The 120,144-nt window shown below is 44.2% G+C and overlaps 9 protein-coding genes and 1 long non-coding RNA gene across 17 annotated transcripts; 6 read left to right on the top strand and 4 right to left on the bottom strand.

The window, feature by feature from the left end:
- Nucleotides 1–3,239: 3,239 nt before the first annotated feature.
- Nucleotides 3,240–18,701, bottom strand: casc3 (casc3 exon junction complex subunit). 2 transcript variants are annotated; one of them, XM_060042706.1, is made up of 13 exons: nt 18,494–18,701; nt 17,251–17,275; nt 16,893–16,951; nt 16,175–16,634; nt 15,903–16,120; nt 15,529–15,665; nt 13,487–13,663; nt 12,186–13,156; nt 10,612–10,785; nt 8,263–8,361; nt 7,171–7,337; nt 6,440–6,668; nt 3,240–5,670 (listed from the first exon to the last, which is right to left on the bottom strand). In XM_060042706.1, exons 1-12 carry the CDS (start codon nt 18,677–18,679, stop codon nt 6,525–6,527), a joined length of 2,817 nt encoding a protein of 938 aa, XP_059898689.1. In that variant the 5' UTR covers nt 18,680–18,701; the 3' UTR covers nt 3,240–5,670; nt 6,440–6,524. The 2 variants fall into 2 exon arrangements, with proteins under 2 accessions (XP_059898689.1, XP_059898681.1); XM_060042698.1 differs by having other exon boundaries at nt 15,903–16,634.
- Nucleotides 18,702–19,482: 781 nt separating this feature from the next.
- med15 (mediator complex subunit 15) lies at nt 19,483–34,347 on the bottom strand. Of its 3 annotated transcripts, none has more exons than XM_060042729.1 (18): nt 34,166–34,347; nt 33,550–33,637; nt 33,255–33,306; nt 33,131–33,154; nt 32,835–32,999; nt 32,126–32,526; nt 31,466–31,903; nt 28,378–28,434; nt 27,889–27,996; nt 27,502–27,617; nt 26,168–26,295; nt 25,668–25,808; nt 25,371–25,434; nt 25,146–25,212; nt 24,611–24,768; nt 23,206–23,372; nt 22,406–22,504; nt 19,483–19,672 (listed from the first exon to the last, which is right to left on the bottom strand). In XM_060042729.1, exons 1-18 carry the CDS (start codon nt 34,231–34,233, stop codon nt 19,536–19,538), a joined length of 2,478 nt encoding a protein of 825 aa, XP_059898712.1. In that variant the 5' UTR covers nt 34,234–34,347; the 3' UTR covers nt 19,483–19,535. The 3 variants fall into 3 exon arrangements, with proteins under 3 accessions (XP_059898712.1, XP_059898703.1, XP_059898721.1); XM_060042720.1 differs by having other exon boundaries at nt 27,502–27,625; nt 27,894–27,996; XM_060042738.1 differs by lacking the exon at nt 32,835–32,999 and having other exon boundaries at nt 27,502–27,625; nt 27,894–27,996.
- Nucleotides 34,348–39,447: 5,100 nt separating this feature from the next.
- nr1d1 (nuclear receptor subfamily 1, group d, member 1) lies at nt 39,448–48,107 on the top strand. The gene is made up of 8 exons (XM_060042684.1): nt 39,448–40,005; nt 44,196–44,510; nt 44,633–44,721; nt 44,924–45,068; nt 45,317–45,966; nt 46,321–46,506; nt 46,777–46,987; nt 47,253–48,107. Exons 1-8 carry the CDS (start codon nt 39,945–39,947, stop codon nt 47,456–47,458), a joined length of 1,863 nt encoding a protein of 620 aa, XP_059898667.1. The 5' UTR covers nt 39,448–39,944; the 3' UTR covers nt 47,459–48,107.
- A 2,701-nt stretch (nt 48,108–50,808) lies between these two features.
- si:dkey-225f5.4 (uncharacterized) lies at nt 50,809–58,716 on the bottom strand. The gene is made up of 9 exons (XM_060042675.1): nt 58,689–58,716; nt 57,279–57,375; nt 56,960–57,083; nt 56,392–56,549; nt 56,077–56,219; nt 55,632–55,809; nt 55,337–55,476; nt 51,365–51,527; nt 50,809–51,139 (listed from the first exon to the last, which is right to left on the bottom strand). The coding sequence occupies exons 1-9, from the start codon at nt 58,703–58,705 to the stop codon at nt 51,074–51,076; spliced, it is 1,086 nt and encodes a 361-aa protein (XP_059898658.1). The 5' UTR covers nt 58,706–58,716; the 3' UTR covers nt 50,809–51,073.
- Nucleotides 58,717–59,866: 1,150 nt separating this feature from the next.
- On the top strand, nt 59,867–69,361 carry wipf2b (WAS/WASL interacting protein family, member 2b). 3 transcript variants are annotated; one of them, XM_060042636.1, is made up of 8 exons: nt 59,867–60,194; nt 60,842–60,971; nt 61,751–62,054; nt 64,085–64,210; nt 64,310–64,981; nt 65,349–65,420; nt 65,812–65,913; nt 66,010–69,361. In XM_060042636.1, exons 2-8 carry the CDS (start codon nt 60,909–60,911, stop codon nt 66,054–66,056), a joined length of 1,386 nt encoding a protein of 461 aa, XP_059898619.1. In that variant the 5' UTR covers nt 59,867–60,194; nt 60,842–60,908; the 3' UTR covers nt 66,057–69,361. The 3 variants fall into 3 exon arrangements, with proteins under 3 accessions (XP_059898619.1, XP_059898610.1, XP_059898628.1); XM_060042627.1 differs by having other exon boundaries at nt 59,868–60,194; nt 65,349–65,567; XM_060042645.1 differs by having other exon boundaries at nt 59,967–60,194; nt 61,751–61,883; nt 65,349–65,567.
- A 925-nt stretch (nt 69,362–70,286) lies between these two features.
- Nucleotides 70,287–76,714, top strand: utp18 (UTP18 small subunit processome component). The gene is made up of 13 exons (XM_060042614.1): nt 70,287–70,716; nt 71,088–71,233; nt 71,815–71,910; nt 72,033–72,100; nt 72,276–72,382; nt 73,295–73,420; nt 73,673–73,847; nt 74,302–74,402; nt 74,713–74,803; nt 75,214–75,337; nt 75,451–75,625; nt 75,870–76,015; nt 76,324–76,714. Exons 1-13 carry the CDS (start codon nt 70,504–70,506, stop codon nt 76,346–76,348), a joined length of 1,593 nt encoding a protein of 530 aa, XP_059898597.1. The 5' UTR covers nt 70,287–70,503; the 3' UTR covers nt 76,349–76,714.
- Nucleotides 76,715–77,510: 796 nt separating this feature from the next.
- Nucleotides 77,511–90,376, top strand: LOC132450599 (zinc-binding protein A33-like). Of its 2 annotated transcripts, none has more exons than XM_060042613.1 (13): nt 77,511–78,069; nt 83,015–83,168; nt 83,767–84,207; nt 84,578–84,682; nt 85,109–85,204; nt 85,844–86,077; nt 86,836–87,013; nt 87,157–87,246; nt 87,388–87,414; nt 88,486–88,512; nt 88,837–89,012; nt 89,729–89,884; nt 90,073–90,376. In XM_060042613.1, the coding sequence occupies exons 2-13, from the start codon at nt 83,046–83,048 to the stop codon at nt 90,262–90,264; spliced, it is 1,845 nt and encodes a 614-aa protein (XP_059898596.1). In that variant the 5' UTR covers nt 77,511–78,069; nt 83,015–83,045; the 3' UTR covers nt 90,265–90,376. The 2 variants fall into 2 exon arrangements, with proteins under 2 accessions (XP_059898596.1, XP_059898595.1); XM_060042612.1 differs by lacking the exon at nt 77,511–78,069 and adding an exon at nt 81,730–81,866.
- Nucleotides 87,421–88,305, top strand: LOC132450659 (uncharacterized). Its single transcript, XR_009523894.1, has 2 exons — nt 87,421–87,941; nt 88,023–88,305. It is a non-coding gene; the product is annotated as an uncharacterized LOC132450659 (long non-coding RNA).
- A 1,054-nt stretch (nt 90,377–91,430) lies between the features above and the next one.
- Nucleotides 91,431–98,238, bottom strand: ube2m (ubiquitin conjugating enzyme E2 M). The gene is made up of 6 exons (XM_060042656.1): nt 97,866–98,238; nt 95,966–96,060; nt 95,279–95,317; nt 94,931–95,034; nt 94,275–94,338; nt 91,431–93,372 (listed from the first exon to the last, which is right to left on the bottom strand). The coding sequence occupies exons 1-6, from the start codon at nt 97,978–97,980 to the stop codon at nt 93,232–93,234; spliced, it is 558 nt and encodes a 185-aa protein (XP_059898639.1). The 5' UTR covers nt 97,981–98,238; the 3' UTR covers nt 91,431–93,231.
- Nucleotides 98,239–98,906: 668 nt separating this feature from the next.
- Nucleotides 98,907–119,349, top strand: zgc:158376 (uncharacterized protein LOC100101643 homolog). 2 transcript variants are annotated; one of them, XM_060042606.1, is made up of 11 exons: nt 98,907–99,615; nt 102,125–102,391; nt 106,857–107,000; nt 108,150–108,236; nt 108,559–108,750; nt 108,968–109,000; nt 109,121–110,610; nt 111,907–112,070; nt 112,500–112,661; nt 113,536–113,757; nt 114,069–119,349. In XM_060042606.1, the coding sequence occupies exons 2-11, from the start codon at nt 102,206–102,208 to the stop codon at nt 114,329–114,331; spliced, it is 2,943 nt and encodes a 980-aa protein (XP_059898589.1). In that variant the 5' UTR covers nt 98,907–99,615; nt 102,125–102,205; the 3' UTR covers nt 114,332–119,349. The 2 variants fall into 2 exon arrangements, with proteins under 2 accessions (XP_059898589.1, XP_059898588.1); XM_060042605.1 differs by having other exon boundaries at nt 98,908–99,615; nt 102,191–102,391.
- Nucleotides 119,350–120,144: the final 795 nt, after the last annotated feature.

Here is a 120,144-nt window from a genome sequence, read left to right as displayed (position 1 = left end):
CCGTCACCCCAAACAGGGCCCCCACCCACCCACAGCCCCTGAATGCCCAGGCCTTTGTTCAATGATGTCCCTGTGTGTTCTCCCTGTATGCCGGTTGGGGTGGTCTAGCGCTTGTTTACAGGGGCTGGGGTTCGTTTTGGGTGTTGTTGTGGAGACTGCATATGCTGTGCAATTACGTTTCAGGGGGAAAAGCCTGAGAGGAAAATAACTTCAATGTTTAATTTGAATAATATTAATCAGCATTACTTCTGCAAGTATCCCACTATTAACATTATTATGATTATATTTAGTTATTAGCATTAATATTATTTGTAGTAGCATTAGTAGTAGTATTCTGAGATATAGAAAGGAGTAGGAGAATTTGCTAAGATGAAGATGAAAAGGAAAGTTCAACACAGGATTTCATCATCACATCATGGTTGTTATTCTGTTTTTGCTGATTTTACACCCATAGATGTCCAGTACATGTACACTTCACCCTCTGTGTTAGATCAACACAGTTTAAACACTTGAAGAGATTCATTTCAAACTGGGTTTGGAGTACAACAGCACCTGTCCATGCAAACTCCATGCAAACATTAATTAACGATTAATGTAATCTTTAATTAAATGTTTTTCAGGGTTGATTGGAACCACATAAAAAATATTGTGATCTTCAGTGATGTTTACATCCACTGAAATTAAGTAAACGTTGCAAAACCCTAAAAATAAACATGTATGACCATATCAAGCAAAAAAAGACAAATGCAGCGCTGCTGACACATTGTGGAAAACGATGGAAACCAACCGCTCACCATTCAAATATATTGAACTGTTTAAACGTACAAGTGGGCCCTATTTAGTGGAGTCGAAGCCTTTCTGGTCCCTCTCTCATCTTCCCTGAAAATGTGCAGTTAACAATCTTCATTTAGACTTCAACCAAACTGTTATGGGGGTAGTTCGATTAAAAACAGTAGGAGGAAGGAGTCAAAGGAACAATGAGCAAATTCTCCTATGAGATATATAAGGCATTGATGTATAAGATACAACCCTGTCGAATCATCCCATCCACTCTCTCAACACTCTCACATATTTTTTTCAGTTGATTAAATAACTGCAGTATAATAGTTCCGTAGTGCCCATAGAGTTTCAAGGTGTATTTCATTGCATTATGGAATGAGTGAAATGAACTCTTAAACAGCGTCAAGGTTAACACATCCGCACCAAATAATCACCATCAATCTCCATACTTCAGTCTTTCACACATCCTGGCCTACCCTGCCTGACCACCCCCCCCCCCCCCACACACACACACACCCGTCCCACACACACACACACACACACACAAACAGCAAGGACGAGGGTGCAAGGGGCAGACCACAGCAGAAGGGAGACCTGAATAGATGATTAAGGTAAATGCATGGCCAAACTAGAGGAAGATAGAGAGAGAAGAGAGGGAGAGGGATGGAAGGGCGGGAGGATAGGACAATTGAGGGGGGGGGGGTTACTGGTGAATATCATTGAAGCAGAAGGCACAGGACAACTGTATGCATGTGAGAGGGTGCAGGACAGGGAGGGAAAACGAGAGATGGACCCGAAAGATGGAGTATAAAGAAGAGAGATCTAAGTGTCAATGTGAGGGGAGAGGGGGAGAGAGATGGAGGGAGAGAGAGAGAGACATAGAGGGAGAGAGAGAGATGAGAGCGACAGAGCGATAGAAAGAGGGTACGACCAAGAGTCAGAGAGACCGAGAGGGGGGGAAAAGAAGGAGAGACTGAAAATTAGACGGATAGTGAGGTAGAGAGACAGAGAGAGAAAAAGAGAGAGAAAGGGTGCGAGAGAGAGAGATGAAGAAACAGAATGAGAGGGGAGAAAGAAAGGGGATGGAGAGAGAGAGACTAACATGGGAAATGAGAGCATGGGAAGGTGAGAAAAAGAAAGGATGACGCACACACAGAGAAAACACACTGAACAGAGGAGAGAACGGGGGAGTGACGGCGGGAGAGAAAGCAAAGGTGTTACATCACAGATACAAGCCCATTAGAAAACCAGTGGGCTCTGTTTAACAGCAGCAGTATTTCATGTCCCTAAATCAACATGGTTATATAATCTGCTTTCGAAGTCTTGAAATGTCTCCCACTCACACGCAGTGTAACACACTTTTTGTTTCACCTAGACTCTTCTCACGGATACACAAACTGGGCTACACAGGGCACTTCCCCAGCCAGAATAGCACTGAGCATGCAGACCATTTCTGCTCCTACTGATAAATGTTTTTTCATCATTGTAAACCATATATAGAAGCTAAGACAAAGTCCCAGTTAATTACATTACGGTAGGCTGTATGATTCTAGTTGACCAAATGAGAAGGATTAGTAAGCTTTCACAATCTATTTGAGAAATCACTGCTTAAACAATTAAAGCAGCACACACACACACCTGCTCTCCTCCGTGAATATTCATATAAGGAACGGCTGGGGTGTTTGAAAATGAATAGGACCAATGAGATAGCAGGAATGGCTTTCCTCTCATGAATATTCATTACCACCTGCCTGTTTTGTGTCTACACATTGACAAACGACCCCGCTCCGCTGAATGGTGGCAGGTTAAGACACGTAAGAGAAAGTATTAGCCTACCTCGGCTAGGGGAACATCAGAGTATTTTTGTACGCTGCGTTTGTTTAAGAGGGAATGCTCGATGTATGGGAACGTCGGAAAAAAAAAATAGGCCTATGCGCCCTGCATGCAATAAAATCATGATTATAAAAAAATATGGATTGCCTAAATGTTCATACAAATAAAAAAAAAACACTAATGGCAAGAGGGGAGAAAGTGCAGATTGGCTTGGTCTACATACAATTTTTTATTTATATGCCTACATCGTTTAAGACGACTACTTCACTATTGCGCACTGTCAACTTTGTCACAGTCGGAATGTATAAAATAGACGTCACATGGATCCATCATGTAGGCCTATGGGACGCCTGTTAATGACAAAGATGAACATATTTTTGTTCAGAGTAAATTTTCATAAAAGCTTAATATTTCGCCACAAGAGGGCGGTCAAGCAGTGAGGTAGAGCAGTGGCCCAAAAAACAATACTAGCTGCTGGTAGGTAATAGGTGATTTGGCAGAGTACATTTTTATAGTGGAACACTTGAACGCTCCATTAAATGTTAAATATATAAAGAACCTTGTATATTTATCCATCCTCTTACTTCAGGTAATCATAGCAGCACAACTCATAAAAGCAAAACAAATACATTAACCATGTACTTTATTGTTCTTCTGAATGGAAAGAAAAACTCAAAGAAAAAACATGTCTCCATTAGGAACATTAAAACGGCTATGAAAGAACTGTTATCACAGTGAACAAAGTCTTTTCAACTCAAAGGTCAAACAGCTAACAGATATGTTGTCAACACCAGCACTGTGTGCATCGTAGAGTGTTCCAATCCAGGACATTCAGAAAGGCATTGGATTTTCTTAAAACAAAATCAGAATATGTGCCAGTGCAAAAAACAAAATTTGAAATTGTCTTTTAATGAATCAACCCCCTATGTCCTGAAATGGAAGCAGAATAAAAGCATGCGCTGTCCTGTTCGATCAGAAGCGTGTTTCTTATATAAGGCGGATTACAGAATGCTACCAGTTTGGTCAACAAAAGCTGATACACTAGGGATGCACGTGTGCGTTAACAGTCCTGAACCCTTTACCAACAGAAATGCATTAGAATTTTCCTGCAGTAGTTTCATTCAATACAAATGTCCCCATTAGGCACACATGCATATCAATCAGCTTTCACCCCAAACCATTATCCACTGGCCACTAAATTAGAAAGCACCCCGTTTGACAAAAAAGACTGCACAACTGCTGCGAAAGCATAGGGAAGTATATTAATGAAGACAGACTGAAGAAGCATCTTGTTTCCACTTTTAAAGGGTGTATTAGATTAACAAAAAATGTATTAAGCTCTTAATCATTTGAGCAACGCCAGACCTTATGGAACATATCCTAGTCTTGAGAAAACATGCAACTATGTTAACTAAAGTGTGGGGTCATTGATGATTTAGAAGATACACCTTGGGTAAAAACTAGCAACACCATTGTAATATTTGCATGTCCGGTGTAATAACTAAACATTAGCTGTAAGCCCCATGTTGCTGGAAATAGGCCTAAAGGAATAGGAAGAGGTCACCTGTACACGGTAAACTAATCAGTAGCAAGCTGTGATGTTCTTTTATTGGACCGAGAACAAACGCATAACGGGGAGGAATTCTAAATGTCATTGCATCACATGCATTCATAACCCAACACTTTTCTTACACAAAACAATCCAAAGACCAGTTCAAGTAAATCCCCCCTTGGTGTAGGACGCCCCTAATGACCAAAATAGAGAATCCAAAGAGACAGAAATTAAATTAAACTAGAGCAACCAACTAAGATTACCATGAAATCAAAGGGTGCCTTGGACTTGTTTATAGTACTATTCAATGCTTTAGCTCAAAAAAAAGACGACCGTAGATTCTGCCCAGGTTTCTGACACATTCAATTCGAGTTGAGTTGGAGGAGCCAGTAGCAGTAGTATAACAATCGTTCCCTGCTTCACTTTGCCTCCATCAACATTCTATATACAGATTTAGATATGTACAGCAACATTTTATATATATGTATATACACACACGACTGCTGATATTAGCAATGAATCATGTACCACTTGCACCATTTATGATTAACTGACAAAGAAATCAACCAAATGACACGACATTGAAAAAAGTAACATGTAGTCTATATACCAATTCCAAGCAAATAATGGATACAATTATGAACTCAACGTGCAACTATATCAAGACAATAGGGTTTTTCTGACCGAGTCTTCTCTGGTCTGGGGGGGGGGGGGATTTGTTCTCAGGTCCCAGGCTTAAGTAACTCTAACACAAATATCATGTGACTCCAAGGAAAACTACAGTAGGTGACATAGGCCGAAGGATAGAAAGGAGTAGACTCCTTTTTCCTTCCATAAGAAAATGAATCAGCCAAGGGCAGAAGTGGACATGAAGGTAAATGACAACGTTTTATAAAAGATAATGACCATTTGAATCCATTAAACAAGTATAACTTTATATACCTGGGTCTCTCGTTAAACCCTCCCTGTTATTGCCATAATAAAAATTATTTGATTAATTTCTGCCTCTTTATAATCTTGTTTTATACAATAAACTGAATATATTGAGCTATACATTGTGGGCCGCATGCCATGACAGTTTGCAAAACCCCATTCAGAGTGGTTTCTAAAGGATTGTTACGTGGAGACACACAGCTGGACCTCCATCTGTGTTACATTTCAAGTAGTGAGAGTGACATACTGACTGCCGCCGCCGCTGTGTTTCAACACACTAAGAGCACTGACCCACCGGACATAAGGCGGGCACGTGACAGCAGGCTGCCTTGCTCACTTGTCGTGACCCACACTCAACACTAGACACGTCACCACTGGGGAGCACTAGTCAAAAAGAAAACGAAAAAAATACACCTTTGACCAAATCATCTGATACTGAGGTTTCCGATTGGCTGCAGAGCACCGTGGCCCCGCCCGACACCCCATCCTTCAACCTCCTCCTCCCCTCGCCGATGTTTCTCGGATTGGTCGATGTGGACCCACAACTCCTAAGTCACACTCCCACCCTGCTCCTGCAGACAGAGACACACACAAGAGGAAGATTAGGGGGGTGATAGTCTGGCTGAGCAGAAATGGACAGCGTCTATAGCTCAGCGTCGGATTCCACCGCTAATCCTCCCCTTCCTGTTGCTGGCTTTCCCGCATTGTGCTCCCCCTCAAACTCGGACACTAAGCAGAATTGCGAGTTTTGAAGAGGACTTTGACGGCGCTGTATAGCTAGCATGTTTGGCTCTTTCTGTCGAAAATTGCAAAGATTTGCTTTTTTGACATCATTGTGAGAAAGAAACAAACGATGTTTGTTCTTTTTAACTATAAAAGGATCTTCACATAGGCGACATACATCTTTAATCGTTTTTTGTGGCGTTTGCGGTTGGGATTGAGCCAACTCTCTGACAGCCTCTGAACGTCAAGACGTTCCATCAAAATAATTCCCCCCCCGGCACTATTTTGCATGGACACTGCTGCTGCTGCTGCTGCTGCTGCTTCCCGGGGTTAGCCCCGCCCTAGACGATTGTGATTGGTTTAAAGAAATAAAAACAGGCCCGCCCAGTTACCCCCCGGATAGACGGCTCTAAATAGCGTGGTTCCAGACCATTCTAGTTGCTGTAGTTTGGTCTGGCTTTGCGAGACTAGGGGGGGGGACTACCTGCATGCATAGCAATGCAAGGCACTTGTGCTCACTTGTCAAAAACCTAAAACGAACAAAGGGACTTCCAGGTCAGGCCCTAAGCTGTGGTATTTTGTTAGAGACTAGTTTGTGATAGAAAACAGACTACTCACCAGAATAAATCATTTTTGTGGTGGTTGAGACGGTGGTGGGATAGACAGAGGGGTACAGGCCGGTTTGGGGGGGGGGGGGGGGGGGTCACTCCAAGGCGTAGGACATTTCTGGTGGGGGGGGCTTGACGGTGACTGGCTGTGAGGATCGTCGGGGGGGCGAGGGCTTGGGCTGGGCATGCTGCTGCATGGTGTCATAGTAGGTCACTCCGCCGTACACCTGGGACTGGGCCTGGTAGGACAGGGGACACCACGTTATGGAGCAGCCCAGAGGAGACATGGTGGATCAAGGATATGCAACCCATTTTTGAGGGTTGACATGACATTGCGATTCTGTAAACATCGCGATTAAGATGCAATCTTTATTATGCAATCAAATCTTTGTCTGGTTAACTTCCATGTGTAACGTTGAGGCGTGGACTTTTCTAAATAAAGATGGCCGAACTGAACACAGCATAGCTGATGCAAATCCACTATAAGTGAACACACTACAGCGCACTCTATATGTTTCATTACTTTCACATTTCAGGCCTCAGTAGTTTCTGAATAAAAATAATAGAAAAATCCCACCGCTGGTTATGGTGTGAGATCTAGAGAACACGCCTTTCAATATCACATCCACTTAAATCAATAGGCGACTGCCCCTCCTCATTACACTGAATACACCAGAGACCAGGGGTACTGGTGCATTGTCTAGGTTTGTCATGAATGCATGCACCCCGGGTAATGCGTACCTGTGGGTTGGTGTACATGGCTGGGTAGGGGAAGGTCATCACCCCAGGCGGCGTGTAGAAGGGCGGAGCCATCATTTGCTGGGGTTGCCCCGGCGACAAGGAAACGGGTGGGGCCCCGTAGAGCGTGGGGTTCGCTATCGGACCGGCGGATGGGTGTGGGTGGAGTCCTGTGGATAAGGGGAGGAGGTAGTATTTTGCATGAAGGTGGAGAGAACAGAACTGGCAAGACTCATTTGCTTAGAATGATTGACAATGGAAACCCATTCTTTAGTTTAGGGTTATCAAGGTGCGCTTTAAGCATTACAAAATTATGTTCCATGAAATCCATGGCAATCTCATGTTCACTTCAAAACCCATCTAATCCCTCATGCCAAGCAGGTGACCAATTACTGTACACCATGGGTGGACAGGACACCAGTGTCAGTCATCACCGATGTAATGTTGTGCAACGACATTGATTTTTTCAAAGAAAGTCTTAAATCCAAAAAAATATACAGCAACTATGTTTACATCTCCCTTGTGTCAAGTGCTCAACAATTGTCCTGGTTTTACTACATTACCATGTCACGCTTTTAAATGGTTGACACTTCACTGCCACCTGGTGGTCTGGATCAGTCACCGTCCATAGTTTTAACTTCTTTCATTCAACAGATATGCTTACGTATAATATGCAACCTTTATTACCATTTTATCTATTCAAACTACTGTAGCACTGAACCAAAGCTAGATATAGATATATATATCTAGATATAATGCAAGTCTGACAGTCATGCAACTGCATTTGGGTCAATTCTTAATGTGAACATCAATATTTTTTTTTATAATGCAACAGGTTAGAGGGTTGCTTGTACAATTTACAGCCTTGGTTACATAAGAATCTATTTCATAACCAAGCAAAATCTGTATCTCGACTGAAATTTCCTAAAACAAATCGATTCGAAGATTAAATGGATTTCGAACCTTCCGAATCGAATCGTTTTGGGAAATCAGTGACGATACCAAGCCCTACCATAGACCATTGAAACCAGGGGACAAAGTGAACGGCTTGAAGGCTTCAGGCCGAGGTGACAGGACTCCACAGAGGGTACTCACCAGGGTGGGGGATGTGCATCTCGGGCTGGACCAGCATGCCTTGGGGAGGGATGGGGGCCGCGGTTTCACCGTGAGCATAGATTGGTCCTTGGTACGACACTGGTGGAGAGGAAGAGATAGCCTTAGGGTTAAAGCGTTCCTCGTCAACATCGTATAGAATATTCACGAAGGCTTTCAAATGGATTATGTGACTTGAAGCCCCATGGCAAGGTGGAAGTCGGTTGATAGATCAGACAGATCGGGTTAATTAGGCACAAGTGCTATGAGGCAATGTCATGCCAAATTTGTACCGGCTGCCAAATTTGTACCGGGTGCGTCATCCATACGTAATCCATTCCAAACCTGCCTGGCAGCAGATGATCGCGTCGTCCGTTGCCGGGCAGGTTTCAAAAAACATTTGCGCTCATGTTGCCAAAGACGAAATAACATAATACAGTTAACGGATCGCTAGATAACACTTGTTTTTACTTTATATTTGTATTGTATTCAATTGTTTAATCAAATTTAGCTAGTAAACTGAGTGTTTAATGCGGGTTTCAAAAAACATTCGCGCTCATGTTACCAAAGACGAAATAACATAATACAGAAAACGGATCGCTAGATAACACTTGTTTTTACTTTATATTTGTATTGTATTTAATTGTTTAATCAAATTTAGCTAGTAAACTGAGTGTTTAATGCGGGTTTCAAAAAACATTCGCGCTCATGTTACCAAAGACGAAATAACATAATACAGAAAACGGATCGCTAGATAACACTTGTTTTTACTTTATATTTGTATTGTATTTAATTGTTTAATCAAATTTAGCTAGTAAACTGAGTGTTTAATGCGGGTTTCAAAAAACATTTGCGCTCATGTTACCAAAGACGAAATAACATAATACAGAAAACGGATCGCTAGATAACACTTGTTTTTACTTTATATTTGTATTGTATTCAATTGTTTAATCAAATTTAGCTAGTAAACTGAGTGTTTAATGCGGGTTTCAAAAAACATTCGCGCTCATGTTACCAAAGACGAAATAACATAATACAGAAAACGGATCGCTAGATAACACTTGTATTTACTTTATATTTGTATTGTATTTAATTGTTTAAATTAAATACAATACCGTTGCCAGGCAACGGACGACGCGATCATCTGTTGCCAGGCAGGTTTGGAATGGATTACGTATGGATGACTCGCCCAGTACAAATTTGGCAGCCGGTACAAATTTGGCATGACAGCAACCGATTAAATATTAGATGGGGCGAAAACTGTCACCCGTTTGTTCCCCCCGAAAATGGGGGAACAAACCATTCCTGACAGTTGGTGCTCATGGTGAGAAAAACGAGGTCCAAGAGATATATGTAAAGATAGATAATAGTCCATCATGAGGGCTATAGTCAAAGAAAGAAAATCGTTGTCCATTGAAATTTAACAAACTCTGGTGGAAAGAAATTTCAAAGATTGGTTGGTAGCAGTGTTGTTTTTGGCAGGCATTTTAGATTTAGTTTTAGTCTTAGTCTTTTTGACGAAATGCTTCTTAGTTTTAGTCCCATTTTAGTCATTTCTATCTTTGAAAGTTTTAGTCTAGTTTTAGTCTGACGAAAACTCAAAAGGTTTTAGTCTAGTTTTAGTCCGACGAAAACTCGTCGGACTGTCGCACTCGTCGCACACGGCACACTCGTGTGTGCCGTGTGCGTGCAGGCGCAGCTGCGCGCGAGCGAGGCTTTTAGTGTGTGATGGGGGCGTGACTGTTAGGACAAGCAGCTGGCTCCATTTCTCCATTTCTTTTCCGCATATTATAGTTGGCGGGAAAAAAGCATGTTTTGAAACTTTTGTTCGTCCACTCACTAACAATTTAGTCTCGTCTAGTTCTCGTCTGACGAAAATGTCTACATTTTTCGTCACATTTTAGTCTTTATATGGCTTTGGTGACGTTCGTCTTAGTCTCATTTTCGTCATGGAAAAAAGGGGTCTGACGACGTCATTTTCGTTTTCGTCTTGCCTGACGAAAACAACACTGGTTGGTAGAGATAAAAAATAATCAAATATATCTGGACATTTTCTCTGGATGAACATTAGCTTCCACAGTGACCTCTATCTGGTAACCAAAATATCACGCAAGTTTTGTTTGGAGGAAGTCAGTGGGTTTCAGATCCACTCTCGGTCCAAGTCTGATTCAGTTTCAGCGGAGCTTCAATGTAAAGCCTATCAAAAGGTTAAACACGAAAATGTACAGATTGCAGAAAACATGAAACAACGAAATGTCAAGTGAACATGGATGCACTTGACATTTGTGCACCGATCTAACCGCCATCATACAACGTGGGGTTAGTGTGATGGGATGGAACCAGTCCTCTTACTGGGCTCGTAGTAGTGTCCCTCTATCACCCCGAGGTGGAGGGGCGGGCCGGGCTCGGGCACGGGCCGCTGGCGCTGGGAGGAGTAGCGCTTGGCCCTGCTGGCGCCCACACCCATCTCCTCCATGCCAGGGAACTGAGGTGGACCCCCGGGCATCTGAATGGGGGTCGGGAGTCCTACGAGGGGGAGGAGAAGAGGGTTAACAGCCTGTATTGTAGGAGTTGTACTGTACCACGGGCAGACAGAGGGAGGGTTGGAGAAGGGAAGTATTGAGACACGGAGACGGGACAGAAATAGAGCCCATCTCCCCTGAAATAGAGCCTTGTATCAAATGTTCCAGCCCATAAACTTATAATCCCTTATGTCTACACCACAGCATGGTTATAGAGAATACTGCACCACCACCACCACAAGCTTTCTGCAGGCAATCTCCACCGGCAGGTCAAGTAGTTTGTCATATGAACAAAACCACAGTATTGTGAGAATAGCACCATCCATTTTCCAGCACGGGATGTATGGAATACAATACCAATACAAGAAAATTACAACATCGGACTGTAGTATCTATATTTATCTATAAAGCGAGGAATGTGTGTGCGTGTATGTATACATGGCCTTGGGATTTCTCCTGACACTTCATCTGCTCTACATCCAAATGGGCGTGCATATGGCTGGGGACCAGAATAAGTGCAATGTTGGCTTATCTGGCCTCAAGGAGTTATGAACAGGCTTATCAGGCCTCTGGCGCGTTCCGAACAGGCCTCTGGCGCGTTCCGAACAGGCCTCTGGCGCGTTCCGAACAGGCCTCTGGCGCGTTCCGAACAGGCCTCTGGCGCGTTCCGAACAGGCCTCTGGCGCGTTCCGAACAGGCCTCTGGCGCGTTCCGAACAGGCCTCTGGCGCGTTCCGAACAGGCCTCTGGCGCGTTCCGAACAGGCCTCTGGCGCGTTCCGAACAGGCCTCTGGCGCGTTCCGAACAGGCCTCTGGCGCGTTCCGAACAGGCCTCTGGCGCGTTCCGAACAGGCCTCTGGCGCGTTCCGAACAGGCCTCTGGCGCGTTCCGAACAGGCCTCTGGCGCGTTCCGAACAGGCCTCTGGCGCGTTCCGAACAGGCCTCTGGCCCGTTCCGAACAGGCCTCTGGCGCGTTCCGAACAGGCCTCTGGCCCGTTCCGACCAGGCCTCTGGCCCGTTCCGACCAGGCCTCTGGCCCGTTCCGACCAGGCCTCTGGCCCGTTCCGACCAGGCCTCTGGCCCGTTCCGACCAGGCCTCTGGCCCGTTCCGACCAGGCCTCTGGCCCGTTCCGACCAGGCCTCTGGCCCGTTCCGACCAGGCCTCTGGCCCGTTCCGACCAGGCCTCTGGCCCGTTCCGAACAGGCCTCTGGCCCGTTCCGAACAGGCCTCTGGCCCGTTCCGAACAGGCCTCTGGCCCGTTCCGAACAGGCCTCTGGCCCGTTCCGAACAGGCACTGCACTAGCGCATAGAAAGAATAAAAAAAAAAAATACCCCTAGAGAGCGCTTCAACAAAAACAGACTCAAAAGAAGCGATGACCAAGCTTCTCGTGGTTTCGCCTTTACCTCGGAGTTCGGAGCGCATGTAGGATGTGGGGTTCTGAGCCCAGTTGGGCCCAGACCGATTCATCCTGGCCAGATCCTGGTCCAGCGCCGCTAGCCCCGGCGCCGCCGTCGGGACAGGGCCTTCTCCCGCCGCCCAGCTCTTGCCCCCGGTGCCGGTCGCCGAGGGAACAACCCCCGCCGTCTCCTCAACGGAGGTCTGCTTGCTGCCCAGGTCGGCGGGGCGCGAGCGAGTCCTGCGCGCCAACGAGTACGACTTGCGCTCCACCGGCCGCTCGGGGGGCGGCGAGGCCTCCCGATTGGCCGGTGCGGACCTGTGATCCGACACCGCCGACCCGGAGGAGCCCGACCGATCCGCGACGCCCCTCTGCTCCAGCTGATGATGTCGCCGCGGCGGCGGCGGCGACGACATGCGTCCGCCCGTGTGCGCCGAGGCCTGCGGGGAAGCGGTGCGGACGTTGTCCTCTTGCGTGCCGCCGTTGTCGCTGTAGATCTCTTCGACCACCACAGAGGGACCGCCCCTCCCGACGCTGCCACGCCCCGTCCTGTTCACCACGCCCAGCTCCTCGTCGGCCAATGAGAAAGCCTGCCGGTGGCCGTGGCCCGGCTCCGCCTTGGGACCCTGCCTGTCTCGACCGTAGTGAGGAGGTGCGTTTGATTCATTGTTCCTGTACTGAGACTGCTGCGGGGCGTTGTGCTGAGACGGTCTGCTGTTCTGGAAGCCCCGGTTGGGCGGGGCGTGGTTTGGGGGCGGTGGTCTGCTGGAGGGCGGTGGGTGTTGGCTGCGTTGAGAGGAGGAGGGCGGGAGAGGGGAAGAGGAAGATGGGTGTGAAGATGAAGGAGGCGGGGCTCCCATGCGGTTACTGCCGCCGCCGCCACTGTGCCAAGAGCGGACTGGTCTGTCGCCGCCGCCGCCGCCGCCGCCACCACCACCACCACTCCAGCGCTTGTCTCTGCTGGGTGACATTTCCTGTCTGTGGGCATGAAAGAGAGAAAATGAGGCATGGGTATTCCCCGTTTTATATCAGCAGTTTGATCAAACAAAAAGGATATTTGTTCTGTGAATTTAAATTCACTCTGGACATTTACAGTAGTGTTTGGATAAAGCACCACAGTTCCCCGTCATGTCCTTATAACATCGACTGTACAGACATATGCTACTACCAATAATACGTACTTTTGATAGAGCAATTTGAGTAATATCACCCACATAATATAAATATGCCCTTCTCTTCAACCACGATAATCTCATACAACCTTCTGCGGGGCAAAATGAACTACGGCGTCGGTGCCTTCCGTCTTACCTCGGTCGCCGCTGTCTGTACTGCGCGTCTCGTGTCTGCCGACCCCCGTTCCGGATGTCATAACCGTATATGGACACCAGTTCATCCCTGCTCTTTGGCGCTTGCTCCTCCTCCCGGAAGCGGTCGTGCACCCAGCAGCCCTCGTCCTTCCACAGCTTCCTGTTACGGCCTTTAGGTCTGAGGTGACGACAATTATATACATTTAAAAAAAATAATAACTTTCGGAGGAGGGTGACCTGAGGACATAGCTAACAGTCTTTAATAACAGGCTTAAGTAACAGCGGAATATTCCTTTGGGAGGTTGTGAGTGCAAAAAGAGTGATGCCACAACATCGCTTGGCTTCTAGAAAGAAAAGCATGTACTTTGGAGGTTGACTTTGTTTTCGCTGTGCAATTGGATTAGACTGGGTAGCCCCGCCCATTCTGCTGCCGATTTGAGTTCGCCCTGCAAAAGGGTCTGGAGAAGAGCAATACATTTCTTTCTGCTTCCGATATGTATTTGCGGGAGCCAATCACCAAGCTGGCTTTTCCCCATGGCGCGCTATTGGCTGGTATAACACAATGACGACAGGGAAGCGATGGCAAGCAGCCAATCGCGTACAGAGTCAGTTGAACCCGTTGATCATGCCTCTTGTGCTGAGGAAAATGACAACAGCTTCCCCAGACCAACATGCAATCTTCGATTGAGCTTGGTCGGGCAATAGCCAGACTACAATTTGTTTTGTTATGTTCTGCTTTTAAAAAACCTAATTGTTAGTTTCATAATCGACTTGGGTAATGGCGGTATTAGAAGTAATTTTCTGAGAAACGGGGCACATTCTAGACAGTTTGTCTAGACAGATACACAATATCAGGAAAGAAACTTATAGTTTCTGCAAACAGCAAGTGCTTGCTGTTTGCAACCACTTAAGATGATCCAAAATAAGTCAAACAAAGACATGTTAACAGCAGCTGTCCCGTCATACTACTGGCACTGGTGAAAAGGATTCTCTGTAGTGCTCAGTACTGCGTTTTCGCTGTTCTGCAAAGTTGAATTGTGCTACGTTTGTTCTATATGATGAAAAGCATGATTCACATGTATTTAAAAAGATTGCATCAGCTTCTGATACAATTCTAAAATCCATTTATTGATACGGGTTTTGTCATGATTGAGTGTGAATACCGTACGTAATCTAACACAACTAAGATCTGACTCCACAGATGGGCCAGTGTTTTTCTATTTAATACATCTATTACATTGATGCAGAATCTGAATGAATAGTGGCCATCCCCAAAATCCACCACAATACAAGAAATCAAATCTATTAAATAAAAAAATATATATGGGGGGGGAACCCCAAACCCCCTGTCTATTACTGTACCCCAACAACATTTTTGATCACCAGCCGCCACTGCATATAATATATAATTATTACGGTATATTAAGCCCCTTTCAGACATAGTTCCATGTAAATTACTGGGATAACATTTCCGACAACTTAAGATTTACACTATTCGCACATGCAGCTACGTTTAGGAGCATTTCTGTCTTGTACCCAATTCACACATTTCATCACAATGCCCGACTATTGGCCAGAGGACAGTCCAGCAGAGGGTAGTAATACAACACTGTTTCGAGCTCCCTTACATCGGAACTTGCCCTTGTTCCAGAAATTGAAAAGGGGGGGGCTTGTTTGCAAACATGCTATATTGATATACCATCGGTTCACCCGATAAGCATTGCCGCGTCAAGATAAACAGTTGCCGATTTAATATACGTCCTCACTGGAGTCTTGGATCTAGTTCTCTTACTCAACGGGTAGAGTATTATTTCAGACAACGGAACCCTTTACTCGCCACTACGTGTAATGTGGCTTTCATTCACGACACAGCCGTACAGGCAATGATTCAGAAACGATACGTCTTGAATAGGGAAAATGCCGGAGCAGATTTCCCAGAATAAAGATGCCGGTTCTCATTCAACACATGAGAACCGGAAACTGCCGTAACTTTGCAGGTTAAGTCCCGCCGGTTCAACCAATCACGTGTTTCCCTGTGCCCACCTCTCTTCCTCCTGGGCGTGTCCCCTGACATCGTGCTCGAAGAACAGCCCCTTCCTGGGGATATAGGCCGGGTTCTTCCTGTCCTCATCATCATCCAACTTCTGACCCGGCTTAGCCTCTGGATCGTCAGTGGACTCCTGCAGGCCAACATGCGTGTTGAGGAACATGTTAGAATTATGAGTAAACAAACTATTCAGTCAACATTATCCCATCATTTTCATCGCATATATTCCATTGCATCCCATACATTTCCTCCATCACTTCTCACATCAATTCATTACTTGTCCATTCATCATCTCAAACAGCCTTTATCCGGGAACCCATTGCATTATCCTTTCAATCAAAGTGTTATTAACACCATCATCCAGCCTTACCTGTCCATCTCCACTCTGCCTCTCTCCAGACCGATCCCCTTCCTTCTCGTCGACCTTGCTCTCCAGCTTACTCTCTTCTCTTTCCTCCCCGTCTTCTTGTTGTCCTTCCTCTTCAACCAATTCTCCATCTTCCAGGAACTCCCCATCATCCGCCAAATCGCCACCTTCCACCAAATCGCCGCCTGCCACAATCTCTCCACCTTCCAGCAATTCGCCACCTTCCACCAAATCGCCGCCTGCCACAATCTCTCCACCTTCCAGCAATTCGCCACCTTTCACCATGACAACGCCTTCCGCCAAGTCGCCGCCTTCCGCCAAGACGCCGCCTTCCGCCAGGTCGCCGCCTTCCGCCAGGTCGCCGCCTTCCGCCAGGTCGCCGCCTTCCGCCAGGTCGCCGCCTTCCGCCAGGTCGCCGCCTTCCGCCAGGTCGCCGCCTTCCGCCAGGTCGCCGCCTTCCGCCAGGTCGCCGCCTTCCGCCAGGTCGCCGCCTTCCGCCAGGTCGCCGCCTTCCGCCAGGTCGCCGCCTTCCGCCAAGTCGCCGCCTTCCGCCAGGTCGCCGCCTTCCACCAACCCTCCACCATCCTCCAATCCACCGTCTTCCAACTTCACTACTGCCCCCTCCTCCTCCACCACCAGCTCCGCCACCTGTTCAGGGGCTTTGGTGGTGGAGGCCTGAGCTCGGCTGGCTGAGGCCTCTTCATCGCTGTAGAAATCTTCTCTCTCCTCTCCTCCCTTAGAAAAGAGTCATTCATCAATGAGGATTTATTATCCAGAGGAATAATAAAAGGAAATACAATAACGTGCATCAATCAACATAAATACAACAATCCATAACCAAGCCAGCCAATGTATGCTGATCGTATCTTCGTATGCATGTGTGAGGAAACCTATCATTAAGTTAGGTTCCCATGTTGCCTAATGGAAGAGCTCTCAAGGAGCACTTAAGGCAAGGCCAGATAAACCATAAACATGTGTGGTTCGTGTAAGTACCTCAGAATGGGAGCCATTCTCTTCCTCAGGATCTGCACTTTCATAGTCAGAGAGCACGGCTGTAGGGGGGGGGGGCACAGGGGGTATTAAACAGCTTACTTCAATTAACTATGTGACTGTGCAGCAGGATCCAAAAAATATTAGTTTTTATGAGGGTTAAGCTGGCAATTCATTAAACTGGATGCCAGGGTTTTGACACAACAAATATAAATAGATTGTGTATCAACATCAACATTTTTGATAGTGCCATGTATGAAAACGTATACATTTATAGACATTATATAGGACAAATATAGAATATGCTTTAATACTTAATGTTGGCATATGGATTAAATAGGACTGTGGGTGGGATAAATACCTTCTCCTACTTCATCTTCACTCTCCTGCAGAGGAAGAAAGTTTACTATTAGAAATATTAAATACACAGAGTTTTGCGTTCACTCAGTCCTTGGCTGTCAACATCTGACTGACCGGTGTTTCTTTCCTGAATCCGTTTTCCTATATCCAATACAAATGAGAAGTGTAATGCTTCGCTTTCCCAACAGCTCAGAATTAACAATTTCTACAGATGACACTCGAGAAAGGTCAAGCAGATTCTCCATTCTGAACTTGCACGGCTGCAATAGGCAAAAAAAGGTATTTGGGAAACATAAGTTAATTCAATCCGATGGAAAATCAGAAGTAGTTTATACACACAACTCCATCTAAACTTACAATACAAATCATTTCAACAATACAAAAAACTGACTTTAACGCTCAATGTTGTGGCTATGAATAGTCTTCATATAATCATATGTGCCACTAAATATAGGTTGACGGATAAGAAACATGGCTGAAAGACTAGTTAAATTGAACCATTTAATTGGACGGTGCACATTGGACAAGCAAGTAGATTCCCATTTTGGATCATACTTAACATATTTCTCAAAGGATACCTTGGGATGTTGATACACAAAATAAGGTGAAGAAATACATGTCACAAAAGTGGGACGGTATTAAAAAAAAAGGGGGGGGGGAATAATTTGGGATGCCAGCTAAATAGGTTGTCATCATGGGGATAGGGCATGCCGAGACCCCTATTCATACTAGAATCCTAGTTCACCACGTAAGAGACGAGACACAAACAAGATTGGCCACCAACAGACATGGGTCGAAATAAAATACTGAAAATAAAAATAGAATTAGTTGCTGCAAGCCATTGTAAAACATCTGTGTTTGAGACAGACAGCCATAAAGCAATACATAAAGGGTCTTGAAGTAAGAACGTGGGTCTGATTAACTTTAGATCCAGTATTACTAGCATTCAGTGGAAGTAGTTTCCGTTTAATCGGTGTCGGAGAGTGATTTATGAGAAACGTGATCTGGACGTGGCAAACTCACATGATGGGGATGTAGCGTGGCCTAGCTCTCCGCTAGATGCTAAGTAAAGGCTAACATTGGCCCCAACCAATGGCTTCCAACGAGCCATTTGAGGGAAACCGACTTCCTATAAAGCCTGCTCGTTTCCAGGAAAGCAGATTAAAAAGTTGACTAGACGCCGTCCAGTCTAGCCGGGAAACTTAGCAGTGAGTACAACAAGCGGGCACCCATTGGACACTTACACATTCTGATTCGGCTGCGGTTTTCGGTAATGTCCGGGTGGCTACCACTTCCACGGGCTCCGGGTCCCTTCCACGGGGCTTCGCCGCAGGTGACCCGGACCTTGGTTTCTCCGAACCCGAACCGGACTCATCGTCCTCCTCGCTGTCCTGGGACGCGCGCCGCCGTCTCCGCCGCCGGTCCGCCATTTTAGGAATTGGAATGTGGAACCGGAAGAACGCAGTGAATTGTGGGGCGAAATAACGTCATGCATTTCCTTTTTTTTTTTTTTAAACCGCATGATCTTTTGGCGCACTGAGAACACCAAATATAACGTTTTTATGAACTCGATTTGTATAAATTAATTAATCGTTAATACATGTATAAAAATTGACAAATTAGTGTACAAATTAATTTGTACACTCACACTTACAATTTTGAGAAAGATTGGAAACATGCGCCCAAACATTGTTGTTTGGGGCCAGAAAAAATGCGGGATAGTTCTATTAAATTGCATGGATTCATAAATATGAACATCTCAAATAGTATTTAGTAATTTATTGGTTTTAATTACCAAAATGTTGTTTAGTCAATGAACAGGGCTGTATAACAGTCAACAGATTTGAAGCATTTATTCAGTAAGCAAAAAGTATACACATTCCAGATCTTCCAATGGCAAAAGTTTACAAAACATACACATTTCTTTTACTTGATAAAACAGCCTTCAAAACGACCTTTTCAGTTTACAGTATATCACAACCCTCTTGTGGTAGAAAATAGAAATTACATTTCAAATCAAAATGTAAAGGCAGAAAAACGAACCAAAAGAAAAAGCAGAAAATGATACCCACTTTGTAATGCACATTCGATATGTATGGATGCATCGCTGAATATAGATATACGGTATATGATGTAAATGTTTTATTTCAATTTTCCCTTTAAAAGTTTGTTTCTTCCATGCATCCGGTTTCGATGCAAAGCCACTTGCGCCTGCAGGTTTTCGGCAAGTGTGTCTTGTTTGTTTGTGTGTGTTTATATGTGTGTGTGTGAGTGTGTCTTTGTGCGCTAGGCTGCAGACAAGCAGGCCTGTCTGATGCTCTGGGCCCAGGTGTTCAGCAACTCCGTCACAGAGTGCTTGTCTGGGAGCTGCAGCAGCTTGGAGGTCATGTTCTTGTGGACTGTCTGCAGGAACGAGTTTGCACCTGAACCAAAGAAAAAGAAGAGGTGAAAAACATTTAAGGTTTTTTAGGATCACATACCAAGGTTTCCTAAAGGGTAGAGTTGGAAAGCGTTTAGGAGAGGTTGGGTTCCCCTCTGCATTACTTTATTGCACTTATGATGCACTTATTTCATTCTACTTGTCTATCCGATTCCAATAGAGGGATAATCAGTCCACGTCACTCTACGTCCCTCCCCGCTCTACGCACATGTCGTTTGCAGAAAGAGACGAGAGCGACAAGAGCCGCAATCATGTCTTGTTGTGCGGTTGGTTGCACAAACCCTTTTAATAAGTCTGATTATCCCATTTATTCCATTTCTTGCTTGCCAAAATAATAAAACAATTCAAATACTTTAATAATTATGCTTTTTCTTATTCGTATTGCATGCTCTGTTTGAGTTAATCTCCCTCAAAAAGTAGTCCCCTTTAATTACGATCAGTCAAACATGTTTTTGACACCTCGAAGGGCATTATCCAGCTTATACCATGGTCACTTGCCAAAGAAAAGAAATTAAGATCATTCATTTATATTTTCATGCGTTTTAAAATCAAAATATAAAGTTTTCACATAAATAGGACGGACCCTTATTACGACTTGGCAACAGGAGGTATTATAGTCCCCTGAGCTATGAGTCAGAGAGCTAACGTTATGGATTGTACATATTTATAATTCGAAATTTGTCCCAGCCTTTATACCACAGATACTCTAGGGTCTATCATATAACCGCTTTGTCTGATTACAGTTTAATTCATTTTTCAAAATTTACCAGCTCACGTTTTGAAGAATAATCACCGGCGCCAATCGTTTCAATGGGAATCGCGACGGTCTATATTTTCAACATAAAGTGTACATATTTATAATTCGAAATTCGTCCCAGCCTTTATACCACAGATACTCTAGGGCAGGGGTGTCAAACTCATTTTAGCTCAGGGGCCACATGGAGGATAATCTATTCCCAAGTGGGCCGGACCGGTAAAAATATGGCATAATTATGTAAAATTAAACATGCTGTGAGCACACCAAACACAGGTTCCCATTTACTTCCGTGAATAAAAAGGACGATGACCATTTTTCTTGGAAAACTCTGTGTCCACCTTTCGTCTTTTTGACAGAGATATTTTGGGGCAATGAGAGTGCCAAAGCGCATAATGTTGAAAGTATAAGGCAGAACGACAAGGTAGCTCCGGGCTAGCTGCACTACCTGTTTATACTTGCTCCCTGCTCAGCCCCGGTATAAAGTTTGCTTGCTTAACATAATTGCTATTGCGACTTCTAGTGGACACATTAAGAACAGCAGTTTCCTTCATTGAAAAATAGCAGATCATTTTACGTTACATTTCAAAGCGACTTCCAGTTACACACAATTGTCCAGTAGTTCAATGTACAACAAATTAATCAGTGCCAGTCAATGCAATCCATGTAATGCTAGGAAGGATTTTTATAAAAAAAAATATATATATTTTTTTTTTTACAATACTGTACTTCACAAAATCATCTCGCGGGCCGGATTAAACCCGTTCGCGAGCCTGATCCGGCCCGCGGGCCTTACGTTTGACACCCCTGCTCTAGGGTCTATTGCATATAACCGTGTTTTCTGATTACAGTTTAATATAACAGTAAGCTGACAAAATCGCTAATTAACACCGCAACTGCAAATTAACCACACCATGGCAACCGCCCAAACAAATTTTATTTTTGCCATCATTCTGCGCGCGCATCCGCCGTGTTGATAAACAAATAATCCCGCTATAGCTGCTCTTCACTGATTGATTGTTAAAGAAAAGACTCTTCATATACTGCGCAGATTGTCTTTGTGCAGTGTATTTTATTTTTTTAAACAACTGAACGTACATTTATTTGCCTATTGCCTTTGACCTCAAATGTGAAGTGCATCAAGAAGTGGACAGAAGGTGCCCCTTCTGTCAGCTACTAAGTTGATGGTTGTTCTGCCGATTTTGGGTAATTCTCTACTCCTGCAGTTTGAGGCATTTACACCCAACCAGGACCAAAGAGTCAGGCATATTTCTGTGCAGTGTGCTACTACTTTTGGAGACCAACCATTTTAGACGTAAAAAATAAATAAATGATAAAATTACTATTTTACATGGAAAGTGAATAGGGAATAAACACTAAAAACATTAAAACATCAAACATGAACACCTGAGAGTTGTCAAATTAAATCTGCATATGTAGACCGGAAGTATGGATGTCTCCGAAAAGCCCCTAAGGTCAATAAATCACAAGTCCGCTTTAGATAACCCCAGAGGCCTAACATTTGGTGTGCCCATCAAGGACCCTCCCTTATGTAATGTGGAAAGTTCGTATGATAGCTACCAAAATTACTATTTTAGCTATTTTTTTATTATGAGTCAATGGGGGAAAAAACACTGACTTCAGCTATTCCAATGGCAACTCAGGGTTGTCAAAGTTGGTACAATTTAGAAACCGCACTTCCCCAAAGAGCAAAGGAGCTCTTCAGTGACAGGGGGCGCCATAACTCACAATCAAACAAAAACGATCAGCCTCTTTGTTCAATCAATCGCCGACTTAAACCTTGCTACGCTCGCTCATTAGCCTTGGTGGCATTGAATGCCAGCGAGGCTTCAGAAAATGAAACATGCAAATGCACATGCGGTGAGCCGGTGTCATGTTGATATATTATTCTGATGAAGCACTACAACTGTTGTCCTCATTGCATTGCATATGGCTCCTCACCGTACTGTTCTCCTTCGTCCGCCCAGTGGGGGCTTTGGTCCGGGTAGTCCGCTGGGACACTCAGCTGCAGCGGGGGGACACTGGGCAGATTCTTGTCATCTAAGAAGGTTGTGTGTGTGTGTGTGTGTGGCGGAGGGGGGGGGGATTTTAGTCAAAGCAACAACTTGAATCAGACTGGACATCACCAATGTGTTTATCCCATGAAACAGGTGTGTATTTTGACCTAAAAAGGGACCTGATTATAGCAATAAGTGGCCCTCATAATCTAGAAATACATGTCTAACCATGAATCCTCTCAAATGATTAAATTGTTCTTATTTCTGTTTGACATATCTAACAATTTTAATCCTACTATTACGATTAATAATAGTTTATTTAGTTTTTACTATACATTTCACCTGTTCGACCTGATGCCCTCTGGCAGGCGCTATAGGTCCATCAGAACCAGGTCTTCACGGTTCAGAGACAGCTTCTTCCCAAAAGCTGTATCCACCCTGAACACACACATGCACTGACCCCCGACTGACTGACCCCCCCCTAACCTCCCACTGCTGTATTGTACTTTACTTTATTTTACTTAATTATTTATTTTACATTATTTACATTTCTATTTGGTATACTGTTGTTCTTGTTCTATTTATATATTTATTTATTTTCTCGAATGCACCAATTGGGAAAGCTTACTAAAAATGTCGTTGTACTTGACTCATGCAATGACAATAAAAGGCTTTCTATTCTATTCTACATAGCCACTGGGCTCCACAGCAAGGTGTTGGGTCACAGAGCAGTGTCCGGCGTACCCAGTTTGCAGACGAGGTGCACTGCGCCGTTGTTGCTGCAGAAGGACGGGTCCAGGCTGATCAGGAACTTCATGTCCAGGCGTGCCACCTCGCCCTGCAGGATGTTGGGAATGGTCTGCCGCTCGTCCTCATCCGGCTTCCTCTTACGGCCTGTGATGCTGGGGCCCCTTCAGAGCAGAGGTCAGGGGTCGTTACTTTGGATTCAGGACCCCTATTCTACTGGGAGTGTTTCTAATGTGTCCCCTCTAGTACATGATATGAGGGAAACATGCAATATTGCAATGCATATTTGACTTACGATAAATAAACAAGACTTTTAGTGTGCACAGTTCCAATGTGTTATTGTATCGTAATATTAATATTATCGACCAATTTGACAAATGAACACTTAGAAAAAACACCTCTCCATTACGTGAATATTTAGGAGGAGGCCAACATATTTTTTTAAATAGGCAGCTTTAAAAAGGTTTAATGCTAACTTTTATGCAAGTTGTAAAGTGTATTTATGTCTTATAAAAAGAGGTATCCAAAATGAGCTGATTCAATCAACTAACAAAGTAGCTCTCAACATTTGCTGGTAGATTGGCAAAGTAGTTCTGATTGATTAACCCCCCAAAAAATAATGAATTATAGAATTAAAATAATTGTAATTTAACTTCCATAATAAACAATTGAAGTCCTCCAAACAATGTAATTCAGCATATTTTCGATCAACACCTGCCTCCGAAATGGTACAATCCACTTACTGCAGAGGCGAGACCCCTTAACACTAAAGGCGCAATGGTAAATCCTGGCACTCAGTGGGGAAATTAAGGAGTGTGTTTGTAATCGCTAACGGTAGACTGTGGCTACTATTCTAGTTTAACGCAACGATGTGTGTGAATGTCGTTCTTGACAGCGGTTGATTTTGATGACCCTGTCTGAGAGAGGGTTTGGCTTCCCTGACACCTATGGTATAACGCTACAGTGTGTGTCGATGTGTGGAGCAAAGTCAAAGCAGTGGATTATTTCAATTTCCAGAGGAGGGTTAAGCTTCCAAGTATGACGACACGGTGTGTTGCGCATTACATACACATCGCTCATATAACACTTAAACACAACGCACTTAACGACTATCAAATGGCTGCAGTGGATCGTCATAAACCCTCCTTCCCATGAACACTCCTTTAAATCTCAATGTTTGAAATACCAGCTGAAACAGCAGGTCCTTTCTTTCTTATTTTCTCAATATTTTCTTGAGTGCAGAAATTCCTGCATACAACTGAATTCTAAACTCACTCAATTTTGATTTGATTGTATGCTGCGTATTTGGGGATGCCTCAACACAAGCATTTCACCTCCTCTGATGCCTTCCCCTGCTGTGATTGTGCATGCAACCAGGAACGCAGGAGACTCGGCCACCTACGTGATGGGAGGGCCGTGGATGGCGGCCATGGCGGGGGAGAAGGTGCGGTAGAGGGAGTGGTTGAAGACGGGCGAGCGGATGTTGGTCATGACGGCGTCCAGCAGGGGCTGGCACAGGTACTGCTGCTTGGTGGCCACGGGCGGAGGGGGCGGGGTCGGCTGCACGCACACGCACACGCACACGCACACGCACACACACAAACACACACGAAAGGAGTGCTCGTTCAATATGCCGGGCCTCAGGCAAGCATTGCCGCCGTTTTATGAAGCCAACCCAGAAGTGACTAACATGTAGTTCCTCTAACGGTCCATATGTCTGGGAAAATAGTGATTGAATTCTTGTTATACAGAGCAAATAAATAAAACGCTAGGTAATATATTATTTATAATTAGTGACTTAATTGTCTCTTCTTAATTAAGTCACTAATGGAGGGCTGTTGACATGTTTGTCAATGCAGTCCAAAATTATAATTGTACAATAACTTCTGGCAGGATATTCCAGTGGCTTTCACAAGAGGAATAGGAGAAAGGCTCACCACTGCCATGTCGTTCTTTAGTTTCTCCAGGGCTATCTCACACTTCTGTAATGTCTTCAGTGGACACCTACAAGCCAAGAGCAAGTGCAAAACAATGAGGCAAATTTTTTCGCTTATTCAAAAAGTCCCCCCCCCCCCCCCCTTCCAACCGGAATAACAGTGTTGATTTATTGAATTGCAGACAAGACTCATACTCTATCTTATTGGACATGACGTCTTGTATACCTCGTGTTGGGGTCAGTGAGGATGTTCAGCAAACTCTTCATCTTGCTCAGATCCTTCTTCCTGTCTGTCAACAGCAAGGAAACCAACAAGAAAACCATCAACATCAGTAGAGATGTGGGCAACTCGTAAGATCTGCTCACTAGCAAGTAGGCATGTGCCTTGCAGCGACCCAGGTAAATAAAATAAAAGTAAAACATTATTGGAAATGTACATCAATCCTAAAAGTCTGATCATCTCATTTCAGAATATATAACGCCTTTAATTCAGGTTAAAAAAAGTAATAGTAAGAATATATACCTTCGTTTTTGTCAATTTTATTGATCATCCTGCGCAGGGGTTCGATGTACTTGGACAGCTGTTTGAGTTTCTCCATGTACTGCTGGTCCTCCAGAGATGTGGCCCCTGCCGGACTCATTATTGGGACCGAATTGGGATTACCTTCAGAGACGAGTACTGCGTTAAAATGAATGCCCCTGTAGTCGCGTGTTAGCATCAGCAGCTACTCTACAACCATATGTGGTACAAAACCACTGGGTTGCATGCATGTATACATATGGAGCAATGTCAAGGCAGCCATTAAGGTTTCTGGTGGTTTGGCTCTACTTTGGAGTCGTAATTCAACTCATAATGGTGACTCTTTGGCTTTTGTTTTGTCTTAGCCAGTATACAGCACGATGGCCATTGCCTTCTATAATTCTGAATAATGTTGCACCAGAGATGTGTGTAAATACAGTATACAAGATGTTTTTTTAGTTTGAGCGTGTGTGTGTGTGTGTGTGTGTGTGTGTGTGTATTACCTGGTGTGTTGAGGGGACCAGGGGAGGGTACCCCATAGTTCTGGGGGGTTCTTGCTGTGGCTGGACTGTGGGAGGGCTGGGGGGAGGGGCTTGGCTGAAAACCTCCAGGTGAAGGAGTGGGGCCCGAACTGCAGGGAAGGAAGTCACATACATTGAATCATTAATCCTCAGAAAACATGCTTGATACATACAGCTGCCATGTAATTGACAAGCACAACATGACTGCAATGTGCCACATAGGTCACCTCAAAATACCCATCTCTTCTAGTCACATGAAGTGACCATGCTGTTTTTCAAAGTTTTTTATATAGTTTATTTTCCATTCGTTTTATTTAACCTGATCCTCATCTCAACTTCATTTTCAAACCGCTTTTCCAGGTTCGGGTCACGGGGGCAGCAGCTCCAGCAGGGGGCCCCAGACTTGATCAGCTCTGACAGGGGAATCCCGAGGCGTTCCCAGGTAGGGATGGGGATTGAAATCGGGTTTTATCAAGGGCCCGGTTTCAAAACCCGAAAATCATTAACGTTTGGGCTTATCGATACCACAATTGAGTCCCGTCGTTCATTTATTTATTTTTTTGTCCCGTAGGTCCTGTAACATAATGTTGTGTCCCTCGAGTCACGTCACATCATTTAAATCAAATCAATCCAATCACTGCAGCGTGTCCACCAATGTTTTTGAATGGAATTGGCTGAACGGGAGAAAAGGGTGAAAATAATTTATTGTATAGGGGGGAACACAACCTCAATGGCCAAGCACATTTCAGATGTGCTGTGTGATGATGTATTGAGGTTGGCTCAGTAAAACGACTGTCAGGTTATCATGATGTGTTCATAAAGAAACGGTAAATTTAGTTTTTGGTGAGAAACATCAGTAATTCTGTACTACTCATGTATCTGTATTATTAATAGAGTTGTATAGTGCTCTAATCATTTAAATATATATAATTAAAACTACTGACGTCACTATTTATTAAGAATTACATATTTAATTTAAAATACAATTATTTATTTCCTAAATATTTTCCTCATCACCAAAAACGCGTCGTATTTCCACCAATTAATAGAAAAGTATCGATAGTGGTATATATAAAGACTTGGATTGTTAAGGAGTTTCGAAAATGGTATCGATATCAATAAATATTAATGATCCCCATCCCTATTCCCAGGCCAGTATTGAGGTATCATCTCTCCACCTAGTCCTGGGTCTACCCCAAGGTCTCTTCCCCACCGGTGTTGCCTGAAACGACTGCCTAGGGAGGTGCCCAGTTGGCATTATTACCAGATGACCAAACAACCTATTTTATTTATTGACATGAAACATCAAGGTTTACCTGACAGAGTTGGGCTGTGAGGTGGGGGGCTGGGGGGATGGCTGCGGGGGTGGGGGCATCGACTGGGGGGTCTGGCCCGGGGAGGGCGAGGACATCATCTGATGCTGCTGCTGCACCTGCTGAGGTGATGGCAAAGACAGGCGGGAGGGAGGTGTTAGTTCCCACTACAGATGAGGAAGTCTTTACTACCACGAACAAAGCTGTATACAAGCTGTTTACCTCTGCAACAAGGAAACTAACAAATATACAAGGCTAATACTCTCCGCAATGTCACAGTAAGACAAGGAATACCCCAAAACAATTTGAAACTATTATGTATGGATTTCTTATATATTTAAGGACTGCTGGATCTGAGATGAATGGCGGGAAGCTATGTAAGCTTAGTACCTGAGGCATCTGTTGGCCCCCCAGGGCTCCAGGGTTCTGTGTCGCTAGCGTTGGGTTGGGGGCGACCCGGGGCATTCGCTGAATCGTTATCCCAGGTCTGTTCATCATCTTTAGAGGAGGAAAGAGGGATAACAACATCACAAGGTCACGAGAGAGAACCATTTCCTTTGCTGGAATTAGCTGAATATATGTCAAATTTGGATAATGCATGAAATGGCCTATTCCATGATTATCTTTATCATTTGAAATGTTGAAAGAAAAAGTTAACTTCGACCAAAATCTAATAAATCAAACAATCAATGGGTGCCCTCAAGGTTATGACAGGGTGATTTGAGAAACAAGGTTTCCTACATTATTTTGTAGTAACCATTGTGATTCAACCATAGGCCAAGTGTAAAATTACAAGTAGCCTGTAGTATGAACTGAGAAGATTGGAAACAACATGGAAACGTTGGAGGACGGGCAGTTCTGCAGTCAAGGGTTTCCTACCTGTCCTGGGTTGGGCTGTGCTTGTGCTGCCGCCTGCTGCTGCTGAGCTGCTCTGGCCTATCAACACACACAAAGATGTTCCTATGTAAGAATAGGCTGTGGAAAACCAGAGGCAGAGACATTTTCATTAAATAAAGTCATGCACTTGTAATCTTTTGCTGATGCCCATCTTGGGAATTAATGCTGTAGTTTTGAAAGACTTTGTATTCACCTCGTTTCACTTACGACTGTGCTATAAAGACTTTATTAATGACACGCATGAGCTTTTGAGCACCCTTAAACTGCTATTGCTTAGGACTAAACTGCTATTGCTTAGGACTACTGGGCCAATGTAGTACTCATACATTTCAAGTCAGATCTGGTTGTTTAATACAAAGTTTAGACTATTTCTTCTTATTTCTTTGCGTATGATTAAGTGTATTTCAATTGCACCATATTTGAATCGCCTTCTTACGTCAGTCTGTCATATGGATTTGTCTGAATTATGAAACTTCTGTTTATGCTCCTATAGCCTTATTTAAAAAATAATAATAATAATTCCCGGCATTTCCCTCTATGAGATACCATATTTACACCTTATAGATAAATCTTAACTGTAAACGCTTCTTCTCCACAAGTTCAGATGCCCAGCATCAACTATTGTTTGATCCTGCAAGTACGTTTTAATTTGATTCAAATCAGTGTCAGTTTCTCTTCATCTTCTTTTCTTCGTCATCTGACAGCTCAAGCAGCATAGCTATCCCCTACTCTTTGTCATCCCTTTTTTCTTATTGGCGGGCCCTACGCAATATTTTGAGACAAACTATTGTCCTTCATTTTATATACCTCGTTGCGATGAACATCCTCAAAGAATACTTTTTTTTTTTTAAAACCCGGATGCCTGCCAGCTGCTATGGAGCAACAGACCGTATCTTCGTTTTTAGGGCTGCGTTATGCATCATTTCAATGTGTAGCCTGCTGGATAATCCCCTCACACTGTACCCCAAGACGGATCGCTGGTTAACATATCTGAACACAGAATCATGTCTGCTCCAAAGTCTTGTACGACAGCCACACACATTGATCCTGGAATCCCATATGCAACCAGAATTTCGCTCAGTCCTTAAGCAATGGATGTTGCGGTGGATTTAGGGCTGCTAGATTATGGAAAAAATCATAATCACGATTATTTTAGTCTATATTGAAATCACGATTATTCAAACGATTATTTTTGAGTATGAAAATAAGATGTATTTATTCAGCATGTCTCTCCCAAAAACGATTTGTGACTGAGAACTTATACAGAAAGGTGAAAAAGAAAATGTTAAAATCTAAAATAATGTTTAGATATGTAACCAGCTGTTCTGATCGTTGTGATCGGCCGACACCCAGCCCTAGTGTGACTCCATCCTGTCACTTTTGTTCTTAAACCAACAACTCTAGTCGCCAGTTATCTCGCTGTCATGTAAGCTTCCATTTGCTGGGACGTCCAAGTGTCAGTAGTGAAACCTAGTGCTTTACTATCCTTAATTTGCTCCATAACCATCTCTCTTTCTGTCATAATGACAGAGTTGGTTTTCCATTTGCTTCCTAAATACTGCAACAATATATAATCTAGATCATCACAGATGATCTAGATCAGTGGTTTTCAAACTGTGGGGCGCGCCCCCCCTGGGGGGCGCCAGAGTACTTCAGGGGGGGCGCGACTGAGAAAAAAATAAACCCGAAAAACCCACTGAAAGTCATGATTCAAATCATCAGTCGTACTTCAACTGTAGAAGTAACATAACTAAATCAATTTTCAACCGTTTATCTTCGTGCAAACCATTTCACAAATCTACACACTTGTATCTTCAATAATATCTAAACAGAATTTCGATATCATTTAAAATTTCTTCAGAATCACAGTTTTAGTTTCATACCGCTTCGTTTTCAGCTGTTTTCATTGAAGACGTCAGCCCATTCTGATACACTTACTTCTAGACATCGTAACTCATTCCTTTTTCAACCGTTTACCATCGTTCAAACCATTAAGCAAATCTACACACTTGTATCTTCAATTCTATGGAAACGGAATTTTGATAGCATTTATATTTTTTCAGAATCACAGTCTTAGTTTCAAACCGGCATCGTTTTCAGTTGCTTATAATAATTTAGGTCACCATAGCAACGCCGGTAAACAAACCCCGCCGAATAGTAGAATCTCTGGACTGAAAAGGCAGATCTGATTCGACTGGCAGTTTACACAGATTAAGATGTTCAAATTAATTTAAAAAAGGTTAAGCTAAAACATGCTTAGATAAAGTTGTTAAATTGTGTTAAGAAATGTGTTTAAAAACGCACAAAGATGTAATGTTTCAGAATAACGTTTAAAATTTTTAAAAAATATGTTTAAAAAATGTTTCAAATGTTTGGGGGGGGGGGGGGCTCAGCTGAAATTTTTTCTCTGAGGGGGGGCTCACTCTCTCACACTTTGAAAACCCCTGATCTAGATTATCTTTTGGCTTAATCTTGGTTGAGAGGATGAAGTAGACGAGCCGTGTTCATCTTCATGTTTTGAATCAAGACTTGTAAATAAGACTTGAATAGTAAATCTGTAGTTTACTATGTATAGTAAATCTGCCCAGATAATTGCAGAATGTTGGCAGCTAGCTATGCAACCTACCCGTGTCATGTGGTTTGCAATGTATGCTGTTGCATTTAACTTTGTTGTCTTTCAAAAGTTTGAAATGCTGTCACTTTAAAAACTTCTTCTGAGAAAGAGTGAAAGTATTAGATAGCCTGATACCCACAACTCAGGTTTCAGCTTCTCTCATTCACTCAACCACCAGCATGTTGTCACATGGATTATGTTTTTGCAAAGTAGCACTGGCTAGAAAAAAGCCTTTCAAAAGGAATTTATAATTCTTCTAGGTTATTATTCCTTCCTTGCCCTACTTATGTCGCTTTTTATTCTTTTTTTACCAAATCTTCACTTCATGAAAGCTGCATTTATTGACAGCATAACTGGTTGAACACGTTTCTTCTCCCCCTAATTTTCAAAACGCAATTCATGATAATTAGGTTACTTCAGAACATTAGATTAAGATACCGGCGCTGGGGCTTTTACCTGGAGAGCTTGCATCTTTAACTGTTGCTGTTGGCTGAGGGAACCTATGGACACGTGCTGACCAGGAGGCATCTGGGCTGGCAGGGACTGGGGAACTATGCCAGGCTGTTGCTGCTGCTGGGGGTGTGGGGGTAACGCCCCCTGCTGTGGCTGTGACTGGGCTTGCACCTGCTGCTGCTGATGTAGCTGCTGCTGCTGCTGCTGCTGTTGTACCATGTGCTGGATAGACTGAGCTTGAGCCTGGGCCTGGGCTTGGGCTTGGGCTTGTGCTTGAGCCTGGGCTTGGGCCTGGGCTTGAGCCTGGGCCTGGGCCTGGGCTTGAGCCTGGGCTTGAGCCTGCGCTTGGGCCTGCGCTTGGGCCTGTGCCTGAGCCTGGGCATGTTGTTGAAGCTGTAGTTGGACTATCTGCTGCTGTTGTTGGATCCTCGACGGGTGTATCTGGAAATATATAGAGACAAGTAGCGCAGGATGACAATTAACACTGGAAATATGGAACAATTGTTTTGACAGCATCTTTGATCAAAGGTCCAACTTGTCCAAATGTTTTTTCGTTTTGGAAATTAAGATACTGCCACCACCAAGAATTATCACAAGAACTTCCTACAGTTCGAAAAAAGAGCACTTAAACAGTGCATGACTAATTTGGGGTGTGTGTCCAACCTGGCTCTGTTGTTGCTGATTCTGGGCGGCCTGCTGCTGTTGCTGATGCTGTTGTTGTTGTTGTTGCTGCTGCTGCTGCTGTTGTTGGTGTTGCATCTGCTGCATCTTCAGCTGCTGCTGCACCTGGAACTGCTGCTGCTGGAGGGCAGCGTTCTGCTGCTGTTGAAGGGCGTTCTGTTGCTGTTGCATGGCACTCTGCTGTTGCATGGCGCTCTGCTGTTGCATGGCCGTCTGCTGCTGTTGCATGGCATTCTGTTGTTGTTGCATGGCATTCTGCTGCTGGGCCTGCTGGAACTGCTGAAACTGGAGGGACTGCTGCTGCTGCTGTTGTTGTTGTTGTTGTGGTTGCTGCTGCTGTTGGGCCTGTACGATCTGCTGCATCTGTAACTGACCTGGTCCTCCTGTAACACCCCCCAGCAAGGATGAGAGATAAAAGAGCGGAGAGAGATTGACGGGGGGGGGGGGGGGGGGGGGGGGGTCAGAGAGAAAGAAATCCATGTAGAATCAGTTGGTTTATCTTGTGGAACAACACCCCTGGAGTCGTCTTCAAACCCAAAAAGTGAGCAGAGGCTTGGATATACTAGGTCTCTTTCGCAGGCAGATCTCATTCACAGAGCAGAAACACAGCCAGCAGCATCCACTGTTATTGCTTGCCATTTAGTAATTTAGTGCATACAAAACAAACACCACATGTAGGAAACACACTCACTGGCTTGGGGGTTTCCAGCCACCCCTCCCATGGCATGCTGGCCTATCTGCATCTGCCCCATGGGCCCCATACCAACCATTGGCGCACCTGGGGGACGAGGCCCCATGCCAATAGTGCCCGGGCCCCCTCCAACCCCTGTCAGGTTAGTCAGGGCATTCATGGGATCTAGCAGAAGAGTAGACAACAGAGAATAGTACACAGCTCCAACATGCATAGCCGAAATCATGAGCGATAGGAGTCTACTTCTTAAAGTTAGACAGATCCCGGCCAAAGAGATGGAAAATGCGCCTATTCACCTGGACCGCCAAGAGCCTTCTTGTCTGAAAAACAATTTGAAATGCATAATCACTTACTGTAAAACTGTTCACGTCTACCCTAAATCGTAAATCCCTAGCCAAGGCAAAACAGTATGATACTTACGAATGTCTCTGAAGTGTATTATCAAACGTGCAACCAGAGACAAGTATTCCTCCTAGAATTACAAAGGGAAAGACTAAGTTGCCAATAGTGAAATAGTATTAAGATAAAAAAGAGCCATTACAATGGTTTGCACTAATGCAAAATATTGTGCGTCAAGTATTGGGGCCAAGTAGGCGTGTCAAATTCAAATGATTCACAATTACTTAAACTTTTCAAATATACATCAATCCTGTGCCTTAATTGTCATGCGAGTATAACGTTTATAATTAATTAGTATTTAATATAATACACTTACACGGGATTTGGCTTTGACGTAAACATGATTCTCCATGTCAGTGCTGGACTTTGAGTGTGGAGTCCCAGCCTTTCTCATCGCATCCTCTCTGAAATTAACATTAAAAGTTTTAGCAGTAGGCCTGTACACATTATTGTCAATACATTTCAGTCCACATTGAAGATATTCAAAACGTTACTTTAAACGAAGTGCGATTAATTTTCTCATTCTCAGAGTTGGCTGCATTAACCATGGTCTCTGCGACTTGTTTTATATACATATTTGAATGACTGTATTTTAACGATGAGCAAGAAATACAAAATGAAAACACATAGCATGACGTTCACGGACGTGCGTTGATCTGCTAAAGCGTAGGCGTGATTCGGTCATTGATCCGAGCTAACGATGCTAGATGAGCTAACTGATGAGATCAAAGAGATACACGCCAAAATATCATTATTTCTCGTTTCGTTTTACTTGGGGTTATATTTTACATTTGGCCCCCATTGAGGAGGGTCAGGAGGTGGGATGCGATTCATCGTTAGCTTAGCCAACTAGTTTCCACTTGCCAACATCTATAGAAACATGCGTTTGTTGAGCTAATGATACTATGCTGACATAAAAAGAAAAGTCTCACATCTGTGCGACGACTTTTTGTCGGAACTGTGGGCTTCTCCAGTCGCTGTCTGGTCCAGGGACCTCCATTAAATCAAATATTGTCTTTGGGTATTAGAGAGAAAGTATGGTTTGTTGCGGTGATGTTTTTACTGTTATCGCTGGGCTTCCTTATTCGTTTTCTAAATTAAGGTAAAATACCCAGATACATTGTATGTACTGCCCCCTAGTGTACGACATAAGAATATCAGTGTCAGCTAACGTTTGTGTTAGTGCGTAGAAAGTTTGTGACACTAGATAGCTAAACGGACTTCATCATGTTGAACTGTTGAATGTGAGGACACATTCACATTAATTAATAAGGAAGATTTGGCATCTTTGGCGGACAGCCTTGATACCGGTTAGGTCTTGACTCATTTTGTGATCTAGGCCAGATTTCTTAACGAAAAGGTCTTTATTTATGCAAAGGAAACCACAAACGCCTTAGTTCCTACTGTCACGGCAGGTAATGAACTACAAAATGCATTTCCTGCAGGAAATGCGGTGAGTGCTGTAGTACAAATTGAGGTTGGAAATATTTTTTAATAAAGCCACATAGTAAATGGCTTAAATCAAGTGAAGGGATTTGAACAAAAGTTTAAACGTCTACATGGCGTAGCCTAAACAATGTAAATGATGCACACCATTTAAGAAAATGTAACTGGTTGGAAACAAATAAAGTGACAGGATAGGTCTGATAGGTCAAATGTATTGTCCTGCACTGCTGGGGTGTGTGCGTGTGTGCGTATGTGCGTATATATGTGCGTCTGTCCGTCCATTTTCTGCAACATGCACGAGTGCATTATAACAAAAACATAAATAAAACATAAGATCTCCCCCCACTGGTGTGTCTTTCTTTTCTTGATACTAACATTAATTCGAAGTGTGTGTGTGTGTGTGTGTGTGTGTGTGTGTGTGTGTGTGTGTGTGTGTGTGTGTGTGTGTGTGTGTGTGTGTGTGTGTGTGTGTGTGTGTGTGTGTGTGTGTGTGTGTGTGTGTGTGTGTACACTGTAGCATCATGTAATAATTGGGGAGGGATGCATGATTTCGTCTTCTACTGCTACTCAATGCTTCTACTTACTAACAACTTCTAATATTTGTATATCACAATTCATAATTAAAGGTTGGGTATGGAATTCGCTTTTTTGGCCATTTTTGCAAAATTACTTGAAATCCTTATCATAACCCGATTACAGCCACTGAGTTAGAAGTACTGACATGAAAATTAAACTTGTCAATCATCTGTGGAACGGGCAGGGCTCGAAAAACTCCAGCCAATCATTTGCATTGCCACCGAGTTGCATTGGACAGTAAGTACGTCAATCAAACGGTCGTACTGCACTCCCCCTCCCCCGCGCCCCGCGCGCGACCCCTTCGTGCAGTACTCGTGACCCAGAGCTCGTGACCCAGAGCAAGCTCCTGTTTGTTGTTATCCTGCGGTAGCTACTGGAACTAGTTAATCCACATTTGGACCTAGCAGTAGAAGACAATTTCCATGGCAGACAAGACGCCACCATCCCCACCACCACCACCACCACCACCAGCAAAGAGAAGGAAAACTCCTTTTCAGAGAGTAATTGATAATAAAAACGCTGAAAGAGAAAAACTGAAATCAAGAATAATCCTAGGCGCTGCTTTCGAACGTTGGCGGCAACTGAAGGACGAGAAGGGTCTAAAAACCGATGCTTGTGTGGCGGTTGACCTAGTTTCAAAGTTTATACCGTTTATACTCGGTAATACCGGTGTTGAGACGAGTGTATTACTCGGTGTAAAATGTCCACACCGCGGCAACCCTAGTGAAAACCAGGACTTCCAATACAATTATATGAAACAAACATACATTTTCTAAAAATAGTAATGATTTATGTGACCGTTTAATGTAAAATAACCTTTTTTCAGCACTAGGTCATATGAGCATTAAATAAATGCGTCTCAAAATGCCTTGGACAGCAGCGAGGATGACTCGCTTTGCCACGGGCCGAAACAGTTCGGAGCGACCACAGCCAGAGCGAACACAGCGGGGCAGAGGAGTGTCAGGAATAGTCTTTGGTGTACACATCAGTACGGCCTATTTGCACTACTGTTTAGTGGCAATGCAGTGTTTTATTCTATGCCTTTTTATTTTCGTATATTATTTCAATGAATACAATTTATTTATTCTTAAAAACAAGATCTGGTCTTCAAATCTTTTTTCCAAATATAGGTCGTCTTACAATGGGGTTTGTGTTTATATTCGGACCAATACGGTACAGCGGGCGCTCACATGACGTTAAGCATTTCCTGGTGCATAATGTGACGCTTCAGAACCTAAAATCCCGTTTCTCCCTGTTGACACGAAAACACATAACCGGCGTTTTCAGAAATCTCCACTTTGGCCGGAGTTTTTAGAAATGATCGTTTTCTGTGATAAGACAGGGCCTCGGACAGGGGGTGTTGCAGCACCCCCAGCACCCCTACTTCCCGCGGTACTGGGTGCAACTTACAGCTGAATGTAGTGCCATGTTGTTAAACGAAAACCTACGCTAGCCTGGCTCGCTCTCGCGCATCTCTGTTCGCGCTCGTGCATGATTGCGCGTCCAGGTACTTGGAATGGGTGGAGTCAGAGTCAGCGTTGAAGGAGAGGGGGTAGGACCATAGACATCTTATAGATAGACGGAGCATTGGCTGCTGGGACGCGAGAAATACGGCCGCCATCTTGGAGTGGTCTCGCGGGGAGGCGAATTTTTTTTTTGCAGGGTGGTAGCGGGAAGCTCGTGAATATTCATGAGGGAACTGATCCCTGATTGGCTGGGACTTGTTGGCTGGGACTTGGCTCGCTGGGACTTTGTCAGAGGGCTTGTGTGAAAATCACGAACGCAAATGAATTAAACGTTGTTATAAATCAACACGAATAATGTGACACATGATACCCACCTACTACACGGCAACTCTATAGCTACCTTTCTGTAAGTACAAACGTTAGCTCACTCGTCTAAAAGCCCCTGTGAAACTGTTATGTGACACAGCCTGGGCTACTGTAGTAAATCATTTTTTTATTTATTATATTTTATAACGTTATGTATAGCGCATCGCAGTGCTTTCGGCAGCTGGTGATTGTTTCCAAGTTTTTTTTTTTCTAATTGTTGTCCATCCATGTCTTGATATTTCCATTAAGATTCCATTCTGTTCTGTTTCTAGAAGTAGTGAGCATAATGGCAGGATTTATTAAAGCTTGCAACATTTGCCAGACCCATGTCAACTTTGAGGAGATGGAGCTGCTGGAGATTAGGTGTAGATGGATAAGAATAAACCGTATGATTTCTGATATTTCATAGTGGTTCTGCCACACCCCACAACCAATTACATTATAGAAAGAAGGGCCATAAAATCTGTATGCCTATCCATAGAATGTTTTCGCGTAGGGCTAATTTTAATATTGATTTTCACCTATCAATCCACCTACTACACGGCAACTCTATAGCTACCTTTCTGTAAGTGCCAAAACAAACGTTAGCTCGTAATGCTAACTCGTCTAAAAACAACTACTGTATAACATGTGTCACACTATTGATGCAATGATTTGTGTTGATTTATAACAACGTTTCATTTATTTGCGTTCGTGATTTTCACAAGCCCTCTGTTTTCACAAGCCCTCTGACAAAGTCCCAGCGAGCCAAGTCCCAGCCAATGAGGGATGAGTTCCCTCATGAATATTCACGAGCTTCCCGCTACCACCCTGCAAAAAATAAACTCGCAACCGGGAGCAGCAACAGCAGCAGAAACAGGATGCCGGGCTGTTGTTCAGCGTATTCCTGCTCAAATTGGCGGACAATCCATAATAGGAATCGGGGGATTACTTTTCACAAGCAAGATTTAACATTACCGTACTATTGGTATAATTAGTATTGAATAATAAAACACGCCAAACCACGTGGCCTTTATCATAGCTACACGTATGACAAAAACCGCATGAAAATCAGTGGTATTCAGTGAGGTATGATTAATTAAATGACAGTTCATTGCTCCAGCCAAACGGATTACACTGAGTGGAGCGGATGACCACTCCAAGATGGCGGCCCCGCGTCTCGTCAGCGCCAGTAGGCGGTAGCATTCGATGCTCCGTCTATCATGTCTATGGGTAGGACCATTTGAGTTGTGTATTTTCAAAATCTGCTGGCGTTTCGCAAATCCCATACCCAACCTTTAACCTTGAAAGAAAACCAAAAAACTTCAAGTACATATTTAAACTTTCAATGATCAAGACATGTACTTTGAATGTAAATAAGGTGCCACAGACCATAGAAAAGCTTAAAAAAGCTTGTATAACACATTTTCAGGTGAGGCTCTCCAATAAAGGGGCGATCCGGGCTTTGCCCCAACTGTCCTGATTACTAAACACCCCTGCTGCATGCGGGATAATCAGCCTTTGTATTTCAAAGGAACGAGGTTTATTAGGATTCACAAAAAAAAAAAAAAAAGTTGTTCTCTACTAATGTTCTCATTCCCAACTGGGTATCATTATGCAGCAGGTTCTGTCTTGACATCTGGAAACATCATAGTTTAAAGAATAAGATGAAGTTCAGTGAAGAACAATATCGTGTTAAATGCAATAACACAATTTACATTGCATCCCATCTATCCCTTTTCATCAAATGATAAAAGATCAAAGTGGAAACCAATATGTGTTGAGGAATTGGAGTGAAAAATAGCATTTGATCAAGGACAGATAGAGACAAAATCATTTAATCTGGGGAGTTTAGCACGATGACACAAAAACACAATGTAAAACAAATACATAAGATCCAGTCCAGGCGATGCAAGCCTATAAGACATGGACTCAAAGGCCACAGGAGAAGTCTGTTTATGGATGGGTGGCCCAGGGACCAGTAACGAGTGGCCTGTAATTCTCACAGCTGTGAGTAATTTAACAAAACATAACTGGTGGTTAGGGAGAGGAGGTGGCAATCGTCTATCAAAAATGTTGATTGAGTCATAATTATTAATTTGGGCAAGTGGGCTGCCTATCCTTCTTTCGAAATGGTCTGTTCTTATGGCACCAATTATGAATGATAGGGTGGTTGGCTGATTAGATGAAGAATGGATGGAAGAAGGGTGAATGGATGAAACGTTCGATTTATATATTTTTCTCCTTGTCATAAAAAAACACTCGCTAGTTTTTCATTGGCTAATATATAAAAGGATACGTCATCATATTCTAAATAGCCTAATTGACCCACAACCCTTCGAGTGGAGCTGCAACCCCACGTGCGCGAGGATTTCAAAAGTACAGAGGGATGTGATTGTAGAAAAAAAGTGTGTCACTGGGGCACGAGGCTCTCCCCGCGGTCACATGGTCCCGTTTTCTGCCGCGTGCGATCCGAGAGCCTGCTGTTTGCGCGCGCCCTGCTTGTCAAGGGAGGGAGCGAGAGAGAGACAAGAGAAAGACAAGAGAGAGAGAGGGTTTCCAGACAGCAAAAGCAGGCCGAGGGACAAACTGCAGTTCCCAACGACACAGACCGAGACCGAGTGACAGCACGAATCGTTTTTTCTCTACACATCACAGTCAAATAGAAGAGCCCAGCAGCCTCATGCAAAGCTTCCTGCACAGACACAATTGTGTCTTTCCGAAAAAATGTCCGTATCAAAGTAGTTTGATTTATGACTCACGCGTAATTTACCTATAACAGAAAGCGTAAAACGAAGACGCATAACTTTGAGATCGCCGATGATCCTTCGTTTTTTTCTAACTGAAAAAAAATCTACGGATTGCGAAGTAGGTCTGCATGACTCGTTTGGAGCTCAACATGAAGACTGCAATGGACACAAGCAACAATAGCAACACAGGTAAACGAAGTTTTAATCTTGTCATATTGCGATTTGAAGATTGAATGAGCCATTCCAGTAATTGCATGGCTGGTGTTTTCAATAGCACTTGGCCTCATTCACAAATAGCTCCACCAACGTGTAGCCAATCCTTACACGGTGTTCTGGTGGCATATTCTTCCGTGTGATGTCACGGTGAAAACTCCCCACTAGTTAAGTGGGTACAGTATACCTATGTAGACCTAGGCTATGCATGAACACGCAATGGACCAACTTCTGCCGTGCGTCAAAATGGATCTCCATGCTCGGAGCTTTCAATATGTTCGACTGCAAATACATAAATAATAAAAGTTAAACGTGTGCCAAATGTAAGTAGGCCTATCATGTTAAACCTTTCAGCAAGGAGCTGCTGAAGGGTGGCAATCTATTTGGTCCTTTTAATTGCTTAGCGTGTAGGTCTTGGTGACATCAACTCTTCCAGAAAAATATTCATCCAACTAGTGACCAATTGGATCGGAGGTGCAGTGCTCAAAATGATGTTGTTGAAATGTTTAAATCTTAGTAAAGTATTCATGGACTCAAAAATGGTCTATAATATATAATTATCAGTGGGGTTATATATATTAACCTTTGAGGTAACCCCAAGGAAAAAATAATAATGTAGGGTTAGGCCTTCATTGGCTTGAACATTAAACTGATAAAAAAAGACATGCCAAATTAATAATATATAGTTCGTGACGTGTATAATAAGTCATGGGCCTTCGATGTTTGGCATACATCAGCCTGCCGAAATCAGGGGTAGGCCTACCCTCTTGTGTTCAGATGATTTCGGGGAACTAGGTCATCGTGACGGGGGATGGGGTTGGTGTCAGGTGGACTGGCAACCCAGTGATGTGCACGCGCGAGTGTTCCAGGCGACGTTCACATGGACCGGCGAACAGAGCCATGTGCGTTTTGTTTTCACTGCTCTGTTTTTTCGTTGGACCTCGTGCGATTGGTTCATAGTAGTAGGGCTCATGGCATAATTCCTCGCCGCATTATTATCTGTCTCCGCCCTCCATCTTCCCGTCCGCCTCCAACGTCCATTCCTCCCTTTCCCCATATGACCCCGTGTCCTCCTCCTCCTCCCCCTCTCGCTCTGGCGCATGTTGGCCAGCAATGTGCTCGCCTGTCTGGCTCTCTCCCAAGAGCCATATATACTCGCCCCGATCGTAAAACGTTTAAGCGCAAACGACCCAAGATGATTTATCCTCAGATTTAACTCTCTTTGTCTCAAAATCTTATGAACACATGAGTCCGGATAAGTATGCCGTGCAAAATCCGTGTAAATGTAATAAAGGTGGGGCGATTCTTGTTTCTTGCTATCTGGTATAAAAACCTTTTTAACACGCCCTAGTCCTTTTTTAAATTTTAATTATCCCTCTGCATCTAAGTGTAGGCTATTTGTTTTCGTTTGCCTATAATTGACGCCCCCCAGTACCATGGACAGCGCCAGCGAGTGTGTTTGTACTGCGTACAGAATGAATGGAGAAACGTGAGCGCACGGAAGAGGGCGGGAGGAAACACGAGGCGTGTTATCATGGGCGTGGCTACATAGAGGCAGTCTCGTTGTCGAGTCTGCTGTTCTGAAGGCGCACGTGGCGCCGGGGCGTGATAGACTGGAACACACGAGCTTCTCTAGCAGTACACACCAGGGAGAATCGGGCTGCAGCTAGCAAACCAACCAAACGTGGTTGGAGGCATGGCCTCCAACACGCTCCCAAGCTTTCTAAAAAAGACTAAAAAAGAAAATTAAATTGATTTGAAAACAAAAAACATATTTTCTGGGTTTATCTCTCTATCAGGATTTCCCTTCTGTTTCTTGTCGTGAGTCTAGTCTGCCTACACTTTATTGTTTAGGGTAAGAGTGGTCATGGGGACGTATTTGGAGGTTTGCAAGTTACCTTGACTAGTTATGTTGACGCAGCTATAATTATCTAGATATTTTGCAATTTTCTTTATCAATTTAAATCTCCCATCTCTGAAACACAAAAAAAGCACACACACACACACACACACACACACACACTCTCACACAAATATATAAAGCTGCAATATTTTGTGGATCTAACGTTTAAGAAGAGACTATAAATAATGAATCCACCCTATTAGATGTCAACCCCATATTACACAAGCAACCCCTGTCCTAGTGTGCTGTCCTGAGTCCCCTTGGAACCAAACACAACAGACACAGTGCAACCTCACTCTCACAGATAAACAACACCGCAAATAAAGGACATTAGTCATCTGAAACGTATTCAGTTGAAATGAAACCGAACAAGGACGGTATTGAATGACAACACCATTGAGATAAGTTTGCACCGATGTGTTTTCTACTGGCGGCAGTCATCTTTCCACATCTCATCCATCAATGCCCATCAGTCAAGCGGAGCCCCGCGAAACCTCAGCCTGTGGGACCTTTTTGGATGAATTGATTATCAGAGAGAGTATATTAGAGCTATGCATTACATCAGGACATCAGTGTGGTGGGAGATGTTCTGTATGGTACTGTAATGTATTTGCGTATATATATGGATGTGTGTGTGTGTATGTATGTTTGTGTGCGTGTGTTTTGTGGGCCAGTATGTGTGTCTGCTTGTGTGTGGTCATGTGTCTATTTGTGGGTGTATTTATGTGTGTATGTGTGTTTGTGTATTTTTTTTTATTTGTGTGCGTGTGTGAGTGTGCGTGTTTTTGTGTGTTTGTGTGAGTGTGTGTTTTGTGTCCCTGTGTGTGTGTGTGTGTGTGTTTGTGTGTGTCGTTGCCGATGTTCGCATGAGAACACTGAACAGACCACGTGTGTCTGTGACATGTGCCCTCAGTGCCACAGTGGGGGGGGGGGGGGGGGGGGATAAAGTTCCCTTTCTGAAACAAAACAAAGCCCTAGTCGGCTCACCCACCTGCCAGAGAGATACTAAACACTAGCGTCTTGGGTATCGCCACAAGACACCGCACACACCACACTATGGTGTGTGTACGTTTCCCACATTGAACGTTTGAACGCTTGCCTATGAAATAAAGAATGAGAATCAAACACTGCACTGCGGAGGCTGGAGTCGTGGGGGGCGGCGGCTCCGCTGCCAGGGCTCATGAGGGGGATGTCTGGCTATTTGGGCAATATCAGCAGCAGCTCCGGGCTGAATCCATCTGCTCCACCAGCCTGTACTACCAGGCGAGGTCTGTCCTCAAGGAGACCCCCATCCAGCCTCATCAATCATAGCTCTTAGTCCTCTCTGGTTTGGCTCATTCAGTTGTTCATTCATTGTTTGTTTTCTTAATATTGTTCGTACTTTCATTCACGCTTTCTTTCATATTTCATATTAATTATTACATTATTATTAGTATTACAAAATTGTTTATGACCTGTCACTTTGGTTTTGATATTGTAGTTTCTCGGATTAACAGGGGACATTTATGGGATTTATTAGGGCTTGGTCGGGCAGTAATGGAAGGCTATTCAGGGACTGAGAGTGAGAGCAAGAGAGAGAGAGAGAGAGAGAGAGAGAGAGAGAGAGAGAGAGAGAGAGAGAGAGAGAGAGAGAGAGAGAGAGAGAGAGAGAGAGAGAGAGAGAGAGAGAGAGAGAGAGAGAGAGAGAGAGAGAGAGAGAGAGAGAGAGAGAGAGAGAGAGAGAGGAGGGAGGAAAGAAAGAGGGTGGGAGGGTTTTGGGGAAAGAGGGAGAAAATGTCTGCTGTCCACATATCAAATTAAAACTGCCTGCCCCCCCCCCCCCATCTTTCATGTTGTGCAGTGTACCTGGCTCCAGAGCAAAGCGAGTAACCAGTTGTTTTGACATCTGTTAACACCTGAGGAACCCCTGAGGAACCACCTGAGCCTGCGCATGTGTGTCCTCCCCTGTCCCCCTGCCTCAATCGGTTCTCATGGTAACAGGACTGGATCCATTGTCTTGCTTGCGTACCTCCCTCCGGACCACCTACTTGCCTTAAGGGACGGTGAAATACAACAGAGTCAATCTCAGGCACGTGTCCATAGAAACAAAGGCGAAGCCACCCCTTGTCACCTCTCTCTAGTTAAAGAATGGAGCCACACTTACCCTATACACAGCCTGCAAATGTTGGCTCACTCTGTGTGCGTGCGTGTGTGTGTTTGTGTGTGTGTTCAATGTTTAACCATGAAATGTTCTCTTGTTTCCTCCTTCTCTTCTCTTCTGCAGGAGGCGTCATCTCCTACGTGGGCTCCTGCGGCGGCTCGCAGGCGCGCATCAGTCCTGTGTCCATGTACAGCGACAACTCCAACTCCCAGCCCTCTTTCGCCTCCTCCACCTCCTCCTCCCCTCCCTCCTTCCACAGCAGTGGCAGCTCCAGCTCCGGCTCGGGTGGAGAGGACGGCTCCTCCTCCTTCTCCTCCTCCTCCTCATCCACCTCCTCCTTCTCCTCCTCATCCTCTTCAGTAGGAGGCTCCCATCGTTGCCGTGACGATAGGAGCTCGCTGAGAGCAGCCCCCGGCAAGTCCGTGGCGAGGCTGACCAGTAAGTACCAGTTCAGGTCGCCGTAGGGACATTTCACTATGAGGTCTCTTCCAGCTATTAGTGGTGGGGATGGTTTTTGACCTGCTGTCTAACTGAATGTGTGCGTGTTTGTGTTCCTGTAGAGCTGAATGGCATGGTCCTGCTGTGTAAAGTTTGTGGAGACGTGGCCTCAGGTTTCCACTACGGAGTCCATGCATGTGAAGGATGTAAGGTGAGATACTGACATGTGCGCACACACAAACACACACGCACCTACGTACACACACACACGCACACACATACACACACATACAAACTAAATACAGATCAAGATTTGTTTGAACTTAACATTGATGGTAAATTGGTTACAGCCAGCCAGTCCTTGATATCAATCAACTTTTCATCTAATAATACGTTTCCATTGGTTCTCTCAGGGTTTCTTCCGCCGCAGCATCCAGCAGAACATCCAGTACAAGAAGTGTCTGAAGAACGAAAGCTGCACCATCATCAGGATCAACAGGAACCGCTGCCAGCAGTGTCGCTTTAAGAAGTGCCTCTCCGTGGGCATGAGCAGAGATGGTGAGCGCATGCTCCAAGGTGCCCCCGCTGGCAGCAAGCATGATGTATTTAATTATAACCCACTGGCCAATCTATAAAGGGCTCCATTATAGAACACTGCACTCCTGGGGTATCTTTGGTGAGAAAGTGCTGCCATTACGATCTCCTAATCTATTTTCTGTATTCTCTCTCTCTCTCTCTCTCTCTCTCTCTCTCTCTCTGTCTCTGTCTCTGTCTCTCTCTCTCTCTCTGTCTGTGTCTCGCTCCAGCGGTGCGTTTCGGCCGCATACCAAAGCGGGAGAAGCAGAGAATGCTGGCAGAGATGCAGAGTGCCATGAACAACATGGTCAACAACCAGCTGCAGAACGACTTCCAACTCGCCAGCAACTCGGCACCTTCGTCTCCTTCGACCCCTGCCCCGGCCATGTCCTCCTCCCTGCCTCCTCCCTCTACCCAGGGTGCACCTCCTCCCCAAGACATGCTGACGTCCCACCCCCCCGCCCTCTCCTCCCCCTCCCCATCAACGCCTCCCGCTCCTCTCTGCCCCGCCAGTCTCGGCGTGGACTCCACCGTTAGTGCCATCGCGCGTGCTCACCGCGAGACTTTCCTGTATGCGCACGACAAACTGACCAACCCCGGCACGCCTCTGCCGCAACGTCGTCAACAACACCTCCAGCACCAACAAGCCCTCCGCAACGTGGAGACAAACAACTGGGTCTCCAACCAGTGTTCAAGTGGTTACCATGCCAACGGACTCAACACCATCTACCACAACAACAACAACTTTGCCAGTGGTAACGTGGCCCAGCATCACCACGGCAACCACCGCCACAGCAATCTCCCTGGGGGAGAGATGCATGGCAAGCATGCACAGCAAGGACAGAACTGTCCCATGAAGAACCAACCTGATATCATGCTGGTAAGATCAGATCAATCAATATATCTATCGTGAACTGTAAGGTCTTGCTTTCTGGTCAGCTGTGTGTGCGTGCGTGTTGGTGGATGCGTGCATGTCTCGATCAAGGATTCATTAACAAAATCCAATAAGTTTATATTCCTGCAGATTTACTTCTCATTGACGTTTGATAAAAAGAATGAAAGGGAGACAATGAAAGAGAAAGAATCTATCTGTCTTTCAATCTATGTATCTATCTACCATATACATGTAGCTGGCTGTCTACCTATTCTCCTCGTCCATTTCCCTAATGATATGTAAACGTACCATGTTTCTCTCTCCATCTCTCTCTCTATATCTCTCCATCCCTTTGTCCAGGCGTGTCCTATGAACATGTGTCCCAGGGCAGACCCCTCTAAGAGCTCCCAGGAGATCTGGGAGGACTTCTCCCTCTCCTTCAGCCCTGCCGTCCGGGAGGTGGTGGAGTTTGCCAAACACATCCCAGGATTCAGCACTCTGTCACAGACCGACCAGGTCTCTCTGCTAAAAGCCGGCACCTTTGAGGTATGCATTGACACACAAAACCAGAACACACGCACACACACATCTTTGTGCAACTGTAGCCTTTAATACATATTTTCAGTCAGCATAATAATGATGTATGTCATCTACTGTTGTATTGAGTATAAGAAAGAATTAGGAATGTATCTCAACGTATAGCACACAAATCAATTGCTAATTAAGGCCATTTTCTATTGCTCCCTGATTTCCTTATTCCTAATCTCCCAGCAAACCCTGAACTCAATTTGATGGTTTGTGTTGTTCCTTCCTCAGGTGCTAATGGTGCGCTTTGCTTCGATGTTCAACGTGAGAGAACAGACGGTGACGTTTATCTCCGGCACCACCTATGGGCTGGAGGACCTGCGGGCCATGGGGATGGGCGAGCTGCTGGGGGCCATGTTTGACTTCAGCCACAAGCTAGCATCATTGGAACTCAGCCCGGAGGAGCTGGGCCTGTTCACCGCTGTGGTGCTCGTATCTGCAGGTAATTAAAAGGGGAGGGGGCTTTGCTTGTTCAATGCTTGCTTTCAAATAATTATCCTTAAAAAAATAAAAATAATGTGATACCTGCCTCTGTTAAGCACTCTGAAGTGCCTTTGTGTTCAAAGAGTGCCATATAAATAAAATTGTCTCGCCCATACCTCTGACAGATCTGGCAAATTGTCAAGATAGAAAAGACGATAGAACTTGAGATGCAAAAAATTGCTGGAATTTAACTTAAATATCATCCTCTCTCTCTGCCATCTCAGACCGGTCTGGCATCGAAAACTTCACCACGGTGGAGCAGCTCCAGGAGAGCCTGATTCAAGCTCTGCGCTTATTAGTCAGCAAGTCACCCAATCATCACCATGGCGACTCGCCCCGCTTCACCAGGGTCCTGCTCAAGCTCTCCGACCTCAGGACCCTCAACAACATGCACTCTGAGAAGCTTCTCTCCTTCCGCATCGACGGCTGAACACAAACACCACACCGATGGCCCATGATGATGACAATGATGAATGATAATGTCATCCTCAACATGGAGCCGTGCTAAGGCGCTCTTCTTTACCACTGAAACTGGTTTGTCACAATCATTTGAGCTTCATTGTGTTGTCTCCGCTTGCGTCAGCCCAAAGTTCAGGAACTGAGAAACCTCTGATTGTTTTTCGTTTCCTTCAAAAAGGAGAAACTGATATGAGTGCTGTCGCACAGTGATGATATCGCGGAGAACCACAGGTCTAGTGAGTGTACTAGATGCTAAGGTTGGCTGGAGAGTTTGGACATTGTGTAACCTGGGTAAAATAAGCAGCTGTCAAAATGTAAACTGAAGTGGCACTTCAGTTTGGCACTTCAGTGCCCCCCCCCCCTGTGAGGCCCCTGAAGACTGAGTACATCTGCTATAATAGATGGATCTCTTCAACAAAAAAAGACTTGTACAGAATTGTACTGAGCTGAAAACGTTCTGCCGGAACCACAATAGACCAGAACAATCCTCTGAAGACCACCTTTATCTGGAGGAACCCTGCCCACTTTACTGAGAGAAGATTGCCATCTATCCACACACACACACACACACACACACACACACACACACACACACACACACACACACACACACACACACACTAGGCTGGACTGCATGTATGCATTAGAAAACAGTTCAAATGCAGTATGCAGTTGATACATTATGCAGTAGTGTGAAGTTATCACACATAAATACCATGCAACAAACTGTCAACAAATCACCATGAATACAAATATACTTGAAACGTTTTTAAAATTCTGTATTTAACACTTAAATATATAAATATATTTTGTTAATTTGAAATATGCTCATGGTGCAAATATTATATGAGTGGGGCACAGATATATAAAGATATAAACATTCTTGTATGTATGAAATGCATTATACAGAATTGAAATATCCTGATTGTATGTATTTATGTTGTAAAAGCATTATTACTTGGAAAAAAAAAAAGATCTTTGATCTGTAAGAAAAAATGTATTGTTATTTTCCATATTTTTTACCTTTAACTTTGTTTAACTTGAGGTGGACAAAGTTAACAAAATGTAGTCGAATCTAGAAATACCTGTGGCGGAGTGTGGATGGTGGCTGGTTTAAGCAGCCTCACCCCAGAGGAGCAATTCCCATACTACACACCCCCTGGCTGCCGTGCTTCACCTAGTGGACATCTTCTGGGCTCCTCCAGCCAAAGGACAAAGTGGGGTGGTGATAAAATCGGGTTTATTGCAAAGGTGTGATAATAAACATGATAATGGGTGCTCCGCTGCCATCAAGGAGATCTCCCCGGAGTGCGTGGGGAGATGGCTGTGCACACAGATAACACAATGTGTGATATCTCTACAGGTGTGCAGCCCCACCCAGCCCCAGGGTCCAATCCCTCTGTCAGGTGAGGCTGCTTAAACCAGCCATAATCCACACACACTCCCAACACCTGGTCCAACTAAAGGCTCCCTAAATCATTAGTATTATAAAATGAATTGAAGAAAGGCATTGAAGTAGCTTTAAAGTACATAAGGTGTCTTATAGGAAAATTATGAAAACCACCATCTGCCTCTAGACTCCTTCAGTGTTGGTATTGGACAGCGTACTACAATAGCCAACCACAGCACTTCTATGGGGGAGAATATACTGTTTGCATTCGGCAATGTTCCTTAATTATGTAGCGGCAATCTTGGTTCCGACGTGGTTAGAATACAAACTCAGCGGGGTAGGGCACCTGAATACTGTGTCCAACATGTCAGAGCATTTAGAAACAAGATGGAACCATGGTGGCCGGTAGGCGAATAAGGCCCTTGTCCAACTGTCGGTTATCAGATCACAGATCACGGTCTGTCATTTTGAATGCCTGTAGTTTAAATCAAAATATTCTAAAGGCCACAGGATGAGGTCAGAGAAGGTGAATGTATGGGCTGGGAAAGGGTTTAAAGGAGTGGAGGTAGGCTAACTATTATGTTTCTCGTTGAGGCTGGACATGATGTAACATATCTAGAATAAAGATAATGCCTATTCATTAAATCGGGTGCACGTGCACTCATTACATTTTTATCTCAAACTGAGTAGCCTATAGGTGACGTAATTCTGGTGTCTTGGTCAGACATTAGTATTCTTCTACATCGCACTTAATTCTGCTTGCTTACCTTTTTTCTTTATAGTCTGCTGATGCTTAAAGGTTAAACATTGTATGTATGTTCAATATTGAGCTGTGAGCTGGTGTTCAGAGGTCTGCTTGCCTGACTGGTTTCTGGAATTCTGTCAATGTGGATTACAGTCATCGTTGTTCAACATAAGTATTTCTCAGAAGTACTTCCACCTTAGCATTTTCAATGGCAGTTGCTTTTGATTATGACCTCTCTGTATTCGACAGGGCTAACTTAAAAATACCTGCGAGAGTCGCGAGCACCAGTGATAAGAGAGCCTCACGGTGTGACCGAGACGATTTGCGACTCGCACGGAAGATGTAGGTCAAATCACCGCCGCGTAATAAATATCATTCTTCCTCTGCGCTCATTGGTCGGTTGAAACTGATTTTCAGAAACCGTACCGACCAATCCATGTCGTCGTTGGTTATGGACAGGGGAAGAGGGAAGGAGATGATCTCAGACCAGACTATATAAATATAATACCAGCTACAGAAATAATTCTAACCCCCCTTTCCATAAACCTTTTTGGGTGTTGCGTTTTTTAAATATATTCGTGTTTAATGTGTTACTATTGTGTTACTACTACTATTACTATTGTAATATTCAATTATTGAATAAGTTTATAGGTTTTTCTCAACTCTAGGTTCTACATTCCCTCACTTGTCACAATGTGTGTGGAACTATATTTATCTTTTATGCAGTCATAGGTCTTGGGCTACTTTAACACCATTCCTAATATGTCGTGAGTATATTGGTTATTCAGTCATACCTGGACATTTGAGAAAAAAACTAAATATAACAAGTGTGAATGGTTTTAAACCTGAATATTTGTCCTGCTAAAACTCAAACCATACCCATATGTTTAGGTTATCCACCCTAGTGTAAAACGTAGAGATGACGTAATTGTCTGGATGTGCCACCCAAACACGTGTACGACGCATGTTTGCTATCTGTCGCAAGGGAGGAGACTGTCCGGAGTCCCAGAGGGACATCTCAACACACTGACAATGTAACAGTACTAAAAATAGTACTGCATACGTTAATTACGTAGTTTAGTTTAGAAAAGTGTAGCGTACAGAATTCAAAGATTGAACATAAAAATATATATATACATTAACAACATAGTGACATATATTGAAGAACAATGGGCCATCAATGGGATAAGGTGTACATTTTTATTTATAAAATTATATTTTTAAGTAGAAAACTTCCACATCACTTCATAAGTGAAGCACCAAACGCTAACATGTGGAATAATGCACTAACTCCAACCTATAAAAGAACAGGTGATAAATACCACAGGGAAGATACAACAATTATAAACAGGAAAAATGTGTCAAGGAGGAGAGGAAGAGATGAATTCAGGAAAATAGGTACAACATTTTGGACAGGTCTGGTAAAAATCTTGAGAAACAAAGCATTGTCTTCAGACGAGGGGACTAGTGGAAAGGAAAACCAGCCACTCTGTAAGGCTCATTTTTTTCTTAGGAGGCTGAAAAACAGACAGAAAAGACCATCATTCAAGAACACACGTATAATATCCACAATAAAATTTTACTTTAGAAATTACTTGGTACTAAATTTCTGGTAACGTGTAAAAATAAAAGGTAAAATAAAGTAAAATATACTTAATATTCCAACATGAATGTTTATTCATTTGTATTTAGCTTGCTACTGAAGAGAAACAGACTCCAGGGGTGTAAGTCTTGAAGGGTACCTGCAGCATGGAGGTGTCAATGGGCTGTGCGTCCCTGCGTATGGAGACCAGACACGCATGTCCCGTCCTGGGGTATCCCTCCTCGACCTCCAGGGAACACACCACGGAGGCCGACTTCAGGTACACCAGCAGCTTCTGAGCCGGCCGCCAGTCTATGGCAAAACTACAGAAAAATAAGTGTATAATCAGGTTTTACTCAGTATATATATATATATATTGCACAATGTACAATACATGAGGGCAATTACTATGCATGTGGTAATTTAAAAGAAGCTATGTCGTGTGGGACGACCCTCGCTCTCTGTCTGCTTCCTCTTTATTTGGTGCCTTTTGGGCTTATGTTAAAGGTCCCATGACATGAAAATCTCAATTTATGAGGTTTTCTAACATAAATATGAGTTCCCCTAGCCTGCCTATGGTCCCCCAGTGGCTAAAACTTGCGTTTGGTGTAAAACGAGCACTAGCTGTTCTGCTCGCCTTTGAAAAAACGGAGGCTCAAGCGCGCTGATTTGGAAATCTGTGCTCATGACGTCATGAGGAATCTCAGCTCCTCCCCTTACTCTGCCTGGCCCGCCCAGAGACGTTGGCCCGCCAATGAGACTCGACCGTGCGAGCGCCACATGTGTGTGTGTGAATACACACACTGTAACGCAAGTGTTTCTTGTCGGTTCTTTGACGTGTCTTGTATTTCCACAACGAGACTGTCATGGGGGTTATCTAAGCCATGGTTGAGAAGGAATTGGGGGAAAGGAACTTTGGTTTGACTCGCTGAAGTACATGAACTGCGACATGCCGCCGGTTGCCGCGAGGCACCATCGCCCGGCAGCGGGCAGCCGGCAGCGGGCAGCCGGCCGCAGGCAGCGCGCGGTTCAGTCGACTTCAGGTTGATGTGAAAGTGGAAGAACCAGAGACGTCGCAGAACCCGACAAAGTCGTTTGTGATTCATAATATCGTCTGGAGGCGCACACAATATGTTATATGATATAGATATCTATGTATTATATGATATTATTTAGATATAGAGCTCCAGGACTGTAACGCAAGTGTTGTACACTTCCTTGTTATTTGGATAACCGTTCTGCTGTTGGTGTGATGGCGCATAACGCGTCGGACTCTCGTATCTGGTATTTCTACAACGAGACTCGTATTGGGGGTTATCTCAGCCAAGGTTGAGAAGGAACTTTGGCTTTGACTCCCTCAAGAACATGAACCACGACAAGGAGGAGAAAGGGATCTTTGCCGGGCAGCGCTTATGCACCTCCGCCTCCGGCGGTGGTCCCTCAGCGGGGCTCAAGCGGGAGACATTCGCCACCAACAATCCCTTTCTCCTCCATGTCGTGGTTCATGTTCTTGAGGGAGTCAAAGCCAAAGTTCCTTCCCCCCAATTCATTCTCAACCTTGGCTGAGATAACCCCCAATACGAGTCTCGTTGTAGAAATACCAGATACGAGAGTCCGACGTGTTATGCGCCATCACACCAACAGCAGAACGGTTATCCAAATAACAAGGAAGTGTACAACACTTGCGTTACAGTCCTGGAGCTCTATATCTAAATAATATCATATACATAGATATCTATATCATATAACATATTGTGTGCGCCTCTAGACGATATTATGAATCACAAACGACTTTGTCGGGTTCTGCGACGTCTCTGGTTCTTCCACTTTCACATCAACCTGAAGTCGACTGAACCGCGCGCTGCCTGCTGCCGGCTGCCCGCTGCCGGGCGATGGTGCCTCGCGGTAACCGGCGGCATGTCGCAGTTCATGTACTTCAGCGAGTCAAATCAAAGTTCCTTTCCCCCAATTCCTTCTCAACCATGGCTCAGATAACCCCCACGACAGTCTCGTTGTGGAAATACAAGACACATCAAAGAACCGACAAGAAACACTTGCGTTACAGTGTGTGTATTCACATTGATGTGGACGTTGAAGAACCAGGAACGTCGGAGAACCCAACGCGGTCGTTTGAGATTCATAATATCGGCTCACACAGCTTTTGGCCGTGATAATATATATTATATGATATAGATATCTGTGTAGGCTATATGATAATATTTAGATATAGAGCTCCAGGACTCCCGTGTGTTCTAGAATATTTACAGAACACGGCTAAAGGCTGTGTGCGGCTCGCCATTGCGATACATCCACTGTAAACAGAGCGCATGGTGGCTGCAAGCTGCTCAGGGCCACACCCCCACCCTCCTCCTTGACACGCCCACCGAAACAGCGCATTTGGGGGAAGCTCAATGTGCGACTGGCTCGGAGTGGCTGTAACTCTGCACCACGGCTGAATTTAGGGAACGTCTTTGAATACTGTGTTAGTTGCCCACTAATACCTATATTAAAGAATACATAAAATAGCATGTCATGGGACCTTTAAGTTCTGTTTACACCATACAAGACCCCAACATCATTCTTTCCACTCATCCATACTACACCCACCACTGAGTAGAGCGATTATGTCAATTTTTTGTCAATATATATATATATCAGTGGCGGCTGGTGGTTTTTAAAGTGAGGGAGGAAGGAATGCGTGCTTGGTTGCCATTGGCCTGCTTGCACTGTTGGTGTATGGTGGCATAAGAATGTGAGACTCAAGTTGTTTCAGGGTGTTTTGGTGAACTACAAAATAGCAGGGAGGGAGTTATGTGAATAAAATGTATACAAAGCCACCAGTGGCATCACTGTAATTTGAGAAGGAAAGGATGCAAAGCATATTAGTCAAATCAGGCCTACTATTGATTTGTCAAAGTAAATAAAAAAATCTGGGCCTATCATTGAGCCTATTTTTGCCCTCACTGACTGAAGTTATTTAGCTATGTTTATTTTGAGTTACAATTGCTTGTAATGCTACCAGTAAGTCATGCGTACCAAGCAAACCATGTAGCACTCACAACACAGACGTTGCCATTACTTCTGGTGACCTTGATTTTGGGAAGTGGTCTACCTCTTTCTTTGTCGCTAACTTAGCACTGTAACTGAATGAATGGAATGCTTTTTGTAATAAGACGTTAACAATGTCCTCCCTTTCCAATGTTTCCATTGTGCATTTAGGATCTCGCTATCGCAGATTTCACTTGCGCTGCGTCTCGACTGAGCACCGCGGCAATGCAGACCGGGTTTGTTATCGATAGCGTTGCCAGATTGGGCAGATTTCCCGCCCAAAGATAATTGTCCCAGCCTAACATGGTTAAAAGTAGCCCAATTGGGTGGGAAATATGACCAATCTGGCATCACTTCTCAACGTCCAGGGATCCTGCTTATTGGTTCATAGCGCAGACGGATAGATTTTTGCGCGACTCAGACCCCTTAAGGTCCCACCCACTCAGAGGAGGACTTTCCTCCTCTCTCCCATTGAAACCCATGTTACCCACCGGCCGCCAGTACTTTCGGGGAAATGAATGGGAGTCAACGGAGGCTGCGGGAGGACGTTCCTCCCTGAAGTAATTGTCAATAGGCGATAGGGGGTGCTAATGTCCCTTTAGCCAGGGAAACGCACATTATATATTCAAAGGCAATAAAGTCATATTTAAGGGCATTAATTCATTACAATAGTCTGGACAATCTACATTTTTATTCTCAACAATGTTAGGGAGGATCTTCCTCCCTCTCCTCAATGGAGAAGCCTCCACTGATATATATATATATATATCCATACATACACACACACGTATATAAATATATATTTTTTTTATTTCTTAAGAATATCATCAGCATAAAATGATAGGTCAAAATCTTAATGAACACAGAACAATAAGAAATAAAAGACCAAAACGATTTCCCAATGTTTAGTTGGAATGTGGGCAAAAATGAATCAGATAAATTCTTGCTTGTGACATATATGTTCGCATAAACATTCGTCCATTGTAATCTCTCGCATCAATCACTTGCAAGTCCACCTAGTTGGTGATATGTGATGGTTTATTTGCCGGATATATATTTAGGGTGTCTTCTATGTGTGCCTTACCTGCTGTGCAGAGTCTGTATCTCGCCCAGCATGTCCCCTTGGCTGCTGTAGCGTTGCCTCACCTCCAGCATGGCGGCGGGCAGCTCAGACAGACGACCCTTCATGCAGTTCTCTTCCAGACCAGCCTTACCCTGGTTCACCTGCAGAGAGATAGAGACCGTTACCAAACAATAATCCCTTCTTTAAATAAGCCATCTGCTGTGGTCCAGGACAGACGCAGGGAGAATTGAGCCAAAGATTTGACATAAAAATGATTGATTATCTTTATCTATCGATTAAACACACGTCCATTAACCTGCAATTTGAATCGGTCATCAGGGCACCAGGTGATTGACAGCTTCAAAGGCAACAGATCATTGGAGACCTGGCCTCCAGCGAGGAGGGGCCTCTGTTCCACAACCAGCTCTGATTGGTTGGACTGCAGCAACTTGGTCTGCATGAGGTCCTTTGTGGCCGACGTGCAGCCTCGGAGCCTGGTGGATGTTTCAGATTAATTAACAAACACTCACATAAGATATAAAACACAGATGCTAAAATACATATAGTAGTAAATAATCACGTCGGCTATTTGGTTGTCATTTAGTGTCTGGATATGCATACATTTTAAATTGGCAGTCAAACAAGGAAACTTTACTGTTTGGGATTAAGAAATAGGAAGGCTTTGATTTATAATTTCCAAGTAATTATTTCCCTTCAGCATGACCCTGGCCGTTCTCTTATTAATTTATTTTATCACTCACTCTTCTGCTACTTTTTGCCATTTGTCGAGAAAATTGACTGCTGCCTCGGACTCAGCCTTCAGAATTGCCAGTTGACCGTCACACACATGCAAAGCATTGTAGGATTTCTGTAGCGCCATCTCCAGCTTTTTGCTTTGATGCTTCTGTTGAGTTATGAAGAACCAAAGAATCAAGTATTTGAACTGAACTGCAACATTAATCAGCCATTGTTTGTTATTGGACTTGATAAATTACTAACGATAAATAAATTATGAAAAGGATCTATGATTAATTTATCTCCAGATCATTGAAGCCCTAGCTCAAGTGCATGTTCACCTTCTCCGTCAGCTCCTTGACTAGATGCACGAGTCTTAGTCGCTTGCTGACGATCTGCTCTTCTCTCGTCAGCAAACCATCAATCAGGACCTCTATCTCCTCTTCCACGAGTCTGGTCTCCGCCTTCAGGGCCTTCCATCTTGAACACGCCTTGCTGTCTTCAATTATAAACAGATGGGCATTTTCTTTAAATGCAATTCCACATTCTTCAGCGCAGTGATTCTTAGGCTATCTTTGCAGTTTACCCTACCCAGTAAGAAGCAGCTGATAATATTACTGCACCAGTGTAGCATTACAGGTAGCCTATAATCACAGCGTATATATTATAAACCGTTGCTTGTGGCCAAAATGTACAGCTATCGTGTTCTATCACTTTTCGAACCTTTTAGAGACAAGATTCATGACTGTAAAACCATGCAACTGCCTACAAGGACACTGCTTAGGAAAAAGGAAAATTGCAAAAGGAAATGAAACAGCAAGATGAGCTAAATTTAGTCATTTTTTATTTTGATCCATAAGAGGCCCTTTAAATGTGAGAGGAACAAAGAAAGGGGAGAGGTCAGCCTACCAGGTTTGGGTGGGAAAGACTGTGTCAGTAGCTGCTGTAAAGAGTCTGACCCCTCCAAATCGGACAACATTGAGTCAAAGACAGACATCTGTCTCCATAGAACCTTCTTGATGCGACGGTTGTCCTACACGTACACACACAAAACAGAGACATTGAATAAACAACATTGATGTGTTTATTTTCCACACAAATAGGAACTTTTAAAATCATCAACAAATCCACCAATCACAAAATTGGAAAACTGAAAGTAAGTGATGTACACTTGACAAGATGGAGACCTCCATAAGCCATGACAAGTAAGTATACTTTGTAAACATACGATCAGTTGTAGAAGCATCCTGTCCGCCTCCACATATTCAGACTGCTCCGGGTCCCCATAGAGGTCCAAGAATGCCGGGTCACATCTCTCCAGAACCCTTTAATAAATATAAGTATAGATCTTGCGTTAAATAACCAAAGACATCAAGATGCATTTGGTCAATGGATCATCTCTTCTTAATACATCCATCTTGGCTGTAAATGTAGTTCTGAATAAAACATTAAACATTAAGCTTGAACATAACCGTGGCTTCCGTAGGTTGCTCTAAATGGAATGCATTAACATTAATAATACACAACTTATGTTCAAGTATTTATATATACGATTAATCGTGCACTATGCCGCTTTTCCACCGCACATGTAGCTCGACTCGACACGACACGACACGGTAGCAGCACGGGTGCTTTTCCACCGCAAAAAGTACCTCCTGGACGTGGGCGGGGTCGGCTGCGCGAAAGGGCCGTGACGTATTTGTGTACGCGACGCAAACAACACATACGCAACCCACACATGGACAGAACCCACATAACAACAATGGAGGACATCGATCACATTACTATTATTAGCTGGCATGTTGAAGAAGTTGGAGAAGTGGAACATGTTGGCTGCGGCGCTGCTATGGATGTTACCAGCATGGTTGCCATGTCGCTCTCGTGACTTCGTCACACTCTCTGGCCAATCAGTCGCCGGCCGTCTGCCGACGTCACCTTTTAGCATCGGCTCAGCTCGCTTGGAACCTAGAGCGAGTAGGTACTAGAAAAAGCAGCCACTTCAGGTACCAGATACCATGGTACCGCGGTGGAAACGCAAAAAATGCGAGCTGAGTCGAGTCGTGTCGAGCTGGTACCATGCAGTGGAAAAGCGGCATAAGGTTGAACCGATCTCAATAGTACTTTAATTACAGGTATGCAGTACATAAAGATATGCCGACAATAGAAGCTCCACAAACACAACAAGCACTGTCAAAATAATAGATAAAGATACTAATACAAACAGGTGTAATTTGACAGTTAAGAATCGCAGTAGCCCAAGTGTTTACGTTGTTTTAGGGATATCCCCCAACTGTTCACACGGATGGAATAATTGAGAGAAAGAAATTGTCAATACACAATAATTAGCAGAAATAAGGAAAAGACTGGAACCACTACGTTCGAAGCCATTGTTTAAAGCCATAAAATGTTTGCCCACATCACTAAACAACCTTACAATTCGACATTAAAATATTCATAGTAGCTATTAATTGTTAGCCTCTATAGCTAAGCCAACCTTTGCTGTCTACATCACTGCCACCCTCTTAGAAAACTTAATCCAAATATAAAGTATTGAACTAAGCTTTAACCACATGTCATTGTTAACATCGTTGATATGCTATGTTTGTTTAATAATAGACTGTATACAAAAATGACTTACGATTGAACAGTCGCCATTTGTATTTTCAAATATCTTCTTCTTCTTCCTTTAATTTCCGGCAGACTGTATGCCTTTGCGGCACATTGCTGCCATCTACAGGACAAAAATAAAACTAAAACAAAATTCCAAACCGCAATCAGTCCATTTTTATCTGTCGAGTGGCCGCCATAAATTCCAGCACAGCTTTTACAATCCCACGCTGGTCCTCGATGGGACCCAGAAGGCTCCTCAGAGTAACGGGTGTTGTGCCCACCGCTACATACAGCCGTTCCCTCTCCAGTGCGAGTCCTGCACACTCCATCAGGACATGTTCCACTGTTTGGTTTTTGCCACACTCCCCACACAGTCCATCCTCATGTTTCCCAATTTTGTGTAAGTCCCATGCTAGTCCACAATGCCCCAACCTCAGTCTGGTCATCATGACTGTATGCCTCCTTTCTTTTCCCAGAAAACACTGGCTCCTTGTGACTGACTTCTGCAAGCTGTAATAATGCCTCCCCTTCTTTTCCCGATCCCACTCCTCCTGCCACACAGCCATGATGTTCCTCTTTATGATTGACCTACACTCAGTTAACCCCAGCCTCACTATTACGTCCACCTTTTCCCTTCTTAAAGCCCTTTTCGCTGCTCCATCAGCTAGCTCATTCCCCTCTATCCCCACATGGGCTGGGACCCACAAGAACCCCACTAACTCTCCCACCTGCTCAATCCTGTGCATCAGGGTAAGAAGCTCCACCATGAGGTCCGACCTGGCTCCAAGCCCTCCCTCCTTCAAGGTCATCAGCACTGATGCAGAGTCAGAACATATCACCACTGGGCCTGGCCTCACCTCCTCCACCCACTGCATAGCCCAGATTATAGCAAGTAGCTCTGTGGTATAAACTGAAACCCCCTCAAACAGTCGCTTATACCTGCTCACATCCAAATCTGGGATGCAAAAAGCAAACCCAGACTTCCCAGTTCTTGGGTCTTGGGCCCCATCCGTGTAAATTTGAATGTACTGCCCCCAAGTGTTATTTAACCTTTCCCTTACAAATTTTCAAATATCGGCAGGGCAACTCTGCTATGATTGGTTTGCAGAGAGTGATGCGTCACTTCCGACCAATCATTTAGCCATTCACATACCCGCTTTCTGTTCTAGGAATTTCTGAGAATAAAGTATATTCAACGAAGCCAAACAATTGTTCTTACATCGTCTATTAAAAACAACGTACTTTCTTCCTTATTAATAAAACATCTAGCTACATGACCCCCCCCCCTAATTTCTGAGATGTTGATCATATATGCACAACACACACAGCAGTGCATTTCCGCTAACATTCATTCGTGCGTGGGGCTAAGCGCAATATACAGGGATTTGCTTCAACAACCATACACCTATCGTCTTTTGTTTTTCTGCAAAATGCATCGCAATTTTTCCCTTGTAAAGGTTAGAGACAAATTGGACGGGCACAGATATGACTTCAAATCCTAAAGGTGCAACGAATGGACCAATACATTTGACAGGTATGGTTGATGCAGACTTCATGTTTTGGTGATGAGCTTGCAAGCCTTGGCACGGGATGCTAAAACTAGCCTGCAGGTTAGCCACTTAGCTAACTATGATGTTCTCTTTTTAATACTATAATGACATTGTCATTATCAACGATTCCTACGTATGTTGTTATATTAAATGGTGTAAGAAAATGAATTAAATTGAATAACAAAAAATTGTCTTGCCTTAAAACTGCAAGTATTTTCGATTTCCAAGCTAGCCAAGCAGCAGTGGTGGAAAACAGGCCATTATTTAACGTATCTGAGGCTTTTATTGACGCTATCTTTGATATCCAATTCAGTATGGAACCTTAATCGTCGGTTATTACATTAGGTTACTATTCATACATTTATTTATAAACCGTTACGTACTGTACTTCGAGGTAGAACCATGCATATTTGCTTTTTTGGCTAGTTGCAGTTTAGAGCCCGTTGCAGTTAATTACTTTAAATAGCATGTTCTCAATTTATTGTTAATTTAAAAAAAAATGTATTGCTGCTTTTACTGCTTTTGTTTCGTTTGCAATAATATTTAGTGTCTCAAAAGCTGAATGATGGATCAATCTTTGGATAACATGTTGCAATTATTAACCTGAAATTCTTGTCTGTGTGTGTTGCAGGGTGACCCAGCTGTGTGTATATTGTAACAAATTGTAACAATATTGGGGCTTACAGTTAAAAGGCAGAATGCCCATCCCTCCCCCTCCTCCTCCGCCAGGGGGTCCCCCGCCACCCCCCACCTTCAGCCAGGTAAGCTCCCCCCTCCCCTCTTTCCGTTATACAATGACAAAATAGCAACCAACTGTCCAAATATTGACACATGCTTGATCTGGTTGCTCTAATGATTTTAATGCTGGGACGTCACTAAAAACCTCCAGGCAGTGGGTTGTACTGTTTATTGATGGCAGACCATTACTTAGTGTACTGCGTGATATCCTGGTTTCATAACTGACTTAAATGTTGAAAGCAAAGCAAAATGAAAGGAGGAAGTTAGCCTTCAAAAATATTTTCTAATGTTAAAAAATGGATAGAATGTGTATAATCTTAAAGAACCATCATCAGAGGTATTATTAGATGTGATAGGGCAAGATACTCAGTATTGTAACATACCACACACATTCTTGTCCTATCCTGAATTTGTAGAGAATTGATTTAACATGGGCAGGGGAAAGCTAAATGGGAAATGCCATGGCCGTCCACACACGGCCATGGCATTTATGATTGCCATTTTGGAAAAGCAGTTCACGAACTGCTGGAGGAGCTTAAATATTTCAGAGATGTGATAAAAGGGAAAAATCCCTGTATGAGCTGTGTGCGACGGCCGTGATCAGGCATTTTGGTTCCACACTGGCTTGTGCAGTTCCCACAAGGCGGCTATAAATAATGTTTAAGGGGTCGATTCCCACTGTGGCCCACTAAGAATGTAAGCAATCTTGGTATTGCAAGAGGATAAAAACGGAATATGCATCTGTAGCAACATGTGCCCTCCCTCCTCTTTATTTCCCTTGACATCCGTAAATTCCCGTCAGGCCAACACGACCCCTCCCAAGCTGAACCGAGAGGAGGCCAAAGGTCGTGGTGCCCTGCTCACAGACATCTGCACTGGCACCAGGCTGAGGAAGGTGGCGGTGGTGGACGACCGCAGTGCCCCGCAGCTAGAGAGTAAGAGCCCAAAGACATCAAAGTCCCAAACACCAGCACCAACAGACCACCCATACATACGGTTATACCAATACTTAAACCTACAACAAAAACAGCAGCCGCAGCAGGCGTCACTGTCGGACGAACAGAAGAGGGTGACCGGCGATAGGAGCGCTTCCTTTTCACTCCAGCGTAAGGACACTCGTTGCTCTTTCTCAAAAGCAGGCTTCATGCAAGATGGGCTAGGAACTGTGTTTAGCCAGTTTGGTTTTTTGGGACTATTTACCAAATTGCAGTTTAGGAGTGGTTTTAAAAGTTATGGTTGATTAGTATTTCAACCTTTTCGAAAATGTCATCTCCATGGCTGATAGACTGAACTACTGCCGTGTTATGGAGGCAAGCGGCCATTTGCATCGTAGTTGATGCAAATGATTTAAAGAATGACAAGGCAAATGATTTTTGACGATGAGACTGATCATCAGGGCCCTCCCACCTTTGCATGGATTACTAAAATAGGGACATGAATATATTGTAGCCAGTCATTTTAAGTTATAAAGTCAATTACTTTTCATCATTATTATTATTAGTTACATTTTAGTTTTTTTGGCATTTTGGGGTACTAGAGTCTCTATATTCCATAATTCTAATTTACACAAAATATATCAACTGGTTAAGAAATAAATATTCGACACATAGGATCTTCCAATTTAAATCTTATGATCATATAAGAACATTTTAAGTCAACGGTCCATTTGTGCTCAACAGAACAGCTGTCCCCACTGCAAAACAAGTTGGATTAGAATATAATTTTAGCAAAAGAAATTCAATAAAACATAATCAACAGTATCCTTAGACTGGTGATATTTTACATTTGAACAAATACATTTGCAATACATTTGAACAAATGATTATCAACTTATCATCTAAATTCCAAATCCTTCAGGCCTAACCCTTATGTACACATACTTTTAGAAACATTTTTACATGAACATTTCCCCATGTGACCACTGTTTCATGCACATTTTGTATGTTTTTGTCGAGTAAGTCTTCCACTTTACTTTTTAACTGTCTCTTCATGACATACTTACTTAAAAATTCTTCATAACTTGTCATTCTCTTGTTATAAATCTTCATATGTCTATGCCATTTTAAAAAGTTTGGGGATTTATATTTTGTTGCTTGCCTATTTTTTGCTGTTTTCTCACAATTAAGTCAGGTGTCGACCTAATACGATAATACGTGTCCAATTTGTGGGTGGATTTTTGGGTAGTTCTATTTAAGAATCACAGCATTTATTTAGATAAACGTATGTCTATAGATTATTAATGAAACAACTGGCTAAAACAAAGCTGTGAGCATCATGCATATAAGCTATTCTTACTTGGCATGCTAGTTTCTGTCTGCGAGCTTGAAGGAATGACGGTGGGTGGGAAGAAGTTGTGTCGAGGCATAAATCATGCCACTGTTAATTTGAAATAACTTCTTTATTAACGTCTTCAAAAAAACTTTTATTTAACCAAAAACACATATAAAAACATATATGCATATAACATTGTGTAAAATGTTAATGTAAAGGTTAAATGTCAGCTTGTCATACTTGAATACAGTTAAATAATTTCCCTAACATGACTTTCACTATATCAATGCTGCAATCTCAACTCTTCTTCCTCTTCCTCCCAATTAACTGCCGCACCGCTCTGTGATGTAACTTTAACTTGACGTCAATTGATGCTCTCCCACTGTTTTGTGTGTTGAATATCACGCTGTCCTCGTGACGCCCGGCGGAGCAGCCTGCCACCGTAAACAATGACCTCACTTCTACTGTCGTGTCTCACTGCATCTTGTTTCATCGTCATTCCACCTAACCTCCATGTTAAACACAAAAACCTCCTTCATAGAAACATTCGTAAAATGGTAGTGAGATGTTGGTAGTGCTACTTGGCTAGTCATGCTTAAAGGTTGCATCGCATTACGATTTTCACATTTGTAAAACAAAATGAAGTGGTTTGTTTAACGTTTAAAATAAAATGTTTAAAACAAACCAACGAGTACAGTTGTACTCGCATGTTTTTATTATTTTAGCAAAAAGTGTAAAGCCAAGGCATGGGTAGCTTGCAGCCTGAGCTTGCCAATGTTAAAATCGTACAGATTCAACCTTTAACGATAGTGTGCTGTTGAAAAGTGCTAAGCTTTCCGCTAACTGCGTGAATCTTTCTTCCTAGAACCGAAAGGAGGCGCTTCTGGGACCGGGGGCGGCAGTAGGAGTGGAGCGGGTAGCCCCTCGGGCTCTGTTCCACCAATAGGGGGGCTCTTCCAGGGCGGGGTCCCCAGACTTCGGCCGGTCGGCGGTAAGTAGCCCACTGTCGGCTGACGAACCTGGGAGGGGGGGGGGGGGGACGATGTCTGGAAAGCGTAAGTGCAAGAGTTAATATTTCTTTGTTCCTCAGACGGTTCTTCAGGTCGCTCCCCCACCACTCGCGGCGCGGCCCCCAGGCCCCCCAGTCATCGCCCCGACGACGCAGAGAGCCCCTCCCCCCAGGCCATGTCGCCCACAGAGCCGGGCCGTGCCCACCGCCCGTCGCTCCCGAACCTCGCCGCCTCCCCCTCGGCGCCCTGCTCTTCCCCCTCCTCGGCCGCCGCCTCCCCCTCCGGCAGCATGAAGCACTCCTCCTCTGCCCCCCCCCCTCCCCCTCCCCCAATCTGTCGCCGCGGAAACGCGCCCTCCCCTCCCTCCTCCTCGTACAACCGGGAGAAACCACTGCCCCCCACCCCTAACAACACCCCGCCCTTGCCCGCCAAGCCGCCTCCGTCGCCCGGCAACAGCAGGCGGCCCCCGACCTCCGGCGGCAACTCCGGGGGCTCCTGCTCCTCCCTGGCCCCCCCGCTGCCCCACTACCGGCTCGCCAACGGGCCGTCGGGGGCCACGGGGCTGGAGGCTGCGCCGGACCTGCCCCAGCGGCACAATTCCCTCGGCAACAAGAGGCAAGCTCCCTCCCCGGGGGGCCACACCCCCACCAGAGGCCCCGCTCCTCCACCTCCTCCTGCCTCTCCCACCCCTTCCCAGCAGGGCGGCTCCAGGCCTCACCTACCGGTCAGAGAGCCCCCAGGCAGAGCCACAGGTAGGGGGCACTGTTCTGGGTTCAAGCCCCAATGTCCACAGCTTCCCTGTTGGTGTCTTGGGGCTTGAGCAAGACGCCCAAGCCCCTAGCAGCTCCTTAATAACACACACAATAACATGATATGTATTGTAAGTGGCTTTAGTTCAAAGCATTTTATAGATGACAAATGCTAATCGATAATGATTACTTCACTGATGCCGGAAGAATTACATTTATTTTGTTCGGGCTATCCCTTATATATATATTGACATTTGCACTGCTTAATATCAATGATTTGCACATCACTGCCCATGGTAATCTCTCTCTCTCTCTCTCTCTCTCTCTCGCTCTCGCTCTCTCGCTCTCTCGCTCTCGCTCTCTCTCTCAGCCCCACCCGTTCCCGCGTCCTTAAGGACTGGCAGCAGAGAGGCCCCGCCTCCCCCTCCCTACAGGGCACACGGTAGCCCCTCCCTGTCCTCTGACCCCCCTACCCGGGGGAAGCCCCCTCCTCCCCCATCCCGCACTCCTGCTGGTCCTCCCCCGCCTCCCCCTCCCATCCGCAACGGCCACTCCTCCTCCTCCTCCTCGGCCCCGCGCTCCTTCGTCGGTGAGTGCGTTGGCCCTGTCCCTATGTCTCTTCCTTTGTTTTAGAATATTTTTCTGGAACCCATTTGGTTTCACCTCTCTACCTTCGTCGGTGTAAGTTACCTTGACGTGTTCACAGGGAAATTCATCGATTAGTGGCAAGAACGGTTCATTGGGCCAAGCATGAATCGTGTGTGTGTGTGTGTGTGTGTGTGCGAATAATGAGAAGTAATGCATGTAAACCCACTGCTTTTCTCTCAACACAGATGATTTTGAATCAAAGTATTCTTTCCATTCACTTGACGACTTCCCTGCTCCAGAGGAATACAGGCACTTTACTAAAATCTACCCCAGCAAGGCCAACAGAGGTACACACACACACACACACACACACACACACACACACACACACGACTCATGCTTTGTGATTTAATATTGTCCTTCATGTGTTTGTTTGTTTGAAGTTCCGATAATGAGAGGAGCACCCCCCCTGCCTCCAGTTGGAAGGTGAACCCAGAAGGACCCGGACTTCAGGCCCTTACCTGGCTATTATGCACGCACTCACAATAAAACACTACATTTCATACCCTGGCGGATGCAGACAAGCACACACACTTGCATATAAGAGTTATGCATGCCAACCGAATACATGCAACAGTTCCAGAGACCTGCACAGCCACAACACACATGCAAAGGCAAACATAACACACAAAGCTACCGAGACAACCACACACGCAAACAGAAACATTTCCCTTGAATGACACTGTATGTGAGGCATGCTGCCACGATTCATTCACAAGAGACACATCAACACAAGTGGAGAACGGGGGGCAGCTTCAGTGAAGTCAGCAGGATGACGCTGACTCCCATACGCACAGCAACTTAAACAGCTTTTGGTGGAAAAATATGAATGGGTCTAGTAACCGTGGCTGGCTCGCCCATTCACTGGCCTGCTTGTCAGGGAGCCTGTTGCCATCCTGTTGCCATGGAGAATAACCAACAATCTCCATAGTAACACTCTCGCAGGTCAATGGCAGGACCTTGCATGCCAAGAAGTGTGCAGAGCCTACTGGGAGCTAGAGACTTGTAATGGCCCTTTTCTCCATTTTAACTCAAGAGTACAGTTTAAAAAAGAAAAGAAAATGCAGCTGTCCAAGTCCCTGGAAACTCAATCGTTGGATCAAATCACACGTGCACCCTGCCTCGTCCTCAGCTATGAAGTGTCCTTGTTGTGAGTCCACCTGCTTTAGTCGAAACCTCCACAGTCAGCTTCGGGCTGTTGGTGCTTTGCAGCACCAAGCGTATTATTCCTGCATATCGTCTGCCGATTGGTTGGCACACTGATGGCAGCCACTGCCTCATTTTAATCCACTTGAAGGGGAAATTCTTGTCTGCCCTTGACTTAAAAATAAATATGTCCACAGGGGACATTTTCTTTGGGGATAATCTTACACCGACAAAGTATCTGTTCCAACAGACTTGCAACAAAGATTGACCCAGTAGTTTTCGGAATAGAAAGGGGCGAAAAGGGCCAGTGACCATGTTAACTGTGAAGGTGTAGGCCCCTCTTGTGTAAGACATGTACACTACTAATACTGCACCATTCAAGAGGAGGGGTACCAGGTACTAGCCGGGCACTGCAGAGAAGAAGACTCTTCTGATGACATCACCATGGCAGGGTTGATGATGTCATGGCGGATCATCTCTCAGACTTCTAGTACTGGAAGGGATCCGCAGGGACACAGCAGCCAGTGGAAATGTGTTGCAGATTCATGGGAGCAAAACAAAACTCCCTGTATACTTTTAATGATCTTGCCTTGACCTTAATGCTGGACTATATTACAGGGAACCAGTGTGCGGTTTTATAACGAAAATCTTGCAGGGAGTCTTTGGGAATTGGAACGCCTCACATCACCATGGAGACTGCCCTAGAGCTGGGATTGGAACGCAGACCATGCCGCAAGCATCCACTGGTGAGGCGGCACACACAGCACAAGTAGACAGGAAACCCAACTGTCAGCAGATTAACGTTTTGGGAGAACTGAGAATCTTCAATTGGATTTTTTTTTTTCTTTAAGTGCCAAGCACGGCAGTGTTTAACTACAAACCTTACGAGACCGTATGACAGACCTCAGATATTGTCGTGGTAACCTTCAAGTGTGTGTGGGGGGGGGGAGAGATTGAGTTGATGAGGGGATGTATTGACAAATGGGGAAGAAATAGGATCGTTTTCTTGATTCAAGTGTTGTCTATTTTTGGTTGCTCGCTCTTGAGGAAAAATCCCTCAACGCAAAGGAACCGGCTCCTCATATCATCTCCCCTCGCCTCCCCGTACTTGCTAACAGCTTAACAAAAACAAAAAAAAAGACTCAAACTGACGCATGTCTCCGATCAGTCCATCTGTGTTCTAACAGCATGAGAGTCCGGTCTCTTTAGTGCAGTGTTCTAATCCCAGCCGGCTTCACCCCTTTAATTTTCTTTTTGAGTTGAACTCATTCTATTCCATTTCCGGTTGGTTATCAAATGTTGCTTTGTGTTCAATAACAATGACTTGAGTGTCTGTAGCTTATTAATCAGTAATTGAACAAGGCGTGTGTGTGTGTCTGTTAGGGGACTTTGTATGGTGTGATTTCTGTGATCATACATTTACAGCATAAAAAAAAAAAAAAAAGAAGCCGGGAAGTGTTAATCTTTTTATGTTCCTTTAATGCACAATGAAGTCTGAAAGGTTTTTGTTTTTTATTCTCTAATTTCTTTGAAAGACTACCATACTAGAAGAGGGGAACTGTTCCTGAAAGTATTTCTCAAAAATCCCTTGCTCAGTTAAAGGGAGTGTATCAATAAAATAGGATAAAACAATGCATTCAGTGTTCACGGCTACTTAAATCAAAAGGAAAGGTGGTTGAGTGAAAACACATTGTTAAAGTGTCTGGTAAAATGTTGGAGGAGGAGTTTGCACTGAAACCTACCAGATCTTTTGGGCAGGACCCTGAAGACTGTTCTCTGGCCCCAGGATCCCCCCGGGACCTGCTTCTTATTTTGTAGGGTTATTTTGACGAGCATCGTGGCTCCATGTTTTTTTCAAAAGGCTTTGAGTGTTGTGACATGATGTTACTGTGAATATGCCACTGAGGAAGTTGGTTGTTTGTTCTTTTTGTACAGATATATTTGCGAGACCAAGGAAGGAGGTTGAGGGAGTGGCTTAGTGGTCATATTCCTTGACAGTTAACTAAACTGCACAGATTTATGGCCATTATATTATGGGGTTGAGATTTAAAAAAAAGTGCTTGTCTGTAACCACTTTTCCACTGTAGTCTCCTACCCGTGTAGCTTGTCGACAACACTCATCCCTTTTAAACAACAATTTAATTGGTCTTCCTTTTTTGGGGGGCCAATTGTCCTAATTTTGTCCTCCCTTGGTTAATTTGTTTGCCTTATGAAATGCTTGCTTGTTGATTCAGGAATTGTATAGTCCTAATAGGCTTAGATAAAAGTAATAACCGCTTAGTTAGTCCAATATGTATACATAATAATCTTGTATCGTTCGGACTTAACAAAAATGGAGGTATGGTGTAACTGTTTTAAGCATTGCAGAACTAACATAAACAAATCTATTTTCACCCCCGTCTCTCATTGTGTATCTGCATTTTCCCTAATTGAGAGATGCGGTAATTCGTTGTACACCAAAATGCACACTCTTAATACCCTTCTTCTTCCTCCACATTTCATTGCCAAGATCTTAACCATCGATCATAACTCAGCCAGATGTTGTACCAATGCAGATAACATGTCTGATTAAAAAACGTAAATGTCTAAGTGGCTCAACTGTTTCTTTTTGATCCATCACATAAACCATGTTCCATGGCTTGGTAGAACTGTAGGCAATCCATTTTTTGGAATTGAGACCGGGGGATAGTGTTCCAGACATATCTTCAGAGATCACCTACCAGTCTCACATCGACGTAAACAAACACTTGCGTTACGTCCACTACAGTAGACGTACTGTCTACAACGGGTGCAAACCGCACTGCCGGACAGTAACGATACCCTGTGGCAAATGTGTATAATGTCATGGTTAAGGACAACATGGTATGGTTTATATGGTGACAAACTACGGCCATGGTTAGTGTCAATCCCTGAGTGTTTGGTTTGTTTTTCCACCACACATGGTCGAAAAAGTCAAAACACGCACAAATTATAGAATATGCAATACGTCTAAATATATTACTCAATCTAAATCCTAAATCTAAATGCTTAATCTGAAGATCAATCGTACAGATAAATTCAATCTTTATATCTAGATCCTATCCCAATTAGGATATATGTTGAAGATATTTAGGATTTCGATTTAGAAATCAGATTTAGCCTTTAAACATAGGATTTAGATTTAGATATAGCCGAAGATTTAGATATAAAATGTAGATTTCGATTTAAAATATAATTCTAATTTTATATATGTGAAAAAGTGACATGTCAATTGCAGTGTACTTTGGAGAGACGTTTATTTGCTAAAACTGTAAAAAGTCAAAGACGTTTTTGAGCAGCAAAAGTTTACAAACGACATCCCATAATTTACAGGCCATATCAAGAGATGCCCTGATTGGTCTTTTTGTTTTTTTTTAATGATATGGACGACTGTAAACAGCACCATTCGGATAGTTATTCCCTTTACCTTGACCAAGATTTTGTTACAGAAACGGCTTGAAATGACCAGCAGAGGGTAGTGTTACATTTTCAGGAGTCTAATATCTAATCATGTCAATCAAACTGTTTCCGGGTTCATGGGTGATGTTTACCGGAAGAAACAATACAGCATGCTCCATGTGCAATATACTTGACTGCATAGGACAGGCAAAAAAATCTATAAGGTTTTCATTTAATGCAACTTATTTAGTTTCCGTTTTCGGCATATGGTTTTAACATCTTATTTATAGTTTGGGAAGTGTAGATTGTAAATCATGGAAGAAGTTATTAAGTTACCGCAGTCGGATGAAAAACCTAAAATCAAGAAGAGGGTGCGCGTACCAGCATACAACCCAAAACAAGAGCTTATAAAAAGACAGAGAAACGTGAAGAATCTGACGGTTTTAGGGGAAAATGACGCATCTGTCAAACTATTGGAGGACCTCGTTTTCGGTGCAGAGGATGAGTTGGTTGAGAGACTCATTGAGGTGGGCATTTTTCTTAATTGTATCCAACCAGCACACAGTTGGTATTCATTGATTAAACCACAGCGTTCGAAGTGTTTAACAGCTAGACTGTACTGCTCTGATTCATTGTCTCCGCTAATCATGATCTATTTTTTATTACATATTATAACTGAGCATATAACATGGGCATACAAGTCAATCTGTTGTTTTATAAACATGGTGTCATAGAACACAAACTAAAAACATTTCTGTTAAGATTCTTGTCAATATCCGCAGACATATAAGTTATTAACAGTATAACAGGCTTAATAGCATTTTTTTTTTTACCCAATACAACAAGTACATTACACTTTCTGTACAAACGTCTAATCTCCCCTGCTGGGCTTTAACAGGACAAGCAAGGGGCGTCATTATTAGATGACGATGATGAAGATGAAGGTGACTTGGACGACCCAGAAGTGGAGAGCGAGGCTCATCTAAAGGTCCCATCAGCCAAGAAAGCAGCCTGGGTTGATGACGATGACGAGCGCATGGAAGAGTATGTAGAATGTGGGCGATATGCGCCATAGGTTTTAATGGACATAATCAAAGCCTTGAGCTAGGCACTTTTCATGTAGAATCTCCTTTTGTGCGCTGTCTACTTACGAATTTCCCTGATTCATTTTACACTCTGTCAGGTTGTCGATATTATAAACTTGGTTGTGCATTCTTTCAGAAATTCTTGGGAGTTACATTTTTTATGTATTTTTTGATTGTCTCAGTCTCATGTGATTGGCAGCAAGTATTCATCGCAATCTTTCAGAGAAATAATGGAGCCCTGACCGTGGAGGGTTTAATTCTAAAAGCTCATGGTTGGGGGGGATGCTTTTTTTTGTTGCCATAGGTACATTACTTCCAGCAAACAACTTCCAATTTCTCTTCTTTATTCTAGGCCATCTTTGTTTCCATTGATTTGTTGATGTTGACTCTGAGAATTATTTCTAGAGACTTACGGACCCCTAGCAAAACTCAACTTAAAAAGCAGATGCAGATTGCATTCAATGTTATTATGTCTGCTCTCGCCACCAGTCACCTCCAGTCTGTCCCTTAATATCTTCCCCTACCTTCCTCTATCCCTAGAGTGGACATGAGCCATCGCTTCCGTAAGTACCTGACCAAAGGAGAGGCAGAGTCAAAGATGACAAAGCAGAAACTCCAGCAGAGGATGACGGAGCAGTAAGCGCGCACACACACACACACGCATGCGCACGCGCGCGCGTTCTCTCTTGTATATTTTGTAATTGTATTGTCCTCATCCCTGTTTGTTCCTAACTACTCACGCCCTGATTTTCCCCCAGGTTTCAGAAGTCAATGGGAGGAAAGCCAACCTGGGCTGAGGTCAAAGTCAAGAAGAGCAAGAAAAAAGGTTCCCCCATTGCTGCATTCTTTTGAAGCTTTTCCCTTATTAAACAAACAAGAGACTCAAGTTAGGCGTCATTCGATATTGATTCGCTAATGCACAACATTATATCCTCACCATATACATAGTTTACATACATTGGAATATAACATCAATGTATCTTGTTCTACCACCGTTTCAGGCGATGATAGCGAGGAGGATGAAGATGAGGATGATGACGATGACCTGCTGAGGAAGACTGGGAACTTTGTGGCGGCCTCTGAAACCCTGCCATCGGGGACCCTACGGGTCAGTACTGTCTGTCTGTCTGTCTCGACAGGCCGGGGAGTGGTGAGCCCTCTCTCCTAACTCCTCTTTACCCGTGAATGCCTTCCTTCAACAATCTGGTCCTCAATGTGCGGGAGACAAAGGAAGGCTAAAAGCTGCCGCCACCTCCCTGAATCCATCCACAGGTTTGAAGTGGAGCTTGTCCCCAGCTTTTCATCTTTACCTGCGCCAGCCTACCACCCTCCATATTCTCACCACTTTCTTACGGCCCTCCATTGAGATCATCCTGACCAGCTGCTTCTCAGTTTGGTATGCTTACTGCACAGCAGCAGGCAAGAAAGCCCTGCAGCAGGTCCACAAGCCGGCCCAGCATATCACCGGTACTCCGCTCCAAGCCAGCAAATACATTTACCGGAAACACTGAAAACGCTAGGTCAACAGAGTTCCCAGCCCCTCGAGCCACAGACAAATCTCCCCAAATGCCCTCTGGGAGGCGCTACAGGAGCCCCTGGAAACAGCGTCTAACCTCCAAGCTGTCACCGATCTAAACCAATTACTCTCTTTTTTACTACTGCCTGGTTCACTTTGCATTTGCAGCTCTATTAAAGCTCTCTGTCTGCACAGTTGTGTTGTTTACCATGCCCTTTGCACAGCTCAACCACAGCTCTTTTTTTCTAATTTTTTGCAGTACGGACATATTTACAATGCCATTTGCTCTCACAAATAACCTAAATCGATTTTTTTAAATGCCATGTTTATTTATATTCCCCGCGTAGCCCTCCTTTCGTTAACATTTATGCGTGCACATTGGGTTAATGACAAAGTTTAATTTAAAATGTTTGTCTTACTGATCTTGACAACTGAATGTGCTTGTGTGTCTCTGATCTTAACTTCCAAATGTGTTGTTTATGTCCCTCTGATTGTGCTGAGCAGGTCAAGAAGTGTCTCCATGCCAACGCTGCTCGTCCCTGCAGCGATCAGCTGACCACGGTCCAGTTCCACCCCTCGGCTCAGGTTGTCATGACGGCAGGACTCGACCAGTCCATCTCCCTCTTCCAGGTGCTTCCTCTCTCACTGTCGAGGGACTCCGCACCCTCAGCCTGGTGTTTGATTGCGTTACGCTTCTCTACGTCGTTGGACACTTTGTTGGGTCTTCTCTTTCATTCATGAGCGCTGATAATTAGTTTCCAGCACCCTATGTTGAACTTGTTTTTATTTGATTTTAAGTGAAGAGCTTCTACGGAAACCACGAGGTAAATCAATCTATATTAACTCCATCCTGTCTTCCCCTCCCCCCCCCCCCCCCCCAAGGTGGACGGGAGGACCAACCCGAAGATCCAGAGCATCCACCTGGAGCGCTTCCCCATCCACAAGGCCCAGTTCAGCCGCGACGGCGAGTCGGTGGTGGCCACTGGCGTCAAGAACAAGATGTTCTACATGTACGACATGATGGAGGGACGCGTGGTGCCAGTTTTCTCCGTCAGGGGTGAGGAGGGGTTCTGTGTGGCTGTGGGAGGACCCATGAGAACAGTGGTTCAGCTTTGCATCAACTGGCAGAGCATGACATGAGCGCGACCAGGGTCAGGGGTTCAATTCCCGACTGAGTTCACCCTCGTTCAGAATGCATACACTCCCCGTATGGTAAAATAGGTTTCACCTGGGATAAAACCTATTCTGGAACGGAAGGAGCTATTGAGGCGTGAGAGATTTAAAAGCATGTACCTGTCTAGGGACTCCCAGTTCTTCTCCCAGTTCAAAAGTACTGGGTTTGATCCCGCCCCCCCCCCCATGTCAGCAGACTAGTCCTTGAGCAAGCTCAATCTACGTGCTCATTAATTACATGTATTTGTAATCACTGATTGTCTTTGGGGGAAAAAAACATAGTGACTCAATTAGGTGTTGTTCGCTCTTTCTCTGTGTCTCTCTCTCTGTTCCTGCAGGTCTGAAGCAAGCCAGTGTGAGAGAATTCTCTGTGTCTCCGGAGGGAGACTCTCTGCTGCTCTCCGGGAACGACGGATACCTGCACGTCCTGAAACTCAAGGTGTGTGCTGCCGTTCCGTCATGGGCCAATGGCTTGAGGCGCTCTGCTAGTTTGTCCCCGTGCTACCATGTGTACTCTATTGCAGTTGTTGTTTACGTGGACACAATGTCATCATTTTAATTCACATTATTTAACTCTACTGTACGTCAGAGAATGTACTTTGTAGCTCAACAATGTGGGCAGGACAAGATGCATTTCCATTTTTTCTTGTATATTGTATGCAATGATCGACTGACTCTCACCATCAAATGGTTTGTGTTCCCAAATATTCTTTCATGTTGAAAAGTTTTACTGTTTTGTGTGTATGCAGACAAAGGAAGTGGTACAGAGTTTGAAAATCAACGGCTCTGTAAGCGGAGTGGCCTTTTCTCCCGACGGAAGCAACGTCTTCGCACAATCTGGTAGGTTCTGATTTCCACCTTTTGCTAGCATGAGGACAATCTCTCTCCCGGGGTCCCATCTCTCTGGTAGAAGCATCTCTCTGGTAGAAGCATCTCTCTGGTAGAAGCATCTCTCTGGTAGAAGCATCTCTCTGGTAGAAGCATCTCTCTGGTAGAACCAGCTCACTGGTAGGTGCACCTTTCCGGCAGGTCTGTAGATCTGGGCAACGTCCTTTTTTTGTTTACATAAACATCTGATCTTATAATTTGCTCAAAGTCCTTAAAGTAACAAATCTTTCAAAGAAAATTAAGTTTGATTACAGGTCTTAATTTAGGTAGTCCATGTGTGTGTTGCATTGATTATTATGTGTTAATATAAGGCTGATAGACAAACAATGTTAACAATAAAATTGAATGCGTGTGTTGCGCAGAGGAGGGCGAGGTGTATGTGTGGGACATGCGCAGCAGTCGCTGTGTCAACAAGTTTGCAGATGATGGCTGTGTGAAGGGAACCAGCATCGCTACATCCAGGAACGGACAGTACCTGGCCTGCGGGTGAGTCACACTCACACCAAACCCCCCCCCCCCAGGGCACACCCAGAATAATACCTGAACTAATGTAAGTAATGTGTTACATTGGTGTAATGTGTTAAACTATATCTATCCAGCTCTCAGTCGGGAGTGGTCAACGTCTACTCTCAGCAGGACTGCCTGACATCAGCCAATCCCAGGCCTCTGAAGACGCTTATGAACCTGGTAACCCCTGTGACCTCTCTGGCCTTCAACCCCGCCTCTGAGATCCTCGCAATGGCCTCGCAAAACGAGGATGAAGCCCTGCGTCTGGTGAGTCCATAAGGAAACGCCCCAAAAGCTTTTGTTGTTGATTACAGTTGCTCTGGTAGTATTGCAAGGACCGGAAGCTATCTTTCATTAGTTGGTATACAGTAGAGGTTAGGGATGACTGCAATGAAAGAAATTAATGTGGATTTTGTGAATATGAAGAAAGAGTATAACATTTGTTTTTCAATAGGGGGATTATAGTTAATATTTGCTAATACAATCGTTTTTGTGTCCTCTGTGTGTCCAGGTCCACCTCCCCAGTTTGACAGTGTTCTCCAACTTCCCCATCACCACGAAGAAGAAGTACATCCACCGCACCAGCTGCCTAGACTTCTCACCACATAGTGGCTTCTTCTCATTGGCTAACAACAAGGGCGACGCCCTACTGACGCGGTTAGTCCCACCCTCTTTACAACGATCGGCCTGGAAAAACTCAAACACTGCATTTCAAGTGTAATGTGTGAAATGTGATGGAAAATAGAACGTTTTTTTATGCATGAATGCTTAGCTTTTATTAACTATAAGTATATTTGCTGCTAGTTAAAGTATAATAAGTACGGTCATTTCTTGAAACTAAAAAGTACCAAATAATTTGCACCAATACCAACATTGCATAATTAACCTAACAAGAGTAAAACAACATTCAACTTTCACAGCATTCAGATTCTGACTGATTTCTCTCTCTGCTTGCTTTTCTCCAGGTTGCTGCACTACAAGGACTTTTAAGAAAAGGAGGATTGCGTAACACACAGTAACAGGACGCCAAAATTAGAAGCCTTTGGGATACAGATTGTTTGGAGTTTATGACAAGATTACAAGTTGAAAGTGTTCCCTGAGAAACTGAACCAGTCTGTAGTTGTCCCGTACCTTGTAATTTGATATTCAGCACACAGTTTCAAAGTACAATGTTAAAGAGAACAATGGGTTTTATTGGTTGTGGGTCAGAATCGCTTGGTAGACGAGTCCTATGAACTGCTGGGCCGCATATGGATAGCTTCCATGTAAAAACTCTTGTTGTGGTTGTTTTTGTTATTATTTTTTAACACATTATTGTATAAATGAAGTAAAATAACCACGGTATATCCATTCTAATCGACTGTTTCTTGATTTTGTGGGCCCAGCTAAATCCCTCCACAAAAATCCTTGTTGCGCTACAGATCAAATCAGTTTTGTACACCTACCATCCGGTTTCTGGAGTTCACATGGTGCTTTAAATAAAATTAATCTGTAATATAAAACATTTAGTACAGGATCCACATTCATGGCAACTTGGAGAACGCTAATGAAGCTAATTGTCTGGATCCCAACATTGAAGGCGGTGAGTAGCAATATGTAGTATTGAATCCAATAAAACCCATCCTATCATTTAGCCGACACTTTAATCTAAAATAATTGAAACGTGAAGGGAAATTTGTGTAAGATGCATGTAGGGGATGAGGCATCTTGCTCAAAGATTCTCAGTCGTCCTGAGACATTGGGGTTCAAACCGAGAACCTTTCAGCTAGGAGTAGACTCTTTATACATTACACTACCCAATGTCTTTGTCTTCTATATATGTGGGCTTTTTGTGCCTTTTTAGAGTAGGAAAGGGTAGTGGGTTGAAGCAGAGAGGGAATGAAATGAAGCATAGGACCAGAATGCAAACCTGGGTCGCTCCAAGGAGTTCTGCCTAAATGGTTAGCGCCCTAGCGGGTCAAGCCAACCCACCCATCCATATCTAAATTTGTATAATAAAACCAATGATCAAACCAAGATTTTTTAAGGGTTGATACCTAGTGCCCCAAGTTAAATGTTCAGCAGATCTTGTGTAAGGCATTTTGAATCACTCACAGCATAGGATATGGTATTTGCACTGGTGTGTTGTAAGGTGACAGAGAGGGGGGGGCTAACAGTCAAACTAAATCTATTTGACACAGTGCTTCCTATCCCTCTCTCACTCACACACCTGCCCTAGGAATGTTCCCTTTCCTGTTGGTTTGCCGTAAGAATGGAAAGCATGTCCATCATGTCAAGTCATCGGGCATAAAAACCAAATTGCCTTTAGGAACAGTTGTATACCAAATGGTTATTGTTTTAAAAAAATATGAATGAGTGCAGTGCCTGAAACACGTGCATTAAAAAGCCACAGGAATTTATCTAGAGCAAGCTATTCTATATCAATAGGATTCCTGAGGAAACAACATAGTGTGACTTCTCAATCTCTCAACGCTGCGCCTTGATTCAAACTTGCCTGACAACTTTTTATCTATTTACCTTATACAAGCGGTCAGCCAATGCTAGTCTGCTCCCTGATTTGACACACCCTCTACTGTGGGATGGGAACTCATGAACACACGCATAAACAAGCAACACTCAGTCTTAAGACCCGTGGGGTTAGACTGTTTCAGGGTGGCTTGAGGAAAACAACTATTCCGATACACTCAGAGGAGAGACATTTAACACTTAAGGTAAATACAAATTCTTATCTTTATGGATTTCATTCAAGTTTGACAATATTTAGAAGACAATAAAAGTAGCTAAACACATGCAAACTAATAATATAACAAAATTAATAAACCAGTATGTAGTGTTCTGTAAAATTATATTTCATAGCATTCAATTCCAATTAGAAATGTCATCTATATGTTGCCGTAGAACCTCCTTGTATTGTACTGCATTGAAAAGTCTCAAGTATTTTATAAATCGAATTCTGTGGCAAGTAGCTATACCTTGTATAATAGAACATACACATACATTGCCATCCTGTCTGGGAAGCCAAAAAACCAAGCAAAAAGTCATGCAAACCTCCTGAGTTGGAGAGCACATGGCGAAACACAAGCCTTAGACTCAACATCTGATCATGAGGTGGAGGTAAATTGCCAAATCTATAGATTGTGATGGTCCCATTGTTAAGCCTATAGGATGAACAAAACCAAAGATGAGTCAGTGGTCATTTATGTAGGTGAAGAAATATTGTACCTTGGCTCTGGAAGGACAGATGTTTGACTTGAAGTTGAGATGAACAGAGAGGTAGTTGCTACATCTCCATTAGTCTCTGACTCATGTAAGCTGTCCATAAGCCTGACTCTGGGAGACGATGTATACATCTCCAGAACCTGTTCTTATCAATTACATTGTTGCTAAATGATCACTTGTTTTGGTAGCAAGCATTACACAATCACACACTTTTCATATCCTGGTAAACCACGTCAGCTGTTGTCCTCTTAGTAGGCCTACAGCCTACACGCCTCTTAGTAGGCACTTTTAGTGTAATACGTCTTACAATACTTCAGTGCATACATTTATTAGCATGGGTGCCAACCCTATTAGGAATCAAACCCCTACCCTCCTGTTAATGCCATGCTTAGGGGTTCATCCCTCAAAATAGTTTGCCAATGTATACCTTTCAGCAACGCTTTACCAAAGATTACAACAGACGTTATTGTTATGTACTCTACTACTACTCTACTAGTGATCTACAGTTGTAGAGGGTACCTCTCTGCTCCATACGGTTATTTACTTTTAAATTTGTTTCTATACTGTTTCATGCTGTTGTTTAATGATAGGGTCCCACACATTTAATTACTGTTGTATAGGCCCTACACTGTTCTTCACTGTGCTAAAGGATGCTGCATTGCCAGTATCGAACAATACCATTCGATACTGTTCAATAAAAACAGTCAAATGCTTTTGTGTCCTCCCCTATTCCATACGGTTCTATGGGGTCCCATACTGTTCCTTTCTTACTGTCCATCCTCAATTTAGCCTCGCAAGATGTTTAGGTTTTTCTCATCACCCATCAGGGCTGCACTAACAATTCCAAAAGAGCCTCTAAATAACAAGCTGGTCACAAGTCAGCCGGCAAAGTGTATTATTATGTGTGCAGGAGAGAATGCCAAAGATATGATTAAGAATAGAGACACTATAGTTTCAATGCTCCTCCATCATGCATGTGGGCCCACTTTATTTGTCAATAGAATTTGTTGTTGAGCACAATGTAGAGGATTGGATTGGATTGCTGTCATAGATCTTTAAAAAGAATGCAAACAAAAAACAATGAGCCCTGTGTCGTACGTGTGCCATTTAATTCTGGCATGCACAGGCGCAGTATTTATTTCCTCCAGCAACAATGTGGTCTCTGATGGAGCAGCATGTGTAAACAAGTATGTCATAGGGCAGGTGGAACAGTCTAGTACAGACGAAATATGGGTCCCGTGAATCAACTAGAAAATCCCAGACTTCTGCTTTCCGAGATAAATTGCTTCAGACGAACCAGATGACGCTTTTTGTTGCTATCAAAGTGTGAAAAGATGATAACAGACTTACTATAGGTGGCAGACTGTGTGTGGAGAAGGACCTGCTCCTTCAAAACTTTCTTTCTTGTTCTTTACTTGATCCCCTCAGACTATAGGGTTAATCGGTGGAGGATAATGTAAGTCAGTTGACTAGAGCAGATGAGCCTTGATGGGGACTGTAGTTTAAGGTACTACTGAGCAGGGCATTATCCAATTACAGGCCGAGTAATGCTGTGTGTTACGACACTGCAGGCTTATGCATAGCTTGCAACTAAGAATATTGAAACATTTACAAAACGTTATGTTGGTCATGATTAATAGGGTATTAAACAAAAAGAAAATAAGGGCTAGAATACATTATAAAAGAGACTAGAGGAGATACATTATAAAGGAGACTTATAAAGGAGGCACATAATTGGTGTCTACTCCGGCAATGATTGGATGTTGTGGAAAGGCTTTTCTTCCAGTTATTATATGGACTTAAGTGGATCATCACATTGCCATTCAAACACGTAGGAATTCTGAGCTTTCTCCTATAAGCTTTACTTGTAAAATATTCCGTCATGTAATTGTCGGTGTGTATGAAGTTAGCCTACTGGATAGGTACCTTGACTGTCGTTGTCTGGTGTTAAATTTGGACTACACATTTGTTTATCTGCTTTTTGTGGGAACCGTCACTCAACGTCTGAAATTGGAATGCAGGCGATCCAGCCATCACTCTTATGAAAGGTCGAGACACAAACACGCACGCACACGCAAACAAACGCGCACACACACACACACACACACACACACACACACACACACACACACACACACACACACACACACACACACACACACACACACACACACACACACACACACAAACGCACTTTCTCTCTCTCTCAATTGAAAGACACTCACCGTGCTCTATATATATATATCTATCCGATATATTTTGTTTGGAGTTTGTTTAATAAACTCACCTAGGATGGATTAAATCCGGAGTTTTTTTTGTTTATGTTGTTGGTTTCAATCTGACAAACTGATCAGCTTAAAGGCCTACCTGCAGGTTAACCGGAAGTTTTGATTAACGGGTACATAAAGCACTCAAAATATGTTTATCATTTATAAAATGTCTCAAATAGTGTTAAAGTCCAGTTTTTGGCAGTAACGGGTGTTTTCTAACGCCATTCGGCAATGACGTCACGTTGGGGAGACGTGGTTGAAGTAGCCTCAGCCTAGTACTAGAACTATGGCGTGAGAGGTGGCAAGAACCACAAATAACATGTATGATTGATGGCCCACAGCAGTATAATTTTGAACCTGTCAGACGTGAGAGGGCGAATGAGGAATTGCTGAGAAGAACTGATGCGGTCTAAGCCAATTAAATGAATGGTCAGAGGAGAATGAGTGGAGAGTTGCTATCATTTAGCAACCAGCAACTAGCGCTGGAGCTAGTCAACGAACAGCAGTGCATACAATAACGACACTTTTATTTATTTTTTACTGTCAGTGAATAGCACCGAGTGAAAGTCAACGTTTTCTTTATATCTAGTGAAAGCGATTATGTCATAAGTACCGGTAAACTTAGTCAGAAGATCTAGAAATAGAAGGCATAATGCTAGCTATGGGCAAACAGCCTATCGGACAGCAATCAGTGCATTTGCAAATGAGTGCCTGCAAATATAACCGATCGTGGTGTGACATTATATAACCATCAAGCTACCGCAAATACGACCAGACAGATGTACATTGAACACATACACAAAGCACACTGTCCAACCCGGCGGATGCTGACAGTCTCTCTCTCTCTCTCTCTCTCTCTCTCTCTCTCTCTCTCTCTCTCTCTCTCTCTCTCTCTCTCGCGCGCGCCCGTACTACACAATCACTCCAACTTATCCAACTCCAAGGCTAATTGGGCGCAGCTGGGTTTGGCCATGCACAGTCGACATGTTTACAACGGAACGGACGACCCAATCCAAATAGTAAGGAGTTATTTTTTTTGCAAAAAACCGACATAAACAAGTGAGGCGTATAACTGTGGCACCCAATCCTAGCGCAGTGATCAATTGGAATAGTTTGATTGGACTTTGTTTGAAACACACTAACCACACAACGTGCTGGTTGTAGTGAAAAAAAGAAAAGAAAATACACACACTAGTAAGATGCTATTTAACAAATTAAAAGAATCATGTCTGCCTTTAAATGTACCATTTGCAAATTGATGGAATACACAGAGTAGCATTGTGTGCCACTCAAGTTTAGAACCGACATTAACTTTACAAACTTTGGTTCACTCTCTCATCGTAGGCTTTTTGGTATTTCAGGTAGCCCATTGATAGCATCAAAATCAATGGTAGAAAAGAAACTCAACCTTAGCTTTTTTTTTTTTTTGGTCGTGGGCCTATGGTGCTGTGTCACGCTGAGTAGCCGGTTTGAACCGTTTTAATAGTCCTTTTGTGCTCCATTCGTTTGCATGTTGCAGTAAAATTCCAGGTGGAATGTTGCCACGCCTGAGTTTCAACGTACCAGCAAGTATTTTTTAGAATAGGCCTAACAATTCATAACCGTAAATACATTTTTTATTTTTAGGAAAAAGGAAGCAACTTGAATTAAATTATCACAGCAAAACTCTTTGGATTTATATTTCGAGCTAAGATGGTTGTATTATTAGGAATGGTTATGTCTTTCCTTTGTTTTATTTCAGGGAAAACACTGGAATATGATGAGTATGATATGGCATACCATCTTAATTGAATCAAATTAATTAGAACCTTAATCAAATGATTTAATACTTCTAGTGTAACAGCCTTTTTAACCTTTTGCACACTTGTTGTTTCAGTTGGCAGTTGACTATATCCAAGTAGGCCTACCGGTAAATGGCCAATAACCTGATAATAGTTTAATGTTAGTAAATGTCAAAAATACTATTTGGGCACATAATATGCACAATGCTGGTGGTATAATGTACGGAAATAACAACACTATTTCACAACTCATAATTTGTTTAAACCGTATGGCCCTAAAGTTAATGTCAGTCATTGTAAGTCATTTTCAAAAAATAACTTGATAAAAGTTATTCTATATTTCGTTATCCTATATTTATTCCTCAAATGTTTTTTGTTGTTTTTAGATTATCTCTATAGTTCAAGGCAGCAGCTCAGATGGCAGAGGCACCAACAGATCCAAGCCTGGACATTTTCTCGGAGCAAGAGTTGACCTGCTCTATTTGCCTGGATGTGTTCACCGACCCCGTCTCCACACCCTGCGGACATAACTTCTGCCAGGTAGGCCTACCGCTGCTCCCGGTGGATGAAGACCAAGGCGTAGGGCCCTCTTCTCATCGACGTGAAGTGGCTGCAGAGGGGAAGTCAGATGTTGTGGGTGAGGGTGTTTGACTCCCAGCCAAAGCAGTGGGTTAGGTCTCCATGCCTTTGTCTTGAATAAAGTGTTTGCTAAGTTGCTAAAGAGTATGAAATTAAGTGTGATCTGCTTCTAGTGAGATGTTGGGAGCTGGCAGTAGTTCTGTAACAAGTTTCTGGTTCTCATATTCCCGCCTTAGCATGAGAATCAAATATGTGCAGTGATATTTGATGGACACTTAACAGAAGACTGACGTTGCTACTGCTCTGGAGGCAAAGGATCTAGAATCATTTATAACTTCAAATGAGGGTGTCGGCAGTTCTTTGCGATTGTCAAAAGGAACAATCATTTTCTTTTATAAATAATTGTTGTTGCCTAACAGTGATGTCAATTACTTAAACCCACACTTCTAGTGTGCCATTAGACACCATTCAGTAGCAATGGGCTGTGGTTAGGTGATGTGGTCAGCTCCCCGATGTTGTAATCCTGCCACGTCACATGGCTCCCTCTCTCCTTCCCCAGGCCTGCATCGGGGGGTACTGGGCCTCCAGTCGTGTGTGCAGCTGTCCACTCTGCAAAAGACAGTTTGATGAGCGGCCCCTCCTCAACATCAACAGAGTGTTTGCCCTCATCGCGGATAAATACAAGCACTCCCGCTACGGAACGCCGCTACAGAAGGGGCTGCCCACGGCCGCCGGCAGACATGAAGAGCAAGCGGGGACGTGCGCCTACGCTGCCACTAACCCGTTTGCGCCACCGGACCCGGGCGCGCTGGTGAATTGCGACATTTGCACCGGGGTGAAGCGGGCGGCCGTGAGCTCGTGCCTCGTGTGCACGGCGGCCTACTGCGATGAGCACGTGCAGCCGCATCTGACGTCTGCGTTCTACGCCTCCCACAGCCTGCTGGACCCCCAGGAGGCGCTGCGTGGACGCACTTGCGCCGAACACAAGCACCTGCTGGAGGTGAGGACGGACAGAGACAACGGTGCCCCGCGAGAGGTTACTCGGCAGAAAAGATGGGTCCCGATGATGCAAAGCGCCTGGGTTCTGGTTCTGAATGCGATTGAAGCTCTGTTCATCATTGGGTGGGGCAAAGCCATCGCAAAATGTTAAACTACTGACGTGACCTACGTACAAGACACTTAACAAATCATAACCCCACTCCACGTGTTTCTAGTGCAATTTATGGTTGTTTTTCAAAAGTAGAAACCCACTGAAATTCATTTGAATGAAATGGATCGCAAAGCAAATTTCCTCTATATGTTGGTGCTTTTATGTTTTCCCCACAATGTCGACTTAATTAAATCCCCTTTTTTTGACCTTGTAACATCAGGTGTACTGTAGGACGTGCCAGAGCTGTGTTTGTGGGATCTGTGTCTTGGGGGAGCATCGCACTCACCAGACGGTCTCCGTTCAGACAGAGAGACTTCACAAACAGGTGGGAGAGGGAGTGAGAAAATAAAATAATGTGAAGGAGAATAGGGCTTATAAAGGCGTAATATTTAATAATTTATGGTTTAAACATTGTTAAATGTAATGGATACCTTAGTCACTTTGACACTTATGCATGCATAAAGGCCAACAATGTATAGTGCTATATATTGTCAAGAATGTTTATGAAGATGGATGAAGAATTACTATTTTCAATGTATACCAATTTCAATTATTTACAATCATTTATAGTGTTTTAGATGAATCTTTAGTATTTTTAATGCTCTTATTATTGTCTTGTTGTTGTTGTATCTTATTTTGTTTATAGTATTGCTGCAGTAGTCAATTGATGGTGTGAAATGGCAGATAACACTTGCCAGACTATGGTTCTCTCCATTCATCCGTCCGCCTGTCCATCTACCTCTTTATCTAGAAACTGTTATCCAGGTCCGAGTTGGAGATAGTGAACCGCATTGAGGGGAAGAATCTTCGTCTTATGGGGCTGAAACAGCAGCTCCATGTCGTCACGGTAGGGCGCACTCTCCTTCCTTACCTTCAGTAGACAATATGTATTGGACTGGTAACCAGAAGAATCTGCAAGCGCGTATTTGATTTGCTCTGGCATATGAGTCTAGCCCCCCTCCTTCTCAGACACATTTCCCGCAGACTTTGACCGGGTAGCGGACGGCCGGTATGGAAACACCGTTGAGATGGTTGGCGATTATATGTCACCATTTCGTTGCTCTGATCGGGTGCAGGTCGATCCAGGGGCCTTTTGGTTGGCTTGATTATGCCTCTTGGTAATCAGAAAGTTAACTGAGGTTGGAGACTAATGCACTTGGCGAATTGGTCTAGCTATGTCAGGCTAAATATGTCTTTAAAAGACTGAATGTCTCATTGTCATGGTGGATTATTTATTCTTAGAATCTACTACCTTCCGGCTTGTGAGTAAAACTCCCTAACCACTTTGTGAAGCACTTTGAGTCTGCCTTGTGTATGAAAAGTGCTATATAAATAAAGTTGCCTTGCCTTGCCTTGCCTAGACTAGACGATCTTGCCCCGCTATCATGATACCAGCCATGGCGTCTTACATGCAAGCTATCAGGCATCCATTGTTTGTAGCCTGTGTGAGCTTGAGTCCTTATGAATGGCCGCTTGTCAATCGCAGAACTACGCCAACGGAGAACAGGCAGAGGTGGAGCAGCTCCTCTCTGAGCTGTCCGAGTCCATGGAGAGCATCCGGGCACTCCTGCTTGGCAGGATGCAGACCAAGAGGGACGCCGTGGTGACCCACGGGGAGGGGCTGGTGAGCCGCTTGGAGGCGGAGCTAGGCCAGCTGGTGGAGAGGAGGGCCCTGATGGACACCCAGGCCACCAGCCAAGACCACATTAGATTCCTACAGGTAGAAAACCCACACCCCACACCAGGTCCATATAGTTTACCTTGAGGGGGGGGGCTATATCATCTGCATGGGGATCTTCAACCGTGGGTTTGCAGAGTGACTACAGCGGTGTCCCGTGAAATGACTTTAGCCCAAACTTATTTCCAAAAAATAAAATATGTACTAATGATGTATGTATACAATGCTAAGCCATTGTGCCACTTTTTTACATGGCACTATCGGCCGCGATACACATTATTATTGGCCTGTTTGAAAAGCGACACAATTGTATCCAATATGTTATAGGAGGTCCCTCCAGCAGGTCACCATGGAGGGATTAGAAACAGTGGAGGTTCAGCCCCACTCAATATGGTTAACAATCGCCCCCTGCTGTACACAGCAATAAGGATCTGATGGACTTACACACCATGACGATCTTTTACCACCTATTGTTTAATATCTGTCTTGTCTTTAAAATGGAATCCATGTCTTTAAAATGGAATCCATGTCCATCTAAAGCGCTATAAATGCTTGTGTTGATGACTGCTTTATAGAAACCGTGCCTTGCCTTGCTACTGCTTACATTTCATGGTTATTTATTTTCCAAGGGGTTGTCCAGCGGTTATCTTGCATGGCCACTGCTATAATCTCCTAGTGTTGTTTAATTTGCTAAACACTGTATGCCAAGCACAATCTGGCTCAGATCCATCGAACCCGGACGATATTTATACAATAACTTTTCCTGTGTGTGTGTGCGTGTGCGTGTGCGTGTGGTGCAGAATTTCGACCAGACCATGGCTCCTCTGGCCGCGGCCTCGGACCCGCAGGCCGAGGCGGAGTCCAAGCTTTCGCTGCACTTCAACCTGACGGACATCAAAAGCGCCCTGACGGACGTGAGGGAGAGGATGGACGAGATCCGCACGGGGAACACCCGCTCCAGAGGCTCTTTGGGATCCAGTAATGCACTCAATCATTAATGAATTTATCGGTTTTGCTGTTTAGGCACTTTCTTGGCTTTTTAACGTCAATGCTGTGGACCTCTGGCGTTCACCTCGCTATGAAGCATTCACGTCTGTTTGTGTGTGTGTCCCTGCTTCCAGTCTCCTCCGGGGAGAGGGATATGAGTGACGGAATGTCCAGCTATAGAGGAAGCAACTCAAGTCTGCGGGCCAGCCAGTGGTCTCTGAAAGGTAAGCTAGACTGCCACCAAACTATTTCAATTAACAGCAAACGACAGTTTTACCAACTTAACTTACTACATTGTGGCAAGGGCTAGTCCTAATGAGGTCATTTGCATGGAAAATATCTCACTTCAACTCTTTCTCTTCCAGATGTGAAGAAGATTAAGGCCGGAGCAGGTGTGTGTCATTCTGTATCTTTAAAGGCATTACTTTTTTGTGTTTTCACAAATAGTCAGTGGTGGCTGGTGATTCAATTTGTGGATGAGGCGCAGATTCTGGGGGCCTCCCCAACAAAATTTTGAAGTTGGTAGATGTGATTTCCTGCATTCTGGTGTATTTTGGGGATTGCCATAACCCCAAAAATCATTCAGATTTCATAGTCTACATCCTGACTTGCATGGCTTTGGCAAGCTTGCACTGCATATACAGGCCTACTTTATGGCTTTATACTTTATTGGTGTTATTCTGATATTTAGGCAAACCTTGATCATTGTGCGATAGCCTCAATTTTTTGCAAGTCTCAAGGTCTATTTAATATGCAGTTAGAAAATCTTGGACAGTTTCTTCATTTTGTTCATATGCAATAGGCTGAGAGAATAGATTAATGTGTAACTTAAATCCTTTTAAGTATAACATTGCTTGGGGAGTCCCAATTCCTCCACTGGGAAGGGGGGTGGCTATCTATCTCTTCTCTGCAAGTAGTTGTGTGGCGCAAATGCTGCTGTTGGAGGTAGCCTATTTGATTGATTCGCTGAATCGTCCAATCTTTTGGTTATAAATAATAGGAAAAACAATGCCATTGTTCTAGGCGCACAGAGGTGCGAACTAAAAACGCCAATGAAAAGCTGTCTCTGCTTGAAAGACGGCAAAAAGATTGCCAGCTCACATAGACTTCATGGTTACCGGTGCCCCTGCCGTGAAGCAGGGCTTTCTCTCAAATGACAAATAAGAAGCCTGTCCCAAAGAATTGACATTCAGACGGATTTAAATGGTTGCTGGCAGTGGCAAGAACGGTCTATCACACACTTAAATGAGGATAAACGCTATGTATTTTTGTTGATTTATTTCGTATTTGAAATGGTCGATTCATAGTCGGCAGATTTATTTGTGTGAATGCTTCATGGAGGGGTGGCGCCCACTGCCTTCTATTGATCTGCTGCCACTGGTCTGTAACGGGATGTTTTAGATGCCTTAGATTAATAGTGGTGTATGAGCTGTTGACCACAGCATTATGTTGTTCTGTTTCAGGCCTCAGAAAGATCCTACCCTACATGGGTGAGTATTGCCATTGGTTATCCACCAAGTCGTATTCTTAAAAATGTACTGTCAAAACTGTTTATAGTTTTCACTTTTAACAGTTGTTTATATTAGAATTGGGCCTACCAAGTGGCTGGGTGGCCCAACCCACAAGTGTGCATTAAGCGCCTTGTAGGGGCCCAGCTTGGATCCCGCCTGTGGTCCTATGCTCCATGTTATTCTCCCTCTTCTCAAACCTTACCCAGCCGAAATGACTGGCTTGCAACAATGAACACCCAAACACATAAAGCAAATGTTTATTGGGCAGACTTATGAATATCAATGTTGACTTCCTGCCTACAGAGGATGTGACGCTGAACCCAGTGACGGCGTACCCCTTCCTAGTGCTCTCTGAAGACCGGAAGCAGGTGAAGAGGGGGGAGAAGCTACAGTTCTATAGGAACAGCCAGCAACGCTTTGACATCTGGTCCTGCATTCTCGCCAAGGAGGGCTACGACACTGGACGCCACTACTGGGAGGTAAAAGGGCCCAGAGGTCAGAGGTCAGGCTTGGAGCCAGGGGTACCAGACTAACTGATGATGGTTATTGTTGTTGAAGGTCCAGGCACTGCTTGTTTGCCAGACTGATGTTCATGGGAAACATGATGGTGTCATTTGGCAAACGGTCAATAATAATATCTAGTGGTTCGTATTGAAAGTAAAATACTATCAATAAATCGACATGTGCAAAGGGAGGTACTTAAACAAATTTCCCAGTGGGTTATATTTTTATATCTCATGCAGGCATTTTTGTTGAAGGTGGGGAATGGGTCTGCGCTTTAATCTCCATGGGCATGCGGTTCCAAACCCCTCTCTCCCTAGTCTCATGAATCAGATTTTGGATTAATATCTAAAGTCTGATAGCAGAAAATTAGCAGGCCTATCACTGTCATTTTTTGTTCGGACCAACCATATTGCTAGAGGCAGGGATCTGCAAACGCATAATTGGCTATTAACAGCGATCACAAACTCAGCCAGCACTAGTAATCAATTCATGGCCACTGTAGAAAGGCTTATTATATCGTTTATCTCCTTGAAATGAAACAAGGTGTAACTCCGCTCCTTTCAGTTTCGGTGTTCCGGTCAAGGCTCTGTGCCATCTCCCCCAAGTATTTCTGCTACAGCGTGGAAAGACTGCTGGATGGGAGATTCTCTTCTCCCTAACTGTGTGACCCATTCCTGTCCTCTCGCCCCAGGTGAGCGTTGGGGACGGTAAGGACTGGAAACTGGGGGTTGTTTCCGAGTCTGCCCAGAGGAAGGGCCTGTTTGACATGAGTCCCTCCAGTGGCTACTACGCCCTTTGGTGGAGCGGAAGTCAACTCCGTGCCCTCACAACTCCTCCACTCATGAAGGTCAGTTGCACAACTGAATTGATGTAAGGTGTACTGTAACTTGTTAACATTGTACTTATGATTGTCTCTCCCCATCTGTTTGTCCAAAACAGATGGTAATAATAACATTAATTTATGGTATGGAAGAGAAAATGCTGCCTGTAGTCTGTGTTCCTCTTGATCAACCTTGTTAAACATCGGTCCCACAGGTGAAAATATCGTCCAAGTTACGCAAGGTGGGAGTGTTCCTGAGTTTGGAGGAGGGCCAGGTGTCCTTCTACAATACCAAGACGGGCTCGGAACTCTACACCTTCAGGGGGTCAGAGTTCACCGAAAGGATGTACCCGTTGCTAGGCACGGGCGATAAGGAAGTCCCTCTGGTGCTCTTAACCGTCCAATGAAATAAGGGCCAAGTTGTTGCGGGGGGTTATATTTCTTCTTTTAAGGTTGGCTGACCAAGCGGCTTTGATATGTCCTTCAGTGAATAAAACAATAAAGACAAGTTTGAAGGTTGTTTGTTTATTTATTTCGGGATTTAGGGGCAGGATTTGAATGGCTCCCGAAGGCCATTATTTACCGAGGATGAGGCTTAAGTCAAATAAGGGTTTAGGACAGACAGGGAGAAGTAAGGCTTGTTTGTGTTTGATATTGAGACTACATTAAAGGGTTGAGCAGTTGGTCATAATGAAACTGGGCCGTCATAGCCACACATTACTATATATATTATATTGCTATAGATAAATATAAAATGAGGAAAAATAACATTACTATTGATATTGTCAAAGCAATTGTGGATTGTCTTATTGTGAAACAGTCTGCTTCCTGTGGCAAGTTCCTGTTTTTCTGTCTTCGCTGTTTGTGTTCCAATATATTGTTCGTAAGTAGACTGCTAACTTCCGGCCATCAAAAGTTAAGAGGAATGGGTCCTTTCTCAATTTATGTCCCAACTTTCCAATGATTTACTGGCTGCTTAAAAACAATGTGGTTATGCGTTATAAAGTTGTTCTAAACTGACCCAAGTGTTTGTTTTTCTTGGTATGAGCTTCATGGATGCTTTGATGTCCTCTTATTTGACTTTGTTAATAGTATAATGACCACAAAACAAATCAAGGTGCATTGTGGTCAAAAGAACACCCTTAATATTTGGACTTGAAAGGATGACATTCATTAACTTGTCCTGAGGTGCAAAACACTAAACATTGTGAGAAATCATGTCTGTCTCCAAAATCCAACAAAGAAATGGACTTTGAACCAATAAAATAAACCAATAAAAAACCAATAAACACACTGAAATGGTGTGAATAAAAGAATGAGTGCCATTGAGTCCGACACCAAACTACATCAGTATTTTAGAATGATTACCATCTAAGAATTTGTTTTTGTTTTAGACAATGGCACATTTACACTGTGTTCTGGGTAATGTGGTCCATCGGTGTGTCATGACATGGTTAATACCTGCTACTGAAACTACAGATTGACTTTAAGCCAAGTGTCCTGCTGTATCAATGTTGCCTCAAATGGTTTCAGCCACAGCAAAACAATAAACAAAACAGGTTTCTGTCCTTGGTTCAGGTAGTCACAAACAATTGGATTTTAATGCTTCCAATGCATAAATCCTTAATTATCCATTCTCATGTTGAATGTGTATGATATGGTAATACATATACACATCCATTGTGGCCGACTTGGTGCTATATTATTGGTTTCACACTATTTTCTACGCAAATGCATTTGGCAAAAGCTCTTTACGTGAACCAGCAAGGGATATTTGTAACATGAGCGTCACTATAGACCCTGGCAAGTTGGCAAAACCATGCCCTTAGCGGAGGATGATCAGAGACTCAGCACTTTCGAGTATTTCCATGGAGACACTACAGGTATTACGGCAGCAGTACCGATACAACATGCACAGGTTTGACTTGAGCTTAAAATAGGCGCCAGAACAGGAAAAGGCACAATTCTACCCAATTCCCTTCAAGTATGGTTGATTAAAATCCTCTTTTATAAGAGTTATTCAACTAGGTTGCGGTGCACTTTCATCTAGTTTACTGTTAACTTTCATAATGTCCTTTCAATGTTATCTGCCAACGTGGTCTTATTTAAACACATGACACATAACTACCAGAATAAATACAGGTGTCTTATCAGTGTTCTAGGGCTGTGTCCGGTAGTACCTACATGGATGTTACAATATGTATAATCATTCAAGTACATATTTTATTTAACATAATTCATATTGCAGTCAACGTGAACAGCTGGGGTTTCAATATACACATTAGTATTGTAACATTTTAAGCCCCTCCCCGTTTCATGACCACACCCACCCCATCCCTACTCATATAATCCCAAACTCCACGGTAAACTGCCGTGATCCCACCCACACCCAAAAGAAAACAGTGAAACAAATATGTCTCCATTCCCACAGAACTCCTGTTATTATGACATTACTGCTCTTGCCTGTCTGTCATCCTCCCCCTTTGAGCCTGCAGCCAGTGTGTGTAAAAGCATTTATTTTGCACATGTGATCATGTTGAGTGTGTAGACGCAAGTGCAGATCTCAATTGGCTGTTATTGGGGTGTGTGTGTGTGTGTGTGTGTGTGTGTGTGTGTACAGAGTGAATTAAGTTTTGCCTCCTCCCATTGGTTCGTGCTCACTGAATACCTCTGACCATACCAGTGAGTATTAAGGAGAACGGGAGCGACCTGTCTGCCGGTTTGTCTGTCTTGCATCGTCTGTCTGTCTTCCTAAAGTCAGTCAGTCAGTGAGTGAGTCTCTAATCCACAAAAAAAGAACAACAATGTGGGCATCATCATCATAATCAGTGTGAGAGCCGTAAGCAAATGATGAACTCACTCAGGCCACCTCCACCTTCACCGACCACGTTACCACATCCCCCCACCCTCCAGCTCCCACCCCAGACCCCCACCCAGCTACCCCCCCCCCCCCCCCCCCAGAACATTTACCCTGCAAACGATGGAGTCAGATACGGGTGTGTTTGTGTGTGTGTGTATGTATGAGAGTGTGTGTGTTTCTGTCAGGGTATGCATGTGTGTGCGTGGTGGCCCTACAGAAGGGTGTAAACAGTAGAATGCGTCTAGTAAGTACAGAAGAGGGCTGGGCTGGGTGGGGCGGGCATTGGTGGTTTTTCTTCTTCAACCTCCTTTGAAAAATAATAATAATCAAAAACTGAAAAGCGTCTTTGTGGCGTGCTAGCTTCTGCTCGCCGCTGTTTGCCGAGCAGGGCAGAAAAGTAAAAGGGAGGGGTGGGTGGCATCGACTGGTTGGGCTTGGGAAGGGAGGATGGGGGCCCAGTCGAGGAGAGTTGGGGTGATTTGGGGGTGGGTTGGAGTTGGTGGTTGTCGACGAGCTATTTCAGACACCTCTCGAAGTAGGTTGCCCCCACGTAGCCCCCCCGCAGCGAGCGCTGCACATTCTGCTCAAAGAGCCGCCGGTTGGTCTGAAGCACCTCCGCTGCCTCTTTGTTCAGTGGGTCTTCTGGGTTGGGTTCCTGGAAGCCAAAGGAAAGAGTGGATTAAGGATAGGAACAGAGATATGTGAAGGAGAGAGGAACGGTGATATGTGAAGGGGAGAGGAACGGTGATATGTGAGGGGGAGAGGAACCATGATATGTGAGGGGGAGAGGAACGGTGATATGTGAGGGGGAGAGGAACGGTGATATGTGAGGGGGAGAGGAACGGAGATATGTGAGGGGGAGAGGAACGGAGATATGTGAGGGGGAGAGGAACGGAGATATGTGAGGGGGAGAGGAACGGAGATATGTGAGGGGAGAGGAACGGTGATATGGGAGGGGGTAAGGAACAGATATGTGAGGGGGTGAGGAACGGTGATATGTGAGAGGGAGAGGAACGGAGATATGTGAGGGGGAGAGGAACGGAGATATGTGAGGGGGTGAGGAACAGAGATATGGGAGGGGCAGAGGAAAATAAATATTGGAGGGAGAGGAACAGAGATATAGAAAGGAGAGAGGAACAGAGATATGGGAGGGGGAGAGGAACAGGAGATATGGGAGGGAGAGGAACAGAGATATGGGAGAGGGAGAGGAACAGAGATATAGAAAGGAGAGAGGAACAGGATACAAGGATTGGAAGGGGGTTATGGGGGGGGGGGGGCTTCGGAGGCGGGAGGAGCAGATCTCAGAGAACCGGTCAACAGGTGGAGACGATTTGGAGACGTGTTAAAGGAAGGAACAGGAGGAACAGAGTAGCATGGAGGAGAGAGTGAAGTGAAAGATTAAGGAGATTAGGAAAGGAGAAGAGGGTGGGATATGAGAAGAAAGGACGAGCACTGGTACAGGCCCACCAAAAATGTTGAGTAATTTGTGTGCAGGGCAGTCGTTGGGCTGTCTATTGCCCTGAGACACAGAAAAATATTAATGAATGCACTACTCACTAGAAACAGATACTGTAAGCCATAGATAATGGAATTTATTGTCAACACTGGCTTCCAGTCCTCTCTGGAAATGAAAAAGACAAAAAACAACAAATTAGCCAACTCAATTCCAAAACCCCAGACATGCCCGGGCACAACGCAAGACTTTGCCCATTACGCCCCGTGCCCACTACCTCCGTCAGTTGACCGTTGCCCATTGACTTTGAATGGGGACGGACGCGCAATGCATTGTGGATCCGTCCGTTCAGTTGGAGCGTTCGCCACCGTCAGAAAGTTGAAAAATGTTCAACTTTTTCGGCAGCAACGGTTCCGTCATCCAATCAGATCGCGTATGCAAATTTAAGCACTGTGACGCGACTCGGGCTCTGACGATACTGGAAAGCGGGAAAGCGGGAAAGCGGGTCATCTTGCCTCGCAACAAGCAGGAAGAAGCGGGAAGAACCCGGCGAAGCGATTTGATTGGCTGACGGATGCCTCTGCAAAGACTACTCCCCCATCCGTCAGCCACGCCTTCCCACGTCCGTTGACTGACGGTGCAGTGGGCACGAGGCGTTAGCTGTGGCTATGGATGGCATAGCATTGCCTCAGTGCAGTGCTATGGAAGCTAGTGTCAGATCCTATATGCCGAGACTGACGGCAGAGTGTATGACACATACCTTAAGATATTTAGGCAGACGTTTCCTTCCAGGTCAATGTTGGGGTGGTACACCATGGTCTCACATTTCACCTTGGGCGGGTCATGGGGATAACCCTGTCCTACCTGAGAATGCACAAACACATTCACAAATGACATTGCAAGAATTAGGATCATAATCGCATACACTATAATGACATTCTAGCATATTAATGGTTATTAAAATGTATTATCTTGTTCTCATTCTAAAAAAGGGGAGGAAATCATGAAAAAGTATTAACTTAATGAAGGAGTGGCAGAAAGAGAGAAACAGATGAAAAGAATCACTTAATTATGATGATTGATTCTTCAAAAAAAAAGTGCGACCTACCTTAAAGCTGAACACAAACTTGCCGCCTTTGTAGAAGCCCTGACACAAAATGAAAACAACATGATGAGGGGACATTGACATTGTAATTAACTTCTTGTAAAGGGTGAAGGGTCATCACGGTGTGCATTAAGCATTAAGCATCAGAACATTTCCATGTTCCATGAAATCTATTGCTTCACCATTTACCTCAGTCTATTGATTTCCTTACAAAACCTCAAGCTGATTTAATGGAGTCTTTGTCAACTCCTGGCTACATAGACAAGTCTGTGACCTATTCCTGTACACTTACTTGTCCGAGCCAGGTCAAACATTAGGTGATGATACAGCTGAATGAAGCTACAGCGTTTCCAACTTTGAGGAAGTGCAAACTACACAGCGAGGGAGCGGGGCTTTCAAACCACACTTAAGTCTTTTGCCAAGGTAGTTTTATTATGTTTTTATCAGGAGGGTTTTTCATTCAAAGGTATTTCCATATGACATAGATATATAATGGGGTTATAATCAAGACATTGAATGAGACCAACTAGCACCAGTGAGGTGGTCAAGAATGGCAGGAACTAGAACCATCCTCAAACAAGTACGGCAGACTGTTAGCAAACAATCCATTAGCCTAATGAGAACTTGGGAACAAGCCAAACAAACACAGACCCTCCCTTTCCCATATACACAAACAAACAAACAAATCACCTCATCTGGTGAGATGATGAGTCTGAAGTTGAGAAGGTCATCGTCGTCAGGGAAGTTGATCTCACACGTCTTTGGCAGGTTCAGCTCATTGATGTCTGAGAGAGCAAGCAAGAGCAGCAAATACCACACAAAATCAAATGAGACAGGAAAATAAATAAAGTAACTCAGGTCAGTCCAAGGATCAGCCACCCAGAGAGGTAGGCTGCTACCTAGTGAAATGAACTTACTACATCCTGGGGCTTTGTTCTAACTGTCCATTTTTACCACCTTAAGTTGAAAAACTCAGTCCCCTCAGAAAAGGAAGTATTCTCTTAAGTGAGAAAGAGGACAGTTGATACCTTCAGGTTATTATGAAGCTGTTAACTGTTTATGTACAGTTATATAATCACTGCTTTATATACACTAGAAAGGTTTAAAGAGTGATCTTCTTGGTTGTAAAAGTCCTTCAAATTTGGTGAGGTTATAAGTGATTTTAGGAACTATTCAGGTTTCTGAGTGTATTAAGGGTCAAATGAATCCATAACTCGATAAGAATGGCTGGCCATTCAGAACGTAAGATGGGAAGTTGAACTTCCACCTTCCAAAATGTGAAAATGCGGTACTGTCTGGTCCAGTTGTTTGCTCAATATTATTCAAGGATTGTGCTGATTGTGAAATCAGAGGTTTTGGAAACTAAATGCTTTTGGAGTTTAATGGGATCCGCCTAAAGGGTCCAACCTTCATTAGTGACTACTGGGACATTGGCAATTTACAAATACAATTCTGTGCAATCTATCTTGCTTATTAAGAGCAGCAATTGCGTCAACAAATGTGTTTAGCTATGAGAACTTATATTATCGTATCAGCTCACATATGACAAAAACAAAGTATAATTGTTCTACAACTGATGTGAACTACTATAGGAAACGATCACAGCTGCATGGACATTTTCTACATTGGTTGTGGGCTTATGTGTTGTCAATCATATGAGTGGAGGACATCAAAGTAATAGCATTCAGCTTCATTTGATCGCTTGATTGGCACATGTGTAACCCAGTACATCCCATCTCAAGTTCTCCGATATGAAAACGAGTCTTTCCTACCATTATATGAAAACTGTTTGATATGACATAGGTCCCTATACAAGGAAGATTAAGAAAATAAAGCAATATAGAACCGCCGGGAAACAAGGATACAATTAGGGTTAGTTATTACTGTTTCCGAGAGATATGGGGGTAATACAGTTTATTTTGATCTTGTTATCTTTCAATCGAATCGTTTTGAAGTCTAACAAGTATAAAATAAAAAGTATCCCCGAATTATTATTTAGTGGAAAACCGTAGCATACGTCAGTCGAATATTGACAGATACGTTTTGTTTTTAATACAATTTGAACAGACGGTCTATATACGTAGATAACATATCAAGAAGTTTAATATAACATTCGCTGTATAGCTTATAAATAGGCTTTGTTCTTACAGCCTTGACATTCTGAATATGCCCAATTAAAAATAAATAGTTCGCGGTTAAGTTACAGCAAAAATATTGGTTTATCTCCTTTGACAACGACTTAAAGGACTATCATTGACGGTGTATGAGTTGGCAGATGTATGCCCTATGCTGCATCACTTTGAAAAGCTTCAAAAAAAAGGTTGATTTCAAGGTTTTCGTATTGTTTTCCAATACAGCTTGCCACCGTTGGCTAGTAGCATTTCAAGCTAATGCTAGCATTTCAGCTAGCGCCAATCTCATGTAACAATAGTGTCTTATAGCGTATGTATCCATATCCACAGTGTGTTTCTGCTTATAGAAACCTGGTATAGGTTGGGGCAATACTGTAACTCTTTTTGTGAGATAAAAATGGTACCAGATAGGCCAGTACAGCTGACTAGCCAACTAGCTGCAGCGGCAACAAGCCTACCTTTCTGTATCCGAAGCTGGGCCGCACTTGCTTTTTTACCCCCGGCTCCTGTTCTGTTTCCTCCAGCAGATTCTTCGTCTTTCTTCTGCTGCTTCAGGGTAAAGAGCTTAATCATCTTCAATTATTTGCTATTGTAGTATCTATATTTATGTCCCGTAAACACACACACACACACACTGGTTTTATGCCGTTAATCTTTGGGGGAGCCAAATCACTGTAGTGCACCGTAATGTTGTTGGAGCCGGTGCGTCTCAAACTAATTACAAGGGAATACTGCTGTAGTAGCTATGTGGCTAGCTTAGCCCGGCTAGCGCGAGAGGGCTAGGAGGACAGGCGCTGCTGCTGGGGAGAGTGAGCAGAGCGAAGAATGATGTCAAAACCCTTCGATACGACAGATGATTTGCCAAAACCGGTTTTATTATGCTAGGGTTATTGCACACATTCGCGGTAAAATAAACAACAACTTTTTACTGTCCGCTTTGTGATTGTAATTGGGATTTAAAGTTATCAACTTCCAAACTGTTACAAGTATTTGTTTTGTGGAAACTTGCCTATTATATTTGATGAATGAATGCCAATGAACATGACCTACAAAATATTGCATGTGTCATTACAATTTTTTGTAATGACGCATGCAAATGACACATTTTGTCAATAATTGTTTTGGTCCTTTCTTCTAGTTCCATGTCTACTGCTAGGCACTAGTTATATTGCTTTCCAAATTGACATTCAGACAGTAAATTCGTTAAAAATGTGTGCATAAAATCAAAAGCAAAATGCTAAAGATGACGAGGATAATTATATGATCAGACATGATAAATATATGAAACACACACACACAAGCACGCGCGCGCTCACTGACACTCATAAGAGTAGGCTCATATATGGGTAAACAAAACATGCAGTGCATCACAACTAAACTACAAATCCAACAATGCTTCACGCTCATGACGTCTGAACAGGAGGGGCTTGCATATTTTGCACCCATATTTTAGTATCAATATTTATTTATTTTATTTTTTCCAGGGCAAAAATGGAGAACGATACTCACCTATGTGATGTAATGTGAACACAGGGGATTTTACCCTGTCATATTGCTCTTATCAGATCACTGACCCCATTGATTCAAAAACACGTAACAAAAGCGCCACACAATAGAAAACAAGAACAATAGCAACGGACAGTGATCTATTCAAAATTTTCCTTTCATTTAGACAATTTTCATTTTATTTACATAACATCGTTCACAGGAAACCATTTGTCGCACTACATTGTATGCCATTTCCCAAAACATCCTCTGTCATAAATGTCTGAGTTTAAATGCATGGAAGACCTCGGGGAGAACACGTTGTAAGACGTGCAAGACAGAACAAGAAAAGAGGAGAGTGGGGGTCAAAGAAAGGAGTAGCTAGGGGAATGGACACAACATTGCGCCCTACAATTTATCGCTATCGACCCGTTGGGCAATCATAATACAGGAGCGATTTAGGAACATAGCGACATAGCTTTGAAGAGGCTAGACTGCTAGCTAGCAGATGCATTGAAGCTAACAACATGGGACGCGTGTGAACGTGTGTTACACGGGGGTTACTTAGTAGCTGTAGTAGCAGCAGCTACCAGCACCCTGCAAGGGAGAAAGAAACAAGGAAGCGCACAGCTAGCAGAGCTAAATCAAAGCTAACATTAGCTAACTGTTGGCCAATATTCTTTCTAATGAGCGACCAAGGAGTATGCGACCTGAAACGAAAAGGTTAGTCCTTGCAATACATTTCTGCACCATCACCCAATTGTGGCAATCACTTGGTTAACACTTTGATTTTTATGATGCTGTAGCAATAATTAAAGAGGAAGCATATTGGAGTGGGCGAATGCAGAATACCTAGCCAGTCTACGTTAATATAAAATATATATTGAGGGGATAAGGATATTCTTAATGTATTGTTTAAATCCTGTATGGTGTCTTCTATTTAAGCAAATCTACAGCTAACATTTCATTGGCTAACGTTGTACATTTTCTTGTACTGTCTAAATGTAGGTTACTACAGGCTACCTTGTGTAAATCGGTTAGCTGGCTCTTAACTAGCTTGCAAGTGGTGCCAGATGCGCATCTTCATTATTCTTCAACAGCTAACTTAAGTTAGCATATGTAATGGGATTTTTTGTTTTTCTTAAATATACAATATATGCCCTAATTTCGCTGGCGCATCTTTCAATTTACAAATGATGTAATGTATACGCAACGTGCAATATTCATATGTGAAACATTAGTAATTTATTACACAATCCACTGGGCTTAGCAATCATCAAAACACATTCAATTAAAGCTGTAAACAACTGGCCCACTTTTGTACCACATGGAAATATATATAACTGCTTAACAACTGCTGGATCAATCAGTTGAAATAGGCTAGTTGCAGAATGTAACAACCAGGTAAAGCCAGAAATTGGGTTATCCAGCCCTGGGCATTACTTTTAGTCTGTGAAAAAGATTGCGAAGAGAAAAGCTGAAAGTAAACGACTGTAGAGATACCCGAGATGTTTATTTTTTGAGAAACATTCTGTTTCTGCAGTGTCACACCCCTTTTCTTGCTCCCACCGTGTCTTTTTTCGTCCCCACTCTTGAAGCTAAATTGAAAGGTAAATAGAAGAGTCACTATTCAATTGAATTGATCTACCACTCTACAGTAGCCCATATGGTGGTTCTCAAATTAAGTCCTAAACTAACACGCAGTAAAATTTGATTCATTTTAAGTAAAATCAATCTTGCGTATTGATTACATAACTCAATTGGGTATTGACACATACATTATGCCTCTCTAATATAGGGACTGTACTCTTCATGTGCATTACTGGTTTTATGTGAGGAAATCAGTGAGTTATTTTGCCAAGAGAGCATGTAGCTATACTCTAAGCTCAATGACCTGTGTGTCGCAGAGTAAGACTCAAGTGAACTGTCTGCCGGAGACAATACATTATACAGTCAGCTCCAAAAACAACCCAGCCATAGATTCCTGCTTGGCTCAACAGTGTCTGTAATTATTCTCAGCAGATTCAGAGTAGATTAAGGTTGCCAATACAAAAGGGCTGGCAAGCAAATCTGTGAGGCACTCTGTGATATGTCACTGCACCAATGAATTCAGGGGGGTGGATTGGGGGAGTCCAGTGGTGTTATTGCACTGAGCAATCATAGGGATTTTTGAATTCAGAGCTGCAGCATCCCCCCCCGCCACACACACACAACCTGCTGATTAGCTGTAATTGTCACGGTGTTAGAAATAGAAACACAAGGAGATGCACCTCCAGTACCAACACATGGTCTATAGAGGCAGCCTGTTAAAGGGTAATGTGTCGGGTGGGTAACAGTTGCCCTCATGGATCTACACACTTGAAGCAGTGATTTCATATTTTTAAGAACCAGCTGGTTATTGTTGGCATCCTCTTATTGCGACATGCTTCCAGCAAAATCCCTGGCCAAAACGTACCAGCCTGGGTCTACCTTCCAGTCCCCTTAGTGTAAATATGGAGCTGACTCAATTTCTTTCAACCATGGGTGAACAGATAAAAAAACGCAATGGACATCCTTCATCCAGAGTTGGAACGAGGCTCATCCCAAGCTTCAAAACGCTGCAAGACAGTGATGGCATGCAAGCTCAATGGTGCTGATTCGGCAAATTGCCGTTCTAGATCCGAGGGGAGATATTCTGTAGCTAACCCTGCCTCTTGACTGGTAAAACTGAAGGGGTTTAAACTTAAAGAGAATTTCCCTACCGGAATCAATAGCCTGCCCATTATTATTCCTTGAACAAAACCCAGGGGTCATTTGATTTCAGGCATTGGCAGCTCACTTCTGCCTCGCTGTCTGCTCCGTTTCTCATTGCTCTCCTTTCTCTATTTTTCTTTCTTATGGCTCTCTTATTGCTCTCTTTCCTTCACATGCTCTCTATTCCTTCTCGCTCTCTCCCTCGGTCGCTCGTATAATACATGCTGTTTCCCCCCAGTGTATTGGAACAGAGATGTATATGAGCTATCTCCGCTCCAGGCAGGATTTCTCGTTTGTTACCTTGTGCATTATTAAACATTCGCCCGTGTTGTTTTGTTTCTCTTTTTTGGGTGTCTTCAATGTGTTTCTGAGGTTCTTTTCTTCTGTGTGCCTGCATCCGTTGTCATTGTCTCCTTTTAACCCCATGCTCTGCTCCCACTCCCTCTCCACCTATCCATACTCTACTATCCCTCACCTTGATCTGTTCTCCTCCTTGTAGCACCTCCTGTATACCCATGATGATTTACCAACCCTGTTCTTCTGACCTCTCCTCCTCCCCCCACAGCTGACTTGTTTGGGGATGTCGGGCAGTAAGGCGCTGGGCGGGGGGGCTGGCGGGGGCGCAAGGCGCAGGAGGACCCGGTGCCGGCGCTGCCAGGCCTGCATGCGGACCGAGTGCGGGGAGTGCCACTTCTGTAAAGACATGAAAAAGTTTGGTGGGCCCGGTCGCATGAAGCAGTCCTGCCTCCTGAGACAGTGCACAGCGGTGAGTTCAACACCATCCCATACATGCATGCATGCATGGGAAGAAAGACTCGTCTTGTCAGGCAGGCTTTGGGCTAGCACTATGCTGGTTTGTACTGCATTTGTTGGATTAATACCTTGTTTCTGTGTATATTATTTTAATTTATTGTATTTTATGCTTCTGAAGCACTTTGGGACCCTGGTGTATAAATAAACTTTACCTACTTGCTTACACACACACACACACACACACACACACACACACACACACACACACACACACACACACACACACATTTGGTTTGCACAGTCAAGCACCATGTTCTTTTTGAAAGCTCAATGGCTTAAGTATTGCACTCCTGCTGTGAGGGTTAGAGGTTCTACTCCCTCTCTAATGCAGTGGGTAGGTAGGAGTAGGGGTGCCATAGCTGCTGTGAGAGAAAATGCTATGCATAATAAAGGCTTATGAAACGGTTCAAATTGTTATCAAATGTATGATCTGGAGTATTGGAACCTACTTTGACAGCTTTTTTGAAAGCAAAAATATTGTTATCGCAGCAATTAAACGCTTCTTTATTTTTCATGCATAATATAAATCGAAGCATTTATTTCAGGCAATTGGAAATAGCACGAGTTTGTGTCGAAACGATTCATCAATCCCAAGACAATTATTTGATTATGATTTTGATGTTCTACTTTTATCGATCTGATTGGAAAACATTTGCTATATGGATCAAAAGTTCATTGAATTGTTAGTGGAGAAACCCTAGCATGCGGATAGTGTTCCCTTCAGACTATTGCAAGACCATGCCTCTGCGTATGATGCATATTGGACTACATATTCTTAAGCAATCACTGCAAATGGACATTCAGCATGAAGATAAGACAGAACGGACAGTGAATATTCATACGGTTTGAGGCTATAGATGAGGATGCATGTGGGAAGGCTTGCTAGATTGTGCCATTGAATTAATGAATAACATGAAACTATAAGTTGATATGCATTGGAGGTCAATTGTTTGAAATATATCTCATCAATTGGGTTTAGGTTAGGCACTTGGGAGTGAGATCCCAGGGCAGTGTACAAGCTGAGCAAGGAGAATCTCATGCTATTGGGTTTGGATTGGATTACTTTCATTGATGCAATTTTAAAACCGCACAGCAGTGTGCATGTCTGTCCACATGTATCAGGACACTATGGTTCAATGTGGAATACATGGTCTTCATATTGGGCTGCGGCGTTGCGGATCCCCAGGATTATGAACCAATGCTCGGCTTCTATCAGATGCCGCAAAGCTGTCATTTAAGTAAGTGAGAATGAGAATTCATTCAGCAGCCGTACTTCCTCCTGGCTTCTGTGACACAGAGGTAGCTTGCTGGTCTTTTCACGCGAGAGAGTTCTGTGATGACATTATCTACTGCTGTGGTATTTTGGACACTTGGAGTACACACGTGTGTGCGAGTCCACACACGTTCATTGACATACACTTGCTGCAACTGAAGCCCCTGATCGACTTCACCTGAAAAAAATGAAAAGATGAACAGCAATCAGTTCAGCAGAATAGCAGTGTTCTGCATAGAAACACACACACAGTCTTTTTAAAAGACTCAAGGTGTGATTATGCCGATGCTTCAAATAGCATCAGCTGAAAGCCGGAGCCTGGCAGGCGACTTGTTCTGGGTTTCCATGGCAACGGGAGAGTGTGTGTGTGTGTGTGTGTGTGTGTGTGTGTGTGTGTGTGTGTGTGTGTGTGTGTGTGTGTGTGTGTGTGTGTGTGTGTGTGTGTGTGTGTGTGTGTGTGTGTGTGTGTGTGTGTGTGTGTGTGTGTGTGTGTGTGCGCAAGAGACTGTAAGAGGGGGGGAGAGGGAGAGCTGGCTTTGATCCATGGCTGTGGTTTCACAGGGATGCTCTCACAAACAGACACAGATACACTAAAGCCGTCTCCACAATTACTGGCATCTTCTTTCACCCCCACCCTGATCAGAAGCTCCCCCCCTAACAGAGCTGTATAAAGGGAGAGGTGGTTTGGAGGGTGTGTGTGTGTTTGCGTGTGTGTGTATCTGTTACTCCAGGAGAGGAGAGCAGAAACGATGAGGATTAGGAGGAGGAGGAGATGAGTAGAAGGACCTGAGAGAATGTGTGTAATACGGCAGGAGGAGAAGTGGGTTGCTCTCCTTATGCATCCAGGGGGATCAGAGGCTAGGGGGCTGCAGGAGTAGAATGAGGAGTGTGCTTCTGGGATGGGGGGAGAGAGAGATGAGTGGAGACCGAGGGTAGGGGTGGGGGTGATGGTGGCACTCCCAGTAGATAATAGGAATGATATTAAGGATGCATTTCCATTTGATCCACAGAAGGGTAATTTACAGGCAGAGAGGGGTGAGCTGAGTGAGATTGAGGAGGATGAGGGAATGGTTGGGAGGAGACTGTACTGTGCTGTAAGGATGTGAAGGGAGAGGGGAAGTGGATGAAGCAGCGTTTTTGACCGCTGAGCTACCAGACTGGTCGTCCTGCTTTCTAGAAGGGGCGGAGGAGGTGATGGTTAAGACGAGTATACAATTATTTCTGTCAATCCCCATCGTTTTGGTTGTCTTTTATTGCATCTGCCTTGTCAGCTCGCTTATTGATGGGAATTTCTGCTCTGCAATAATGTGTGCGCGCGCGTGCCCGTGTGCGTGTGCGTGCCCGTGTGCGTGCGTGTGCGTGCGTGCGTGCGCGCGCGCGCACACGCGCACATGCCTATCCTCTTTGGTGCTGAGCTGGAGTTATGTCCGGGGCCCGAGGTTTCAGTTGAGCTGAGTCATAGTCACATAGCACCACAAGGCAGCGCTCAGACAGTAGAGTGGACTCCATGTCTCAGAGGTCACTTGGCAGTCAGGTTGGCGTTTTAGCCGATCAACGTTTGGATAGGTCTGCTGTTCAGGGTCCCCAGTGGGTTTGGGGAATTGAATTGGAACAATGGCCTCTCAAATTATGACTGGTGTGGTGTCTCTTTATATAAATATATTTATTTATCACTTCAATATCTTTAATCATTTCTTTATGGGCCAAGATGCAGTCCGAACAGATGCATTTCAGGCTGTGGCAGATGATGGGTAGTGTTTCAGCTGCATTTTCAAAGAGTATTTATTAGTAACGTTTCAACAACATGATGAGTCCATCTGAAATACACTCCTAACGATAGTCTAATGGAGTTGTATAATATCCGGATATTTATTTGTATGACCGTCGTCTGGATTTTTATTGGGATTGTCTTGATGTTGCAGTCAGCATCTCTATGCTGTAGTTTTGAAATTTAGGGGACTAGAAGTTTGTGTTTGCTTTTGTAATCTTGTATAGAAAATATGGAAATATTAAAATTTACATTTTAATTGTTCGAACAGATTACTAGAACATTTTGGATATTTTGACTGTCAGGGCTCCAATCTGCAAATTGAAACCAAAGGTTTGGAGAGAAATGTGGTCTAATGATTGACAGTTCTATAATGTGTCCTCACAATTCTTTTAATGATTAATAAACTTGTTAATATCTCAAAGGGGCATTTAAACTGAGCTGATGGACAGGAGCACAAATGGGTGGTTGTGAAATATGAACTCAAAAACTGATTTATTATGGTTTCCGCCAGTTGACTTATCAGCCGAAACACGCCCTCTATTCCCTGGGTTAGCTGCCATGGAAATCAGACCATCATTACTTATCCCTGTATTAGCCTCCGCCTGCAAATGATTCAGATTAAAATAAATCAGTCAATTAACATAGGATCAAACATTGTTCCTGGCTAATTGTATCTCCTTTATTCTATTGGAACTACGAGTGATTCTACAAGTGTTTATCAGTGTTTTTCCACTATAATCAACCGGCAAGGTACAGTACAGTACGGTACGCCAAAGAGATCTGTATTTCCATTACAACAGGGCTTCCCGTGTGAAGGTGTGTCTTTAACTGATAACGCGCTTGTCTTGTGTCGATGACACAACAACCCTCACACTTTGAATGTCTGTTTAGTTTTATATTATAACCTACCATAAAATCATATTGATTTGTTTAGACACATTAAATATATTTGGGTTGTCTCAGAGGGACGGCGACACACATTGATATCCGCAATGATGAATTCAGTTGAATATACCCCCTTTTACGGTTCCGCACGGCAAAGCGTGCCAATAGAAAAACAACATGTCAATGTCTTGACTGATGCAAGGCCAGCAGCAGTACGAGCAGCATGCCACAGCACATGGGGAACAGAGGACGGTGCGATGCCCGGTCACAATCATCCCACTACCTAGGGATCGCACGCTATAGCTATAGCAGCGAGCTCTCGGCTCCAACTCATAACAACACAAACAAGCCAAGAATTCAAGGCATTCACGTCTACACCATAAAGACTTATTTCCTGTTTTGGATTTTTCCTTTTAACCAGACCTCCTGTTCCTAACATTGTTGGTATTTGATGAATGTATATTGATTCATGTTCCTCTCTGTCTGCAGCCGGTGCTGCCCCATACAGCAGTGTGCTTTGCTTGCGGCGAAGCGGGGAAGGAGGAAACGGTGGACTCGGAGGAGGAGAAGTTCAGCCTCTCCCTCATGGAGTGCACCATCTGCAACGAGATCATCCACCCCAGCTGCCTCAAGGTGTGTACTTGTGTGTGTGGCTATGATGGATGGGATGTGCTGGCCCTCTTGCTCATCCCCATATGACTAGCTCACACACACACACACACACACACGCACGCACGCACGCACGCACGCACGCACGCACGCACGCACGCGCGCGCGCGCGCGCGCAGACACACGACTCTCTCTGATGTGTCTGTCATGTCCGGTAACACCCGCACTTCATCAGTCCAGCTGTCTTAATAGGTGTGGCCCCTGGTGTGTGTGTGTGTGTGTGTGTATGTGCCTGCAACTTACTGCTACTGTAAACGTACGTCCTGAAAAAGTGCTTGCACGTTATGTGCCCAGTCAGCTGATATCTGAGGAAGTCACAGAATGATGCGTCGGCAATGGAAACACATGTTTATAAGGATTTATAGATTATTTTTGGCACTGCCAGAATAATTATTAGTGAGTTATTTTGGTGTTATTTTTTTTCTGTTCTCTTCTTGAAAACGTTTCTTCTGGCAAGCACATAGACATGATAAGAGTATAAATATGCCTTGCATAGAAGAAATAATGGAACATCTACAAAGTTCGTATGATCCGCTTGACACAGTGAGGGTGAAAAAGATAACAAAAGATCCGCCAAGCTTGTTCTTCATCTGCAAGTGGAAAGTGGGTCAACTCGTCCAGAAATTGTGTTGCCGTGTGTTTCTTCTTTTCATCTGCGCTATGAATAACAATGATGTTACATGTTAAACGTGTCTTTATAGTGGCAGTTGAACATGTTTCAACTCGCCCCAGATATAATGAAGGGAAAAGTAGATGTGACGTCTGCATTGAATCATAATTATATTGTCTGTCTGTATGGCGCTTTGGGATTAATAAAGATGTTCTTCATTTATACCAGCTAGGAAATTTATCCAAGCACACAACAGTAAAGTAACGATGGCGGTAGGTGTGGGCGATTAATCGAATTTTGATCGAATCAAAGAGATGCAAATGTCAAATAAAAAGATGCAAATGTGTGTTAAAGAATATTTCAAAATACACAATAGGAGCAGTGTAGTTTAAAAACCCAAGCTGTACTTGTCAACATCCTTGCCCTTAAATGGCAATGTATGCGCATGTATTTGTCCATCCAAACACTGGTTGACATCAGGTTCTATGTCTTGCTGTCCTCAGATGGGTAAAGCAGAAGGCATCATCAACGACGAGATCCCCAACTGCTGGGAGTGCCCTAAGTGCCACAAGGAGGGCAAGACCAGCAAGGTGAGACCCCCGGAGTGGTAGTGAGACCCCCACTGTGGGGGGACCCGCCGAGGGGTGGCGTCGTTTTACTTTTTCATGAGTTGAACAAAAATCAAATAGGTACATTTTCCATCAATTTTTTTTTTTGTTCCTGTTTTATGAATTCATTCATTTTCTGGATGTGTACAACTGTGACGTTATAAAGGGTGAACTTGCATTTTATGAGGTCATATATTAATTACATTTTTATTTCCACGACGTGGAAGCGAGTGGCTGCGATTGTTATCGGCTGCTTAAGGGTTTGGCCTGCCGGGTTCACTATGTACCGCCCGTGTCCATCCAGGACCAGGCCGACGGGTCCGGGAAGCGGCGTCTGGACAGCGGCGAGGTCGGTCGATGGAAGCTGACGGACGACCCGCCCCCCAAGAAGAAGGCGCAGCCCTCCTCCACCCTGGAGGACGGAGGCCGGACGGACGGGGGCCACAAGCGCAAGAAGGAGAAGGAGCAGCCCCAGGACAGTGGGCCCAAGAAGAAGGTAAGCGGGACGCCATGTGTTTGTTCTCCGACGGTGTATCGTGTGATCCTCTTCACTGTCTTCTGAAGTCATTGCATCGTTTGTCTTTATTAGAATGATTTTCTCTTCTTTTTTTTCTTCTAACCTTTGAATTGCTTGTGAATATTTTTCCATGCAATGGAGACTACTTGGAGAATGACTCGAACCGCTTGTGTATCTCTTTCCGTCTGCCCTCTAGATCAAGGGGGCCCACGAAAAACGCCTAAAAAAGGTGTGTGTTTGTGCGTGATCCCCGCACAGATTCACAGTAACTCTTTCGTCAAGCATCACATGACCTCTGTCTGTATCTGTCACTCAACCCCACTCATTTTCCGCCGTCCACTCTCTGCAGAAACCGAAGACGGAGGCATCCGAGTCCAACGGGCCGGGCTCTTCCGGGGGCGGGGGCGGCGGCGGCGGCGGAGGTGGTGGTGGAGCAGGGCAGGGCTCCTCCTCCTCCTCCTCCTCCTCCTCCCAGGCCGGAGGAGGAGCGGGCGGCGGGGGTCCGTCGAGCGCCGACCAGCGCTCTCACCATCGGGAGAAGCTGGAGCGCTTCAAGCGGATGTGCCAGCTGCTGGAGCGCCTCCCCGAGTCCTCCTCCTCCAGCTCCTCCAGCTCCGAGTCCGACTCTGAGTCCGACTCGGACGACTCCTCCCGGGAGCCCGGCGGCGGTGGCGGCGGCGGCGGTGGGGGCTCCTCCCCTTCCTCCTCCTCCCCGGCGCCACCTCCTCCACCACCCGCCATCGCCTACGGCAACAGCGGGGGTGGGGGCAGCCGGGGGGAGCGGGAGCGGAGCCGCAGCGAGCGGGAACGGGAGCGGGAGCGCGAGAGGGAGCGGCGCCTGGCGGAGCTGGGCTTCAGCGCCAGCGAGGAGTCCGAGGGGGAGGGAGGAGGCGCCGAGGAGGAGGAAGAGGAGGAGGAGGAGGACAGGAAGCGGGAGGAGGAGCCTCCGGTGAGCGTGGCCGACAAGGCGCGGCGGAGGGGGGGAGGTGGAGGAGGTGGTGGAGGATGTGGAGGAGGAGGAGGAGGAGATGGAGGCGTCCCGCCGCAGCGGGGCAGGAAGGGGCCCGTGATGGTGGATGGAGACGACGAGGAAGAGACCCTGACCTCAGAAAGGACAAGGAAGAACTCCTCCTCGCTGCCTCCACCCTCGCCGCTCTCCTCCAATCAGACGCCGCCGTCTTCCGGCTACTCGGATGGCTTCACGGGGAAGCAGCGCAGCAACGGGCAGGAGGCGCGCAACGGGAGGACCCGGGGGGGCGGAGGGAGGGAGCGGGCAGGGGGCGGCGGAGGCGGGGAGGCCGGGGAGAAGGAGAACGCCAGCGGCGTGTTGTCCAATCACAGACACGGCGGGGGCGGAAATAAGGGCAGCGGCAGCCGCGGGAATAAGATCCGTAACAAGAACCAGACGTCCACAGGGTCACGCACCAATGCCAACAATAACAACAACAGCATCAGTCTCTCTTCCTCGTCCTCCTCCACGTCTTCCTCGTTTATCCCCACGTCCAACGGCGGCGGCGGCGGCGGCGGGGGGAACGCAGGCGCCAGTGGGCTGCTCATGTCGGCGATGGCGGCGTCGCCGCGCTCCCAGCCGTCCCGGCTCACGCCCCGCTCCCAGATGATGAAACGCAGCCCGCCCGCCGTCCCGTCGCCGCCCCGGCCCGTACAGATGGAGAGGCACCTGGTGCGTCCGCCCCCGGCCTGCCCCGAGCCCAGCTGCCTGCCCCTGGACTCAGGCGCCTCGCACATCATGATGCGGGACGTGTGGATGCATGTCTTCCAGTACCTCAGCCAGCGGGAGCTGTGCGTCTGCATGAGGGTCTGTCGCACTTGGAGCCGCTGGTGAGTACGGGGCAGCCTGCAATGGTGACATGGAGCAGTGGTGCTCCAATGACAGCGCTCAGGCCCCCTAGTGGTGATTGGGGGGTACTGTAGGGGGTGCGCAGCAGTCTACTCTGGGATCTGTCTGGTCGAGCTTGCATCCTAGTTTAGGGCTGCATGTTTTTAAATGGACAGGTCCATCCTGTGTTTGGATTTTGTAAGATTCACTTGATTTACAGTAAGAAGCACTTATAGGATGCAGTTGCTTATAGGATTCACTTGTATTATAGGAAGAAGCACTTAATTACCTCTGCACTTGTTTTATTGGCAGCACTTATGGGGATCACTCGTTTTTATAGGTTTCATTCAGGGTTTATAGGAAGCTGCACAAGTCACAACTGAAGCCATTTGTCAAATCCCAGAATTTGGTCAGTATGACAGGGTCATTATTTAAGGTCCTTCTTGACAGCAATTAACCAAGTATTTGGTTTAATAGAACATCATCATGGGGAAGACACAATTAGCTTCTACTGAACATATTCAATGTTCATGACTTTTATAGTCACATTGTAGGCACAACCTTTAATCAATCAATGAAACGCAGGCCAAAAGGGGTTCCCCGGTTTGAACTGGGAGCCTAGTGAATTGGCAGCAGTACACATATTGGCTTCAAACGTAGCCAGGATTTGAGCACAAATGCAAACTAAGAAGTGAGCAGGCACAAATGCAAACTGCAAATTAACGCATCAACTTTCAATTGAGGGGAAGGAGCTACCTTTCAGGTGCAGGGAGATATACAAAGCATGATAAAATGACATCCAATTAAATAAATACGTGTGTGTGTGAGATGCTCTAAGCTGATGTGCGTGTGCTGATATGCGCGGTGTGATCTGTGCCTAATTTCAGTAGGGCTCTGGATCATTCCAATAGAAACAGTGACCTAATGTGACAATATAACACAAGATAATCGTTTTAAGTCTGCAATTTGCAGCCATCCCGTTGTCTGGGTTTCGGTATACTGTTGCTTCTGTTCCACACAATCAAATATGTAGGTGTAACTGTTTTTGCTTCCTGCATTTTGCCTGAAGCCATTCATGAGCTATTACCACTTTCATTATCAGGCGTTTGTCTATTGTTCTATAGCATAACACAATTTTTCTGTTGGTACTTCTTCAATGACAATAATGACAAGAGTAAGGTGCAGCAGGGAGAACCTGTTTTTAAATAATACAAATAGCCAAACATAATTAGTCTATTCTAAAAGCAATGACGTAGCCGATAGCTCGTATCCACAACAATATGTGTGCGCCCTTCCAGGTGTTGTGACAAGCGATTGTGGACCCAGATTGACCTTAGCAGACAGCGCTCCATCACCCCTCCCATGCTGAGTGGTATAATCCGCCGGCAGCCCGTCTCCCTGAACCTGGGCTATACGAACATCTCCAAGAAACAGCTCATGTGGCTCATCAATCGCCTGCAAGGTGTGTGTGTGTGTGTGTGTGTGTGTGTGTGTGTGTGTGTGTGTGTGTGTGTGTGTGTGTGTGTGTGTGTGTGTGTGTGTGTGTGTGTGTGTGTGTGTGTGTGTGTGTGTGTGTGTGTGTGTGTGTGTGTGTGTGTGCTGTATTTCAAGTCTGTATACTAAATACGTGTGGTACTTCACCAAACACATGTCCCTCCTTTGTTTTGTTAATGTTTTATTTTCTATTTATTTCATTGAGGTTAATATTGTTGTAGTTTTATTTAGTTATTACAATTAAATGAACAAAAATAAATATTTCCCTTCATTTTGTCTGGATGTTCTGACTAAATGAGGACTCTCAATGAAAATAATCATCCCACCTCTTCACTAACCCCTCATCGCACTCCTGCTCTCCTCACCGACGCTCATCCCCTCCCCGTCCTCCTCCCAGGCCTCTTAGAGCTGAACGTGTCCGGCTGTCCCTGGTCGTCGGTGTCGGCCCTGTGTCAGGCCGTCTGTCCCTGCCTCAAGCTGCTGGACCTCAGCCGGGTGGAGGAGCTGAAGGACTCCCATCTCCGGGAGCTGCTGGCGCCCCCGCCCGACACGCGGATAGGTAGCCCTGCTGCATACGCCTCTTACTCCCTAGGGGCTGAGGCTTGATTATCAGAGCTTGGAGTGGATGATTAGTATGGCTGAAAATCACCCTAGTAACCACTACACTATCCTGCCCGTTAATGAGCCTTGAGAGCTCACCTGGTGCCGTACGACAAGTTGTAATAATAATGATTATCATAATAATAATAAGCTTTATATATACTTAACTTTTGCAACTTATACAAAACAGATGCATAAAGTGCTTTAAATATGCTATGATATTTAAATACACAAACTTACACTCAAAATAAGTGGCTATAGAAATGTGCCCGATCAAGACGTCAGGGATGATGGCCAGTGCTGTGTTTGAAAACAAGGTCCCCGCGAAGACCCATGAAAAATAGAAACGCAAATAAAAAAGACATAAAAGGTAAACATGGTCTGCATACGCTAGCTGTGGGATAAAAGGGATCAAGGCAAGGGCTCAAATAATTGAGTAGGGTCTCCGATGTAGAGGGGGTCTAATGTAGCTCAACACTGGGCTCCTACCTGCTCTCAGTTCCCTCTACAGATTGTTTTCTCCTGCGTCGGTTAGGCAAATGGCATTAGTTTAATGCTTCGCTGTGAGGAAATACCTCTTGATGGTCTGCCCAATGGCCCGTTGTCCACAGCCATTAAAGAGCAGTGAGGGAAGATCTGGCGACAATAAAAAGGGAGAGTTACTAGAGAGTCATTCCGATACTGCTTTGGAGCGCATTTTCATTTTTAATGCTACAGAGCTTGCTTTGAGATTTCCCCGGCCACGTGCCTTAACTGCCTTCTTAATACGTTACCAAAGTTTTCATAATCATAGCCACGTCCCATTTCCTGTGTTCCCTCCTCGGCCCGGACAGCCCACGGCGAAACCAGAGGCGGGCGGTTCCAGAACGTGACCGAGCTGCGATTGGCCGGTCTCGACCTGACGGACGCTTCGTCGCGCCTGTTGGTGCGCTACGTGCCTCAATTGGCAAAGTTGGACTTGAGCCAATGTGGCAACATCACAGACCAGACGGTTCACACCCTGACCTCCTCCATCTCCCCGCTGAGGGACACCCTGACGCACATCAACTTAGCAGGTACACACACGCACGCAAAATGACACTCGTACACCCACTCAAGCACTTAAACACTGTTCATGCTGTGTTTAAATGATTTTCTTCTCGCAAGTGGATTGTAAAGTGTGTTGATATTACGTTTGGAGGTAACAAGAGATCAAATGGTGTCTGTGTGTGTGTGTGTGTGTGTGTGTGTGTGTGTGTGTGTGTGTGTGTGTGTGTGTGTGTGTGTGTGTGTGTGTGTGTGTGTGTGTGTGTGTGTGTGTGTGTGTGTGTGTGTGTGTGTGTGTGTGTGTGTGCGTGCGTGCGTGCGTGCGTGCGCGTTCTCCAAGGCTGCGTGAAAGTGACGGAACAGTGCGTGCCGTTGCTGCGGCGCTGCGCCTCCCTACAGACGGTGGACCTGCGCTTCTGCTCGCTCCTCTCCTCGGACAGCGGCCAGCTGCTCTCTTTCCCCCACAACCCTTCATCATCGTCCTCCTCCGTCCCCAACACCACCTGCTCCTCCTCCTCCTCCTCTTCCTCGTCCTCGGTCACGGCGGTAGCGCCTCCCACCTCCTGCCCCTCGGAAGACCGGACACTGCTGAAGAACAGCTAAGGCGCCTTTTGATGATGTCATCAGACTCTCCTATATATCTTTCTCACGCACGCGCGCACACATACACACAGACAACAGACGTACACAACACATGCACACGCACTCACGCGCGTCAATGCAAGGCCTCAAAAATAGGACGACTCTCCTTAATGTCCGCCCGCGCTTCTTCATCCTGTCGTTAACCTGGTACACCCATGACTTCCTGCCCCCCTTCTGTTACACTATGACCATTCTGCCGGGATTGGTCATAGTCAATCAACAAGACACGCCCGGAAGATATCAGTCAGCAAGCCAGGATCCTGCGGGGTCGGGGGGGGGGGCTGGATATGGGCAGTAGTGTTGGAGATGCTACCCTCAAAGATATAAACAACATGTTCCCAACATCTGGATTAAGGCAAATCATTTGTGATCACAGTATATCGATGTCAACCACAGAAGAAAAGGATTTTGGGGGGAGGGGGAGGAGAAAAGGTAAAAGAAGAAACCTGGAGCATGTACATATTTGTTCTCTGTACAATTTGGGTGTGTGTATATATCTGTAGTTTACTGTAAATGACCCTTAACTTTACCCTCCCTCCTTTTCCCCTTTTCCCATCTCTTTCCCTTGCAACCAATCATGCCATTCACTTGCTCTTTAATAGCTGCGAAACTTGGGGAACAGAGCTGGGGGGGCGGAGGGGGAGACACAGTATTTCATATATTTACAAATATTTTTTCTGGGAATCAGATGTATTGTCCAGTAGCTTCTAGTGCAAAGACCATCTGTTCCACTCGCAATTGCTGGGTCAAGTCCGTGCTGAACCTGTCCTCGAGGCCACTCCTCTGTCAATATTTCTTCTCCCAAATAATAATGGCTATGAATAGAAATTCAGCCGAGAAGCCAGACTTTTGTCCATGTACAAGTGATGCAACAATGCAAGGTCCCCCCCACCATGCCCCATTCAGTAGGCCCGCTTTTGGAACGGGGTAGGTTGCACAATAGGTAATGTTTCATTGTGTTAGAAATGGGTTAAAATCTTGACCGACTAAAACAAAGGTTTGACAATTTTTATGATATGTGAAAACTCCCAAATCGAGAACTTAAGTAAATTTGCCAAAATGTATACATTGGGACACCCTTGACATCTAAACTGACAAATTGGGAGAACATTTGTGTTATGATATTACTTACAATTGTTTTGATTAACATGGGGCATTCATTTTTCAAAATGAACAGTTTAGGGACCATCTTCTGTATATTGTAACCTATTCCCTGCCCTAGTCTGTGGATGAACAGCTGGCCTTCTTCCTTTAGTATTCTGATTACACTACTCTGTCCAAAGTTGATGTATTGGTACTAGTGCTTCGTGATAGCATTGACCTACTTATATTAAGGCACTGGTATATTGGCAAGGACAGTATTATCTGGTGTTGCAATTCCCAAAACAAATCTGTGACGTAACACCGTACTGTGGGTCATGAAAGAAAATGGTGTCCATGGTTACGCACTCTGCACATCGAGTCTTCACTGGGAGCAAGGAAATCTGACAACCTCTCCGTAGGGAGTCGATAACTCGTCTCGAGTGTCTTTAGTGTTCGACACATTTCACCAGGTCACCTTTTTTTTTTTTTCCTTCATGCTATTGAATGAGACGAACCTGACTGCAGGGGAAAATACATGGAAACCATTTTTTTTTGCTTTCAGTTCCAGCAGCGCCCACCAGCCCTCATTATTCAGCACTATTGGTGGGGCAGTTGCGTTGCTCTTTGAAATGACTGGCTAGCCGGCAGACACACTCCCTCCATTGAGCTAGCTGGGTAGCTACGCTGACGGAGATTATAATGAATGTACCAGATGTTGGCTGTGCCAACCAAACCACTCCCCCCCGCGCCCCCAAGCTCACCGACAAGCCGCATCTGGGATGTTGTTGTTTTTGTTTTGTTTTTGTTTTTGTTTTTTCTGGGATGAGGTCTGGGTGTTGAAGCAAATGCAAAAACTGTTTGGTGTGACGAGATCTGAGTGGTGGGGTAATGAATAGAAGATGGAGAGAAACAACCTGGGGCTGGAATCTACTTTCAGGGCTAGACTTGCTGCAATATAATTAAGGCAACACAGCCTTGGGAACGAGCTCAGTGTTAACTTTACAAAATAAAGACAATTTCAACGGACAATAAACAACCTAGGATCAAGCACTCTGTCTTTTAACACTGCCTTTTACCTCTGTTTAGGTGTTGCCAATCTTGGTTAATTTTATCACTCCCTCCCATTCTCCACCTTGCCCGCATCTCTTGTCGAATAGAGAGTGGTGTTACTGCAAACTGGTCCATGCAGCATGTCAATCAACCGTGCACCCGATGATGTCTATGTTAACGCCTTGTGGTGTGTTTTTGATTCAACATGATGCTGTGTTTGGTTTTGATTAGAAGTCCAGGGTGCCGCTTCAATGGTAACTTTCCTTTTGTTCCACTCTTTGTTTTTCTTTCTTTCACATTTCCCTTCCATCCCGTTTCATTGACTAATGCAGTTCACAGATGTCCACCGGTTATGACACTTGTATACAATTTACTTGTGTACAATTGGAAGCCAGAAAGAGAGGGAATCCCATCCACTCCTTAAACAAGACAGTATTGTGTATCTCACTGGCGCAAATGATAGCATTTTATTGAAGTGTTATAATCCGCTGGATTCCTTATTGCTACAAGCATAGCCATATCCGGCAAATACATAACCATTTACATAGCCATATAATTGTCATACAATGCCAGAAGTTTGTGTTTAAGGAATTGACTCCTGATGTGGGCTGTATGCCAAAAACAGTATTGTAGTGTTAGAAATTCCTTCCCGTTCCTACATGTTCAGGAAGGCCTTTTTGGTAGTATGAACTGATGTAAATGTCATCATTCCGTATTTCAAAGAGACGAATCATTTGATCAACTTAGAACTAAAATGGCGTGCTTGTGTCTATAACATGAAGCCTTGCCTTTTATTATATATCCTGTGTCCAGTTTCAAATGGAGGTAGAGAGAGAGTGTCCAACTACAGATGGATGAAACACATCAACTGTGTGTGTGTGTGTGTGTGTGTGTGTGTGTGTGTGTGTGTGTGTGTGTGTGTGTGTGTGTGTGTGTGTGTGTGTGTGTGTGTGTGTGTGTGTGTGTGTGTGTGTGTGTGTGTGTGTGTGTGTGTGTGTGTGTGTGGTGTCTTCAACTTTCACCTCAAACAAGTCTGCATTTTCCATCTCTTCTGGTCTGAGTGACTCATCCATCCACACATCTTTTACTATTTGTCTGAGATTCCTCTCCCCCAAAACAGATATATGAGCAGTGGAACACTAGCATTCAATACTAAAGGCATACTTTCCTTAATCACCATACCGATGTGGGTTTGAATAGAAATGTGCAAACATCACATTTATGGTCACAGGTTCAGGATTTTATTTTATGTGTTATTTATCGCCTTTTCATTACGTTTTGATACATTTTTTTATTTTTACCTTTTTTTTTTATTGTGAACGGGTTATGCGAGTCTATCAATTATTTTTTCCCACCAAAAAACAGACAAATGCCTAATTTATAAAGTTTAACTTTCTGTACATTTACCCAATACCATACTTATGCATAACACTAAAATATGTAGACAAGGTTATTTCTATATAAATAAGGATACGTCTATCAGTTCCATATACACAGTTTAACTTAAAATCTGGTTTTGTGTGCACGCAATATCAATTGTGCTTTAGAGACTTTTATAAATTAGGTATTCGGTTGTCGCATGGTTGAAAGAAAAAACTGACTATCTGATCAGAGCTATCGATAAGGGTTTCATTACTGTCAAAACACGAGGTGTGTGTGTGTGTGTGTGTGTGTGTGTGTGTGTGTGTGTGTGTGTGTGTGTGTGTGTGTGTGTGTGTGTGTGTGTGTGTGTGTGTGTGTGTGTGTGTGTGTGTGTGTGTGTGTGTGTGTGTGTGTACACAGGGTGTCAGTGGGCAGGAATGGCCATAGAAAAAAAGTTCAAAGTGTATACTTAAAATGTACGTGACAAATCATACCTAGCCAAATGATGCAGGGAACTATTTTATTTTGATGATTAAATCATAAAAAGGAATTACGGCAACATTTGTTTGTCAAGGTAGAGCTTAGTAGAAAAGCCTGTATCTTGGCTAGTGGGTTCCACGGCTGCTTTGCAAGAAGCTAGACCTATTGTTGCGGGCCAATAGATGGAGAAGAAAAAGTCATTGTGGTTCAATTGCAATGCGGCTTTGCTGCTTGTCCTATTGGCGCAGCCATTTTTTATGTACTGTGATGCCAGGATGCTGGTGGGTTCCCAGCAGACAGGCCGGTCGGGCCCATTGTCAATAGTGCAGGAAAATGCCTCATCGTGCCATAGATGCACCTGATCAACGTTGCGATGTCTGAAATTGTTTAAAGTGTGAATGGGTCAATTTATTTTTGTATTGTTTATATTTTCTCTTTTCTTTTTTTCAATTTTCTGTGGCTTATTAGAGGGTCAAGTAACCTGAACTTGGCCTGGTTTTGTAAGGGATGCAAATACGCCGTGCATGTCAGCTGCTGGCCACGTTCCATTAAATCAAATGGAAGAATGTCGGAGGAAATCAGCTCTGATTGGTAGCTAATCCTAGGATCTCAAACCGCTCTTATCCAATTTGAAAGTAATATGTATCAAAGTGTCATTGCCCATTTCCCATGACAATATCTAGGTAAAGTTCCCCATGACATGAAAACCATACCTTTTGCTTAACTCATTTCTTTTCAAATGCACTGGATCCTTCCACCAACATCCAATATTGCCAAATTGCTGTTTGTGTTGTGAATGTGGGCATTTTATCCCATTTCATTCAGTTACATTTTTTGTTTTACTTTTTTGAAATCTTTATCCCTGGGCTCTTCCATTGTGTTTATGGGGAAAATGAGGAATGTTGGAAAAAGAGACAGAAAAAGACCAACTTAAGGCAGCTACTTATGAGTGACTACTGTAAAATGACTAACTAAATAAAGACAATGGGGTTGTTTTTTATAAATGTTGGACTGTTCATTTCTTATGTGTTGCCTAAAATGTCCTGTGGTGATGAACAATTTGAAGAAATTTAGCAATTGTGAACATTAGTACAAATAATGCCAAGTAGTAGGCCTATACATTGGAGGGGGAAATGCAGTAGCCTACCACTCTTGGCAACGAGAGCTCTTTTATCAAACATCCCGTTGTCTGGATGTGCCTCATTTTGATCTGCATGCCACTCTTAAATGTTTGAGTCCGAGAGAACATGCAGTGAAGGAAAGTTAGACGGAAGAAATTAAGTATGAAAGTATAACGCGACAGACAGGACAGGAAATAGCCTATAAGGTGGCAGTTAACATTGACACCTTTCTCAAATATTGCAGTGCTCGGGGCAAATGAGAGACGTAGGTTACAGTATGATTATTTTTATTTTATACTATAGCGAGGTGTTTTCAAATGGGCTCTTTTTTAAAAAATGTAAACTATCACACCATATTAATCGCATTGTTAAGTTTATTCTCTGAATTGCTCGCCGGACCTTTCATAAAGTAATAATTTAAATTCCGATTATGGACTTATTCGCCTAAATCTACCACCTTGAGGGCAAATATTTGGCAGATTTTTTACGGTTAATTCCTCATTTCATCTCATCTCATTTGACAGAGCGATTTGAAATAATTTTGTGGAGAAAGCATTGTCGCCAACATTCTGATCCATATTTGCTCGTGCCATACTAAAAAAGAAAAAACTGTAAAATAAATTCAAAAGCCATAAAGTATCAAATAAAACGAAATTAAAAAAAAAAAAAAAAAATCCG

This window comes from Gadus macrocephalus, chromosome 2, assembly GCF_031168955.1.
Source record: "Gadus macrocephalus chromosome 2, ASM3116895v1".
NCBI lineage: Eukaryota > Metazoa > Chordata > Actinopteri > Gadiformes > Gadidae > Gadus > Gadus macrocephalus.
The sequence above is the reverse complement of the archived record's forward strand: the minus strand, read 5'-3'. Positions and strand labels throughout refer to the sequence as shown.

What these genes read in the sequence shown, in the direction of transcription:
- zgc:158376 (XM_060042606.1), top strand. Translation starts at nt 102,206, where the DNA reads ATGTCGGGCAGTAAGGCGCTGGGCGGGGGGGCTGGCGGGGGCGCAAGG. An exon ending in ACAGTGGGCCCAAGAAGAAG is followed by an intron (nt 108,751 to 108,967) that starts GTAAGCGGGACG and finishes TCTGCCCTCTAG; the next exon opens with ATCAAGGGGGCCCACGAAAA. An exon ending in ACGAAAAACGCCTAAAAAAG is followed by an intron (nt 109,001 to 109,120) that starts GTGTGTGTTTGT and finishes CACTCTCTGCAG; the next exon opens with AAACCGAAGACGGAGGCATC.
- med15 (XM_060042720.1), bottom strand. Translation starts at nt 34,233, where the DNA reads ATGGAGGTCCCTGGACCAGACAGCGACTGGAGAAGCCCACAGTTCCGA. An exon ending in AATACACTTCAGAGACATTC is followed by an intron (nt 33,155 to 33,254) that starts GTAAGTATCATA and finishes ATTGTTTTTCAG; the next exon opens with ACAAGAAGGCTCTTGGCGGT. An exon ending in GGCTGGAAACCCCCAAGCCA is followed by an intron (nt 32,527 to 32,834) that starts GTGAGTGTGTTT and finishes GGGGTGTTACAG; the next exon opens with GAGGACCAGGTCAGTTACAG.
- casc3 (XM_060042698.1), bottom strand. Translation starts at nt 18,679, where the DNA reads ATGGCGGACCGGCGGCGGAGACGGCGGCGCGCGTCCCAGGACAGCGAG. An exon ending in GATGCACATCCCCCACCCTG is followed by an intron (nt 7,338 to 8,262) that starts GTGAGTACCCTC and finishes CCTTATCCACAG; the next exon opens with GACTCCACCCACACCCATCC. An exon ending in CCATGTACACCAACCCACAG is followed by an intron (nt 6,669 to 7,170) that starts GTACGCATTACC and finishes CTGTCCTACCAG; the next exon opens with GCCCAGTCCCAGGTGTACGG.
- nr1d1 (XM_060042684.1), top strand. Translation starts at nt 39,945, where the DNA reads ATGACTCGTTTGGAGCTCAACATGAAGACTGCAATGGACACAAGCAAC. An exon ending in AAGCAACAATAGCAACACAG is followed by an intron (nt 40,006 to 44,195) that starts GTAAACGAAGTT and finishes TCTCTTCTGCAG; the next exon opens with GAGGCGTCATCTCCTACGTG. An exon ending in TGTGGTGCTCGTATCTGCAG is followed by an intron (nt 46,988 to 47,252) that starts GTAATTAAAAGG and finishes CTGCCATCTCAG; the next exon opens with ACCGGTCTGGCATCGAAAAC.
- utp18 (XM_060042614.1), top strand. Translation starts at nt 70,504, where the DNA reads ATGGAAGAAGTTATTAAGTTACCGCAGTCGGATGAAAAACCTAAAATC. An exon ending in AGTCCATCTCCCTCTTCCAG is followed by an intron (nt 73,421 to 73,672) that starts GTGCTTCCTCTC and finishes CCCCCCCCCAAG; the next exon opens with GTGGACGGGAGGACCAACCC. An exon ending in GGACAGTACCTGGCCTGCGG is followed by an intron (nt 75,338 to 75,450) that starts GTGAGTCACACT and finishes ATATCTATCCAG; the next exon opens with CTCTCAGTCGGGAGTGGTCA.
- LOC132450599 (XM_060042613.1), top strand. Translation starts at nt 83,046, where the DNA reads ATGGCAGAGGCACCAACAGATCCAAGCCTGGACATTTTCTCGGAGCAA. An exon ending in ACCACATTAGATTCCTACAG is followed by an intron (nt 86,078 to 86,835) that starts GTAGAAAACCCA and finishes CGTGTGGTGCAG; the next exon opens with AATTTCGACCAGACCATGGC. An exon ending in CAGCCAGTGGTCTCTGAAAG is followed by an intron (nt 87,247 to 87,387) that starts GTAAGCTAGACT and finishes TTTCTCTTCCAG; the next exon opens with ATGTGAAGAAGATTAAGGCC.
- wipf2b (XM_060042627.1), top strand. Translation starts at nt 60,909, where the DNA reads ATGCCCATCCCTCCCCCTCCTCCTCCGCCAGGGGGTCCCCCGCCACCC. An exon ending in CAGACTTCGGCCGGTCGGCG is followed by an intron (nt 64,211 to 64,309) that starts GTAAGTAGCCCA and finishes TTTGTTCCTCAG; the next exon opens with ACGGTTCTTCAGGTCGCTCC. An exon ending in CCCCAGCAAGGCCAACAGAG is followed by an intron (nt 65,914 to 66,009) that starts GTACACACACAC and finishes GTTTGTTTGAAG; the next exon opens with TTCCGATAATGAGAGGAGCA.
- ube2m (XM_060042656.1), bottom strand. Translation starts at nt 97,980, where the DNA reads ATGATTAAGCTCTTTACCCTGAAGCAGCAGAAGAAAGACGAAGAATCT. An exon ending in CCAGCTTCGGATACAGAAAG is followed by an intron (nt 96,061 to 97,865) that starts GTAGGCTTGTTG and finishes TTGCTCTCTCAG; the next exon opens with ACATCAATGAGCTGAACCTG. An exon ending in AGTTTGTGTTCAGCTTTAAG is followed by an intron (nt 95,035 to 95,278) that starts GTAGGTCGCACT and finishes GTGCATTCTCAG; the next exon opens with GTAGGACAGGGTTATCCCCA.
- si:dkey-225f5.4 (XM_060042675.1), bottom strand. An exon ending in TGGCAAAAAGTAGCAGAAGA is followed by an intron (nt 55,810 to 56,076) that starts GTGAGTGATAAA and finishes AACATCCACCAG; the next exon opens with GCTCCGAGGCTGCACGTCGG. An exon ending in ATACAGACTCTGCACAGCAG is followed by an intron (nt 51,528 to 55,336) that starts GTAAGGCACACA and finishes ATTTTTCTGTAG; the next exon opens with TTTTGCCATAGACTGGCGGC.